Source organism: Carya illinoinensis, chromosome 7 (assembly GCF_018687715.1).
Source record: "Carya illinoinensis cultivar Pawnee chromosome 7, C.illinoinensisPawnee_v1, whole genome shotgun sequence".
NCBI classification, from domain to species: Eukaryota; Viridiplantae; Streptophyta; class Magnoliopsida; order Fagales; family Juglandaceae; genus Carya; species Carya illinoinensis.
This window is the reverse complement of record NC_056758.1, coordinates 4,802,505-4,945,795: the sequence shown is the minus strand read 5'-3', so window position 1 is coordinate 4,945,795 and position 143,291 is coordinate 4,802,505. Positions and strand designations below refer to the sequence as shown.

The 143,291-nt window shown below is 34.3% G+C and overlaps 14 protein-coding genes, 1 long non-coding RNA gene, 1 other non-coding gene and 2 pseudogenes across 31 annotated transcripts; 5 read left to right on the top strand and 13 right to left on the bottom strand.

The window, feature by feature from the left end:
• Positions 1–11,712: 11,712 nt before the first annotated feature.
• Positions 11,713–13,144, bottom strand: LOC122314810 (F-box/kelch-repeat protein At3g06240-like). Its single transcript, XM_043130418.1, has one exon. It carries the CDS (start codon positions 13,064–13,066, stop codon positions 11,975–11,977), a length of 1,092 nt encoding a protein of 363 aa, XP_042986352.1. The 5' UTR covers positions 13,067–13,144; the 3' UTR covers positions 11,713–11,974.
• Positions 13,145–18,347: 5,203 nt separating this feature from the next.
• LOC122316781 (F-box/kelch-repeat protein At3g06240-like) lies at positions 18,348–26,024 on the bottom strand. 2 transcript variants are annotated; one of them, XM_043133566.1, is made up of 3 exons: positions 24,526–26,024; positions 19,004–19,737; positions 18,348–18,588 (listed from the first exon to the last, which is right to left on the bottom strand). In XM_043133566.1, the coding sequence occupies exon 1, from the start codon at positions 25,705–25,707 to the stop codon at positions 24,607–24,609; it is 1,101 nt and encodes a 366-aa protein (XP_042989500.1). In that variant the 5' UTR covers positions 25,708–26,024; the 3' UTR covers positions 18,348–18,588; positions 19,004–19,737; positions 24,526–24,606. The 2 variants fall into 2 exon arrangements, with proteins under 2 accessions (XP_042989500.1, XP_042989499.1); XM_043133565.1 differs by lacking the exon at positions 18,348–18,588 and having other exon boundaries at positions 18,732–19,737.
• Positions 26,025–32,156: 6,132 nt separating this feature from the next.
• LOC122317279 (F-box/kelch-repeat protein At3g06240-like) lies at positions 32,157–33,561 on the bottom strand. The gene has a single exon (XM_043134271.1). The coding sequence runs from the start codon at positions 33,492–33,494 to the stop codon at positions 32,457–32,459; it is 1,038 nt and encodes a 345-aa protein (XP_042990205.1). The 5' UTR covers positions 33,495–33,561; the 3' UTR covers positions 32,157–32,456.
• A 2,145-nt stretch (positions 33,562–35,706) lies between these two features.
• LOC122317012 (F-box/kelch-repeat protein At3g23880-like) lies at positions 35,707–39,431 on the bottom strand. Of its 6 annotated transcripts, none has more exons than XM_043133891.1 (3): positions 39,200–39,431; positions 37,686–37,791; positions 35,707–37,477 (listed from the first exon to the last, which is right to left on the bottom strand). In XM_043133891.1, exon 3 carries the CDS (start codon positions 37,144–37,146, stop codon positions 35,995–35,997), a length of 1,152 nt encoding a protein of 383 aa, XP_042989825.1. In that variant the 5' UTR covers positions 37,147–37,477; positions 37,686–37,791; positions 39,200–39,431; the 3' UTR covers positions 35,707–35,994. The 6 variants fall into 6 exon arrangements, with proteins under 6 accessions (XP_042989825.1, XP_042989828.1, XP_042989826.1 ...); XM_043133894.1 differs by having other exon boundaries at positions 37,686–37,788; XM_043133892.1 differs by lacking the exon at positions 39,200–39,431 and adding an exon at positions 38,517–38,667.
• A 10,579-nt stretch (positions 39,432–50,010) lies between these two features.
• LOC122316007 (F-box/kelch-repeat protein At3g06240-like) lies at positions 50,011–51,711 on the bottom strand. The gene has a single exon (XM_043132410.1). It carries the CDS (start codon positions 51,417–51,419, stop codon positions 50,520–50,522), a length of 900 nt encoding a protein of 299 aa, XP_042988344.1. The 5' UTR covers positions 51,420–51,711; the 3' UTR covers positions 50,011–50,519.
• A 1,119-nt stretch (positions 51,712–52,830) lies between these two features.
• LOC122316009 (F-box/kelch-repeat protein At3g06240-like) lies at positions 52,831–54,269 on the bottom strand. The gene is made up of 2 exons (XM_043132415.1): positions 53,555–54,269; positions 52,831–53,473 (listed from the first exon to the last, which is right to left on the bottom strand). Exons 1-2 carry the CDS (start codon positions 54,078–54,080, stop codon positions 53,346–53,348), a joined length of 654 nt encoding a protein of 217 aa, XP_042988349.1. The 5' UTR covers positions 54,081–54,269; the 3' UTR covers positions 52,831–53,345.
• Positions 54,270–55,041: 772 nt separating this feature from the next.
• On the bottom strand, positions 55,042–59,792 carry LOC122316008 (probable pectin methylesterase CGR2). 4 transcript variants are annotated; one of them, XM_043132412.1, is made up of 7 exons: positions 59,637–59,792; positions 58,478–58,625; positions 58,242–58,281; positions 57,962–58,003; positions 56,277–56,651; positions 55,928–55,983; positions 55,042–55,446 (listed from the first exon to the last, which is right to left on the bottom strand). In XM_043132412.1, exons 2-7 carry the CDS (start codon positions 58,589–58,591, stop codon positions 55,294–55,296), a joined length of 780 nt encoding a protein of 259 aa, XP_042988346.1. In that variant the 5' UTR covers positions 58,592–58,625; positions 59,637–59,792; the 3' UTR covers positions 55,042–55,293. The 4 variants fall into 4 exon arrangements, with proteins under 4 accessions (XP_042988346.1, XP_042988345.1, XP_042988348.1 ...); XM_043132411.1 differs by having other exon boundaries at positions 58,478–58,631; positions 59,637–59,791; XM_043132414.1 differs by lacking the exon at positions 59,637–59,792 and adding an exon at positions 59,417–59,615 and having other exon boundaries at positions 58,478–58,631.
• Positions 59,793–60,934: 1,142 nt separating this feature from the next.
• Positions 60,935–66,886, bottom strand: LOC122317483 (GTP-binding protein At3g49725, chloroplastic). Its single transcript, XM_043134602.1, has 13 exons — positions 66,328–66,886; positions 65,837–65,901; positions 65,667–65,729; positions 65,447–65,536; positions 65,219–65,331; positions 64,309–64,377; positions 63,674–63,818; positions 63,498–63,553; positions 63,323–63,373; positions 63,145–63,199; positions 63,016–63,072; positions 62,084–62,203; positions 60,935–61,785 (listed from the first exon to the last, which is right to left on the bottom strand). The coding sequence occupies exons 1-13, from the start codon at positions 66,731–66,733 to the stop codon at positions 61,282–61,284; spliced, it is 1,794 nt and encodes a 597-aa protein (XP_042990536.1). The 5' UTR covers positions 66,734–66,886; the 3' UTR covers positions 60,935–61,281.
• Positions 66,887–72,666: 5,780 nt separating this feature from the next.
• LOC122317484 lies at positions 72,667–74,392 on the bottom strand (annotated as a pseudogene).
• Positions 74,393–94,051: 19,659 nt separating this feature from the next.
• Positions 94,052–94,170, top strand: LOC122317573 (annotated as a pseudogene).
• A 448-nt stretch (positions 94,171–94,618) lies between these two features.
• LOC122317481 (pentatricopeptide repeat-containing protein At3g09060-like) lies at positions 94,619–102,252 on the bottom strand. Of its 3 annotated transcripts, none has more exons than XM_043134599.1 (8): positions 101,730–102,252; positions 101,262–101,326; positions 101,092–101,154; positions 100,781–100,870; positions 100,555–100,667; positions 99,248–99,427; positions 96,652–99,078; positions 94,619–95,851 (listed from the first exon to the last, which is right to left on the bottom strand). In XM_043134599.1, exons 1-7 carry the CDS (start codon positions 102,151–102,153, stop codon positions 96,843–96,845), a joined length of 3,171 nt encoding a protein of 1,056 aa, XP_042990533.1. In that variant the 5' UTR covers positions 102,154–102,252; the 3' UTR covers positions 94,619–95,851; positions 96,652–96,842. The 3 variants fall into 3 exon arrangements, with proteins under 3 accessions (XP_042990533.1, XP_042990535.1, XP_042990534.1); XM_043134601.1 differs by having other exon boundaries at positions 99,324–99,392; XM_043134600.1 differs by having other exon boundaries at positions 99,248–99,392; positions 100,559–100,667.
• Positions 102,253–103,094: 842 nt separating this feature from the next.
• Positions 103,095–107,813, top strand: LOC122314751 (DUF21 domain-containing protein At2g14520-like). 4 transcript variants are annotated; one of them, XM_043130323.1, is made up of 12 exons: positions 103,095–103,228; positions 103,590–103,831; positions 104,631–104,707; positions 104,799–104,882; positions 105,225–105,338; positions 105,459–105,545; positions 105,821–105,960; positions 106,073–106,160; positions 106,755–106,828; positions 107,007–107,131; positions 107,243–107,502; positions 107,586–107,813. In XM_043130323.1, the coding sequence occupies exons 2-12, from the start codon at positions 103,654–103,656 to the stop codon at positions 107,625–107,627; spliced, it is 1,269 nt and encodes a 422-aa protein (XP_042986257.1). In that variant the 5' UTR covers positions 103,095–103,228; positions 103,590–103,653; the 3' UTR covers positions 107,628–107,813. The 4 variants fall into 4 exon arrangements, with proteins under 4 accessions (XP_042986257.1, XP_042986256.1, XP_042986258.1 ...); XM_043130322.1 differs by lacking the exon at positions 103,095–103,228 and having other exon boundaries at positions 103,521–103,831; XM_043130324.1 differs by lacking the exons at positions 103,095–103,228; positions 105,459–105,545 and having other exon boundaries at positions 103,521–103,831.
• A 522-nt stretch (positions 107,814–108,335) lies between these two features.
• LOC122314749 (putative pentatricopeptide repeat-containing protein At5g65820) lies at positions 108,336–110,715 on the bottom strand. The gene has a single exon (XM_043130319.1). It carries the CDS (start codon positions 110,538–110,540, stop codon positions 108,516–108,518), a length of 2,025 nt encoding a protein of 674 aa, XP_042986253.1. The 5' UTR covers positions 110,541–110,715; the 3' UTR covers positions 108,336–108,515.
• Positions 110,716–111,632: 917 nt separating this feature from the next.
• Positions 111,633–114,778, top strand: LOC122314748 (pentatricopeptide repeat-containing protein At3g49740). Its single transcript, XM_043130318.1, has one exon. The coding sequence runs from the start codon at positions 111,801–111,803 to the stop codon at positions 114,009–114,011; it is 2,211 nt and encodes a 736-aa protein (XP_042986252.1). The 5' UTR covers positions 111,633–111,800; the 3' UTR covers positions 114,012–114,778.
• Positions 114,779–115,214: 436 nt separating this feature from the next.
• On the top strand, positions 115,215–117,223 carry LOC122314753. Its single transcript, XR_006243868.1, has 2 exons — positions 115,215–115,746; positions 116,115–117,223. It is a non-coding gene; the product is annotated as an uncharacterized LOC122314753 (long non-coding RNA).
• LOC122314750 (squalene epoxidase 3-like) lies at positions 116,487–119,962 on the bottom strand. Of its 2 annotated transcripts, none has more exons than XM_043130320.1 (8): positions 119,545–119,962; positions 119,070–119,181; positions 118,793–118,967; positions 118,471–118,639; positions 118,160–118,378; positions 117,656–117,931; positions 117,009–117,287; positions 116,487–116,868 (listed from the first exon to the last, which is right to left on the bottom strand). In XM_043130320.1, the coding sequence occupies exons 1-8, from the start codon at positions 119,797–119,799 to the stop codon at positions 116,710–116,712; spliced, it is 1,644 nt and encodes a 547-aa protein (XP_042986254.1). In that variant the 5' UTR covers positions 119,800–119,962; the 3' UTR covers positions 116,487–116,709. The 2 variants fall into 2 exon arrangements, with proteins under 2 accessions (XP_042986254.1, XP_042986255.1); XM_043130321.1 differs by having other exon boundaries at positions 116,487–116,852; positions 119,545–119,960.
• Positions 119,963–121,237: 1,275 nt separating this feature from the next.
• LOC122316107 (O-fucosyltransferase 13-like) lies at positions 121,238–121,927 on the bottom strand. Its single transcript, XM_043132647.1, has one exon. The coding sequence runs from the start codon at positions 121,925–121,927 to the stop codon at positions 121,238–121,240; it is 690 nt and encodes a 229-aa protein (XP_042988581.1).
• An 880-nt stretch (positions 121,928–122,807) lies between these two features.
• On the top strand, positions 122,808–122,900 carry TRNAY-GUA. The gene is made up of 2 exons: positions 122,808–122,844; positions 122,865–122,900. It is a non-coding gene; the product is annotated as a tRNA-Tyr (tRNA).
• The last annotated feature ends 20,391 nt before the right edge of the window (positions 122,901–143,291 follow it).

Below are 143,291 nucleotides of genomic sequence, written 5' to 3'. Positions count from 1 at the left end.
CAGAGTTTATAAAAGAGCAAGTCAAGCCCAGTCAAATTCAAATGAGGACATTCATGGGGTTTGAGAGCAATTTGGAAGAAAAGAAAAAGAAAAAAATCACAAAATGAAACCACAAGAAGTCCAAGTCCGAAATTCGCTAGGAGACAGTCTGGATATATTTTAGTATTTTAACTGTATCTTTTTACTCATATATCAGATTGATGCGATTCTTGATGCATTGGAAAGCTATCTTAAAGGGCTATAACTTTGTCTTTAATAAGGATTTTCAAATTCGAACTTCTGAAGGCTGTATGTGGCTGCCAAGATAAGTTCTAAAATTTAGGCGATTTTTTTATGCGGAAATCAAGAGGACATTAGGGTTTCTTTCTTATCCTATATAAGCATATCATTAGCATGAAATGGAGGGGGAAGAGGTACAAGAGGCAGATATGAAGAGAGGAGAAAATCACTTCCATGGCCACCGTTCGCTTCAGTTTTCTCTGGAGATTTTTGTTGTCCATTATATTTATGGGTAACTAAATTCTCAAGTAGAGTTAGGGATGAACTTGCACATTAGATGGTATTTTTAATTTATTGTTAATTCATGTATTTGATTTTCAATTGCTAAAACTCTTTTGTTTTATTATTTTCAATTCATCGTTGATGTTTTCTTCTCCGAATAATCATATAATTTATTGTGTTTATGGATTCAGTCATGCTTTTTCTATTGAATGGATTAGTTCTTTGATTATGTTTGGATCAATTATTTATCTATATTGATTTAGTTTTTTGCTGCAATATCGCTTCCTGAATATATTGTCGTCATTTGATTTTATCAATAGGGGTAGTAATTCACGATTTTTAAAAGTGGTGAATGTTTTTTCAAAGGGTTACATTTGATTTAAGTCTGGTTTATAAATCTATACCTTCCGATTGGGAATTGCGGGAATTGAGTTCCTAATTGAGTTATCCAATGAATTAAAAATAATTAAAATACCAGATTTGTGCAAGGGATTCCCGACGCTCTACTGTTTGTCAAATTTGAGTACTTTTTCTGTTAATCACTTTGCTTTACTTTAATTTACATTTAAAATTAATTTTTGTTCTCTATTACTTATTTAATATTTTTCTTTAATTTCTTTATTCTTCTTGCTATTCTTTTAATTTGTCTCCCTGTGGAATCAACACCCCAAAGTTGTGCTACAACTACCGCGTTATTCTTTGGGCGTAATCAGCTTCCTTAACTCAACCTTTTTTCAAGCCAAGTTGGGATCTAGACCTTCTTTTATATGGAGAAGTATTGTAGCAGCAAGAACTTAGTAACAAAAGGCTCTATGTAGAGGATTGGGAATGGTCAAGGCACTAGAATTTGGAATGATAGATGGCTACCTCAACCCTCAACATACAAGGATCAAAGTGCAATTAAGATACTGGGTGAAGAAGCTACTGTGGCAGAATTGATTGATCCTGACTTTAAACAATGGAAGCTGAAACTGGTACAGGAAATCTTCTCAAGTAGTGAAGCTAAAATCATAAAAGGATCCCAACTAGTTTTGCCAACGCACTAGATAAGATGATTTGGAGGTGCACTACTGATGGATAATTCTCAATAAAGAGTGCTTATCATTTACAAAAGGAGCTCAATGATCTCCATAAGGGGCAAACTTCTAATTTTGGTTCTATGAGAGAATAATTGGCTTGCTATTGGAAGTTTAAAGTGCCTAATGTCACCAAGGCTTTTGTGTGGAGAGCTTGTCTAAACTCATTATCCACGAATCTGAAATTGTCTAAGAAGCAAATTGTAGAATCTCCAATGTGTCCCATCTGTTTGAGAAAGGAAGAGTCTATTGTTCATGTGCTTTAGAAGTGTAGCCCAGCCATGGATATTTGAGGTCAATGCTAAAAAAGTATTCAAAAAAACACTCTTAATGCAGATAGTTTTAGAGGACTCTTTGAAGGCCTTAGTGTAGTAGCTGAGTAGCATACTTTGGAGGAGTTTGCTATCATAGCAAAGAGAATATGGTTGAGAAGAAATGAGTTTGTATTTAAAGGCTCCTTTTTACATCCATATGTGGTGGTGCAACAATCAAAACAACTACTGGTGGATTTTAAAGACGTGTAGTCAAACAATAGTCTTGTGGTTCAATTATCTCATAGACAGGTCTGTAATTAGGAGCCCTCTCAAGATGGTTTTTACAAAGTGAATTGGGATGCAACTATCAATAAGGCTAGGGGCAGGATTGGTTTAGGCATTATAGTGAGGGATCATGAAGATAATGTCGTGGCTACTAAGAGAATGCAGAGATAAGGCTTCAATGATCTACTATTGGCATAATCTATGAGAGCTTTAAATACAACAATTTTTGCTTTTGAATTTGGTATGAGGAAGATTATTTTGGAAGGGGATTCCCTTCAAGTTGTCAAGAGTAACACTCAAAAATCTAAGCTATGTAATAGTGTAAGGATGATTATCTTTGAGTAAAACAACACCTATCTTCTTTTGACAATTGGTCTGTTAAGTACATTAGTAGAAATGCTAATGGGGCTGCTCACATGTTAGCTAAGAACTCTTTAGAGTTAGAAGAGGATGTGGTTGGTTTGGAAGATTACCCTTCTTGTATTCATTCCTTCATGTCATAAAGGCTTTTCAATAAGAAATGTTATTTCCTTTAAAAAAAAAAAAAAAAACTTCATACCAAATGCGAGTTGAGAGAACCTCTTTCTCCTAAAATTCTTGTGCAAGAAACAAAGCAATTTGCTACCAGATGACAAGAAGCAAGAAAGAGTTGTTCAACAGATAGGCCTGCATGCCATGCCCAAACCTTGAATATCTGATGCTTTTTTCAATTGATTTTATACGATTACTCACAATCAACAAATAATGCAGCAAACGAAAAGGCAGAGTCTTCTCTTTTTCTTTGGAGAACCAAAAAGGCAAAATGTTGAGTCTCTCTACTCCCACTGAGTAGAGAAGTATATTGGAGCACTCTACTGCCTCTGACCAGAGTAGCTTTGGTGTGGTTTTCCTCTTTCAAGGGGGAGTAGTGTAGGGAAAGAGTTTCAATGCTGAAGGGTGACAATGGAGAAGGGATATTCTCTTCTCTTTCTCTAGAAAAGGGTAAAGTGTTCGGGTAAAACATAGAGAATCTTGGTGAGTTTTGGAAATAGTTCCAACTCAATGACAAAGAACAATCCAAAATCGCAATTCAGGTTGAGGATTTGGAAGAGTTGAGGAATTGGGAGAATAGAGGTTTGATAGGGAAAATATGGGCAGATAACCAATTGGCACAAAGGTGATATAAGGTCCACCATGTTGAAGGTTTGGAGAGTGAATAAACCGGTCAGTTTCAAGGAGATTAGGGAAAACATGTTTGTTATTACTTTTACTAATCAAGAAGGTAGACATCTAGGGGTGAAAGAAAAAACTAGTGAACCGACCCGAACATGTTGATTCCGTCTGGTACTGGTTTCCTCTTTTTAAAAACCGTCGGTTTCCCTTTTCTAAAACCCGACTGATCCATATATATATACATATTAATTTTTTATTATATATAAAATATTTTTATATGATTTTGTATATTATATATAATTTATATATATAATAATTTTATATTATTTGATAATTAATATAAGATTAAATTCTAAAATCCTATTACTCGTAATAATCAAATAACATAAAATTAATATAACATTAGTATATTGTAATATTAGTTATAATATAGTATTAGTATTAGTATTATATTACATAAAAATACTATATAAATCACTATGACTATATATAGTATTAGTACAATATATTATAGCATTAATATTAGTATGGTATAGTATTAGTTTTAGTATTAGTATTAGTATAGTATTGTATACTATAGTATATAGTATTGTAATATATAGTAGTAGTATAGTATATAATATATAATATATAGTATCAGTATCACTATAATATATATATTGTGTGTATTAGTATGACTATATATAATAGTATAATTAGTATAATATATAGTTTTTTTTTTCTTCCATAGTCTAATATATAGTTACCATATATATATAGTCCCAAAAGCCAAAGTGTGTCATTTAATGGGGGTGGATAAATAAACCAACCACAACTAATTAAAATGATGAAGTTTTTAGGAGAGTAAATGAAGTCGTTTTAATTAGTTGGGCTTAGGGTTCCCCCCCCCCCCCCCCCCCCCCCCCCCCCCCAAAAAAAAAAACTCTATCATCATCTCTTCTTTGCCCTTTCTCCCATTCACTCTCACGCAACCCTCTCTCACTCTCAGCCCCTCTCTCATGCCATCAACAGCACCTCGCCATCAACACCGTTTTGTTCTCTTGCAGTTCCAGTTGTCCCTGAGGCTACATATATTTCTTCCCCTCTTGCCTCTCGGTAATTAGTATGTGAACAAATTCAGGGTTTTTATTTTTCAAAATCATACATTTACTTCATGAATCATTTCATTGTTTGAATTTATTGCTAATTGCTTCATTTCATTTAGGGTTTTTATTGAATTTATATATTTAGGATTACATCTCGAAATCTGATTTAGAGTTAATAATTTTGGATTGTTTTAATAAATCTAATCCAGGATTTATTGTGTTTTAATAAAGTTGATTTAGGTTTTATATATAATTGTATTTTGTTTTAATAAATTTGATTTATGGTTTATGATTTTGGAGTATTTTAATAAATTTGATTTAGGGTTTGGAGTGTTTCAATAAATCTAATTTAGGTTTTATAATTCTGTTGTGTTTTAATAAATCCAATTTAGGGCTTATTGTGATTTAGGGTTTGGAGTGTTTTAAAAACAAAAAGGAATATACAATGCCTAGTTAAAACAGACCTCTCTTCATCACCACCACACTTTTTTCTACTATTTTGTTTTGGTCAAGTACCAGAAGAAAATATTGTGGTATTCATAAGAAAAAATAATCAAAGAGAAAATCAGAAGGATTCTCTCTTTTTTTTCCCCTATTTTCTTCAAGCCAAGAGAGAAAAATGATCATTTCTTGAATTTCTCCTCTCTAAGAGAGGAACATGCAAAAAAACATTTATATAACTAATATTTTCCATTACAACAATCAAATAGCAACTTCCCTCCACAAGAGCTAATTGGTATTTGTCATTCACACAAAGTACCAGAAGCAAGTGTGTTTATTATGGATACAGGTAAAAAGCTTTACATATGAACTGTTTTTTATAGTAGATTTGTTCTATAGTAGATTTTTTTACATAGGATCATATTTTTTTATGGTAGTTTTTTTTTTTTTTTTTATATATATGACACTTGATTAAAATCGAAAAAAAGGATCGAATCAGATCGAAATCAGAAGTATCGATTTAGGGGTGTAACTAGTGCAATATTGATTTTTCAAATTTCATAACCGGTGTATACCATTTCGTTTCTAAAATATGTCCAAAATGGGACTGGTTACACCCCTAGAGACATTGAGTTTAGAAGGGTACGCCATGATTATTTACTTCCTATCTCTTTGTTCTCAAGTTGTTTGATGGATTGGTTCAACCACACTAGATGGATTTTGGTTCGGAATTCTTTTGGACTCAATTGCGTAATCTTCTGATGGCATGTATGAATCGTCAGATAGGAGAACAGAGTGGGAACACACAAGGGAGAGTGATGGATGTGGATGTACTAGAAGCTGATGTTGTGTGGGGAATATTCCTTAAGATAAGGGTGGAAATTGATTTAAAGAAAGCTGTTGTGAGAGGAAGAGCAATAAACCTTGGAACAAAGAGGATGTGGGTGCTGAATAAGTATGAGTAAGTATGTAAATCAGTTCAATCTGTTCCAGTCTAGGGGGAATGATGGACAGAAATTCCATCATTTTCCTGGAACGGACTGGATCAATCATCCCTAGTGGATTAGACCAAACTGAACCGTTAGCTATCAGTCCGGTCAGTCCATTTTGGTCTAGGCCAGTTTTAAATTGGGGCCCCATCATAGAAAAAGTCCGCAACGCGTATTTTCAGCCCATTAGTATTAAAAAAAAAAAAAAACCCATAATGTTTATAATTTTGAATAATACAACTATTTAACTTTATTTGCATATTCTTTATTTGAAAATAGCCTAAAAACAATTGTTCAAATTATCATATTTTGATAATTATATATTAGTTAATTGATATTAGTTGATTAACAATTATATATTTAACACTTTATATTGTCAATAGGCATAGGTTAGATGAAAATTATATAATTCACTTATTTATATAAAATAATATATATAATTTATAAAAAATATATAAAAATATATATTTATAGTTCAGTCCGGTCCAGTCCGGGTGAAAAAATCCTACCCCGAGATAGGACTAAAACCCATTCGGTCTCACAAATGGAGGACTGAAACTGACCAAACAAATTTTTAGTCCGGTTCGATCCAGACCGAATGGTTTGGTCCGATCGGATTTTTTGTTCCGAATTGAAAATGTTTCACCCTTAAGTATGAGAAATTGCCAAAAAAATGCTTCAAGTAAGTCTTCCATGGAGATCAAGGCTATGCTTTTGGGAGTGGGAATAAAAAAGCAGGGTAGTGGTAGTGAGAACAATTTGGCTTATGGTTATGGGTTGATTTTAGTGCATGGAGAAGGGGAATGGGTTTTCAATTTGACAAAGGTGGAAACTCAAGCAATTATGCTACTTCGCATGATGGTGATCGGAATGATGCTTTCCGATCAACAAGTTCAAAGTGAACCCGACAGAGTATGGTGCTATACAGTTACGTGACCAAAAAGGGCTACCAGAAACTGAAGGCAAGAAATTTGGTGAAACTGGTGAAATTTTGAATGTAGCAAGAAAAAAAGGAGGAGATAAAATCTAAAAACATTGACCTTCTACCCACTCAACTACATGGAAGGAAATATATATATATATAAAGTGAAAATGGTTGGATTTCCAACTGGTCTATCAAAATCTGTTTTGATCAATGATGAGATGCAGAAAAAGCCCCCCAAACGTTGCCGAAATGGGTCTTACACATGTCAGGCCTCGAGGTTTAATAAAAGAGATAGTTGCAATGGTGTTTTAAATGCTGGCGGTTTAAAAGACAGTAGAATGAAAGGTCTTATTTTGAAGGAGCAAATGGAGGCCAAAGCAGTAAATGGTCAGGGGCAGAAGCGAGTTCCAAGGGCAGATGGAAGAGAAAAGCCAGGAATCAAGGTGGTGCAGATCAATTTCAAACGGAAAATACTAGTCTTACCGCTAGTTTCTACCAATGGATTCTACCGCTATGTTTTTTTTTTTTGTTTTTTTTTTTTATTATTTTTTTTAACTTAATGATTAAGTAAGAGCTTTTTAATAATATTGTATTTTTTTATTTTTTAAAAAATATTTAAATGTATTAAAAAAATACATGTAAATAAGTATAAAAAAAATAAAAAATTTTAAACCATTAACAAGAGCCCCAGCAGTGTGTGTAGCACCGCCCATTTCAAACCCATGTCTTTTTTACTAATTAAAAAATATCTTGTTTATTTTTAATTGATGATGATGAAGATGGAGTGACCAGGGAAAGCATTAAGGGTGATTTGGAGGATAAAATGATAGATATTCTATTCAATCGGCAGAGGCTGCTAATCAACCTCGATGAGAGCCATGACAATATTAAATTGGAACTATCGAGAACTTGAGAACCCTCAAATAATTCAGGATCTTTACCTACTGGTAAAGGATAAGTGCCCTAAGGTGGGTTTTCTTAATAGAAACTTTCATGAAAACAGATAAGTTAGAGATGGTGAGGAGGAAAATTGGCTTTGATGGTTGTTTTGGGGTTGATCCAATTGGTAGAAGTGGGGGGCTTAGCTATCATATGGAAGGCTAAGATTGACTTTGAACTGTCTAATTACTCTTTGAGACATAGAAGTGGGTGGGTCTATGATAAGGGACAAAGGTCTAGATGGTTGATGACTGGATTTTATGGTTATTTCGAAGCAGGTCAAAGGCAATTTGTCTTGAGATTTAATGTCAAGGCCATCCTATGAACTATCCTTGGTGCATTATTGGGAATTTTAATGAGATTTTAGTGCATAATGAAAAGTGGGGAGAAGGGGCAGAGACAGATCTGAGAGTCAAATGGGGTCTTTTAGAAAGGCATTAGAAGACAATCAATTGCATGACCTAGGCTATAATGGAGATAATTTCACATGGAGTAATAAGCAAGGAGATGGAAGATTTACTAAGGAGAGGTTGGACAGAGCAGTTGCAAATCTCTATTGATAAGATATGTATTCTTCTATCAAGGTAGAAAATTTTGTTGCAAGGTGTTCAGACCATAAACATATTATTTTGTATGTACAAAGGGATCAGTTTAGAAGATGTAGCAGGAAAAAGCTTTTTGGATCTAAATCTTGGTGGTCTAAGGATGAGGAGCGTAGAAAGATAATCTAGACAAAGGGTCTTTTGGAAGAGTACAAGCCTCTCTAAGGGTGTGCAGTGATACTCTTTCAAAATGGAGTAGAAATAGAATACAAGACAATGAGAAATAGATAAGAGAAAAGTCTGATAATTAAGAGCCTACAAGATAATAAAGGTGATTAGAATATTGATTTGATAAAGAAGATGCAAATTGGAGTTGGGAAGTTATTAGAATAAGAAGATATTAAATGGAGACAAAGAGCAAAGAGGAACTGGTATCAACATGGCGATAAAAACACCAGATTTTTTCATGCATGTGCAACTCAAAGGTATAAGAAAAATTAGATTGTGGAGATTAAGGATTCACAATCAATTATAGAACAGATTAGGGGGATATTCAAAAGGCTTTACAAGATCATTTTCTAGAGGTTTACAACTCTATAATCCCTACAGAAGTAGCCATACATAGCTGCTTATTAAATCTAGAATGTAGAGTAACAAAGGGGATGGATGAGGCTTTACAGCAGGAGTTCACTAGGATGGAGGTGTAGGAAGCTCTAAAGCAGATGTCCCCTTTAAAATCCCCAGATCCTAATGGATTTGGAGCATGTTTCTATCAAGAATAATGGAGCTTAATAGGTGATGATGTAAGTTCTACTGCCTTAAACTTTCTAAACGGGGGATAGTTTGATAATGACATTAATTTTAGATATCTTGCCTTAATTCCTAAGGTAAATGGCCCTTTATCTGTTGGTGATTTTCGTCCAATAAGTTTATATAATGTTTTATATAAAATCATTGCAAAAACTTAAGCAAATAGATTGAAAAAGACACTTCTAGCAATTATTTCTTACAATTAGAATGCCTTTATCCCTGGGAGGTTGATCACAGACAATATACTTATAGCCTAATAGCATATAAAGGCAGACTTTAAAATTAGATATGCATATAATAGAGTAGAGTGGGTGTGTTTGAAGGCTGTGATGCAGAGATTAGGTTTTGAAGCTAGATGTATAAACCTCATCATGTAGTGTGTGACTTCTGCTCAATATGCAGTATTAGTAAATGGGCAACCAGGTAGTAATATAATTCCTACAAGAGGACTTAGGCAGGGAGATCCACTTTCTCCCTACTTATTTCTTCTATTTGCTAAGGGATTTAGTTCTATGATTACTAATGCAAACAGAGTTGAGGATGTCAAAGGAGTCTCAGTTGTAAGGGGGACCAATATCAGTCATCTTATGTTTGCAGATGACTATATATTATAATGTAAATCCAAGGTGCAGGAATGGAAACATGTGAAATACGTTGGACAGATATGGAAAGGCTTCTAGGCAGAAATTTAATAAGCAGAAAACCTCTGTATCTTTTAGTTCAAATACAAGCACGATAATAAGAGATAAATTAGTATAGGAGACAGGAGCTAAGGTTAGCGGGGATTATGAGAAACGCTTGGGCTTACCTACAGTTGTTGGAAGATCTAAATATAAATCTTTTAGAGGGATTAAAGAAAGAATATGAGAGAGGATCAATAATTGGAAAAACCACTTCTTATCTCAGGCAAGGAAAGAAGTTTTGATCAAAGCTGTACTACAGGCTATACCGACATACGTTATGAGTGTTTTCAAGCTCCCAAAGAAGCTTTTTCAAAAAATCTCAGCACTAATTGCTAGGTTTTGGTGGGGACATATGAAGCATGACAGGAAAGTTTAGTGGAAAAAGTGGAGTAAGATGGATATATCAAAGAATGTAGGAGGGATGGGGTTTAGATATATAGAAAGCTTTAATTATGCTATGTTAGCAAAACCGTTTTGGAGATTAATGACCAACCCTGAATCATATGCAGCAAAAATCATGAAGGAAAAATACTACAAATATGGTACTATTTTGAATGCCAAATTAGGTGGAGGTCCCTCACTTGTATGCAGAAGCATTTGGGAGTCAAAAACTCTGATTTGTGAGGGAATGAGATGGAGAGTGGGAAATGGTAAAAGAATAAAGATCTTGGGGGATAGATGGTTGCCAACTCCAACTTCTTTTGAAGTCCAATCTCCAGTGAAATTGTTGAATAAAGAAGCAACTGTGGATGTATTGATAGACAGCTCTAGAGGATGCTGGAATTATAATCTTATAAAAGAAGTGATGAATGAAATAGAAGCAGAAATAATACGTGGTCTACCCTTAAGTAAGACGGGATCGATGACAAAATGATTTGGGGCCCTAGTAAAAATGGCTCTTTCTCGATTAGAAGTGCCTATTATCTTGCTGTTGAAATTAAAAAAATAAGTTCAGAAATGGCAACTTCAGATGTATGGGCAGATAATCTAAGCTTTGTTCAGAAATGCCGCAAAGAAGATGATTTCTACAATATATGGGTGGAGCTGGTTCAGGCTACAGAAAAAGGAACTGGACGAAATGGCTTGTGGTTTGAGGAAGCTGTGGCACAGGAGAAACAGATTGGTGTTTGAAAATAAGTTCTAGTCCTAAGGCAATTTTACCTGCTGCAAGATTGAATTGAAATAGTTTATGCAAGCTAATGAAACAACTAGTGATTCTGTAGCAGGTGAAGGTGCTGTCAATAGAGCTAAAAGATGGCAAAAACCAGGGAATAATATCTATAAAGCTAATTGGGATGTGCTGCTATTGATGTGGAGAAAGTGAAAATGGGGGTTGGGATTGTAATAAGGATACTCATGGGGAAACAATGAAATTCATGCTTTATGAAGGTCTTTGGTTTTCTGTTCTGAGAAGGGGTTAGCGGAGGTTATTTTTTAAGGTGATGCTTTGTCAGTTATCAAAGATGTGCAAAAGCATGAAGAGAATTGGGCATGGTATGGCCAGATGATTGAAGACATAAAGCATGTACTAAGTGGAAGACCAAGCTGGAGAATTCAGTATGTCCCCAGAGAAAGAAACTTGGCAGCACACAGATTAGCTAGATATGATCTTGCTTTTGAGGAGGAGATTGTGTGGTTAGAAGATGGTCCAGATTGGATTAAAAACTGTATTCATCTAGAAAAAACAATGTATTGGTTGACTATTTTTTATGAATGAAGTGAAGTTGATTTCAAAAACAAAAAAAAAAAAATGCAGCAGAGCGATGAGGAGATCAATAAGGTTACACTACTTTTCTCACAATAAAATCAGCAACAAAAATCCTTCTCGACATTTTCCAAAACTAGAAGGTCCTCAACTCTCAACATTTTCTAATAGAAAAGCTAATCAAATTTGTGTCACTTTCTTAAGTCTCCATTTTCCCCTTAAATATCCATTCCGTCTGCAATTTTTACGAAATAAGCAAGAGAAAAGAAAAACCCGAGAAAGAACAATAGAGATGTAGGTAAAGAAAGCAGCAAATGAGATCCAGTTGAGACAAAATAACCATTTTCATTTTAAAATAAATAATGCAAGTTCACTAAAGCAGAAGCTGGATTACCAATTCGTGGCTACTCTATTATGTACCGACAACAAAAAAAGTCATGCTTTTGGTCAAATATAAAAGAACAATATCTATCCCCGAAAATCTTCTGTACAAGTGAATATTGAGGTTTAGAGACATCAAAGTTTTGCATTTCATTTAATTAAGGATAAACATAACAGCATTTGAGTGCCCATCATGCGTATCATAATTAGTTGGGTGAAAGTAAACTCTCAAAAAAGACAGCTGCTTCACAACTAGCTATGTCACTGCTCAACATAAAGCGTTCAAGAATCGCTCCATCATGATCAGTCCTTATTAACTCCTTTCCCATGTATATTGCCTCAAGCTTCTCAGCTCTGGGAAAGCATAGCGGGATTAGACTACATCTGCAGTTGATTAGATCGGAATGCCGAACTTCAAACATTGGCGCCCATGATTCCTGCACTCCGTATTCCTGCATTACCCATATCTCAAAATGGGTAGAGCTATAACACCAACGACAAGTAAGACAAAGACGCCCTCCAAGATTCATCAAAGAATAGAAAATAATCTCCTCATGGTGATCGTCATACTGCTGGGGCATCGGCACCTCCCAAAACTCCTCCTCAGCTAAATCAAACGCAGCGATTGTCTCAGTATAATCTTCGAGTAAGACTTCCCAATGCAGAGTACCATTGCAGAAGATCCCTGCCGAGTCGTTAAAGTCAAAAAAGAAATCTTCAATAGTTTTCCAGGAGTTTCTTTTCGACGAGAAGACCCTGCCTTCATATGATGGGAAAAGGCCCAAAACGACCTTATAGTCTTCAGCGGATGAATCATAGCCGAAACCATGAACACGTATCTCACGATCGGGTGGAGTTTCAGGGGGGTCAGGCAACTTTCTGCGGGATCCGGTTGATGGATTCCAAATATAGAAACCCTCATTCTGTGAGAGTGAGACGCAAACCAAACCATTGCAAGAACCTACAATCTTAAAAGCACGACCCTCTTGCTTAAACGGGAAAAAGAGTTCTCTCACAGCAGAACCGTCCCACAAAGGTGCATCGGTTTCTAGGGACCCAAATCTCAGAGGGGTTGATAACAGGAGTCTTTGGGTGTGCTCGGATGCTCGGTCGAAGTGCGATTTAGCGAAATGGGGATCGGAAATTAGAAAAAGCCATCGTTTAGAAACGCACCTGAATCGGACCAAAGATTTGACGGGCAAACGCAAGAGTATTTCTAGTATCAAGTCTTCGGGAAGATTCTTCCTAGTCCTCAGCATTGCCGCCTTTTTTCTTCTGAGCGGCATCGCCGCCTTCATTCTTCAGTAATTTTTTCTTGCGAATGGCCCTACGCTCGCCATTAAGAGCAGCACCAGACTTGCAACTTGATACTCAGAGAATTCTTATTTATAAAACAATAATAATAAAAATAAAATAAAATAAATACTCACAGAATTCCGAATGGCTTATTTAAATGTTTAATTAATTAAAATCTAATTTTTTAATTTTAACTGGCTATTTTTACACTACATCGTATCTCAATCTATTTATTCATTATTTATATTATTTTTTATTTTTTATTCATTTTAAATATGTTCTCTACCTACGTATAAATTTATGATATTCTCGTATCTTCTTAATAGTTTTTATATTTTAATGTGATTGCAATATCTCTTTTATTTTTTTATTTAGAAATATACTTGACTCATTCATGAAAGCGAAGTTACAACTATGACTGATACAATTACAAATCAACTACTCACAATTAGATCTCCTTCAATACATAAATTTTTTTATGATTAGTATGATCTTAACTTCTATAACTCTCTACAGACAACCGTATGAATGACAACACTCTACTTAAAATAGAGATTTCATCAATGTTTTGAATATCGTACCGGATGTCGTACTGGTCAAGGCATTTGAATGAAATATTTCGATACCGGTACTGTTTCGTATACCGTTTCGGGATAGTCGATATATAAATAAATTATATATATAAATATATATTAATTATATTCTAAAATAATAATCTATATATGAATAAATTATACATAAATACACATATATATATAAATTATAAATAATCTAGTTTGAATTGGAGGTCAAAAAATAAGCTTTTAATTTGAAGAAATGAAGAAAAAAAAAGTAAAGGCTGAAATACCGACAAGTACAGGCCAAAATATCGGCTGGTACGACTGGTATTTAGACTGATATAAAACAGGTACAATTTCTATACTGGACCAATGGTCGATACAGCATGTACCAACCGTACCGGTACGATATGAAATTAAAAAAAGTGGATTTCATCCCCCACCCTCCAGAGGTGGAAAGAGCTTCTAAACCTCACCCACCAGGAAAGGACTTTCACTCTATGGACAAAATATTCAAGACACTATTTATTTTTCTTTTTCTTTTTTACCTAAACAAAAGCAAATAACAAAAATAAAAAATAAATGTGAAAATGACGAATTACAATTTAAAAAATTATAAATCTACATTTTCATTCTTGCAGGAAAAAAAATAAAAAAGTAAATAGATTGTGATGGTCAGGTCTGAATTGTGATGGGCATGTAGGGACACACGCCATCTTAGAAGTGTAGCTGACGGTCGGATTTGAAGAAATCGAGGACTTTGGTCTCAGAAATGCCCTGCATAGCGTCAGCAGAAACTTTTCCATGCGGTGGCGTGTGGAATTTACGTGCACTTTGACCCACGTGTGTGACTCACGCGCCACTCCATTCGACAAAATTCTTCACATGTCTGAAGGATCGGCAGCTTGGGAATCCTACGGTGGGGCGCATGGTGGTTGTTGGGCTTCGAAAATAGAAGATTGGCATTTCGCCACACTTTGGACGGAAAACATAACAAAAAACTAGAGGGACAAAAAAAAAAAGGAAAGAAGAAGAAGAAAGAAAAAAAACCACTACGCATTGTTCAGTCTAAACAGATGGTGGCAGGGAAAGAGGAGTCGAAGCTTCACTCTCCCTTCTGGCCTTTTTTGCTAGAGGTGAGACAAAGAGAGAGAGAATTAGGGATGCAATATCTCTTATTTTAAACATCAATTGTGTAATAAGAAATTAAAATGAAAAAATATAAAAATAAAAAATAAATTAATTAATAATAATAAATAAAAATAAACCCTCATTCATCTTATTCTCATATCTTCCAAAACCGAACTGACCGTGCCTAGTTTTGCATTGATTTTATAATATGGTGTGAGCCATTTGCTCTAAGATTTGTCTTCTTCTTTCTCACAACATAATCTAGTTAATCAAATTTTAATTGCAAGTGTGAATATGCGTCAACCACATCCCCGAAACATCAATTAGAAATTTATTTATTTTTTAAATAATTAGTTACATCTAGAATCATGTTAGATACAAGTCCATGAAAAATTAGTACTCAACTATCCCGAAGGCATTATTTTCACTCTATCAAAGGATCCAACAATCCCAGCCTCTCCGCCTAGAGGAGGGTGGAGATTCGGCTCCTCCCTCCCTCCCCTATTTGGCCTATGCTGTAATTGTCCATAATTTTTTTTTCCAATTTTTTTTAGTTTTCCATCTATAGCACTAAGATGTGCCGATTTACTGGCTACTAGCCTCCTCGACCGCCACGCACTCCAACATCAAATTCTCCAACTGCCAATTGAGAATTGACCAAAAGAGCGGCTCGTGAATCTCACGCACCATCGCGCCATGAGGTGTCTAACACTGCTACGTGCGGCATCATCAAGACCAAGGGCTCTGAAAAGTTTATCTTTTGGCTACAAGAGTGACCAAAAAATTCGACCTTAACCTTCTTTCCGTGAGTGATGCATGAGCTACACACGCCTCCACAACCAGTGACAGTCATTCGTCAGCAAATCGACTCATCTTTTTGTTTCTACTTTCATGTGTTTCCACTCTACCTAACCAAAGATCAAGATGAAGTGATCGTAAAAGTCTTTTTAGTCAATCCAAGCCAACCAAATGAAGCACACACCAATTCACTGTGAATTATAGTCGTAATGTTATAGTCTTTTTATCAAATTATGCTGAAACCGCTTCAACCGGTTTCCCCTTTGTGGAAAATAGGTGGGAGCAAAATTTTAGCTTCATATTCCTCTTTTTAATTTTTCTTGTGTTGTTTTTGTTTGTTTGGGATGACTATTAGGGGCTCCCACTCCTATTGAATTTAGTATCTTGTAACCACTTAATTTATTTATAAAATGCTTGCTTAAAATAAAAATAAAAATAAAAAGTATGAAAGCCCGAGACAAGCCTCTCTCTAGATACATTTTTCAAGCATAATATATAATTATTTTTTCATGAAATTAATTTTGTCATAAAACAAACATTGGGCTATTATCGAGCCAAGTCGAGCTAGTCTTTGGCTTGCCGAACTAGACTCAACTCAAGCTCAAGATTATTATTTATTCTTTATTTAAGCTTGACTTGGTAGGCTAAATTCCCAACTTGAGCTCAAGTTCATCGGAGCGCAGTTCGAATTCTTTATTTTTATTTTTTTAATAAGATTTAATAATTAATAAATTAGATTAAAAAAAAAACCTAATATTGAATTTGTAAAACTAATAAGTAAAACTTATATGATGACGAACTTTGAACCAGCTGGATACTTTGAGGATACTGTGGTGACGGGCTCACCCTTGAGTAGTAGTTATGGCTTAAATAGAACATTCTGCAACAGGGAGGCTCCCATAGTCACGCCCAATAAGAGTTGCTATGCTAATCACCCCCACCTCCCTTTTTCTTTAGGAAAAAAAAAACAAGAAGTAGAATCTCTGTTGACTTGTAAAATTTTAAAAATTTATAGATAATTAATATCTAACTAGTTTATATTTATCCATAATAACAATATATTATATACTTACATAAATTATTATTACATACACATAATATGATAGAATATATTCATTTTATATATGGTTTCCACCTACTAATATATGAAATTATTAAATCTTATCGACTAATTATTGTACAAATTATGAAAAATAGTTATGAAATATATTCAGTATATAGACATAAGTAATTAAATTACATAATATATATTTAATTATAAAAGTGTTATATTATTAGCTAATACATATATATATATAGGTGAATGTATATATTTATCAATATATGATTGAACTTTAATCGAGTCCAACTAATGAGTCGACTCGAGGTATAGACGAGTGGGCCTTAAAAGTTCTAGCCCAGTCGAGTCAAGTTTTGTTTGATATGTGCCATTTACTAATCGAGCAAGTGTTTACTTTTATAGGTATTTTTTTTTTATAAGTCGAGTTCAATTTGAATTTAACTGGATGAGTACCAAGCATGTTATCGAATAGACTGGTTCATTTACAACTCTAAACAAACAGATATTTCTACATTAGCTTGTAAGTGTAGTACTCATTTGATAGTGTTATTATCTTGTATAAATATTATTTTTTTTATCCTAAAATTGATTCTCTCTCATTGCATTAACTAATGTGACTTATATTAAAAAGACTTTATTTAAACATTTAACCTATCAATTTCTATCCATCTTTTAAGTTTGGTAATCTTCTATCGTTGTGCCGAATGGATAACCACTTCAAATGTGCAGAATCAACAAATTTTATTACGATAAGAACTTCTCTTTTTTTTTTTTTTTTTTTTTTTGGCTTTTGATGACCGGGGGGACTACCACACGACAGAGCCCTCAGAACTCACTCATGGAACCTAAACCTCGGAGAGACTAACACAACAACCCACCGTTATGGGTTTCCACTTAAATTGTAATTTGATCCTAGGGAAAATCGAACCTGTGAGCATGAGACTCATGCACACAAGTTCGCTCTTACCACTTAGGTTATCCACAGGTGAATATGACAATAAAATTTAAGATAAAGAATAGCATTACTCTTAGTTTAAATTTTATTGTTCAATGTTACTCTTCATCTCATTTTGCATGTAAATTTGCAAACGATGAACCTCCAAAATTAAATGGTCCCATGCTAATCCGACGGTCTCCTCGTGTAGTTCCAACTCAAATTCATGGTTCATACCATAAATTTGAAACAAAACATCAACAACTAATTTCACTCTAATAGATGATTGCATCCCAAGTACAAAACGGCAATCTTAAATATTGTACAAAAAGAGGGTCTGCTGACCTGAGGGGGAACAATACTAATTAGTAATTATCAAGAAAGAGAGAAATATAGCCTGTAAAGCTGGCCCCCTAAAATCAAAATCCAACCAAAATTCAATCTTAATCCACTCAAATGTCAACAATCCAAGATCAACAGCCTCATTTAGTCACTTCCATCATCTGGGGCTTAAACCCCTTATTTACCTAGTCTTGGTTTGAAGATGAGCTTGTGATGTCAAAAGCGATAAGCACTTCCGATGGGATTAGAAGTCATTAGCTTCATTTATTTCCATGAATATACTAACATAAAGGCACAGGTATACATACAAAAATTCACAGACATAGAGCTTAATGATCATCAGCCTGTATCCGCACATCGAAATACCATTCAAATACGACAATGAGAACAAAAGAAGAAGCATTTCATATGATCAGTGAATAAAACACCAACTATTCTGCAAAACAGTGAGACAAAGATTATGAGCAGGTAAATGTCGTCAAGACTCAAAACCTTGATTGAGAAAAAAGAGCCAAATTTGTTTGTCATAAAATACATTACAAGTCATAGTTTTCGATTCACATTATTCTCCAACAAAAAAGGTCCACAACCAAATAGAAGAACGACCACAAATGGGAACAGATATCATGGGCACTTCCATTTTTACAATATTACAAGTAGCAACAAGATATCACCTCATCGTCATTGAAGTCAATTCTACATCTGCAATTTGGGGAAAGAAGAAATACCATAAGGAGAAAAAAAAAGAATTTATCAAGAGAGAGACTAACTAATAAGCACAATAAAGACATGCATCCTCTAGTGTATCAATTTTGAAGGAAAAACAACTAACAAGTCAAATACAGTTAGCAAACAATAATATGATCTGGTAAGAAAGATCAAAGTATAACCACAAAATAAAAACAATTCCCAACTTTCCAGTTCTGAGAATACAATGTGCATGAACGTTAGCTGACCCATAAATCTCCAATCATATGTCTTAGATGAAATTTCAGAACTCTAAAACGTATAACAACCACTTTTCTCCCTCTTTCTAGCACCAACACATCCTTTTTTTTTTTTTTTCGAAGTAAACAAATTTCATTGATCAAAGAATAGGCATAGCCAGAAACATTACACAGCAATCCTCTACGAAGAAGGAGCGGTAGAGACAAGAAAATCATGAAAGTCCATGCCATTAAGGTCAACAGCAATGATCCAAGTACATAGAGTTCTAAAAAGAAAAACTTTAAGCTCCTCCAACGATCTCTCCTTATCCTTGAACGTCTGCTCATTTCGCTCCTACCACAATCACTACATGATGCAAATATGGACCATGTTTCACATAGCTTTAATCTGTTGAGTGCCTCTTAAGGTTTGACCAGCTGGCCAGCACTGCCCCCACTGTCTCAGGCATAACCCAAGCCAACTTTAGTCTACTGAACACCTCATTCCATAACTCTCTATGTAATAGGAGATGGTCCACTGACTCCCCACCGTTCTTACACATACAACACCAATTTGCAATGATCACGCTTCGTTTCCTCAAATTGTTAGTTGCGAGGATCTTACCAAGGATGTTGTCCACATAAATAATGCCGCTTTAGGAGGCGCCTTATGTCTCCATAACCTTCTCCATGGAAACTGAATATTCGGCTCCTGTGTGAGGGACTTATAAAAAGAGCACACTAAGAATAAACCTTTACCTACAGGTGTCCACCACATCATATCTACTTGCTGGTGTATACATGGCTAAAAAATTCTTCAAAACTGCTCGTTTCCCAATCTCGTGCCACCCGACTAAATTGATATTCCACTAATTTTGCTCCCCCGATATCACCATGACTTCCGCCACTGAAGCATCTTTAGCACCTGCAACCAAGAAAAGGGAGGGAAAAGAGTCATTTCAAGCCCTATTTCCATACCAAATATCACTCCAGAATTTAATCCTAGAGCATTATGGTGAAAATGAGGTGATCAAAGCACAAAGTTTGTCCACAAAATAGCTAACTCTCATAGGATAACCAACGACATTGAGATGTTGAATATTGATGGTATTGAGTGTAGAGAAGATTAGGTGTTGCAAAATCATGTAGTTGATTTCTTTGACCAGTTATTTACTGAGCAGGTGGGTAGGAGGCCCACACTGGATGGGCTTGAATTTGATTCCATTGGGCAGCTTAATGTTTGTAGGTTGGAGAGGCCTTTCGAGGAGGCAGAGGTTGTTGAAGTGGTGAGGAGAATGGTTAAAGACAAGGCACTAGGCCCTAATGGTTTTTCTGTGGGATTCTTTCTAACATGCTAGGATGTGATAAAAGAGGATCTTATGAAGGTGTTTCAGAAGTTCTTCACAGCTGAAAATTTTGAGAAAAGTCTTAATGCTACTTTTCTTGTATTGATACCTAAGAAGGTTTTGGCGACAGAGATTAGGGAGTTTCGGCCCATTAGCTTAGTAAATGGGATATACAAGATAATTTCCAAGGTGCTTGCGAACCGTCTAAGTGAGGTTTTGTGGAAGATTATTACAAAACCCCAAACTGCGTTTGTGAAGGGTAGGCAGATTTTAGATGCGGTTCTAATATCCTATCAGGCAGAAGATTTTATGATTAATTGATCAAAAACAAAAGGATCCAAGAGGAGACTTCGAGAATTGGATCACACACATTTCAAATTATTTAGAACAATAAGGACCCCTTAAAGTCTTACACAAATGCAAACTTTTGACATGTAGACGCATTATTTTAGAAGAAACTCCCATTTTACTCCTTGTCTAGGATGCCTCCAAGGTAAGTAACAGCTGAAAATTCCTCGAGTCTAAAATAATAGTACTAGAAATCTCATTAGCGCAAATGAATCAGCTCCCATGACTTTGCGTCAAATTTATCATGTCCAATCAAAATCATTGTGCACTTAGACAGAAAGAAATTGTAGCAAAGATGGATTCAAATAATCCTCGTAAACTATAAAATTTTGAGCAACGCGTTCTTCAGTTTCCTTTCTCTAGGAGCATAGAAAACAAGCTTATTAATCATAGTATTAGAAGCCAAACTGTAACATACAGGTCCTAAATTAGTGTTTAGAATTATTATTATTATGATTTTGGTAATATTTTATCGGATCAGTCTTGAGAGAGTAATTTTATTTGAGTAGGATTCTTCCACTCTGTATGCCATTTATCCTCTTGATTACCTAATTTGAATAATTCCCTAATTGGCATCCAACTCTCACTTCAAAACCGTCCCATAAATCCCCTCTTTTCCATCACCATATTCCCTTCAGCAAACCCACAACATCCTTGCGGCCAATACCTCCCCATGTGAAATCAAATTTTCTCCTACACCTCAAACTAGAGCTACACTGCAAAAGAACAGAGAAACCACTTTCACCGCAGACACCATATCACTCTCTCTTCATACCAAATCAGCTACCTCGTTGAAACACCTCTCGGCAGCCACGGAAATTGCCGCCGGTCACTTCCAGCCACCCAAAACCGCCGGTCATAGCTGGTCATTCTCTCTTGGTAAGTTGAATCCCTGTGCCGCACAAAGCTCCTCTCTCGTAAGCCTTTGTGCTTCTTTTCTATTGTTTTGTTTTCAGCTTTCCCAAAAAGTGCATGCTTGTTTTTGTTATTACATAACTACCCTTCAACCCACTACCCATAGTAGGGCTATGTAGAAACTGATGGGATCGACCGTCACCGATGCGGACGGGGAAATGGCGCCGTTTTAGTTATGAGTTTTATTTTATTTTATTTTTTTTAAAAGTGAAACAGCGCCATTTGCCATTTCAACCTGGGATTAATAACCCCCCCCCCCCCCCCCCCCCCCCCCCTCTTCTTCTTCTCTCCTCTACAGGTGTATTTCTTCCCACCGACAACACAGTCCACCGCTCCCCTGCCTTAGAGCAACATTGACAGTAGACCAACGAACCGCACCAACACACCCCAAGACTGAGGCTGCTATTTTTTTCCCTCCCTAATTGGCCAGTTTTGAGCCACTCCAAAAGTCGTCGCTGCAGCATCGGTTTTGGACCGAAACTGCACCGACAACGTCAGTTTTCAGCCCTAACCCATAGCCTTTCTGTAAAATGCCTCTTGAAGGAACTTTTTGAGTAATTACATTTCTGCCCTTAAGTGTCTATGAAAGATCTTGTGTTTTAACTTTGTTCAGTACACGGGCTGATCTCTCATGTGGGCTTGATGTTTAAATTGGGCTGGTTGTATTTTACAGAAACTGTTGTAGTGACTCTAAGTGGACCGATTTTCCTCAATTGGGCTGGGCTGGAATTTAAGTTAGGACAAAGTTTTACTTGAATAAATATGAGCCCAAAGACTTACTTTTATCAGAAAATATTTAAGGGCTTTAGTATATACTGCTAAGTATTAAATTAAATTAAACCTATTTTATAAATTGAGTTTCAGTGGCTTACCTAACAGATTTGTATTAAGCCTAAATTAAGCTACTTAGTATTTTTGAAAGATTAGATATTATGATTTTAATAATTATTGAATTCAGTATATAGCTGAAAATTTTAGTTCATGATATGTGTTCAATTGGGTAGAACGCTACGACAAGTTTTCTAGAAATTTAGTCACGTGTAGTACCTCGTATAGGTAACGAGCTACAAAGTAGGATTCAAGAAGCAGCGCTAAAAGGTAATTAGCATGATCATAACTTTATGTGTGCTGTAACTATTCCGTTTTAGCATGAAAAATGTGATATTTGCCTATGCTACACTACGAGCCAATTCAAGGTTAGTCCCTTTTCATGAACCTCGCTGAATTACGATGATATGCTTGTGAATGACTATGCATGCTATGCTGATATTGATTGTTGTTAGAATGGATGATATGTTATGAAAATCACACGTATGTCATGTTTAATGCTATGCCATGAACAAGAGTACGCCATGCCATGTGAATTCATGAAGTCAACATGTTCATATGCATTATGAAAGTTAATAAGAAAACACATGAATGACAACCAAGTTTTAAGATTGGCCTTAAGTTATGGGTAGATGTGCAAGCCATAGACTCAACGAGGTCCACCACATGTAAGCTATTATGTTTTGAGATGACTCAGACCCAAGTATGTTTCACCACAGGTTATGATATGCGATGCAGTGCCACAAACTCAAGTGTGGTTCGCCATATGTTATGTGATAACATGGACCCAAATGTGTATCATTACATGAGACGATACGTTACATGGTGCCATGAACTCAAGTGCTGTTCACCCTATTTTAAGTGACAACACAAACCTGAGTGTGTATCACTACATGATATGATATGTTATACAATGCCAAGAACCCAAGCGTGGTTCATCATATGTTATGATATGATATATACGGTCAACGACAATTAGACCAATGCACATATGTTATGATGGCCACTAAATAAGTGAAAGACAAGATGAATAAGTTATGTATGAATGATAGGAAATGCATGAAGTCAGTCATTCATGCATCCAGGTTACATATATTGCCATGTTTGTGTTTGATTCCGCTTATGTTACATATGAATGATCTATAGGTTATGTGTATGTGTGGCAATGTATGTAAGTTTTCAAAATTAAGTCTAATGAACTAAGTTTACAGTATGATGTGCAATTACTGAGTCTTCGACTCATTTGTTCATTTATCTGTTTTTATGTTTTAATGTCCCAGATGATAATTTCATGGATATAGAGCAGGAGTGCCAAGAGTGGAATAAATTTTCAGATACTTAGTGTATGATTTAGACATTTAAGCAGTGTTGGTATCACATAGAACTAGCTGATGTTATTTCTTTTATTTTTCAGCTTTTATGTTATGAAAGACAGCCATGCTAGTTAAGTTTTATGATTCAATAGATGAGGTATTTTATGAGACTAAACCTCTTTACCGGGTGTTATGTTATGAATGTACGTAAAAGTCCTAACCTACAGGCATTGGTGTTACACAGGCATATGAACTTATGCAATCAAGCAGCTCCTAAAGTTAATATGCAAAATTGATCCAGCTAAACCAATAATCATCTGCGTAAGTCATCAAACAATAAAAGTTGTAAGATAAAAAGTAAAAGAAGCAGTTCTTGAAGGATTTTGAGGAAGAAGCATGTTACGTCTAGAAGTAAATGCAAGATGCTTGGGTCTACTTGCAGGAAAACAAAGCAAAACCTATTAGCCTCTCAAACCCAAGAAAAATAAACCAAGAGGTACTTCCAAAAGCAAATTAAGGAGGGAAAGTAGAACCAGTAACACAACAAAATCACCAAAAGTCATGTAATTGACTAGAAAAACAGAGTATAACCACAAGAAGAATTCCCGGGCTATTTAATCTGAAAACATAATGTACCCTACAACATTCGTCACAACGTTAATCTCTGTCACAACTGTTAAGAAAAAACAAATCCCCAAGCACAAGTCCTAGATAAAAATTCAGGGCTAAAACATGCAAAGACCACTACTACGACTCTTTCAGGACCATAAAAACCTATCTAGCAGAAACACTTGTCCTTTTGAGGATTGGAACAGACTCATTTCAACTCACTAAGGATGATATGGAACAATTGCAATCTTCCATCCATGTAATCTTGAGATTTAGCAGTGACATGGTTCTGCATTTCATACCAAAATAAATAATAAAAAAGAAAAGAAAAAAACGATCCCATCTAAATCTTACCTCGCAGGCTAGGTGATAAAGGTGGAATGGCCAGATAAATCATGGAAATACACCAGCATTTGAGTGCAGTACTGATGGTTATCATCGGTCTTCATCACAGAGAAGGCGTTGCCTTTCATCCCCACCGTAATGATTAGGTGAAAGTAAACTCTCAACGAAGACAGCTGCTTCACACAAAAAGTCACCCAAGGTCACAACATGTTCAAGCTCTCCTTCAGGTTCACTTATCATTAACTCCTTTTCAGCATGTATTACCACCAGCTGACCACCTCTCGAAAGCCAAAGCGGTAGTGAATTTCTGGAAATACGAGAATACGCAACTCTGAGCATTGGTTCCCATGATTCTTCGATTCCATATTCCATCATTCTCCATATGTCTATATGGGTATGAGTATAACCAACTAAACACAGGAACCCTCCAAGGTTCCTCACAATCCTGAAAGGTGGTTGTCGAGGGTGTCCATCTTCCTGGATGGGCATCTGTATCTCGTGGAATTTCTCCTCTGCTAAATCAAACGCATGTATTTCATCACTTGCTGGCTCGCTCACTTTAAGGTACCAATGCAGAGACCCATTGCAAAGGATCCCTGCTGACTCTGTCGCGCCATATGAATGGTCGAGGTCATGAAGAATACCTTTCCATGAATTTCTTTTTAAAGAGAAAACCTCGCCTTCACTTGAACGGCCACCACCATTAAGAAGCCGGTAAGAGGCCACAATAAGCTTGTAGTCATCAGTGGATGAATCATACCCAAAACCATGCCAATGTATGAAGCCACCTGGTGGAGCACCAGGATCTGGCAATTTCCTGTGGTCTCCAGTTGAAGGATTCCAAATATAGAAACCCTTATGGGAATGGAGAGCCACACAAACCAGACCATTGCAAGACCCTATAATTCTAACACGGAGACCATTTCTCTGGAATGGGACGTCGAGTTCTCTGAGAGCGGAACTGTCCCCAAATGGCACGTCGCAGCCTAGGGATCGAATTTCAGAACTGGATGATATAAGTAATCTTTGTGGATGCTGAGACGCTTGCCCGAACTGCCATTTTGTGAATCGGGGATCCGAGATTAGCGAGCGCCAAAGTTTAGATACACACCTGAATCGTAACAAAGATTTGACCGGCAATCGCAAGAGGATTTCTTCGACAATTTCTTCGGGTAGATAATTCTTACTCATCGCTTTTCTATCCAATATCAATCGACCCAAAAATGCTTTGGCGCCGGCAATTGAAATGATAACCGGTAAGTGCAGAGATCACAATTGTTGCTGCGAGGAAGTATGAGAAAGTTAACTCTCAGAGTCTCAAGAGAAGCTCCACCTCACTGCAATTAAAGCTCATACAGAAGAGTAAAGCGGCCTCGCCAAGGTCCGTTGGACCAATTCGCAACGCCTTGAATTTCAAGAGCCAAGGATCTCCCCACGTGTTTTAAAAACCAGAAGAGTAAAGTGGCCTCAGTCAAGTAAAGCATCCCCCCTGCACAAAAAGAGAAGAAGAAAGTGGCCTCAGTTAAGTAAAGCATTAATGACTTATAGAGGGATAGAGTCAACGTTTTTATTATTATTATTATTATTATTTAAATAAGAAAATATGGGATTTAATTTTTTTATAGACTCTCTTTTTTTACAAAATAGGGTAGTACTCTATTCATATCCATCTACTATTTAAATTCATTTCAAGTTTTTTATTTTTATTTTTTAAAATATTTTTTTAAAATCTTTAATCATTAAAAAAATTAAAAAAATATATAACTTTAATAATACTCACTCCTTTAATCATTAAATAAAATAAAAAATAAATATAAAAGTCAAATACAAAAAAAGTAATAGATATGTAGTAGTAGGGTATAAACCCTATCATTATTCTTAAAAATAATGTGTATTATTTATGCAACTTATGATTATATTTAATATTATTTAAATAAAAATTATGAGGTATTTCTTATTTAGAAGTGTCATTTAGGTATGTTTAAATAGTGAAAATAGTTTATCTCATCTGATCCTATCATTATAATTTTCTCAAATTTTTATACAAAATATAATAAATAATTCAATATTTTTAAATTTTAAAATAATAATATTATTAAAAAATAATATTCTAAGGGCTTTTGGAAAATTATTTTATCTTAAATTTATCATCTCATCTCATCTCATCTTTTTTTGTTAAATATCACTTAAATACAAATATTTTCTAACTAATCATTACAACCTTTTCGTACTTTTAAATAAAAAATAACTCAACCACTTGCAGTTGGTCATCTCGCAATACCAAGCCCCATTCCTTGTTTATCAAGACAGAACAAATCGGTAGCTTACCACAATCATATCTTACTGGGATCGGTGGCTGTTTCAACTTTCGTTGATGATTGAGAGGATTATTAATCATAATAATTAATTGATTTACTATGCACACGGGAAGTCATGTAATAAGAACATCGAATCTGGGCAGCATATGGGGGAAAATGAGGAAAGCAATTGATGAATGATCAAGATAGAAATTAAATAACACACTGGCGAGAAGGCCCACAGACACAGGGCACGCCAGCCTCTGCTGACCAATCTCTTTTGCCCTCATCCAGAATGGCTAAGTTCAGAAATGAGAAAAGCAGAGATTCAGAATAGTGATGACAAATTCAATATCAAGAATTGCAGTTGGTCTTCTAGTCACAGCCACTTGCCTCAGGAGGTGTGTTAAAGGAACATGGATTGAACACTGAAGACAACACCTTACATTGGGTCATCTCGCAATATATTAGAAGCAAACAAGTGGCAGCCGTCTCGACTCTGTGAAACTTCCTAGAATTTAATTGTGAAGGGGTCTGCATTTTACTTTTCAGAGTTGGTTCTAAGCACCAATTGGTTCGGATTCTAGAAAGATATGTATATTATATTCGACAAATGACCCTTCTCAACATAAATATCCAGCCCCATTCCTTGTTTATCAGGACAGAACAAATCGGTAGCTTATCATAATCTTTGCTCGGTTTCCCATAAAAATGTATCCTACAGCACCTGAGTATGATAAATACAAATATTTTTAAACTAATTATTATAATTTTTTCAAACTTTTAAATAAAAAATAACTCAACTTTTCTAAATTCCTAAAGAAAAATAATATTAAAAAATATATTCTAACAATATTTTTACTTTATAATATTTTTTATTCAACATTTTTCTCTCTTATTTCCTAAAACTCTATAAAATATTAACTCAAATTATCTTATTACTATTCACAAATTATTTTATTACTATTATTAAAATTCTCATCTTATCTCACTCTTCAAACTTATCCCATTAAAATATAATAATTTTTTTTATACTATTTCAAGATAAAATTCACTTTTTTTACAAAGTGACTAATCTGTTTGGAGCTTACACAAATCATTTCTCTCATATTTACATTAACCGTTCAACAATTTAGATCTTTGTCAATTTTGCCAAAAGAGAGAATCTTCGAGCAGTTTGTAAGCTGATTTTTTTTTTTTTTTTTTTTTCTTTTTTTTTTTTTTTTTGAAATTAAACTTGTATTATCATCATTCATCAATTACATTACAAGCTTTATCACTTACAATTAAATGACTTATCTCATTGGGACCCTCCTCTATCTAGCATAGCTCTTCATTACTCTGCAATGTCATCTTTGCAAGCTGACGAGCCACCATATTACCTTCTCGACGGATAAACTCAATTAACCACTGCTCTTTTGCTTGAAAAACCTGCTTGATGTCTTCTATGACCTGCCCCTTCCATGATTCATCTTCCTCTTTAGATTTTACAGCCTCAATGACCTCCTTGCATCACCCTCAAAAATCACATCCGAGAATCACAGTTCAAAACACATCTCCATTGCTCTCCACAAAGTGTTGCATTCAGCAATGAAAGGGGAAATTACATAGCTTTTTGCAGAACACAAAGTGGCTAAGATATCACCCTTATTGTCTCTTACTACAATCTCCATCCCCATTTTTTGTTCTTTCATATCTAGAGCCCCATCAAAATTAACTTTATACCTATTCCCATTTGGTCTTTCCCATACCCCCATTCTTCCACTATCATCTCCATGTTTCTTTCTTTCCACCCTTTCCCTACTCGCTGTATTCTTCAAGCCCCATAACTACCATCTATACAACCATACTAGGGCCAGTAAATTTATTTTCAAATACATACTTATTTCTTCTTGTCCATATATTCTTCATTATAACCACCACTATTCCAATTCTCCTTTCTGTAATTTTCTACACATATCTATCCACAGCTATTCAAAATCTCTACCTTACGATTGCCATTTGTTTACAGGGCCGCTTTTTTGTCCTCACACATCAGATATTGTTGGGCAACTCCACAGTGCATGTATAACAAATTCATCTTCCATTTGACATATGGGGCATTTTGGATCTCTAGTGATCTTCCTCTTCAACAAATTTTCTTTGGAAGGCAGGATGTTGTTAATAGCCCTCCACAAAAAATGCTTGGCTGCTCCAGGTATTTCAAGTGACCGCAGTTTCTTCCACTCTTCAGCTTCCTCCCCCTCTGTGGATGGTCTGCCCTCACCTACCTTTTTTCTTTGTTGCACCACATAGTAGGCATTTTTCTTAGAAAATTTTCCGTTCTTTGAGGGGGCCCAAATTTGCTTGTCTGCAGCCCCTATGCGACTAATGGGAATAGAGCAGATCACCTTAGCGTCCTCCTTACTAAAGATTGTTGTCACTAGCTCGTCCCTCCATATCCCCCTTTGTCCATCAATGAGCTCACACTTTGGAAGCTACATTAAGGACTCGAATGGGGGATTGAACACAGCGAGTGATAGGTGTTGGTAACCACTTTTGACCCCAGATATATACAGACTTATCATTCCTTATTCTCCACTAGAGACCCCCACCCTCATCACATCCAATTCTGACCAGATACTTATCCATATTCAAGAAGGGGATTTTCCCAATGTAGTCTCTAGGATGTGTGACCTTTTCAAGTACTTTTCCTTAAAAATTGTGGAAACTAATGACTGGATCATTTAACATTCTCCATCCTTTTTTAGCCTTTGCCCTTCTAATAAATTCTCTTATCTTTCTGACTAGAACTCCACCAAAACCTTGCAAACATAACCTCATCTCTCTGCACAACTTCTTTGGCAGTTGAAATATACAAATATACTCATTGTTTACATGGGAATTGCCTGCAATATTGCTTTTGTTAGCACTTCCCTTACAGTCTTTTCATAGCTGCTTCTTGTTTCACCTTATAGTACCCATTTGCTAGTTTGAACAAATTTATATACCTTTTAGCTTGTTGGGTTCCGGAGAAAATGTGAGCCCACAAAACACCAGTGTACTTGTTAGGTGTTACATCTTCTTTCTACAGAGGCTAAGCTCTCATCTGCACCAGTTTTTCCTTAAACCTTTTTTGATTATAAAGATGAGATAAAATTAAATAAAAATTGAATAAAATATTATTATTACATAATTTTTAATATTATTATATTTTAAAATTTTAAAAAATTAAATTTATTTTTGTATTTTATTTAAAATTTTAAAAAAATTATAATAATTAAATGAGATAAAATGAATTGAAATAGTCAAACCTTCCTTAGCCTGCAATGAGTTAGGCCGAATAGCATTTCTGCGTAGGAGAAAAGCGCTCAGTTGTATTTCTGAGAGAGTAAATACTGGGATCCAGCTTCTCTCTTGTAGGAAAAATAATAGTACATCTCCTATTAAATCCAATGGCTACTCTAGTATGTGAACGCATTTCATCAATTATAATTTTTTCAATGAAATAAAAACATAAAATTCATTTATTTAATTAATTTATTTATCCATTAAACACGCTGGTAATTAAAAGAACCGTCTATTTACCTATGAAGCATTGTGAATAATATTAAAGATATTTAGGTTTAGATAGTAGAATGATTTTGAAATCACTCCACTATTATTCAATAATTTTTTTATTATTTTGCACTATTATTTAATATTTTATTATTATTATTTATTACTATTCACATATTATCTAAAATGACCTTAATATATGAACATAATCTTATACTTTTTGTTTTTAAATATTTATAATAAATAATTTATTTATTTACAAATATGTAAATAACAACAATAGTAAGTTATTCTCTTTGCTCTTTAAATTTATTTTTAGTAAATTTTTGACAAAAGTTTAAGAGAGAATAAAACATCATGCAGTGGCTCTCCAAATTAAGGTGGGAATTTATTCTTAACATGGTTGCACTTCGGGACAGAATTATGGCTTAGTTTGACTACAGTGACTCATCTAAATCAGTTAGATCAGATAAGATATTTTTAATAATAATGAAATTTTTAAATTGAGATGAAATGAAAAAATTTATAAAAAAAAAATATATATTTAAATAATGAGATGAGATAAAATAGTTTTTAATTTTTAAAATTTTAAAAAGATGTGAGTTCTATTATTTTATAGAGTGCCGAATTATGTACTGTTTACTTATTATTTATGTCAATTTTATACTATTTATATATTATTTAGTGTCTATTTTAACTATTTAGTATTCTTCACTATTTATTTAAGTAGATATTTTTAAAATTTAAAAATAAAATATAGTATATTTAGATAAAAAAAAAATTATTGTATGGTACAATATCTTATTTATGTCCAAATCGAGTAATGTTACGTATAATTATAGAATGTGTAAATATTGTATAATCATTTTAAAAAAGAATAGAATTCACGATTAAAAAGTTAATTTTTCTTTCATGTGAATTTCATGTTAATTTATTTTTTTCAAAAATACTATATGATATTTGTATCACTACGATTGTAAATATCATTTCTCATCCAAATCGGGCCTAAAAAATTACAACAGTTGCCCATTAGATTTTTGATAAAGAGGAATATATTTAATTCCTTTTAAAAAATAATTAAATATAAATTAATATTAAAAAATTAATCTTTTAGTATTAAACTTTATTGTTTTTAAAAAGAAGTCAGCATACTTGATAATTATATTTGACATTTAAGAACGGTAAAAATATTTCATCTCATTTTATTTTATTCCATCCTATCATTATAATTTTTTTAAAATTTTAAATAAAATATAATAAATAATTCAGTTTTTTAAATTTTAAAATAATAATATTATTAAAAATTAATATTTTATTAAACTCTCAACTTTTATATAAAATCATCTCATTATCCAAATTGCATTTTAGTGATAAATTTTAATAAGAGACCAGGCCAATCCTAAAGCCTTATTTGATTCCACAATTTAAATAAAATAAATATTTTGTTGAAAATTAAATAGAATATTATTACAATATAATTTTTAAATATTAATTTTATTTAAAAATTTAAAAATATTAAATTTTTAATTTTATTAAGTATAAAAATTTTAAAAATATATAATAATTATATAAAATGAAAGACCAGTAACGTTACTGTATTCACTATTCACTTTATGAACACACCAAAAGTCACGAAACTGACAAGAAAATCACAGTAAAACCCCGAGAACAAATAAGGAGTCATCCAATCTGAAAGTAGTGTAACCGAGAAAATTCGATACAAATGTAAAATTCCAATCCTTCTCAGGGAATAAAAAAAAAACAGATTCTGCAAAATGATACATGATCACAGCAACCAGTTTCAACATAAATTTCTACCAAACAGTACATATTACATAATCACAAAAGAGAAATAGAAAATACCCATTCCAAATCAAGCAGGATGTTGTGAAACAATTACAATCTACCATACAGACACCAGATGGTTATCTTTGAGATTCAGAAGCTAGCGTCAGCATTCTGCATCTCATTGGTGAGATGCACCAGCATTTGAGTGCAGTTATCATCGTCTTCATCAGAGGGCAGGCGTTGCCCTTGCACATCATCACCGCTGTAATGATTAGGTGAAATTAAGCTCTCAACAAAGACAGTTGCTTTACACTTTCGTTAGTCACTGAAAGCCCGAACATGTTCAAGAATCTCTCCTTCAGAATTACATTTCAGTAACTCCTTTCCGTCATTTATCGCCACAATCTGACCATCTTTAGAAATGCAAACTGGGGCTAGATTATGTCTGGATATTTTCAAATGAAAATATGCAATTTGAAGCGTTAGTGCCCACGATTCTCGGACTCCACATTCCATCATTCTCCACAAATTTATATGGGTACGATTATAGCTAATAAAATAAAGGCATCCTCCAAGATTCCCCAAAGCACAGAAAAATATCCCGTTGAAACGATCTCCAACCTCGACAGGCATCAGCATTTCGTGGAATTTCTCCTCGGCTAAATCAAACACGCATATTTGGTCACGACATTCTGGCACCCACACTGATCCAAGTTCCTCCCACAGTTCAAGTTGCCAATGCAGAGACCCATTGCAAAGGATCCATGTTGATTCGTAGGCTTGACTTGAAGCGTCGGCGCCTAGAAGAATCGTTTTCCATGAATTTCTTTTCAAAGAGAAAAGCTTACCTTCGCTTCCCTGATAACGAGGCAGAAACAGGAAAGAGGCCACGAGAAGCTTGTAGTCATCAGTGGATGGATCATATCCAAATCCATGCCAATAGTTTTCCCCCCGAAGTGAAAATGTGGGATCTGGTAATTTCCGGACGTCACCAGTTGAAGGATTCCAAATATGAAAGCCCTTATGGCGATGGACAGCCACACAAACCAGGCCATTGCAAGACCCTACGATCCTAACATGACGACCGCGTCTCAGGGACGGGACGACGTGTTCTCGGAGAGTGGAACTGTCCCTAAATGGTACGTTGCAGTCTAGGGACAGAATTTCAGAACGGGATGATATAAGAAGTCTTTGCGATCGCTCGGAGGCTTGCCTGAAATGCGATTTAGCGAATCGGGGATCCGATATTAGAGAGCGCCAACGTTTAGATACATACCTGAAACGTAACAAAGATTTGACTGGCAAGCGCAAGAGGATTTCTACTACCACAGTTTCGGGTAGATGCTTCGTAGACATTGTTCTTATTTCAAATTTCAGCTGACCCAAACAAAAATATTTTGGGCACCCCGGTTGCTGGAATGGAAACCGGAAAGTCAGTACAGATATCACACTTCTGCGGTGTAGTATTAGAAGGAAAAAGTTCACGAGTATTTTCTTGCTATTAAATATAGACTGAGAAAAGTAGAATTCGAAAGCAGTACGTACAGATTTCTCTGCATGGGAGACGGGGAAAAGGCTGTAGTGAGATGATAGAATGATGGAGGGATAAGCGTCTTGTCAGTTCAGAGAAGTGGCCGACTGTGAGTAGTACTACTGAGTAATATAGCACTCGTCACTTCAGTTATCTGCATCTAGAAACTTGGAACACAACCTTATTAGTGAATCCAAGATTGTATGAATCTGAGCACGCGAATCCATACGATTTTCTAGCAGTATCTTGTTCAGAGTGAGATTTTATGAGGATTTAAGTTTAGAATAAAGCTAGCTTGCCATTTAAGTTTATCGCTTATTTATTAGTGTATTGTTTAGTAGAAAACATTTTTATTTTATTTAATAATTAAAAAAATAATTTTAAATATATTAATATATTTTTTATTTTTTTTAAATATTTAATACATTAAAAAGATGTGAAAAGGAAAATAAAATAAAAAATTTTAAAGTGAACTAACGTTAAGATTGAGGGTCCACTTCTAAAGTTTAGAAAAATACCGTATCAACCTATAGGTATACCGATGTTTATCTATTTTTTTAATAATTAAATAAGGGAATAGTATTGAATTTATATATTTTTTGTATTTTTTACAAAAAATATATCAAAAAATTAATTTAAAAAAAATCAAAAAACAAAAAAATTTTGAAATGAAGCAATCGTTGGATTATCGGGCCCCTAGCATGATCCGTTTAGTTTAACCATATAAGTTAGGACAATTTTAGGTTGCAGCACAGCAGATAAGGTCGAGTTTGGATTTAAAGTTAAATTAAATTAAATTTATTTAATTATTATAATATTTTTAAATTTGTATATAAAATATAATAAATAATTTAATTTTTTTAAATTTTAAAATAATAATAATATTTAAAAAATAATATTTTATTTAATTTTCAATTTTCATTTTATTTAATCTCATTTTAATTCACTATTCAAGCTATTTTTTATTTTTAAATATTTGTAATTATTAAAAACTTAAAAATATATATTTATTAATAATCATTTCTTAATCATTAAAAAAATTAAAATATATGAATGACTAGATTTAATAAATATAATTAAGAACCATACTATTATTTTCCTTTATTTATTACGATACTTTGTGTTATTAAATTATTTTTACCCCAAATGAGATCAAACCTGTTGCATTTGGGACGTTACTTCTCATTCGCAAAGTAACTCTTAGGCCATATTTGATTTAATAATTTTAATATCTACAACTATTTCTATATTTAAGAATAATAATAATAATAATCATATTTTTCCTCCTAATCTGGGAAGCGTCCATCCGCCTCCATAGCATCTGCACCAATATTTCAATACTTAAATTGATATTATTTTGAAATATAATTTATATATATATAATTATATAAAATCTATATAACTACGCTTACATAATAAGATGATTTCAGATCATACGTAAATAATAATAAAAGTAATAAAAAGTAATAAAATAATAATAATTAGTAATAAACTATTTTCAAATAGTCGTAAAATAATCTTAACACTATTTACTCACTAAACACTAAGAGTCAAAAAGAGTAGCACATTTTATATTAGATGATGCTGCATCCACCTTTGTATTAGATATGATGCTACCGCTGGTTCAAATTTTTGTATTGTCTTTTTTATTTTTTTTTATGTATTTTTCTAACATCCTTCATCATTAAAAAAATTAAAAATAAAAAGCATAAACAGTATGATTGAGGGAGAATCATGACATCAATTAGCATTTTCCCTCTTTTATATCATAGAACAAAACAAGAATATTACATCTAAAAACAATTCGGCCTTTAAATATGAGTTTTACTATATACAAACACAATCACATACTAATATGTGTACCAATACTGATTCATTCATATTCAAAATTTAAATTAACATTATTTTTAATAAAATCTACTTTTTGACCAATCACATCACATTAATATACAGATTAGTACACAATTGTACTTGCAACTATATTTTTCCTTTTAAATATTGTCTTCCAATGACTAAAAATCGATTGTATATAGGACATTCGATACAACGTAAACTCAAATTACATGGAAATTCAGAAACATAAAGATTCTGCAAAATAGTGCATGATCACAACATCTTGTTTCAACAGAAATTTGCCCCACTTATACAAATTCACAAAAGAGCATTGGAACAGACATTTCAAGACGCGTAGGATGCATTGGAAAAACTAGGATCCTCTATACATGTGATCTTCGAGAGTTAGAACTTAGAAACGTCACTAATCTGCATTTCATTGATGAGTAGCAAAAGAACTAAAAGAAACACTGAACAAGAAAAATAAAACGATCAAGTCAAACACAGATAAGGGGAAAGTAGACTCTCAACAAACACAGTGGCATAAAAAAAAGTCGAGCGACGGCCACTGAAGTACTCAACATATTCAAGAATCTCTCCATCAGGATTACTTCTCATCAAAGCAAATCCAGCAGTCATTGCCACAAGCTGACTTCTGGAAAGGAAAAGCGGGTTTATAAATGTTACGCCCGGTACTGGCTGAAAATAATTAGCTCTAAGCATTGGCGCCCAGGATCCTATGACTCCATATTCCATCATTCCCCATATCTCTATATGGGTAGTCGTACTAACCATAAAACACAGGTACTCTCCAAGATTGCGCAAACCAACGATGAATGTTTCCCTGTTGTTTCCACCGATGAATGCATCCCTGTGGTGTTCAATTAAATCCCAGAAGGGCATCAGCATTTCGTCGAATTTCTCCTCGGCTAAATCAAACCTACATATTCTTAGACCATAAAGTGGCTCACGGGAATCATGAATATGCCAATGCAGAGACCCATTGCAAAGGATCCCTGCTGAACCGCGGCAACTGCCCGCCAGACCTGGATGGTTGAGACCTCGAAGAATCTTCCATGAGTTTCTTTTGAAAGAGAAAACCTTAATTTCACTTTCCCGAGGAGGAGGCATCCGAAAATTGGCCACGAGGAGCTTGTAGTCATCAGTGGATGGATCATATCCAAAGCCATGACTATGTATGCCTTCACTAAGTGAAATACCAGGATCGGGCAGTTTCCTGTAATATCCTGTTGAAGGATTCCAAATATAGAAATACCTACGGCTATATAGAGCCACGCAAACCAGACCATTGCAAGACCCAATGATCCTAACATAACGACCCTGTTTTTGGAAAGGGACGGCAATTACACTGGGAGTGGAACTGTCCTGAAATGGCGCCTCACAGTCTAGGGATCGAATTTCAGAACCGAATGATATGAGAAGTCTTTGTGAGCGCACAGACGTTCGCTGGAACTGCAATTTGGCGAATTGGGGATTTGAGATTAGGGAGCGCCAATGTTTACTTACACATTTGAATCGTACCAAAGACTTGACCGGCAACCGCAGGAGTATTTCTTCGACGACGTTTTCGGGTAGATATGGTGGAAAACCTCGACGACATAATTGTTTATTCTTGGTAGACATCGATCTTATTTCAAGTTTCAGGTGACCCAACAATGCTTTGCACCGGTGACTGGAATGGTAACTGGAAAGTGAGTGCAGAGATCACACTTGCTGCAGTAGATTGACTATTTTCAAGCTATTAAAGATGAGAAGTGCTACAGAGAAGCCCACTTAAGTGCTGCACACCGCACACCGACTTGTATTAAAAACCCAAAACACAAAAAACAGGAGGAGTTCTCTTGGGTTCAGCAATTTTCCTCCCTCAATAGCACACTTCGCATTTTGCCCACAAACCCAGCACTGAATTTCGTGGAAGGTAATCACCTCTCTCTTTCTCTCTCCCCTCTCGAATCTGCGCACACCAAATCACAGACCAAAAAAATCGTCATCAAGGAAAAAAAAATTTCATGATCTCATCACAGTTTTCTTAGACCAAAAATTGAAGCTACAAAAAATCACAAATACAATTTTCATCAATGGGCAAAAATATCGCAGACCAATGTATCATCCTAACTGTCCACAAATGTTGACGGGGAAACAGGTAGGGCAAAAAGTGTAACCTTTTGCCAAGGAAAAATTGAAGAAAAAAAGTGTGACCGGTGACTCCTGCATCGAATGGCAGCTGGAGTTGGGAGAAAGGACCTGAATCTGTCGCGGGTACTTCTACTGGAAAAAAGAAGATGGGAGAAAGGGAAAGGTAATGGGTGAGCAGCAATTATGGTACAAGGCAGTACACAAACAAAACAATAATAAAACCAAAAAAACACAGGTATTATGGTTTAAGGAGATTTTGTTATCTTTTCTATCTTTCTGAATGGTTGTAACTCAGATCACCTATTGTAATCTATTATACTGCACTAATTTTGTTTTACTTTCCTACATTTTTCAACAACTAAAATGTACCTTCAGTATGTATGTTTCTATGATAATTTGTATTATCTATGGAAATGTGACATGGACTTTAGGTTGCTGCAGTATACATTGCTAAATATGAATTCTGCTAGCCGATTGATATGGAATGCAGTTAAGGATGCTAGTATGACCTGTAACACTTTCTGGTGAGCTACCATAAACCTTTTAAGACATAATTAATTCTCTATTTATCAAAAAAAATTAATTCTTGGGTCTGAAATTTGCAATCACCTTCTAGTGTAGCATGAACCCACACAAAGAAGAGTTATTGCAGTTTTTATATTAAATTGCAAACTTACATATCTTGGGTCTGAAGGTGGGAATTACACTTTCTTTTTCCTTTATTGATAAGTATGTGGGGATGACATATTCTTATGGAAACAGCAGACGGGTCCAGGTAAAATAAAATAGATGTATCCATATACAATTATGCATTGAATATATTTTTAAGTTCAATATGCAGTTAATTCATGGATTACCTTTTCAGGCTGCATGAGCTGCTTTTTCATTCCCGGAAGCCTTCTAACATATTGATATAGCACATGCTCTCTCTCTCTCTCTCTCTCTCTCTCTCTCTCTCTCTCTCTCTCTCTCTCTCTCTCTCTCTCTCTCTCTCTCTCTCTCTCTCTCTCTCCTGCAACATGGCTATAAGTTAATAGAGAATTTTCGAAAATCTCTGCCAAAGTAAGGAACAATCTTCTAACTTAATCCACATCACTGGTGTAACTAAGATGATTAGCTCCCAACAATTAATACAAGCAATCTCTTTCTAGAGCACTAAGAATGCAACCTAGCCCCAAATCAACTCTATTCCGAAATGTAATTGCTGTCCCACCTACCTTCCGAAGTCGGTGTCGGAAAGGATTACTTTACTACTAGAGATTTTCTTAAGTTGGATTCTCGGAGATGAGTACAAAAAACCCCATCAACAAAGTACAGTGTCTAGAGATAACGATAGGGACAGAACACTCTTAATTCATGTACAAGATCAGGGGAAATCAAAAAAACCGAAGAACCAACCCAGTTTTCTCTATCTATCTCTATTCTCAATTCAATATTAGGGGCAATCACATAAAAAAAAACCTTAAAAAATTCTAATTAGGCCAAATAACACAGAAAAAAATTATGCAACCAAATCCACAAATGGGTTACACAAAATCACCTTTTGGGCGAGAGAAGAGGCCGCCGTTGATGAAGAAACCACCAGAAAATTGTGGGCGTCCAAGAGAGAAAACAGAGCAACGAGAGAGAGGAGGGTGAAATGGGTGTCAAAGAGAAGAAGAGAGAGCTGTTCGGATGGAGAGAGAAGAAGAGAAGAAGAGAGAGCGTTCGATGGAGGCGTTCGGGGATGGAGAAAGAAGAGGAGAGAGAGAAGAGAAAAATGAAAAAAGAGAGAGAGAAAAGAGAGAGACGTTCGGAATGGAGAGGGAGAAAATAATAAAAATATTATTTGAAGAATGAAAAGTTGTTCTTTACATTTAAATAATGACTGTAATTAATTATTTATAATTTTAGATGTGAATAAATTAATGTGAATTATTTTAAAGATATATTCTTTAAATTTAAAAATAAAAATAAAGATGAACAATTCATTGTCAATACTCTTAGAAAGTGAGAGGAAGGTTGTGATTTACATAGCGGTAAAATAGATATTTCACAATGGAAAATGATAGGGATCTTCCAGTAGGATCCCACTAACTTGTCCCGCTCTTTTTTTTTTTTTTTTTGAAATTTTTTTTACAGAAAGATTAAGAAAATTATATTTAATTATATTGTGAATTTTATTCATTTTTTTAAAATATTTAAAAGTATTTTTTTTACTTTTTTTATATTATTTTTTTAATACTTTTAAATATTTTAAAAAAAATAATATAATTTATAATATAATTAAATATAATTTTCTTAACCTTTCTGTAAAAAAAATTTAAAAAAAAATTAACAAGACAAGTTAGCGAGATCGCTCAACTGATCCCTAGCATTCTCCTTTCACAATACTGATTTGGCAGTGTGCGTGTGCTTCTTTAAAAGGGGCTTCTGTCTAGCATCTTTCATTAAAGATAAGAGAGAGAAGAGTAGAATGCGCAGTACTCATCGTACAGGGATTCCCGCAGAGGAGACGGTGGAAAAGATGCAGTGAGATGCTAGAATGATAGAGGGCGAAGCGTGTTGTCAGTTCAGAGAAGTGCCCAACTGTGAGCACCGAGAGATTGCACTCCAGTGATCTTCCTCTATGAAACTCCGGACACAATTTTGTTGGTCAAACCAAAAGAAAAATGAGAGACTATCACTGCTTAACAATTTGTTTACAACTTTAGAATAAAGATTAAAGTAATATATTTTTTAAATTTTAATTTGACTTTTATTTTAATTTGATAGATTTAAATATTAAAAAAATATTATATTATTAAAAGTAATAAATGAATAGTAAATTTGTTGTAGGATGGTACTACAGATATCATTAGTGGCTCTACTGAAAATCACCGTTAAGCAAAAATAATTTATTATTATTTTTAATTATTTTTTAATATTTTTAAATATTTTAAAAAAATATAAAAAAATTATAATAATATTAAAAAAATTTTCTTAATTATTAAAAAAAAAATTAAAAAAAATAAATTTAGGTCAGCGGGAGCCACCAGCTGTGGTCTTGGTGTTTTCCTTTTGTTGTAAGGTATCACATCTCAAACCACAATTGAATGAATCTGCGCACGCCAATCCATTCGATAATGGTACGGAAAATGCCGGCTGGGTCAAGCCTATTTTGACCGCTGGGCAATTTTTTTTTATTAAGATTTTTTTTTTTTAATTTAGTGATTAATAAAATTGATGTATTTTTTTATTTAATAATTAAGAAAGTAATTAAAAAAATTGTAAAAGGACAAAAAAATAAAAAACCAAGTGCAATAACGTGCAGTAGTAAACTGCAAGCAGCACAATAGCATAGTCCTAATAGTAAGACTTGTTTTGAGTTAGGGGTGGCAATATGTCACACGACCCGTTAATTTAATACGAACACGATATGATAATAGCAGGTTAGGATTTAATCTTAATGGGTTCGGATCAAAACGAGTTGACCCGTTAAGACACGATTGCTTAACAGGTTAACCCATTTTGACCCATTTTGACACGTTAAGAAAGTTAAAGTTACAATTATACCTTTATATCTAAAAATAAAATTATTAGAATTTCAATTTTGATATTTTTATTATTTGGATTGTAGTTTTGGACTTATAATTAGTTTTATAATTTTTATAGATATTGTAATTTTAACATTTATATAAAATTATGCTAAATTTAATAAGGTTAAAAATGTTAATTTCGGGCATATTCAACCCATTTACATAAATAGTTTAAAATGAGTTGTATTGTGTCGTATTAACCTATTTTGTAATATTTTCTTAATTTATTTGTTTACTTATAAAAAAAACATATTTCGTAATATTTATTAATGGGTCAAAACGGGTTGACACGACACGACCCGTTATGTTAATGGGTTGTGTTAGAGTTTGAGATTTTGACACGATAAGCTTAACGGGTCGGGTTAGGATTGACCTATATGACCCGTTAACACGATTTGACACGACACGAACACGACCTGTTAACACGATTTGACACCCCTATTTTGAGCTTTATTTTATTTGAGTTTTGACACATACAAACGAATTTATGTATTAATATATTTATTAATACTGTTATTTTTATATTTAAAATTTAAATTGATATTATTTTAATTAAAATTTGACTTTTTAACTAATTGTTTTGGATGAATACGCGTATTAGTACTCATAATTGCTTATAATCATTTTTTTAGTGAGATTTTGGCTTTCTTTGAATTAAAAAAAAATACTATTGATTTATCTCTAATTATTATAATTTCATTAAGAATAATATGTGGAATGCTTTGCAAACCTAATTGTTTCATTGGATGTGAAGTCACAAAGCAGCAAGGAAGTGAAATCCTAGAGCAATGATGGAAGTGAAATCCATTCCTCGACAGCCAGGGTGTTAAAACTTTTAGACATGCTTATTTCTACCTTGTCGTTAATATCTAATTGCCGCTTTACAGAGTCATCAACCACTTGATTATATTTAAAAAATATTGCCTTTTGTCAACTTAGTCCATGGTTGTGTGCATTTTGTACAGTAGTTATGCGTAAAACATCACTAACGAAAGTTGCATTAATCTTCACCTTATAATCAGTTTTTGTTGTCGAGTGTGGTTTATAAAAGTTCGTAATACGATTTCTTGCCTTACCACCATGCGCACAACCAAGAGTTACATATATAACACTACCATCAACTTCCCTTCTAATTCTTTGGGTCGTTATGCCAAATTCAATTTATCTTCCATATTACTTATGATAGTCAATGAGTTATTGCTCAGTTTTGAAAAAATCTCAACCGTTGGCTCTTCAACTCCATCATCATTATTTCACGACATTGGCTCTGAAACCACATCATCGTCATCATTCTCAATAGTTGGCTCTAAATCCTTCATCATCATCATTATTTTCAAGAGTTAGCTCTAAACCCTCATTATCATCAGCATTTTCCGGTGTTGGTTCTAAAATTTCATGATCATCAATTACTTTTTCATCATTTCTCATATTTGGGATATCTATATAATTATTGTTTTTTTTTTAAATAGTGATTGCTTATTAGATGTGATTTTTTTCCCTCTCTCCATAAAAAAACATTCTTGATATATTAATGCACAACATGAAATCAAAAAAATTAACTAAGTTAGAATAGGCAATGTAAAAAAACAAACATCAAGAACAATATAGACATGTTTCAAACTACAAACAAACAATAAAGAGCATTGCTCCCTCCAAACAGAATTAATATTTTAATGCTCATTACTTATGTATAATTTTTTAATGCCCTAACAAATATATTTGACAAACTGGAGATTGCCAGCCAGATAAAAGTTTAATGTCAAACCATCTTTCAATACAAATCGATTCTGAGCTGCAAGCAAGCCATATAAATTCAATAGTAATTGGTTAGTAGAGTACCTATTGTGAAATTTTATCCGAAGGCTTTTTTTTTTATCAAATCTTAATACGGAAATACATAATCACATAGTAGATGAAGTACAATAATATTGAACAATTCTTATTATAAGTGTCGATGGTAGAGGATGCCAACAATGAAAAGTGAAGGAGAAGATTATCGACGATGGAAGGAGGTCATCTCGTCTGAGGAGTCGTCAATAGCAGAAGACCCAGATGCACGACATAGATAGGGAGAGGGAAACTTAAATTCGATTTCAGATTTTAAACTACTTTTTTATTTGGAAATAAAGGTGTTTGGGTCAAATAAGCATAAATGTTAGAGGTTACGTATGAAAGTTTAAAAAACAATCTTTACAAAAGTTCTCTTAAAATTTAATAATAAAAGAATAAAAAAGAAATAGAAACTCTCAAGCTTCGCATTCTTATCTATATTAAGTTCATATATAATATTTATATATAATCAAATCATAAGGATTCACCGACTAACCCGTCAAGTCGATTGATGTCGTGCCTATTATTTTATGTTGTGTTAATGTCCTAATCATAGGTGTTGCTAAATATTGTGAGCTTTATTCTTATTCTAATTTAATTTATTATATAGTTAAAGATTATTTATACATAGTTGACATGATATCTTATGATAATAAAAATAAAACGAATTTATATTTCAAAAATATTTAATAATTATAATTTCAAAATATAGAAAACAAGGAAAAGGCAACAATAATATAATAAAAATGAGGAGAGAGAAAGGGGGGGGGGATACAAATTGCAAGACTTCACTCCTTCCATATCTTATATAGTGATGCAAATTATAGATAATGTACAATAAAATTGAATTAATTTATAGTAGTTTAGGAATGCTAGATAAAAGATAAAGGCATGGCTTTTGGATTAAAAACAATAAACATTGGATTAAGTTGGATGATGCAAATGCTTTATTAACTAAGATCGTTGAGAGGAAATAAAAATTAATTTGAAAAATAAAAACTGAATAACATTACAAAAATGATTTTAAATTGTTGGAAGAATACGAAAGATGAATATATATATATATATATTTCGTTAAAAACTAGACTATTTTTATGTGCTATTTAATACGGCTCGATTAAACTTTCACGAGAATAAAACAAGAATTTTGTTATGTATAGTCATTTTTATGTATTTTTTAAACATTTCACTAATATAATTTGTCAAAATAATTATTTTATATTAAAAAAATAATACAACTAATCACATTAATAGATTACTTAATAACTACGTCACTTTCACATAACTAGATAATCAAGAAGAGGTGGATCGAAACAAACTGGAAAATAGAAAAAAAAAATGCCCTTTTTTGTTCATTACTTTTTCTAATGTATTTCTTGGCTCATTTTGTAACATCTATAGACATCTCATCTCAGAAGAAACGATGAACAAAACATTACGTCTAAAAGCAATCCAGCCTATAATTGTTGTCTTTCCATGAGTAGGAATTGCTTGTCTATTGTCTAGAACTAAACATCAGGAATATCATTAACATCCAGTCTGCCAAATAAAGCCAAAAGTCGTGTAATTAAGGACGAACGAGAAAGAAATACAGAGCCACCCAGCCTGAAAATACAATGAACCCAAGAACATTCGTTACAATGTAAATCCCAATTACATTGTAATTCAGAAACAAACAGATTCTGCAATATAGTGCATGATCACAACATCCTGTTTCAACAGACATCCCAATTGTACAAAGTCACAAAAGAGCATTGGAACAAACCATTTTAGGTCGCGCAGGATGCACTGCAAAAACTCCTATCTTCCAAAGATGTCATCTTTGATATTTAGAAGCGTCACTGTTCTGCATTTCATTGATGAGTAGCAAAAGAACTGAAAAAAAGATGAAAAAAAAGGATCAAGTCAAACACAGATAAGGTGAAAGTAGAGACTCAACAAACACAGTTGCGTAAGAAACACGCAAGTCACAGTCACTGAAGTCCTCAGCATATTCAAGAATCTCTCCATCAGGATTACTTCTCATCAGATCAATTCCATATTTCATTGCCACAAGCTGACCACCTCTGGAAAGGCAAAGCGGGTTTAGATCTTTTCCCGCCAATTCTGTACGAAAAAAACCAACTCTATGCATTGGTGCCTGTTGGGAATGGACCGAACAAACAAAAGGTTAAGTTGAAGTAAATAATAGCGGAAGCAACAATAATAAACAACAATCACACAAAGAACACCAAGATTTAAGTGGTTCAGCTCAATGTGAGCCTACGTCCACTGTAGGGGTCGGTTTCAATGATTTCACTATGAACAAAAGATGGGAGTACAAGAGTATTGATCACAAAATCCTTAATCCTAAAGCCCCAATATACTCAATAGACTCTTAGGATTGTATACAAAGGGATTCTCAAAACTCTCTCTTTCTTGGCTGCTGAACACCCATCAAAATGAAGAGAAAATGATATATTTATAGGACAAGGCGCTAGTCAGAACATTCGCTCGAGCGGACATCGAACGAAGTGTCGAGCGCACGTTAGGGTTACATTCTCGCTCGAGCGGACAATCGAGCGAAGGTCGAGCGGAACTCTCTGGAAGATTTCGCTCGAGCGGATAGTCGAGCGGAGGTCGAGCGGAACTCTTTGGATGAGTTCGCTCGAGTGGACTGTCGAGCGGAACCTTAGCTTGAGCCACGGTCAAGCCACAGTCAAGCCAAGCCCCAAAAAACACATTTTCAGCAGCAAATCAAGCCAAACTCAATAAATCTCCACCTTGGCTTGAATTCCGTCAAACCTAAACAAAAAAAAAAAAAACTATTAACCAAGAAACCGAATCCCTCCACCAAATCCCCTAAGGGATTCACATACCCCAAACACCAATCAAGTCCAAGCAAAGTTTGAACTTGTATACTGGAACTGGCTTTGTCATCATATCTGCTGGATTCTCAGTAGTAGCAATCTTCTGAATTTCTAGCACGCCCTCTGTAACAACTTCCCGAAGGAAATGATACCTGACATCAATATGCTTCGTCCTCTCATGATACATTTGATTTTTGGTCAAATGTATTGCACTTTGGCTGTCACAAAACACTGAGATTGCATCCTGCTATAATCCCAAATCACTGATCAAACCTTTCAACCAAATGACCTCCTTAACAGCCTCAGCTGCTGCCATATACTCTGCTTCTGTAGTTGATAAAGCAACAGTAGATTGTAGTGTTGCTTTCCAACTAATAGCAGAGCCACACAAAGTGAAAACATACCCTGTTAATGATATTCTCTTATCCAAGTCCCCAGCATAATCAGAATCAACATAACCAACCACCCTTGAATGGTAGTCAGTTTCTCTATCAAATATTAAACCAAGGTTCGAAGTACCTTTCAGATACCTGAGTATCCATTTCACAGCCTGCCAATGAGCTCTACCTGGGTTAGCCATGTACCTGCTAACAACACTCACTGCCTGTGAAATATCTGGACGAGTACAAACCATTGCATACATAATACTGCCAACTGCACTGGAATAAGGAACACTACCCATGAAGCGTTCCTCCTCACCTGTATGAGGAGATAGGGATGCTAAAAGTTTAAAATGTGTAGCAAGTGGTGTACTTACTGGTTTGGAATCAGACATTCCAAACCTCCGAAGAACTTTCTCAATGTACTTTCCCTGGGACAAATACAACTTTCCAGCTTTCCTATCTCTGTGGATCTCCATCCCCAAAATCTTATTTGCAGCACCTAAGTCTTTCATTTCAAACTCATTTCTAAGTTGGGTTTTCAACAAACTAATGTCAGATATGCTTTTAGCAGCAATAAGCATATCATCAACATAAAGTAGCAAATAGATGAAAGACCCATTAGATAACTGCCTATAATAAACGCAAAAATCATGGCTACTCCTCACATAACCATGATCTATCATAAAAGAGTCAAAGCGTTTATACCATTGCCTCGGAGACTGTTTTAAACCATACAATGACTTCTTCAATCTGCACACATGATCTTCTTTGCCTTGAACAATGAACCCCTCCGGCTGATGCATGTAAATGGTCTCCTCCAGGTCACCATGCAGGAACGCTGTTTTAACATCAAGTTGCTGAAGCTCTAAGTCATGTGCTGCCACTATGGCAAGCAACACCCTGATCGAACTGTGTTTTACAACTGGAGAGAAAACTTTGTTGAAGTCGATGCCTTCTCTCTGACTATAGCCTTTTGCAACCAAGCGTGCCTTGTACCTTGCATCTGCAACATCTTGGATTCCCTCTTTCCTTTTGAAAACCCATTTACAACCAACAGTCTTCGTCTTCTTAGGCAACTTAACCAAATCCCAAGTTTGGTTCTTATGAAGAGACTCAATCTCCTCAGTCATTGCTGCGCACCATTGTGCACACTCCTTACTTTTGACAGCTTCTGAATAACTGGAAGGCTCTTGACCATCTATGTCCTCTGCTGTAATAAGTGCATACATCACCATATTTGCATGAGCATATCTTTGAGGTGGCCTGATCTGCCTCCTTTGTCTACCAGTAGCAATACTGTAATCTTGCTCACACTGTGCGCCATCATCAAAATCAGGATCATGCTCATCTGAAGTGACATGATCTTGGGTGTCGTCTGGCATCCCCTTTGAAGCCTCAACCTGTGACTCCACCTTCTTGCCATTACTCTGCTCTTCACCTGTAGACATAGTAAACTCCTTCCTCGGATTAAGAATGGATTGTTCATCAAATACTACATCCCTACTAATTACAAACTTAGGTGATTTGGGATCAGTACACCATAACCTGAATCCTTTCACCCCACTAGCATATCCAATGAATATGCCCTTCTTTGCCCTTGGCTCAAGTTTTCCATCATTAACATGGAAATATGCAGGACAGCCAAAAACTTTTAAATTTGAATAATCAGAGGGAGTACCTGATCATACCTCATTTGGAGTTTTTAAACCAATAGCTGTGGCTGGAGAGCGGTTAACCAAATAGCAAGCTGTGTTGACTGCTTCAGCCCAAAAATCTTTAGACAAGCCGGCGTTTGAAAGCATACTACGGGCTCTCTCCAAGAGAGTCCTATTCATCCGCTCAGCTACTCCATTTTGTTGTGGAGTATGTCTCACTGTGCGGTGCCTCACTATGCCTTCATTTTTGCAGAATTCATCAAAATCACCTCCGCAAAATTCCATACCATTGTCGGTTCGGAGTTGCTTAACCTTCTTGCCTGTCTGATTTTCAATCAAAACCTTCCATTGTTTAAAGTTAGCACATCGCTCTTATGTTTCAGAAAATAAGTCCAAACCTTCCGTGAGTAATCATCAATAAAGGTAAACAAATACTGAATTCCACCTTTCGATGGAACTGAAGATGGACCCCAAAGATCAGAATGAATATAGTCCACAGTACTTTTAGTTCTGTGAACTCCTGTAGTAAACTGAACCCTGCACTGTTTTCCAAACACACAATGTTCACAGAATTCAAGTTTTCCTATCTTCTGATTGCACAACAAATCCTGCTTACTCAGGATAGACATCCCCTTTTCACTCATGTGACCCAAACGCATGTGCCATAGACGGGTGTTGTCTGAGTCTGGATTATCTGAAACAGACACTGCAGCCGTACATGTCAATGTACTGCCCTGAAGGAAATAAATACCATCTGTCATATCTCCTCTCATTACAATCATGGAGCCCTTACTGACTTTAATAGCTCCACCTTCACCGGTGTACCGGAAACCTAAAGAATCAAGAGTGCCCAAGGAAATAAGATTTTTCTTCAAATCTGGGATGTGTCGAACATTAGACAATGTCCTGACAATCCCATCAAACATCTTAATCCTAACTGAACCAATCCCAACAATTTTACACGCCATATCATTTCCCATCAAAACGGAGCCACCATTGACTGACTCATAGGTAGTGAACCAGTCCCTCTTGGGACACATATGAAAAGTACAAGCTGAGTCCATGACCCACTTGTCACCATAGCGACTATTTGAGCCACTAATTGCTAGAACAATATCTACGCCGTTAGACTTTTCATCAGCAACGCTAACAGCATTAGAGGAACTAGTGTCTTCCTCTCTATTTTTCAATTTAGAACACTCATTTTTGTAATGACCAAATTTATGACAGTAATGACATTTAACATTTTTCTTGTTAAATTTTGACTGTGAACTGCCCCTGGATTTACTCATGTTCTTCTCTGAACTTCTCTCATGTGATCTACCCCTGCTAGATGAACCCTTAACAAACAAACCACTGGCTTGACTATCCGTGCCTTGTACACCCAATTTTGTTCTCAACTCTTTAGAGTTCAAAGCAGATTTTACATCTACCAAAGAGATGGTGTCTCTACCATACAACATCGAGTTTACAAAATTTTCAAATGATACCGGCAACGAACACAACACAATTAACGCTTGATCCTCATCATCAAGCTTAATATCGATATTCCTCAAATCCATGATAATCTTATTAAATTCATTTAAGTGTTCAGAGATAGGAGTACCTTCCTTCATTTTGAGCGTGTATAACCGTTGCTTCAAATACAAACGGTTGGTGAGCGACTTTTTCATATACAAGCTCTCAAGTTTGGACCAAAGACCGAAAGCGGTCTCCTCATCGGCAACCTCCCTCAAAACTCCATCCGATAGTGACAACAAAATGACATTATGTGCATTCTCATCTTCTTCTCTTGATGGTGCAGGAGAATCCTCGGATACCTTCCCTTCCAAAACTTTCGACAAGCCTTGTTGTCATAATAAAGCATTCATCTTGATGCGCCATAAGCTAAAACTGTTTTGACCGTCGAATTTCTCCACTTCAAACTTTGCCATAGTCATTCCTCAAGATTTTGCAAAGAGCTTGACGCTCTGATACCAGTTTGTTGGGAATGGACCAAACAAACAAAAGGCTAAGTTGAAGTAAATAATAGCGGAAGCAACAATAATAAACAACAATTACACAAAGAACACCAAGATTTAAGTGGTTCAGCTCAATGTGAGCCTACGTCCACTGCAGGGATCGGTTTCAATGATTTCACTATGAACAAAAGATGGGAGTACAAGAGTATTGATCACAAAATCCTTAATCCTAAAGCTCCAATACACTCAATAGATTCTTAGGATTGTATACAAAAGGATTCTCAAAACTCTCTTTCTTGGCTGCTAAACACCCATCAAAATGAAGAGAAAATGATGTACTTATAGGACAAGGCGCTAGTCAAAACATTCGCTCGAGCGGACGTCGAGCGAAGTGTTGAGCGCACGTTAGGGTTACATTCTCGTTCGAGCGGACAGTCGAGCGAAGGTCGAGCGGAACTCTCTGAAAGATTTCGCTCGAGCGGACAGTCGAGCGGAGGTCGAGCGGAACTCTCTGAATGAGTTCGCTCGAGCGGACTGTCAAGCGGAAGTCGAGCAGAACCTTAGCTCGAGCCACGGTCGAGCCACAGTCAAGCCAAACCCCAAAAAACACATTTTCAACAGAAAATCAAGCCAAACTCAACAGTGCCCACGATTCTATGACTCCATATTCCATCATTCCCCGTATCTCCATATGGGTATCCATAGAAACAATAAAACACAGGCGCTCTCCAAGAGTGCTCAAAGTATCGATGGATACATACCCGTGGGGTCCCCAATCCGAGAAGGGCATCGGCATTTCGTGGAATTTCTCCTCGGCTAAATCAAACCCACCTATTTTCTGACCAGTAAGTGGCTCGCGGCACGCATGAAGATGCCAATGCAGAGACGCATTGCAAAGGATCCCTACTGAATCTTCCGCCAGACCTGTATCGTCGAGGCCTCGAAGAATCCTCTTCCATGAATTTCTTTTGAAAGAGAAAACCTTGGCTTCACTTTCCCGGAAAGGATGCATCCGGAAATTGGCCACGAGAAGCTTGTAGTCATCAGTGGATGGATCATATCCAAAGCCATGCCTGTACTTGCGCGTACGGAGTGTAATACCAGGATCGGGCAGTTTCCTATAATTTCCCGTTGAAGGATTCCAAATATAGAAATCCCTATGGCTATATAGAGCCACATAAACCAGACCATTGGAAGACCCAATGATGCTAACATAACGACCCCGTTTCTGGAAAGGGACGGCGAGTACACTGGGAGTGGAACTATCCTCAAATGGCTCCTCACAGTCTAGGGATCGAATTTCAGAACTGGATGATATGAGAAGTCTTTGTGATCGCTCAGATGTTCGCATGAACTGCGATTTAGCGAATCGGGGATCCGAGATCAGGGAGCGCCAACGTTTAGATACACACCTGAATCGTACCAAAGATTTGACCGGCAACCGCAAGAGGATTTCTACGACGACGTTTTCGGGTAGATGTGGTGGAAAGTCTCGATGATATAATCGTTTATACTTCGTAGACATCGCTCTTATATCAAGTTTCGGGTGACCCAACAATGCTTTGGCAACGGTGACGCAAATGGTAACCTGAAAGTAGGTGCAGATCACACTTGCCGTGGTGGTGTGACTATCTTCTAGCTATTGAAGATATAGAGAGAAGAGTATAGTGCGCAGTACTCATTGTACAGGGATTCCTGCACAGGAGACTGTGAAAAGGATGTGGTGAGATGATAGAATGATACAGGGGGAAGCGTTTTGTCAGTTCAGAGAAGTGACCAACTGTACATCTGAGTACTGAGTAAGATTGCATTTCAGTGATCTTCCCTCTTTGAAACTTCCGACACAAGTTTCTTGGTCAAACCGAAAATTGATGAATCTGAGCACATCAATCCAAGCAACAATAAGCTGTATTTTATTTTATTTTATTTTTTAATCACAAACTGTATTTTATTGAGAGTGAGATTCTATGAAGAAAATTTCTACAGAGAATTTTTATAGTTAATTTTTACTGATCACTTAAAAAAATTTATTTTAATTTATTTTATCATTTTTAAAAATTATTTAGATATTTAAAAAAAATAAAATTATATATTTATTTAAAAATATTTACTTAATTATTAAGTAAACAAAAAAAAAATTTCTGTGGATAGAAATCATCTATGTATCATTGTATCTAGTGTTTTCCTAAAGATATATGTTATTTAATGTGTAATAAAAATTCTATAAACAGTTTTTTTTACATATTTTTTTATACATTTTATTGATATAATTAGTTGTATATTAAAAAAAATAATATAGTCAAACATATTAGTAAAGTGTACAGAGTTGTATATTAAAAAAAATAATATAGTCAAACATATTAGTAAAGTGTACAGAAAGTAAGCAAAAGTGACAGCATGTAATATTATTCTTTTTTAATAATATTAAAATATTTTATAAATAATAATAAAATAATTTTTGAATAATAGTGAAATAATATAAATTAAGATATTTTATTAAATTTTAAAAAATGAAAAAATTTTGAATAAAAATATTATAAAGTTAAAATTTTATTTAATTTAAAAATGTGTTAAATTTGTAAAAATTGTGATTATTAAATAATAATTAAATAAAAAATTAAATTTTCAAATTTTAAAATATTTTGTATTTTGATAATATTTGAGAAGGAAAGTAAATATTTTGAAAGTTTTTAGTCAAATCTAATTCACCGTACATATGTTTTTTATTTGAAGAATAGTACTTTTTAAATTTTAAAATAAAAATTATATTGTATTTTTCTTTAATATTTTCTTTTTCTTTATCCAAACACCAATAAAATATCTTAATTCGCACTATTTTATTACTGTTCGATTTCATCCTCTCTCATTCTAAAAACATCCCTTAAGAACCTTCGCAATGGTTTCATTATCCCAAACATTATTGAAGGTAAGTTGACTGGATGGGTAACAGCGGAACATTTATTATGGAGACAAGAGGTCAACATGGGAAGCAATACATGTGCAAATTGGAGAATACAGTGTAAACAAGAACATACTCTCCAACATAAATCCCCAACCATGACTCGTAAAAGAGATGAGATTTCAAAACTCCAAAGCAAACAAAGGTGAAAGCAAACTCTCAACAAAGACAGCCGATGGTTCATGCCAATTTGGGCTTTGCTCAATGCAAAACACACAACTTTCAACAATCTTCCCTTCAGGATTAGCCCTAATCAACACGTTTCCATCATCATTTGTTGCCACAAGCTGATTACCTCTCGCCATGCAAAGTGGTTGAGGACTATAATCTCCGTCAATTCTAAACATACGCGCCCATGATTTCTGCACTCCGTATTCCATCATCCCCCATAGCTCTTCATCGGCATCCCAAAGAAGGATTAAACATAGACGTCCTCCAAGATTGACCAAACAAGTATAAGCGATGTCATAGTAGTCCTCATTATCCTCTTCTTCAAGCATTGGGGGGCATGGGCACCTGACGGAATTTCTCCTCAGCTAAATCAAACGCAAGGATTGCCAGATTGGGCCCCGGACGGAACACTCCACCTAGCCAATGGACAGCCCCACCACAAAGCGCCCCTGCTGACCTGAAACTGGTAAATACATTATCGGGTTTTTTTATACTTTTCCATAAGTCATTCTTTAGGGATAGAATCTTGCCTACATATCCGGGACAGGGACGCGGCGGAAGGAAAGCGATCACTATAACCTTATAGTCATCGATGGATGAATCATATCCAAAGCCATACATGTATTCGTTGTCAGGATGGGGAGAAATCCCAGGGTCAGGCAATTTCCGGTGCTCTCCGGTCGATGGATTCCAAATATAGAAATCCTTATGGTCGTAGTGAGACGCAAAAACCAGACCGTCACAAGAACCTAGCAAGTTAAGACGAAGATCCGGTTGCTTAAATGGGACGAAGAGTTCTCTAAGAGCGGAGCCGTCCCCAAATGGTGCATCGACTTCTAGGGATCCAAGTCCGAAAGGGGTTGGAAAAAGCAGTCGTTGGATGTGGTCAGCTGCTCGCTTGAACTGCGATTTAGCCAATCGGGGATCCGAAATTAGTGAGAGCCATCGTTTAGACACGCACCTGAATCGTACCAGAGATTTGACCGGTAATCGCAAGAGGATTTCTACGACGACTTCTTCAGGTAGAAACTTCCTAGACATCGCTTCTTCTTTCATAAAATCAAATGCTTTCGCCCGCAGAGATCACAATTTCGTCTCGGTGTTGCACTATTTCGTAGTGACGAAGTCCACTCTCATCTTCATGCTCTTTGGTGCTACTCGGCCCCCGTTTGACCGAGGATTCACTCTTATTTTTCCCGTTCTTTCTTTTCTTTTTCTTTTTTCACTTTTCAAATTTGCTTTTTAGGAAACAAAATAATGTAACTTATTTATATTCGATCAAATATAAAGATTCGAAAAAAAAAATAATAATACAATTGAGGAATTAAGGTTCGGTTTGGCCTATAAAATTTTCATCCCATTATTACAATTTTTTCAAATTTATATATAAAATATAATAAATAATTTAATTTTTTATTAACTTTTTTAAATCTCAAAAAAATAAAATATAATATTTTAATATTTCATCTGAAAACTCAAAATTCTTATTTCAAAATTTTCACTTGAAAATTCAAAATTTGTATTTCAAAATTTTCACTTACCAAACCAGATCTAGCCGTCCAGTTTGTTCTCCGGAGACTTATCCCTTTGAAATTCCCTACTTTGTCAAAATTGTCACCACGAGCTGAATATATATTAGCTTAGGGTAAAAGACCACAAACGAAGCTCATGAGTTTTTGAAGTCAGAACTTTGTTGCTTTTACGTGGCTGTGTTGATAGGTACTATTTTCTTCAAGCTAAGTTTGGGAAATTAAAAAGATAGATGATTTTGAAGTTCTTAGCTGTGAACCAAATGGTTAAAATTCTTCTTTTTCTCATAATAATTTGCTTAGTTTTCTCGTCAAGCAAACGGGGCGTTTAGTTTTGAAATTTCCATTTACTACCTTTGAATTGATGGGCCAAGTAAAATCATATTGAATTGCATTTTGGATATGAACATCTCCCCTAATCATTAATTTGTAGCTATTTTTGCAGGAGAACTTCCCAAAAATGGTGAACAAAACAGAAGCATTACATATAAAAGCAAAATTCAGGCTATATTTCTTTTAATAAAATGAATGGAGGTTGATTGTATAACGTTTAGAACAAAACATCAGGTAATAAATATCATTTTAACATCTATGGTACCAAAGCTAATCACCCCACAGAGTACGTTTTATATGAGAGATCGACAGATCTTTGCTTTATGCTTTTCATGCATTGCTTTTGCATGAGAGAATCGCCCCCCCAAAACTATGATGAATAAAATGTTGTTATAAATATTAAAATATCAATGGTATGAGTTGAGATGGAAAACTTGGCAGCCTGGCTTGTACGAATTCTTGGATGCAGCCTGCTCAAACTTCTTAATGGCAGCTTCATTTTCTTCTAAGCTGGTTTGGACAAAGAAACGTGCCCACCAAGACGCGCTTCTCATTTTTGCCTTCACAGTTAAAGTATGAACAACAGCCAAAATGAGGATTGATGAGAGAACGAGAAAAATGCTACAGAAACATGTACTATACCACCACAAGATAAAGTATTAAGTATAAATTGAGCAATTGTCAATAACATATTACACCAAAATAAAGTTAAATATAGCGACTTTGAGGAAAGTGTGTCTTGACCCTTCCATTTTGATCGGTACTAATGAACCAAAAGATTTTAGCCATGACAGAAGTCAGATCAATGACTGCCTAGTTGTTAAAGGTTTTAATATTGTAGAAGTGCGTGCCAACGATTGTTGAATCACAAAAGAAATTTGTTTGGAGGCATTGAGTTTAACAATTTCTTTTCTTTTTTTTTTCCCCCATTAAAAAGTGCCCCATCAAAGACATCAACAAGAACATGATTGGGAAGAGTAGTTCAATCAAACCAACCCAGGAGCTGAGAAATGCCATACAAGAAATAGGAGTAACACTTACCGGCCGTCCAAATTTGGATAATTCAGCAACTTTAGCTCTCTGCCGACCAGGGTAACCTAAACATAATATTGGAAAGCAAAGATAACTCAGAGATATCATTACTAACATGAAGGTAGCGTGTGCATGAATTAGAGGGGGAGCGAAACATAGAGATTGTCACAGCTAAGCATCTCTTTATATGTTTATTGAGATGCCTGAGAGGCTGTTGATGAATCCACCAAAACGGATATGGCTAGAGTGTAATTACTTCAGAACAATTACAAGTCATAATGTAAAATAACATGTGAGTTTAATATTGAATTTGTTGCAATGGTAAGGAAAAATAAGGAAAAGGAAAAAATAAAAGTACCTGTAAAAATAACTAGACCATCAGCAGACACCCTTGCAAATTCTGGAAGGGTCTTGTTCAGGTATTTCGGAGACAAGTAATCCAAAGCGTCTGATACAACAACAAGGGAAAAAGATTTTGCTCTGTAAGGTAGCGGGAACTTGATATCAGCCACGCGCACATGGCCTTTTCGCACTAGATTCTTGCAAATTCCATCAGCATCCTCTATGTCATATGGTTCGACACCCCATGCCTCAGTTTCATCTTCTTTTAACAATTTAGAGACCACTGAACAAGTATCAGGGCCTACATGCAAAATTTTGTGCATGCTGTCACCATATGCTTTCTTTAGCATAGGTATTGCTCTCTGAACTTCTTGCGTGCATGTAAAGTCACCTGCAAGATTAAATGAATTTCCAACTTGTATTCATACATATGGTTGAGGGCATATTTTCTACCTTATAAAAAAAAAAATGGTTGAGGGCTTATTGCTGATGGTGATTTCTTTGCACTAACTTAAAACTTGTTTTTGGCCAATAGGAATTGAACTTTAATCAGCTAAAAAATTTTAACTGACTGATTTCAATCTGATACAGATCGAAACACATCTGAGACATTCAGAACTTTTCTACAATTAAATGCTGCAAGATACATAATAGGCAGAAAAACATGACCAACTCCAGATAGGATCGTGGTGTAAAGCAGATCATATTATCTAAAGTAGCATGAGTAAGGATTTTTGACTAAATGATTTCCCTTTTATCTCAGATTATACATCCTAATATAAATGATTGTATCCAATGATATTTTTTACGAGTTTTGGAGAAAATAACATATAAAGAGAATCTTGGATCTTGATAGGCAACAAACTCAAGAATTGGATGTACTTAAATGAAATCTAGCACCCACTAAGCCAATTGAGACAAATTCTCTTAACAAAAAGAAAATATTGCTAGGTTAAGCTTACCAAAATCTCATGTTTAAAAGGCTGATGTTTCTAGAAAAAGCAACACTTAGTGAATATTTTTCACCATGAAGGCCACCCATTTTTGTCAATACATACTTTCCTTTTGTAAGTATAGACCCTTGATATAAGTATGTACTGGTTGGTATAGGTTTAGGGCAGGTTTGGGGCATAGGATGAGACACAAAATTCTCATCTAATCTCATTTTATCTCATCTCATCTTATTCCCAAACATAATTTAAACACAAAATTTCCAAACTAATCATTACAACTTTTTCAAACTTTCAAATAAAAAATAGAAATCAATTCCAGTTTTTTCAAATTACCAAACAAAAATAATATCATAAAACTATATTCTTACAATATTTTAACTTTATGATATTTTTTGTTCAACTTTTTCTCTCATTTCCCAAAACCCAAAAAATACTCAACTCAAACTATCTCACTACTATTCACAAACTATCTTACTATTCACAAAATTCTCATTTCATCTCACTTCCAAACCTGCCTGTGTGCCTCTAGTTTACCCAAAAGAAAATCAACTTGAACTCAGCCGTAAGGAATATAGCTCCTTAAAAAAAATTACTTTTGGTTCTCAGTATTTCAGACGTTTAAGGAACAGATCTAGTTCCTAAATTCCAAGAACCACATGACAAGATATATTCATATGTTCAGTTACAAGGTAATAATAGGCATTCTTTTTTTTTTTTTTTTAATGGAGAGCAGGCCAAATAAATTTACCTTCAACCTTACTAAATGATTCTCTATCTCGTCCAAATAAACCTGTATCATTAAAATTAAAAGTTAATCAAAGCAATAATTCAAGAACAAGAAAATGAGGAAAAAAAAGGTTTTTGTTTAAAAAGCAAGTACCCCAAGAACCAATCAACTAAATTCATGCTACACCATGGCTAAATTTGACAGCAGCAAGCGAAATATGGCATGGCTAGCCTGCTGAGGCTAAAATTTAAAAATCACTTTACGTAATGAGTAGAGTGGTTTAGGCAGTCCAAATACAAACCTGAGCCCCGAGAAGCGAAGCCAATGAGAAGGAATGCTCCCTGTGAATTCCAACCAAGAGAAAAGAAGAAACTATTAGGTTATCAACTAATGGCTTGTGCTAGCTTTTTACCATTTTAATACGGGCATGAAATTGAAAAACACAGTTAGTAACCAACAAGCATGATCCTCTAACTGAATAAAACCAAAATTATAGAATCAAAAAAAAGATAAGCGATGTGTACATATGAACATTACCAGAAGGACGAGGCCCACAGATAATAAGGGAGAAGATTTTGACTTTGAATTTAAGGCTCCCACAAATGGAATGCTTCCACCACGCCGTGTGGAGCTTATTTGCCTCCTGGACATGACTACTTTTCTATAAAGCAAAAGGTCCACAAAACTGTACCTTGTTTGGAAAAGAAAACACGGGGAAAGTTAGCTTTTACAAGTCGATAAGCCTTGTAAAAATTGTAAACCTTAAGCAGTGTTTGGTAGAGACGATTTTCATAGCCATTATATTCACAGAAGTTTGTATCACACAGCCACTACCCCCTTACGATTCTTATTCAAAGCATATTGCAAAATTGACCATAATAAGGTCATTAAAATCACAAATTCTCTATGCATTGAAATATAAAAACTATACAGAAACATTGTCCAAGTGTATTAACATTCATTCAATGAATCTCTCTATTACAAAATTACGTAAATCAACACTACAAACTAATATAAACTAAAAATATTGCATAAACTGGACATGTTTATGGAAATCAAGTGTTACTTCTATTTGGAACCCATAAGAACACCAAGCTTATCTAAACAATCACCCAAAACATCAGAACTCTACATTTAAAGGCCCGTGTTTACGTTAAGAAAATGAGAAGTGATATGCATCAGCCACTATTTACTTTCACACCACACACTTATAGCTTTTTCTTAGGGTGTAGAGGTATTTTCATAGGATATATGAGTATTGTATACCCATAAAATGAGTGTTACTGTATACCCAGCTCGCAACTTCAGAAAGAGACAAGATTGAAAAATTCAATTCCTTTTCCTCCCCACCCTTTATCCAAGCAAACGTAAACAGAAGAAGCATAGAAAGAGATGAGAAAAGGATCTTCCATAATCAAACTTAGCTGCATGACAGTTAGTAGAATCAAATAGAACTGAACTGGAAGCTGAGCCCACCAGATTCAATGACACCAAATCGAAAAGGAAAACGAGACGGATAACAAAAGAAACCAAAGGGAAGACGGTGCATTCAGATCCATTTAAAATCGTTGGGCTCCGTGAACCAGTTGATACATTTTCATAAGCGGACTGATAATATGAGATATAACAAAAGCGAAGACGAATACAGAAAACCCAGTTCGGTTAGCTGAAGAGGAATTCGAGTTGGGATTTTTACCTCAGAAAAGGAAATGAGCGCACCGCATTGAGATTTGGATCTTAGATCTGATGTCTCTGCGCTTTCTGGTTTTTAGCTTGCGATGCAGAGAGAGAGAGAGAGACAGACAGAGAGCGGTGTGTAATTTTATAATGTCGGAGTGCGTGTCTCTGTCTATTGGTGGGCATAACGCGCGCGGTAGCACGCGGTAATCACAAACCAATCAATATAATAAAAATTACTTTATTCCACGGTGTGTCGGCCAGTTTGTATTTTTTATTTTTATTTTTATTCGTATATATTATTTTTGAGAATTCTTAGAATAAATTCCGAGAAATGATATTAAAAATTGTGATTGTGTAAATATTATACAGTCTTTTTAAAAAAAATAAATTAATATAAAATTTATATGAAAAAAATTAATCTTTTAGTCATAAGTTTTATTTTTTTAAAAATATTATAAGACGTTTATATACCTTATAATTATATATAACATTACTCATATTTTTTATTTTGCCAATTTGCCGTTATCCTCTACTTCTATGTTTTCGTGCTCTCACTTTCCATAATGATCTTTTCATAGACCGCCCATTTGAGGATGACCTCCTCCTTTTCAAAATTACTATTTTTTATGTTGGATTATTATTATTATTCAATAATTTTAATTTTTTGAAAAAATTAAATTATATCATTTATTAATATAAATTAATATTTTAGTGAAATTGTTTTGTTTTTTTCTCTGCTTTTGGTAATGAATCGGCAGCGGCAGTACAGGCTGTACGTACAGCACCGTATAATTCCTTTTTTTTTTTTTGTCCGAAACTTCGTATTGGAGCATCTGACAGTCGGATCACGGACATCCTCCGAATCCAAGGCTTTGTGGGCCTCTCCTCCCTGCTGGCCCTACCTCACCTTTATTCCTTCGAAGCGCTCATTCACGAATCACGGCTCAAACAGTTTGCTATGCCAGCAGGTCTACACAGAGTGAACTATGTTTTAATTTTTATTAAAAATTATATAAAAAAAAAAAACTGCATAGAAGTTTAAAGTACATGCATCGTCTTTGGATACTGACAATTCTAAAAAAAATTCATACTTTTATTTTCGTAAAAATTTTTATTTAATCATTAATTAATTATAATTCTAATATAAAAATCAATATAATTTTTATATAATAAAATACAAAAATCAATTCAATTTTTACGAACTCCAAAATAAAAATAATATTCAAACATGTCTATAATATTAAATATTATTAAATACACACCATACGTTTCTCTCGTAATTATGCAATTGTAGAAAAATATAGAACAGTAAAATTGTAGGAAAATGCGTCTAATAATGATTTATTGCTGATTGAATTGTCCAGAAATAAATAAATTACTGTGCTTTTGTACATAATGGGTGTATACAAAATCGAAACATGTACAGGTTTACTCCACACATTTCAAACTCTCGAGGCTTGTTCAGCATAAAGCCAGACAACATAGAAGACAATCACAAATTGAGAAAACCAGCGAATAAGCTCATGTGCACATTTTCTTCTCCTAACCCAAGCCAGTTCCTTCAAAACCATAACTGACAGGGAGGTGAATTGGGTGAATTTAGCTAGAGCTACCAAATACATGTCCCGATGAAACATGCCCCATATTCCTGCTATTGCATGCTACTGTTCAACAGCTATGCCGGCATCCTCTGCACGAGGGGGCCTCCACTTCCGATGAAAGATACCCTTTTCCACTCCTTGTTCAGCCTTCATCTTCTCATCCTGGATCCTTAGCTTCTCATCGATAAGTTCCAGTAACTCTTGCAAGCCAACTCCCGTGATGGCAGATGTTCTGATATGCGCACCAGGCAGACCTTGAGAACTCAAATCCTTATCCATTATACAATCCTTAGAGGGCTCATTTGTTTTTACATCCCCAGCCCTTCCAGAAAGAATTTCTTCGCCTGGGGTCTCTTCATGAAGCCAGTCATCTGAGTGATCACTTGGTTCATCATCCAGGGTGCCTGCGCGATTCTCAGGTGATTGTTCGGACATATTATCATCATCATAATCAACAATTTGTTCTGCCATTGATAGATCAGATGCCACATCATCTTTATCTCCTGAGATACTGCTGCTGTCACCACCTTCACCATCATCCACGCCCTCTTCTTGATAATCAATCTGAGCAATTCTCAAAATTCAGAAGCAACATGATTTGATAATCAATTTTTTCTTTAGAAAATTACACTTCACTCCCTCAACTACACTGTTTTTGCAATATGACCACGAAACTATTAAGTTGTCACTTTGTCCCTCAATTTGAAGCATAAGCTCGTTAAGATAATGGCCACAAATTGAGGAACAAAGTGAGTTTTGATAGTTTGGTGGTCAAATTGCAAATAGAGTAATGCTTCTTCTTTTCTCTTTATGCTTGTCACTTGAAGCCAGCAGAAAAGGCGAGAAGTCCAAATAGTAATACCTTATTCCAAACTTCAATCATATTCTGAAGCTTCTCCTCTGATACTCCTAACTGCTGAAGAACTTTCAACACTGTTGACCGGTGCTCATCAAGATTAGGGGCAGTGCAATCCAATACATGCTGCAAGGATGAACTTCTATCAGATGAGTCATCATATGATTCATATAGAATATACTTGAATGATTTGTTCCAAGTTAACCATGAAAAATCCGGAAACAAATTTAGTTTGGTTATTGACTGTGACTATTGCAGGACTAAGAAAAAAGGAGTGAAAGAAATATAACTTATTAAGGGCAGGTTTGGAAAGTGGGATGAGATTGAGACACAAAATTATCATCTCATTATTACAACCTTTTCAAATTCTCACACAAAATATAATAAATAATTCAACTTTTTTAAATCTCAATTCAACATTTTCAAATCCCAAAACAATAATAATATTAAAAAATAATATTTTAAACTTTCATATAAAACTAAAAACTCTCATCTCACTATCCAAACCTACCCTAAGGGATGCAAGCAGAACTCAAGACCTGCTCTTTCATCAAAAATATCAAAGTTACATTCATTCCAGAGGATGGTATACCCTCACATGACAGCATGTATCTACAAAATCATCTGGATTCCCGTTCTTTCTTTAAGCGAACATTTATATGTACCATGCTCTTATCGCTTGGACAACCTATATGAGGGGTTACTGGTTAATTGACTCATACAAGGAGAATAACATATATTGTTATAATTCTATAGGAATTATCTGATAAGGAGAATGCATCGTATCCTCATAAAATCTATAAAGAAAATTGACTATACATATAAATGTTTCAGCACTTCTTTTCCTATCTCGTCAACCTTAATTTTAGTAAAGCAAGGAGAGCTAAGGACTATAAATCAGAAAGGTTAAATTCCAATCTCCAGCAATTAAACCGTACCACAAGCAGGTCAGCTTCCACCACCTCTTCTAAAGTTGCATGAAATGCATCCACCAACTACAAAAATAGGTTGAATTAGTAACAGAAAGTAGCAATAATCAAAAGCAGTTGAACATGCTTTTCAGTTACCTGAACAGGCAAATCTGATATAAATCCAACCGTGTCACTAAAAAGCACCTTCCTCCTAAACTTACACTTGATCAAATCAGTGGAATAATAACACTAACAAGGTGAATAATAAAACTTATTCTCAAAATTCAATGCACTACAGAGAGCAGAACATATAACTCGCTACTGAACGTATTACCCTGAAGGAAGAATAACACTTCTTAACCTAGGATCAACTGTTGCAAACAAGCTGCCAAAAAACAAAGTTCTCATCACCAGTCAGAAAAAGGAGAAGTAGACATCAAAAATCAACAGCGTAAACACAACATGAAACATAAGTTTCAATAAGATATTTCACACGATGGTTAAAATACCGAGCATCACTATAAAGATCACTGTCTGAGAGTGCACCAACCAATGTGGATTTTCCCTGTTATAAAAAAAAATACAAAAAACATGTTAAATAAAAGAAGACGCGTAAAAGTAACATGTTTAGATTACATGCATAACAGCTATGGGGAGGAAGTGTAACTAAATTAAGACCACCTACAGCATTTGTGTACCCAATAACTGCAACAGTCGCTAACCCTTGCCCATATAAGCCTCCATGCCTCTTGCGAGCAGCACGTTGCAAAGCTCGTGTACGACGAACCTCTTCAATTTGTGCTAATAGACTATTTCTCCGTTCAAGAATTCTGGAATCATAGTTTCATTCAGTAAACACATTATCAATGCATGTCAATATAATCAGTAAACCACGGATAGAGACTCACTGACACTATTTGAAATGCTGTGGCAGGATGAAATTTAATTTTGAAGGGAAGGTCTGCCTAATCAAATTCCTACAAATACTGGATGACATGCCCAAGGAAGATATCACTGGCATAAAACTTCCACATAGTAGAATGTTGAAACAAATTAAATGGTACACTTTTGAGGTCTTTTCCTTAGACAAGCCTATGACCCGCATGAGGATACATGCACATATGTTTTGACCACACTATGAGTTGAATTTTTCAGTTTCAAGCTGAATCCTTCACAGCTCCCAATAATGTCCATATTTATTGTTACATCAACTTTCATCAGGCACAAAGATGAAGCCAATGGTCACATGGGAAAAACAGGCACAATCTACAGCATGTAGGATGCGGTATATAGTTGAGGCATTAGCATCATGGAGCGAACCTTCGTCTTTGAAGCTGAAGTTCTGTTTCTCCTGCACCACTAATAAAGCCACGTCCCCCACTTCCTCTCCTGCAATGTTACCCCCATCAGCAAAAAAGTGGTTCTTGCGATTCAAAGATAAACCTATACAAACACATAGAAATGTGCGTACACGGAACACGGGCGTCTACAAGGTAAGAAGTTCAGGTATGGTTACCTATATTCTTTTAAGAAGTCAGATAATTTATATTAATGATCAGAACTAAAGAAATAAAGGCATTATTGAGGTAGGCAGGGAGTATACTTCAAAATCAAATACATTTCAAATCGAGGAACCTGTGTAGCACTTTGAAATTCAAAAGGAAAAAATTAGCAGGAAGCAAAAGAAAGAGGTTCTAGAACACCCCTCCTGAATGTTACAATCTAAATCTATAAATTCAAAGGCAAAGGGAGAAAACTGATGGAGGAAATTAAAAGGTTCTATGTAAACAGGGCACGAAGCTACCTAAATCATGTCAAATAAAATTAAAAGTAAAAACAAAGGGGAGAAACTTAAAATCTGAGTTAATGAAAATAAAGCTTTTAATGAAGTGCATCATTCAATCATTTGATGCAACTTCAGGGGATAACGAACAACATGACTCTTAAGAACTATAACTAGAATCAACCAGAATTTCCATCTGGATCACTTAATCTAAGACTAATTTCCTCAGCTCCGTAGCAGCTAAACCAAACAGGTTCAACAGCTTATTCTCAAAAACCCAACATCAATTTGAAGCAACTTTCTTTTTTCTCCAAAAAATAGTTCACTGGCACACCATTAAGTAGATACGGTGTGTGTAATATGTACTTAGTTGCTTGTCACCAAAATTTACTCCAATTATAAATATCCATCACTATTCTGCTAAAAAAAAATTGGTAATGTGCTAACCCGCGGGCACTAACAACTTCAGCTTCTCCAGTTGCTCCAAAAGTAAAGCGTCCATCTAGGCCACGTATGCGAACAAGTCTTGTCTTCTTGTATGTTAGCGCTGCTAATTCAGCCTATAAAGAACAAAATAACCAAAAAAAGGTTCACCAAAGCAGTTATTCTCACTCAATAACTTGAAGCATAAGAAAAATATTAAGATTTTCTCAAGTAAAAAGCTAACAACTATACCTGTAACTTTGCCTCCTTTGTAAAAGCATGAGCATTAAATATCTCTATTATAAGACCCACACGATCCAGTACAGGTTTGTCCCATGCTCGCTGCGTTCATAATGGGAACATGAAAGAAAAGAAGAAACGAGATACCTTCCTTATAGAATATAAGCAGGGGATTAAAGCTCTACTTTATTTTCACTTATAGACGAAGAGAAACTGAATAGGCAGAACTTGCCTCCAAATTCCGTTGCTGAACCCCAGAGAGTATCGTATTTACAAAAATGGCATCCACTTCACCCTGTTACACATGTAAGGTTACTGAATCTCTGCAGTTGAATGCCGAGAATTCCATGAATAAAAACCGGTAATCAAACAATGAAGGGAAAATTGAAAAAAGTCTCTTGCCTTTGATTCAGCACCATATAGACCGCATTTGATAGTCTCAACTGTCCCTGGCCCAAAATATGTGTCTGAACCAAAAAAGAAATGATGATTAAAAGCTTAGTGTTAAGTGAGTACAAATTATAGACCCAGCAACGGTATGATTTGTGTCTTTTTCACACAAAGTTGTATAAAATCCAACAAAGAAAGATAAGCATCCACCTCACGCTAGTTCTGACATAAATCCATTTAAATCCAAAACAAAATCTCCAAAGAAAAAAAAATAATGTGAACAGTTGCCGTACTTTCGAGCTCAGGCAGAATTTTCTATCGAACAAAGAAAATGATAATAATCACTTGCTAAATCCAAAAGGTCAATGTTTCTCGACCAGTACGATATCAAAATGTAATTTTCAGTGGCAGTATGTTACACACTCCCATTCTAATAATTAATTAAAAGCCCTTCCTAAAATTTGAAGAGTAAAACCCCTTTGAGATGAAGGTTAAATAGAGACCTGCGCGAGCCATATGAGCTTTGGCAGCTGGGTTTTGAACAACAACATGTGGGGGCAATGCCTTTTCGAAGAAATCAGTGTCGAAGTATCCATCTCGCTGTTCTTCGAGAGAGTTAGCAAGGCATAGAGCTTCGTTGAGGTTAGCCTGCAATAAGGTATCGGGGCGAAGGCGGGGCTGGACAACAAAGAGCTTGGGAGGGGTTAAGGTATCCCTGTCGTTTGCTTCATCCTTGTTCTGCTTCGAGGAGTACGGGTAACGCGAGGTGAGAATGCGGAATGAAGGGGAAGAGAGAGCTTGAGGAGTAGAAGGAAATGGTGGTTGTGGTGGGTTTGAACAGAGTGATGAAGTTAGGGTTTGCGTGAGAAACCTGAGGGGGTGTCGTCCGAGAGAAATGGTTCTGATCATCTCAGAATTTGAGAGTCAGATTCACAACTGCGACTGTGACTCAACGAACAGAGGTGGGGTATTGGTCAGGGTTCTAAGATCTTACTTTTGACAAAATAAAACTCAAAACACCAAAAGGAGAGGAAATTAACGTCACATTTGTAAGGGTACTACATGATCAGCAGAGTTGTATATATAAATAATATATACACACACATATATATATATACTAGTAAAGCAGCACGTGCGATGCACGTATGCCCAGTCAATATTTTTCTTAAGCGTAACAATTTAAAAATTTTCAATTTAGCCATAAATAGACAGAATTTTATATATATTTTAACAATTTTCTTCCTCTTCATAATAAACATTATATACATTGTTTGCAAAATATTCATTGCTATAATACAGCACTCTAATAAACATAACTACAACTATACAAGAGTATCCTGTCTTTTTTAGACAATGTGTCATCAAAATTGTTAAAATATTAGTGATTGGACCCCTGTCGATATAAACTTTCTAAATATTTAAATATAATTAAAATATCTTTTAACTTTAAGTTCTTTATCTAATGATATTATTTAATCGTTACAATTTTTAAAACTTTTAAAATAAAACATAAAAAAATGGAATTTATTCCATAATTTATAATTTTTAACATAACAGTATTGAGAGTGATGAATAAAAGAAGCCGGACATGATTAAAGCCACTTTTTAGACAATGTGTCATCAAAATTGTTAAAATATCAGTGATTGGACCCCTGTCGATATAAACTTTCTATCCACCTTAGTATATTAAATTCAATATTTTTGTCTGTAAGACAAGCAATTAAAGGGCTCGACCACCAACACACCATGTGATTTACGCGCATTATCGGCCCCATTCAGCACCTAAAAGCTGGCCCACCAAGTCCACAAAGATAAGCCCCCTCTACTTGGCAATATCCCATTGACTATTGATTTTATTAAATTTTTTTTTCTTCATTCGTCGATTTTCACAAAAGTCAGTGTAATTCACATGCTTGGGCCCGCATTCCTTTATTTTTTAAAAATATATTTAAAACATGGATTTATATTTAAAAGTGCCATGTATACTGTTTGTTCAATTAAAAAATGTTTAATTTGTTTGACGCATGTTCACACCATGAATATACAACTCTAAATTACCATGCATAAAAAAACTCAGATCTATCTGAAAATTATTTCCTATTATTCAAACTACAGCGCCCAACAACACTAATACAAAACCTTATGCTTTATTGTAATCGTATTTGTCTATATTGACCAACAGAGATCTCAAACCAAAGCCACGACTTCCAGTGCCAATTCGAGTGTATGCAGTCACTTCTGGAGAGACAGACACTGATGCCCCAAGAACATATAGAGCAAATGTCATTCCTGGTATATTTTGAAGACCACTATATTGTTAAGCTTAGTTAAGATTGATTGGATATGCATGATTAATTGCATATTTATATGGATCAATATTTATGTTCATAATAAGGATATGAAAGTAACTGGTACAATCTTTCTTTCCAGGAATCGTAATATTCTCTGAGGTGGAGGCAAATGATTCCGGAGTTTTGAATTCAGCACATATCATCATTGCTAGACAATCAATGCATCCATGTTGTGCTTTGGAAACTAAGGGGAGAAAATATTTACAGCCATTACTTGCATACAGATAAGAGTAACCAGTAGAAAAATATGGAAAAAAAAAAGTAATCAGGCATGTAGTTTCATCCCCATTCAGTAAAGGCCATAGGAGCATGGTTTCTAGCGTCTTCCTAATTTTGAACACGAAAGGATGGCTAATTGAATTTCTACCTCTGATCTACAATGCAGAAAAAACCTTTACATTAGCTGTGGCATAATTATTATTGATGACGCTTTGGATCAAAGTAATCAAGAAAAGCAGTACTTCATGATCACATTAAAATATATTGATATCATAAGATTATTACCATAAGGGAAGTGCAAACTGAAAACAAACAAACTTTTATCTTCAGTATATCCTGAGAGCTACTACATGTTGTAACTCGGTGCAAAGAATTGGAAATACAACCTAACAAATCAAAAGGCAGAGTCAAAAAGTATTTGAACATGAAAATGAGAAGACACGCAATTAAAACCGCAAGCAGAAATGAGAAACCAATAATTGCTTCCAAAAAGTAAAACCAACACCAATTACATCAATTCGGAAACTTTTAAAAAAGAAAAAAGAAAAAAAAAACCATAATCAAATAATCAAACAGTCTCAAGCATAAGCCAAATAAGATGCACTAATAACAAGGTTGGGCACAGTTGTTGATACTTGGGGGTGAATGCGACCACAAAGCTCAGTAGCAACTTTCCGTACATCGTCAAATTCAAACTTATGAAATGCCCTAAAATAAAGAACTGAAGAAATAAGTACATTTCATTAAGTATACTGAAGCAACTGAGGTTATTCATGTGAATCAACCTGTTTAGAAGGAGAGCAGCAGCACTGTTATGATTGTTGATATCTTGATCCCCTGGAATTTTCCCAAATAATAAGCAAAGATTTTACAAGTGAACTGTAACTAAAAAATTTGTAAAATGAGAAGCTTCAATTGAGATTTAGAGAACATTCAATGGGGAGATGAATGAAATTATTAGATCTGAAATACCATCTGTTAAATACAATTAGTATTTTAGATTCATATTATGATTTTGTAAGAAGTGTGCATTATTAAAGGAGAAATAAAATGAAACACATAGAAGATCTATCAGAAGATAGAAATACAAATATGAATATTTGTGAAGCATTATTTTATTATGTCGAAGCAAAATTACATAAATTTGAGGCTTTTCGCCTCAATCTTTAAACGCTCTTGCTCTTCAAAAATCTGCATGTCTTTCCTATCTAAAGGAGTAGCCACTTGAAAAGAAGATTTAAGCAAAGATTTTAAATCTCTGTTATCTCGCTTTACTGCTTCTATCTTCATGTTGGACTCCATAAGAAGCCGCTGAAGGATAGCAATATTCTCGTGGAGTTTGTCAACCCCACCAGTCCTGAATTGTAGTCGCTGAGAATATGCGACAATGGCTGATGAGTATCGGGTACCGAGACTCACAAGCTCGTAGATAAGTTCATTATCTAACTTATTAGTCAGATCATTATTAGATTGCATAATAGCACCTACGGAAGAAGCAGAAACAACTGGTGAACGAGGTGCAGAATACCTCATGTAGTGGTAATGAGAAGATTGATGAGCTATTGCAAAGTGAGAAAGCAGAAAGAGATTGCAGAGTAAGAATGCAGACTAATTTCAGAAAAGTGAAGAAGATGAGATGCGAAAGAAGATGAACTGAATAATTCTTTTATAGAGAAAATTATAACGACTCATCTCTTGTGAAGCATTTCTCTACAACAGAGAAGAGCAATGTAGTATCATAGCTACGGTGCCTGACATCTACAGAAAAACAAAGTAGTGTCATAGCTATGCGGCGCCTGACAACTACAGAAGAGCAACGTAGTATCATAGCTGCGGCGCCTGACAACTACAGAAGAGCAACGTAGTATCATAGCTGCGGCGCCTGACAGCTATAGAAGACCTGTAAAAATTCTACGGATCAGAGTTGTCTGGTCTAAAACAAAGGGCCACCGTTTTTGTTGAAAAAAACAGAGAGAGAGACAGAGGTTAACGGCTTAATTTTGATGAATTCTCTACTAACTATGTCATTTAGAAGAATATTTAAAGTATATCGCTTATATTTTTCTAAGGCAATCGAGAGCTTACCACTGAAATCGAAGATCTTAAACATGGGTACGGCTGAAAAAACCCAGGAGATCGAATCCGCACCGTTTCCCACCAGAAAACCCTCCAAAGAAAACAAAAAAGAGAAACCCAAAGAAGACAACGGCCAAAATCTCTTTGTACAGAGCTTTAGGCCAGGAGTTCATGAGAGTAACAAAACTACCAGGACATGAAAACCCTATGAGATAGGGCAAAAAAAAGTAGAGAAAAGAAGTGAGAGGAAAGAGAAGGTGAGGAGCGAAATGATAGAAGTCGGGGTGGCTCAATGGGGAATAATTCCAAACATGCACTTACACTACAAAAATAATGCTTATTTGTAGTAAGTTATTTCTTATGTTCATGTTAAAATGAGCATATTTTTATTGTAAATAATTAATCACAAATGCTTATTTTTCTTGTAATTGATCATCATCTTTTTCATTAGCTAATTTTACAATCTTTTACAAATATTATGATTCTTCATAATTTTTTTATAAAGTAAATTTGGCAAAACATTTACAATATGATTTCCAAGACGTTCAAACGTCGATGCACGAGATTTTTATACATATATATATATATATATATATTTAAAAAGAATATATTGTCAATACTATCTTGATCTTATGATTTTAATTTGTTTGAAGTTTACAGTTTGAATATACAATTAGTTGTATGGCATGTGTTGTCACGAGCTCACAAATTAATTCTCTATATATATATAATATCTCACCACGTCAAACATGAGTACTACCTCTATCTCATTTATATATTATTAATTAATTATAAACGAGAAACATGATGATCATCGGGTTGCTTTTGATTATTGGACCATCCTAATTAACTTTTTGACTTAAAAATAAAAAAACACTAAAAAACTTATACAAAAAAAAGTTCCTAAAGTTAACAAATTAATAAACGTGATGATCATGCCTACAAAACAGAGGTGCGTTATTAACAGATTAATTTTTGATATGTTAATATAGTCTTATTTAATAAATAATAATATATTATCAGAGTGGTTGTGTGATGTTTTATAATATATTCATTTACAGCAAAGTTGTTGCATGTGTCGTTGTCTTTGTGCTCCTCGATATATTATCAGAGTGGTTGTGTGATGTTTTATAATATATTCATTTACAGTAAAGTTGTTGCATGTGTCGTTGTCTTTGTGCTCCTCGATTTGCTGGGTCGTGATCTCCTCATTTTCCACTGATCTTTCATTTGTCCTCTATCTCCAGGTATGTTTTGTTATTATCCATATAAATAAATGTTCCTCTATTTATTTTGTATTATTTTATGAATGTAATAATACTGTTTGTCATGTAGTAATAATAATGGAATCAAGATTAACAACAACCAAGGCATCAACTCATTATAGTGATTAGGCAATTTTTTTAAAATTTTTTATTTTTAATCAGGTCTACTTTTTCCTTAATTGGTCGTTGTTGTTTTTGATTGATTGAATTAAATAAATTATATATACGTGCATGACATGACAAATGTCACATGATCAGAAATAGTTAAAAATACAATTATTTTCTGGCATGTCGTCATGATTAATTCCTTCTAAATTGATATTATTCATCATGTATCCTATAGCCAAAAGATTTTGGGGAAGTATACTTGTTATTGGCATCTCTCAGATACAGAACGAGAGAGAGATCTAGAGAAAAAAATTAATTCTTAGTGGAGAAGTGAAGGGTTAAATTATTGAGCACAACACTTTTTTTCTACATCTCACCAACTCTTTCTTTAGAGTCATTTTCAAAACTTGCTTTTTGTAAGATGAAAAATCAAACAAAGTTGGACCCTCTTTTTTATAAGTTATTCATTTCGATCAATAACCATGCATTATCTTTGTGATCCACGATAATCTCTACATTAAATAAAGATATCAAAAGATCTCCCGACAAAATATAAAGCATGAAACTAATCATGCCACTAACCTTGTCTCTAGAAGAAGAAGTTAAAGAGGTGCATTATTTTCTAACTTTTTAAAATAATGCATGTTGACGTTCTATTATCTTTTCTATTTTTTTTAAAAAAAAATAGATTGACACAATACAATCTATTATGTTAATAAATCGTGTTAAGATTTAAAATTTTGACACAATAAAATTAAAGAATCGGATTAAAATTAATCTATATAATATGTTATACATATTTTAACAGACTATGTTAATACATTTGACACCTCTAATTATGGGTGTCCACTATTTATGAAGAGGAAAGATGGTATGACCTCTCTCAAAAGGTTTCTCTCTCTTCAAATTTCAAAAGAACAACAGTTGATAATGGACCCCACATTGAACGAGATGATAACGTAAGTAAAATAAGCTGTCCTCCACATGCATACAGTTATAAATCGAGTAATGTCAATATAGTTTTTAAAACAAAATAACAGAATTTATTATTAAAAATTGATTTATTTTTTTAAAAAATATATAATATTTATATACTCTATAACTGTTAATATAAAGCATAGTATTTTTCATTTTAATTTCAGGTGATTTATATATTTTTCTAAAAGTTTATTTATTTTTTCTTAGTGTGGCTGGCATACTTTTTGAAGGACCAAAAATACCCATGCTTTATATGATTCGCCTACCATCCAACTTTTAGCCTTTCTCATCACTGAAGCTAGATCTGCACAATTTAGACCCACAAGAAAGATGGAAGCTCTCATCTACCGGAGCTCGTCAAAGCTGTACGAATCGCCTATATCTTTTCCATTCTGAACTCGGATTTTTTCCAACTCCTGCAATATCTTTCGCTCCACTTCAGGTCTCGACGACAGAGCCAAAAGAACCAGCTCAAAGCCGAAGAGGTCGTGTCCCGTCCTGCAAGAATGAAGCTTATGACGATATCCCGGAGAAATTCGGGCGAGTTTTCTTCGTTTGCCATGAACCGGGACAATAGGTCTGCTTCTTTTTCAACCTTCTGTTCCGCTCTCGACTGAATAATATCATCCGCAAATTCATTGACCGTCTTGATTGCGTTTCTTAGCCTTCGCTCTGGTCCAATGTTTAGAAACTTGTTAATCTTCGCCATAACTGGGATGGCATACATGAACCTTTCGAAACTAAGCGATGCAGCGTCCTCGAAAGCCCGCATGAACTCCGCTCCGGAGGTTCCATCACCGCCGAGACAGCCTGGGTCAACGTTAAAAGCCAGTTTGCAAACGTTGTCGAATGCAAAGCGCTCCAAAATGTCTTGCAAATCCAAGACGCTGGCTGTTTCCGAGGCTCTTGTTAGAATCGGAATAAGTCTCATATTGATCTCCACGGTTACGTTTTCCATGACAAAGTGGCGCAGCGATTTGGTGTTGAATTCATAGCTAGCGGTTTTTCTTTGGACCTTCCAGAGTTCTCCGTCGGAGTTGAAGATTCCTCGGCCAAGAAAATCTTGGAGAAGAGCTATGAAGCGGTCGCCTTTGGGATAGTTGTCGAAGTTGGTCTTGAGCATGCGCTCAATGTTGGATGGGTTTGCGGTGATGATACCTGTCTTGCCGGGAAGTCGAAATATAGCTGTGTTTGTGGGACAGCTACTGAGAGTTTCTGTTGTCCAATCAAGAAAACGGTGTCGGTTTTGCAAAAATTCAGGCATCGTTCCGAGTATGGGGTACGACTTAAAACCTTTGTTGATGGATTTCTTTTTGGAAGTACCGTTAAAGAGGAGATAGACGTAAAGAGAAAGAAGGAAGAAGAGGAGGAACGATTGGGCAGAGAAGAGCTCCATAGTCGAGAGAGAGAGAGAGAGAGAGGTTTGTGAGAAATGAGTGGGAGCTGAAGAAGAAGTAAAAGATCATAAATGTAAAAAGACTAAAACATCTGTCGGCAAAACAGAAATAAAAGCAAACTGTCCGTAATTTTGGAATAAAGTTAAGGGTAAAATTGGAAATAAAAATATTAGACGAAAATACTGTAGCTCAAGCTATTGGCACTTATTAATATTAAGATATATACTAGTTGGCACTTAACGTGCAAGACACGTTTCTCTAGTGAGAAGAAAAAAAATATGTTTATTACATATAATATTACCAGAAAATTATCAAAATTTCTTAAAATAAAGGCCAATGCTTAAATAAATAAAATGCATGAAAAGATAGTAATGATAGTAATAATTACTTTCTATTACTAAAGTATTAAGTTAAAGACAAATAAGTTAAAACTGATACAAGTTTGAAGAAATTGAAATTACAATTTTATTGAAATTACAATTTTTTCCCAACAGGAACATATATGATGAAGATATTTTTTTATCAATTGATCAAAATAGAGAACCTGAATATACAACTCTCAATTACCATGCATAAAAAACACCCAGATTTATCTAAAAATTATTTCTCATTAGTCACGCCCAACAACTAATTCAAAATTTTATGCTTTATTATAACCCTACCTGTCTGTATTGACCAACAGAGATCTCAAACCAAAGCCACCACTACCCGTTAATTATTAATCAATCATTCAATTACAGTATTGGTATTTAGTCTTAACAAAAAAAATATAAAAACATTAATACTAAAGTATTAAGTTAAAGACAAATAAGTTAAAACTGATACAAATTTGGAGGAATTGAAATTAGAGTTTTATTGAAATTATATTTTTTTTCTAACAGGAACATAATCAAATAATCAAACAGTCTCAAGCATGAGCCAAATAAGATGCACTAATAACAAGGTTGGGCATAGTTGTTGATACTTGGGAGTGAATGCGACCACAAAGCTCAGCAGCAAGTTTTCGTACATCGTCAAATTCAAATTTATGAAGTGCCCTAAAATAAAGAATAGAAGAAATAAGTACATCTCATTCAGTATACTGAAGCAACTGAGGTTATTCATGTGAATCGACTTGTTTAGAAGGAGAGCAGCAAGACTGTCATGATTGTTGATATCTTGATCCATTGAAATTTTTTCAAATAACAAGCAAAGATTTTACAAGTGAACTGTAACTAAAAAATTTGTAAAATGAGAAGCTTCAATTGGGATTTAGAGAACATTCATGGGGGAGATGAATGAAATTATTAGATCTAAAACATCATCTCTTAAATATAATTAGTATTTCAGATTCATATTACGGTTTTGTAAGAAAGTGTGTATTATTAAAGGAGAAATAAAATGGAACACATAGAAGATCTAACAGAAAATAGAAATACAAATATGAATATTTGTAAAGTATTATTTTATTATCTTGAAGCAAAATTATAGAAATTACATATCGATCTTCTTTTGGAGACTATTATATGGGGAGTAAAATCTTGATTTTGAGGATTTATGTGAACATTAGGAACAAATCATTTAGAGTTAGAATAATTGATAACTCATGATGGATAGAAGAGTTATGATAATCATAAGAGAGAAAGTCTCAAGTTTAAGTTATTAACTGGTCAGTTATCGAAGTATCACCTAGGAAGAGGACTGATTGTTGCGATTATAAAGAAGTAAGTTAGTCCTAGACCAGTAGAACTCCTTGAGATTTTTATTAACTTGAAGATTACCGAGAGTTTGGATATGCATGATTAAATGCATATTTATATGAGTCATTGGATCATGTCATATATATGAAAATCCCTGAAAGAAATAAAATAGAGCACATAAAACATATACCAGAAGATAAAAATACAAATATGAATATTTGTGAAGTATTATTTTAGTATCACAAAACAAAATTACAGAAATTTGAGGCTCTTTGCCTCAATCTTTAAACGCTCTTTCTCTTCAAAAATCTGCATGTCTTTCCTATCTAAAGGAGTAGCCACTCGAAAAGAAGAGTTCAGAAAAGATTTTAAATTTCTGTTCTCTCGCTTTATTACTTCTATCTTCATGTTGGACTCCATAAGAAGCCGCTGAATGATAGAAATATTCTCGTGGAGTTTGTCAACCCCACCAGTCTTAGATTGTAGTCGCTGAGAATATGCGACGAGGGTTGATGAGTATCGGGTACCAAGACTCACAAGCTCGTAGATAATTTCATTATCTGACTTATTAGTCAGATCATTATTGGATTGCATTATAGCACCTATGGAAGAAGCAGAAACAACTGGTGAATGAGATGCAGAATATCTCATATATTGGTAATGAGAAGATTGCTGAGCCATTGCAAAGTGAGAAAGCAGAAAGAGATTACAGAGTAAGAATGCAGACTAATTTCAGAAAAGTAAAGAAGATGAGATGCGAAAGAAAATAAACTGAATAATTCTTTTATAGAGAAAATTATGACGAATCATCTTTCGTGAAGCATTTCTCTACAAGAGACAAGAGTGATGTAGTATCATAGCTGCGGCGCCTGACAGCTACAGAAGAGCAATGTAGTATCATAGCTGCGGCGCCTAACAACTATAGAAGAGCAATGTAGTGTCATAGCTATGCGGCGCCTGACAGCTACAGAAGACCCGTAAAAATCCTATGGATCAGAGTTGTTTAGTCTAAAACAGAGGGCCACCGCTCTTGTTAAGAGAGAGAGAGAGAGAGAGAGAGAGAGAGAGAGAGAGAGAGAGAGAGAGAGAGAGAGAGAGAGAGAGAGAGAGAGTGGTTAACGGCTTAATTTTGATGAATTCTTTACTAAATATGTTATTTAGAAGAACACTTAAATTATATCATTTATATTTTTCTAAAGCAATCGAAAGTTTACCACTGAAACCGAAGATGTTAGACATGGGTACAGCTGAAAAAATCCCTGGAGGTCGAATCCGCACCGTTTTCCATCAGAAAACCCTCCAAACAGAGCAAAAAAGAGAAAAGCAAAGAAGAAAACGGCCAAAATCTCTTCATACTGAGCTTTATCAACAAAAACGGAAACCCACATGCAAATTCTATGAGATAGGGCAAAAAAAAGTAGAGAAAATAAGTGACAGGAAAGAGAAGGTGAGGAGTGAAATGATAGGAGTCGGGGTGGGTCAATGGAGAACAGTTTTATTTAGTGAGAGGAATGTGGGAGGTTTGTGTACGTGATAATACACACAAGGAAAACCCACATGCAATGTATTTGTGCTGAGAAGTGGATTCTCTCCCACCAAATGAAAACCAGTTGTCCTTAAAGCGGTTTTCGGTTTTGTTTTTTTGGTGAATTACGACTTGTTTGGATGGTCGACTAAGTATGTCTTCGACCCGTTAGATCCCTAGATTAACTACTCTACTCGCAACACCATCAACATGATATAATATCATATTTAATACATTACACTACTCATTCATTATTAATTAATCATTCAATTACAGTATTGGTATTTAGTCTTAACAAAAAAAAATATAAAAAAATTAATTATGATTGATTAAAATTGCAAAAAATAAAAAAATAAAAAATAAAAATTGCGCTTAAACTTCTAAATTAAAGAAAGAAAATGAGAGAGAAGTCGACAGAAAAATAACTGAACGGTTTTCATTAATTTTTTGCAATCTTCAATTCAACACGTCAATCAATTTTGGATTCTTTCCCTACACGTGAATAGTAACTGATATTTTTTATAAGATGGGTTCGAATAATTGAGTGGACCCCATTCGATTAGGAAACGTGCTAGTTGGAGATTAAAATAAACTGATCATGATCAACTCAATTCATTATTAATTATTATTCATGTTATGCAAGAAAAATATATACTTTTTATTAATTAGCTCTAAAAATCATTAATATTTTTATATATAAAATCGTATTCAATCTTTTCTGATACAACTTTTTGCTCAATAATTGCGCACCGTAAGTATCAATCTATGTATCAAGCTATCATATATAGCAGCCAGGAGAAAGAAATTTAATGCTCCAATAAACAATGAAATTATAATGATAAACAATGAAATTGTTTATAATGATAAAATCAAGATAATCATGATTAATTGTCAAGATCATCTTGTAAATATTAGTATAAATATTAGTATTTAATAATAAAAAGATCATCAGTACATGGAGGCCCCTTTCAGCTTTTGGATTCAAGGGAGAGTTTTCTTTTTCCTTTTTGAAAGATACGCATTTGGCTGTTTTGGACAATGGAAATATATTACAATAAAACTTTTAAAACTTATCTCAATCATCAAGTAAGTTAAATATTGCGGAAAAGAGAAAGAGATTTATCAAAACACACGTACTCACATGGGCGCGAAAAACAAAAGAAAAGAAAAAATGTACCATAGACATATTTCATTGTTCTTCTTTTCTCCTTGGATTCCAGTATAAAGGGTATTTTATTACCTACATCAATTAGTGTAGTTTTCACGTTTTTCCTCTAAAATCTTCCGAGACTTCCACTTTTGTATTATTGATATGTCTGTGCTCGAGATCTGTGTGATATCTTATCTGTCTGATTGAGTTCAATCTTCTTGATCCATTCGTTGGATTTGCCTTATATTATATATATATATATATATATATATATATATATATATATACATCTATATAATATAAATTAACTTGGTTGTTGACATTAGACAACGACTTCTTGAAATAAATTATTGAATTAAGTTTTAATATATCGAAAGTTATAATCTATTACTGTATACCTTTAATCATACTTGTATGATATCTGCCCAATTACTTGACACCATTTTTTTTATTACAAAAGATAAAATTTAGTGGAAGATGACAATACACATGCAGTTTTTTTATTATTAATATTGTTATAATTGATTGAGATAAAGAAGTTTTATATAAAGACTCTTTATTTAAATCTATGACATAGATTTAATTTTACTTGTGCAGCTAGAATTTTCAAATTTCAAACCACATGACAATGAAACTATTCTGGAGTTGATGTCATGTGAAGATGCTTTGTTCGGTTGCCGAGTCTAATCGCATCTTCTCATTTATTTTATTTTATTTGATGACAGAGAGCATCAATAGCTGGCACACTCCCATGCATTTTAAATTATTGAATTAAGTTTTAATATATCAAGTTTTAATATATCGAAAGTTATAATCTATTACTGTATACCTTTAGTCATATTTGTATGATGTCTGCCCAATTACTTGATACCATTGTTTTTATTAGAGAAGATAAAATTTAGTGGAATATAGCAATACACATGCAGTGTTTTTATTATTAATATTGTTATAATTGATTGAGATAAAGAAGTTTTATATAAAGACTCTTTATTTAAATCTATGACATAGACACAAACCAGTACACATCTCGATTTCAGTCTCTATAGTTTCCACGTTTTTCCTCTAAAATCCTCCGAGACTTCCACTTTTGCATTATTGAGATGTCTGTACTCGAGATCTGTGTGATATCTTATCTGTCTGATTGAGTTCAATCTTCTTGATCCATTCGTTAGATTTGCCTTATATTATATCTCTCTCTATATACATACATCTATTTAATATAAATTAACTTGGTTGTTGACATTAGACAACGACTTTTTGAAATAAATTCTTGAATTAAGTTTTAATATATCGAAAGTTATAATCTATTACTATATACCTTTAGTCATACTTGTATGATTAAATTTCAGACCACGTGACAATGAAACTATTCTGGAGTTGATGCCATGTGAAGATGCTTTGTTCGGTTGCCGAGTCTAATCGCATCTTCTCACTTATTTTATTTTATTTGATGACAGAGCATCAATAGCTGGCACACATCCATGCATTTTAAATTATTGAATTAAGTTTTAATATATCAAGTTTTAATATATCGAAAGTTATAATCTATTACTGTATACCTTTAGTTATATTTGTATGATGTCTGTCCAATTACTTGACACCATTGTTTTTATTAGAGAAGATAAAATTTAGTGGAAGATGGCAATACACATGCAGTGTTTTTATTATTAATATTGTTATAATTGATTGAGATAAAGAAGTTTTATATAAAGACTCTTTATTTAAATCTATGACATAGACACAAACCAGTACACATCTCGATGTCAGTCTCTATAGTTTCCATGTTTTTCCTTTAAAATATTCCGAGACTTCCACTTTTGCATTATTGATATGCCTGTGCTCGAGATCTGTGTGATATCTTATCTGTCTGATTGAGTTCAATCTTCTTGATCCATTCGTTGAATTTGCCTTATATTATATATATATACATCTATATAATATAAATTAACTTGGTTGTTGACATTAGACAACAACTTCTTCAAATAAATTATTGAATTAAGTTTTAATATATCGAAAGTTATAATCTATTACTGTATACCTTTAGTCATACTTGTATGATATCTGCCCAATTACTTGACACCATTTTTTTATTACAAAAGACAAAATTTAGTGGAAGATGACAATACACATGCAGTTTTTTTATTATTAATATTGTTATAATTGATTGATAAATAAGTTTTATATAAAGACTCTTTATTTAAATCTATGACATAGATTTAATTTTACTTGTGCAGGTAAGTGTTGAAAAGAATGTCATGAGTCAAGAATGTCATTACTTTTTTTTATAAATGTCTCTTCGTTAAATTATCATCCAAAATTCTAATTCAAAGTAAAAATAACTCTCTCTTGCTCTTTAAAATATTTCACAGATCTGTTCTCTAACAGTAATAATGTTTTCTCCGGCTTTCAGGGAATAAGATATCTTAATTAAATTATCTAAAAATATAAAAAATAAAATAAAAAATCTGTCATCCTTTTACAAATTACGATTTCATGCATTACAATATTAATTCATAGATTAAGTCACTCTTATGTCATGCTTTCATAAACAAAAAGTTGAAACAAGTAAAAAATGTACATCGAAATTACCGGATGATCAAACCCATGTGCGGTAATTATTTGCAAGCTTCCATGACAATAATTGGGTGATAAAGTGAAAGAAGTGGACATCAATAATATATGTGTATATAAAGTCGTTGATCGTGGACAATGATAGACATAATTTTCTTCCATATATCAATTTTTAATTAGATCATGTAATTATTTAACTTCAATAATTTCAAGTCCTTACAAATTTTTTAATTTCTCCTCCAAGGCAATTGATCTCGATCCCTCTCTCTCTGTCTCATACGTGGAGTGATAATATTTCATATGTGTCCACTAATCAATAGTTAACCCAAAACCACATTGTACGAATGTTGGAGATATTTGTTTTATATTATATCGAAGGGAATGCTGATGTGACATGCATGCAATTGGCTCGATAATTATTGGCTATAAAATATTTATTTGCTATCCTTGTGCTGTTGCATGCATGGACGTTTGTGCTGGTACAGTATTACATGCGGTGGGGGCGCATGCATAAGATTTATGGAAAGCATGTTTTGCATTTTCATTGTGGCAGACATAATTTTTGAGATTTCCATTTTTTTGTTGTTTAATGTCATGAGGGCAAGAACTTGAACCCATTTGAGTCGATCGACATTAAAAAAAAAAAAAGTACTGAGAAATCATTAATAAATCTTCCATTCACACAAGATATATCACTTTGTTATTGATGGGGTCAATTCTATGATGCCATACGTCCCTGTCACGTTACTAAAGCAAATTCATCGATCCCCGCACCACCGTCGGTTGAAATCAAGGCCCTGCACGTCTCTACACACTACTGTAATACATCTATATAATATAAATTAACTTGGTTGTTGACATTAGACAACGACTTCTTGAAATAAATTATTGAATTAAGTTTTAATATATCGAAAGTTATAATCTATTACTGTATACCTTTAGTCATACTTGTATGATATCTGCCCAATTACTTGATACCATTTTTTTATTACAAAAGACAAAATTTAGTGGAAGATGACAATACACATGCAGTTTTTTTATTATTAATATTGTTATAATTGATTGAGATAAAGAAGTTTTATACAAAGACTCTTTATTTAAATCTATGACATAGATTTAATTTTACTTGTGCATGTAAGTGTTGAAAAGAATGTCATGAGTCAAGAATGTCATTACTTTTTTTTATAAATGTCTCTCCGTTAAATTATCATCCAAAATTCTAACTCAAAGTAAAAATAACTCTATCTTGCTCTTTAAAATATTTCACAGATCTGTTCTCTAACAGTAATAATGTTTTTTCCAGCTTTAGGGAATAAGATATCTTAATTAAATTATCTAAAAATGTAAAAAATAAAATAAAAAATCCGTCATCCTTTTACGAATTAAGATTTCATGCATTACAATATTAATTCATAGATGAAGTCACTCTTATGTCATGCTTTCATAAACAAAAAGTTGAAACAAGTAAAAAATGTACATCGAAACTACCGGATGATCAAACCCATGTGCGGTAATTATTTGCAAGCTTCCATGACAATAATTGGGTGATAAAGTGAAAGGAGTGGACATCAATAATATATGTGTATATAAAGTCGTTGATCGTGGACAATGATAGACATGATTTTCTTCCATATATCAATTTTTAATTAGATCATGTAATTATTTAACTTCAATAATTTCAAGTCCTTACAAATTTTTTAATTTCTCCTCCAAGGCAATTGATCTCGATCCCTCTCTCTCTGTCTCATACGTGGAGTGATAATATTTCATATGTGTCCACTAATCAATAGTTAACCCAAAACCACATTGTACGAATGTTGGAGATATTTGTTTTATATTATATCGAAGGGAATGCTGATGTGACATGCATGCAATTGGTTCGATAATTATTGGCTATAAAATATTTATTTGCTATCCTTGTGCTGTTGCATGCATGGAGGTTTGTGCTGGTACAGTATTGCATGCGGTGGGGGCGCATGCATAAGATTTATGGAAAGCATGTTTTGTATTTTCATTGTGGCAGACATAATTTTTGAGATTTCCATTTTGTTGTTGTTTAATGTCATGAGGGCAAGAACTTGAACCCATTTGAGTCGATCGACATTAAAAAAAAAAAAACAAAAAGTACTGAGAAATCATTAATAAATCTTCCATTCACACAAGATATATCACTTTGTTATTGATGGGGTCAATTCTATGATGCCATACATCCCTGTCACGTTACTAAAGCAAATTCATCGATCCCCGCACCACCGTCAGTTGAAATCAAGGCCCTGCACGTCTCTACACACTACTGTTTATGTCTCGTTAACTTTTACGATTAAAATAAAAATTTTAAAAATTAAAAAATTTTTATTGTCGAAAATTTTATAAAAATAAATACATATTTTAATTTATTAATTTTCATTTTAAAAAATCTCAAGTTTTTTCTCAAATTTTCATTTCAAAAAATTTAAAATTTCTTCTCAAATAAGTTTCTTTTCCCATTAAGCAAGGCAGCTTTGAATATACAACATTAATTTTCGTAAAAAAAGAAAAAAAAAAGGACGAAGCGTGCAGCTCTTAAAGCTTGAGAGATAAGTCAAGCTTTTTCATCTCCTCTTGATTAGTCCTGTAAAGAGCAGCACTATCTGCAGACCAAAATCCACTAAATTCATTATCACGGGCTGGAGAACCATTCATCGTTCTTAGCAATCAAAAGCTACCAACGCTGCCTCGCGAAAGCGATCCTACTGCTGTGTGAAAATTTCCAACTGCTGGTTGTTAGTCAATGAGGGGTCTTGACCAGCCCTGAGGTTCCTAGAACCCAACTGAAGATGATTTATGAGAAGGCTTTTGGATCATAGAATGCGTCTGAACTCCGAGCAATCTGTTATTGTAATTAGCACCATGAAGAGGAAGAGAAGCCATGCTTGGGTAGTGCCGGTGCTAGTGCTAGTGGAGGGAGTGCCCAAAAGCTTCTGCGGAGGCCAATATGTGTGCTGCTATCTTTTGTCCTCTTTTTGCTAGGTCCTCTCTCTTTTGTGGGCATTTTGGTGGCCTCCTAGTGCTTGTGAAACGTAAAGTCGAAGGGGTCGTTAGAGCTGAAAAAGTTAGCAAATTCCATGGTAGAGTCGGAACTGGAAATAGACCGTTTCGGGTACCAACAAGTTTAATTTTGGAGGAATGAAAAAAGCGGTGAACGAGAAAACGTGAGAAATGAATACCGGGTATCGCAGATCCTGATCGATCGTCATGGCTTTTGTAGGTGAGTAATCTTCTGGGTAGTAAAAAGTTCAGACTTTTCGGTGGGGTGGAGTGGATCTTGAGTCTTTGGCAGAGAGCTGGGTTCGTGAGCTTCAGAGAGAGAGAGAGAGAGAGAGAGAGAGAGAGAGAGAGAGAGAGAGAGAGAGAGAGGTTCAGCAAGAAAAAAGTAGAAAGAAAAAAGTAACTATGCAATAAATAGAAAAAATCAAATGTGTGAATTTACTGCTCATTCCTATAGCAGCGGGATAGACGCTTATTATTATAGAGAGATATATATGCACACACACGAGTAAAGCATCACGTGCGATGTGTCCAGTTGATATCTTTTTTAGGTTTCACAATTTAAAAATTTTTCAGTTTAGCTATAAATGGACAAAATTTCATCTATATTTTAATAATTTTTTCTTGTTCATAATAAATATTATATATATTGTCTACAAAATATTTATAGCTACAACACAAAACTCTCATAAACGTAATTACAACTATATACGAGTATTTCATATTTCTATATTATAACAGTCAAAGATTTACAAAAAAATGTTTGAAAATTCGCTTTACTATTCATGGAATGTTATTAACAGACAATACAGTAAGCTTATTTCGACGTAACCTCCCAAATCCATTCATCTGCGTGCCCAACACTACAATCCACTCATTATTTTTAATGTTATTTGTAATGTCTTCAAGATAAGGTAGATGTTCCTATAATGATGAAAAACATATAAAAATATAATTATCAAATTTTTTAAACGTATTTAAATATATAGATTTTACCCCAACTGTATGTTCTATAAGATCAATCATTGTGCATGCTAAAATTTTCCCTGCCAAAGATTAAAAAATAACCACTAGTGTCGATGTGCTGTCATTATACATATTTACGTAAACTCAACACTTGACAATAATGAATAAATTATTATTTGTTGATGTCAGCAATTAAAATGTTCTAATTATCATGTAAAAAATTTTAATTACAAAATATAAGGAAAAATTTTACCTTGATTTAGCAATCGTCATATTTTTACAACTATAACATAAGAAGTTTTCATAGTGCTGGTAGCCAGTTGCTTTGTTGCAATTCTTGCATGACATGAAGTGGAATGATTGGTGAAAGTCAATGGTTCTAAATTTGCCTTTAACCAAAAATGTAGATCTCTGCGTTAAGATAGAATAATTACGTGCATTAACCAACTTCCAGTGACATTTTTGTTAACTGCATACAATTTTATTAGTTTTTTTTAACCACAATACAAATGACTAATTGTAAAAAAGTTTATTATAATTTTTTTTAATAAGTTATTTCATTCCTCAAAGACACTATAAGAAATAACAAAAATGAAAAAACTAATTGATTTTCAGAGTAAAATATTATTAATGACATATTATATTTTAAAAATATTATCAAATTATAATTTAATTACTGATGGAAATTTTTAATTATACTACCTTGCCTATTATCATTACTCTTAATGGTTAGAGTTAAATGTGTACGTTGTAAATTAGTTATTTATAAAATAAACATAATATTTAGAATAAAATGTGTATGTTTTACTGTAGTTATTTATAGAATAAACATATAATATTCAATGTAAAAAATCTAAATTACAACACTAAGTTTTTGTTTCGATATTGAAAGTGTTTCTTTTAATCTTATTTTATTATTATAATTTTTTTAAATTGACACATAAAATATAATAAATAATTTAATTTTTTCAATTCTTAAAACAAAAATAATATTAAGAAATAATATTCTAATAGCATCTTATTAAATTTTTAAATTTTATTTTAACTCTATCTCATATTAACTCATTATTCAAAACGACACATAAGTATTAATTATTTGATTAGATTTTCCAAAGAGTAGTGCTACATCCCCCGATGGATGTAGCCCGAGGATCTACCGAGAAAGAAAAAGTTTTTTTTTTTTCTATTTTTTCTTATTTCTTTTCATTATTTTTTTGATATTCTTAAAAAAAATTAAAAAAAATTAAAATATCATTAAAAAAACTCCCTTAATCACTAAAAATAACAAAAATACATTATCGGGAGAAATGATCAGAATCCATTATCAAGATCCTAATCATTTCTCTTTGGAAAATGAATTCAGGACCCAAAAAGTGTCCCAGATTGATTTTTTTTTTTTTTTTAGCTTAGTGATTAGGTAAAATATTTTTAGTGATGTTGTGAATTTAAAAAAAATTATTTAAAATATAAAAAATAATGAATGAAAAAAAATAAAAAAACTGCAAAAAAAAAAAAAAAAAACACTAATTTGGTTGATATTCGAGATAAGTCTTTCGGTGACTCTAGTAGCACTCTCTCTCTTTTTCAAACCGTTTGTTTTTGTTTCAGTAAATCTCCAACCATCAACTGACTTTAACATATATTCAAATTATAATATTATTTGTAGGAATAATGATAGGGTCATCGCTCCGAATTACCTACCGCCGGCCCTTTTAATTTTTTTTAATTTTTTTATTTCATAATTAAATAAATAGTTTTTAAACATCTTGTGAATTTTAAAAAAAAGTATATTTAAAAATATTTAAAAAATATATTTAAAAAATCACAAAAATAATAACGGTAGCTCCCATAGGATGCTAGAGTGGTGGCTGTAGCAACTTTCTTATTTGTAGACTCATGCGGTATGCTTTGTCAATTTGTTCGTGCTCAATTTAAGTCCATCGTTGATTATATTCACATTTTTGGCCTTATTTGACTATGGCAATTTTTGATTTGGATCTTTTCGATTTTGTCAACCTGATAGAATTTCGGTTCTTATTTTTCCCTTTTCTTTCTTGGATAATCTGGTTATTAAAGACAGAGCAAGCTTGTCATTTATTAGATTTTACGTAATATAATAGATGAGTAATATTATATACAGTCGTAAAATGTATAAACGTCACACAATCGTTTTAAAAAAGAGTAGAATCCATGATTAAAAATTTAATTTTTATATAAGTCTCATATTAATTTATTTTTTTTTTAAAAAATTACGTGATATTTACATAATTATAATTATAAATATCATTTCTTATAATAAATATATAACATAATGATGTGAAGTGTTATCATGCTTATCAGCATGGGGAGGCGTGATTGCATGTTGATGGGAGGGGACCAATTTTATTATGCTTTTCTAAATTAATTTATATATTAATAATTTGATAAATTTTATAATTATAGAAACGTAGAATAAATTAATTTTAACATTGTACTTAAATTATAAAATCATATCGAGGGGCTAAGATGTAAAAAATTATCACTACAAAATAAATAAATAATAGTAACGCTATTAATGGTATTGTCAATATCAAATTTCTTATTAATATAACATTTATTATTAAACAATTAAAATCATATTTTCTAAATATCAAATTTCCTATTAGTATCAGATTTGTTATTAAAGTAACAATTTTATTCAAGAAAAAAATAGTTACATTTTGAAATGATATATTTAAATGGAAAGAATTATTAAAAGAAAAAAACAATATATAACAAACTCAAAATAAAAATAAATAAAATTTTGTGCTACATTAATTTTATCTTTCAAACTTTTATTTGTATAAGATATTTCTTTTTTTTTAAAAAAAAAAAAAATTAGTTCATTAATTTTATCTTTCAAACTTTTATTTCTATCATATATTTCTTATTTTTTTAAAAAAAATTAGTGTTGCTTCCTAAAATGTATTGCTTTATAGAACCAAAAACAATTGTAAAAGTCCAACCCACATATTGCTTCCTGCGACACTGTTTAAACAGACCTAAAAACCCTAGTTTTTTTTACCTTTTCTTCTCTCTCCTTTTTACTCTTTAAGAATATTGGTAATGGATTCTTTATTTTCATATATAAAATTACATATTTTGAAAATTGATTTTGAATATGAAAAAAAATTCCTACATTGGATTATGTATTTTTTGATCAAATAATAATAAAATAATAAAGAGAGAAGAGAAAAAAGAAAAGAGAGAAAAAGAGATAAAAGAGAGAGTTGGGATGAGAGAGAAAAAATAATAAAATAATGTTTGAATAAGGAAAATGACATTTTCAAAAATTAATAATCACTGTTCATAGTTATTTAAAATTATAAAGATAGATAAGCCAATGTAGATAATTTTAAGGCAAGTTTATTCAAATTTGAGAATAAAAATGAAGATGAATAAACCATTGCTAGTGCTCTAAGCCGATAGAGCCATGATTTTATCAGAAAACTCTCTCCCCCTTAAGTTCGGTTTGGCACCAAGAAATTCTCATCTCCTCATTACAACTTTTTCAAATCTCTATATAAAATATAATAAATAATTTAATTTTTTTCAAATCTCCTAAATCTTTTGGATGTCTCTTACCTTCTCTCTATTTTTCTGTCTATTACTTAATCACACTACCTCTCTCTCCTCGTTCTGTCGTTTCTTCTTTTCCATTGCTGAACTAGAAAAGTTTTTATTTTTCAACATTTCATCTTTCTCACTCCCTGCATTTCTGCGTCTCCTCTCTATCTCTTTGTTTTTTTTTTTCCTTTTCTCCTCTTTCTCACCCCCTGTATTTCTCCGTCTCCTCTCTATCTCTCAATTTTTTTCATTTTCTTTCTCCTTTTCTCTTTCTCATACCACCACCATGATTTGAAAATCGCAGCGTGCCTCTCCTCTCAACCCCACGAACACCAATAGGAAGAACAAGGACAAAAATCGTCATCATCCATCCTCGCATTTATCCGTCTCCTCTATCTCTCTGTTTCTCCCTCTCTCTCTTTCTCTCTCTCTCTCTCTCTCTCTCTCTCTCTCATACCATCACTGTAAGCCTACACATCCATGTGTGCCTCTCCTCTCAGCCCTACGAACACCAAGATGAAGAGCAGCGATGGATGATAAACCCCTATCTTCACCATCAATAGTTTTTTTTTTCTTATTGACTATTCCAAAGTCAGTACCGTTTGCGTCGTCCTCTTCACCATCAGCAACCACAGACTGTTCGCAAAGCTAGGGTTTTTTTTTTTTTCTTTCTTACATGTAGATCTGGATGTAAATCATGTATAGAACACCACCGCTGCTCTTCGCGGCATGAGTGATTGATTTCTAACTCTAGTCTCTCATAAAAACCTTCCGAAAGTTAAGATTTTTTTTTTATTTTGTTCGTAAATCTAGAGCATTGAGGCACTGTTCTTATGAGTGATTGATTTTTGACTAGTGTTTTGTAAAAACCTTCCAAAAACTAAGATTTTTTTTTTTTAATTTCTTCATAAATCTTGAGTGTTGGGGTACTGTATTTGTGAAATTGTTGGTTTTTTGGCTGCGTGTGAAATTTGTTGTCTTTGTAAATTTGGAGTACCTTCGAGAAGGTATGAGTTTTTTTTTTGTATAATTTCTCCGTAAATCCAAAGTATTGTGAGGCATTGGTGTTCGTAAAATTGTTGTTTTTTAGTTGTATGTGAAAATTGTTGTTCTTTCTCCTCTTTTTTTTTTTAGTTTTCGTAAATCTGGAGTGTTGTGAGACACTGGTGTTGGTGAAATTTGTTCTTCTTTCTTGTGGTTTTGTTTTTTGGGTTGTTAATTGTTGGGTTTTGCTTGCATGCGAAGTTAATTGTCGTGTGATGGTTGCCTATGCAAAGTCCTACAGTCTATGCTTCATTTAGGGAATTTTTTTTCCTCTGCAAGCTGCTATCGTCACGCTCCTACCATAGCCAACCCAGAGCCAGAGCACGACATCACTTCGTAGCCAATCCAGAGGCACTCCTAGTAACGATTCAAAGCTCAAGAGCATCTTGGTGATGATGCGAAGCTCAAGAGCACCGATTTTTGCCTCGAAAGTCCTTACAAGGGTTTTGATTTTTCTTCGTTGGGCAACTGGGGTCTTTATAAGAAAAGTGAGGGAATTAGGCGGTGGATTGCTGTGAGTAGAAGCCACTGAGAGATGAAAAAGTTAGCCATGGATTGATCTAGAAATTGAAAGTTGGATTGCTATGAGTTAAGCGGTGGAGGGGCATACAGACAAAATATGAAGATTGTGGAATTGAGAGGAAAGAGGCATTTTCCCTGAAAGTGTGAAGCAGATATTCAAATGTGGCCTGATGTTATGAAAAAATTGAAGAAGGCAGCGATAAGTTCAAAAATATAAAAAGATAAAAGATAAAATTGTAGATTGAAGTTTCAGAAAATTGAAGAAGTAGTGGAATGAATATGATAAAGAGCAAAGCAGACAAATTCGAGAAATACAATAAACAAAAAGTAAGGACAAAAGCATAATTAGATACAAAAAGCATCGGCAAAACTGGTAAAAAAATTTGTACGACAACTTCTTGCTTATTGCCGCTTATTAGTATATAGATATTGATTAAGCTGAAATCTTACATATTTCATAAGTTTAGAATCAATACATTTTAATTAGTTCACGACATTATTCTTAGTTTTAGATGAAAAAATAGTTAATAAGTATAAATACGAATTGTGATTTTTAATTAATTAATATCATGTTTATATTTAATTTTATAACCTATGATTTAATTAGATAATATTTTTTCACATGCACAATATATTTTTGATATTTGTTTCTTCTTTTTAATTTATTTTTGATTTTCTACTTTATCATTTCTTTTCTTTACTTTGTTTTATTAGAGATAGCACGGGAGCAAGTGGCACCTGACACACGCAGCATTCTTTACAAAAATTCGACTCTTTGGTTCTAAGAAAAGGAAAGGAAAAGAGAAGTTTGCCCTTTTAAGCTTTTGAGTGTGATGAAATGCAAGGGAAGCTTACGGAAAGAGGGAGGCTGTAGCATGAAGTGTACTTTCTTTTTTACATTGGCTTGGGCGAGACGCAGAAAAGGCAAAAAAGCTTTCGAGCAGACATTTTTTTTTGTTTGGCTTCTCACGTAAAGACGAAAAGAGTTGGGGATTTAGTAGAGAAAGATGCAGGGGAGCTTTTCGTGGACAGGGGCACACGGAACATAGTTTGGGAAAGAAAGAAGACTTTGGGCTGGTTTCGAGAAAAACGAAAGGAAAATATTATTCTTTAGGCACTGGGAAAAAAAAAAGGAGAGCACACGAGACTAAGTGAAGAGGGCAGCGAGTCTTGAGAGAGAGCCAGGGGCAGTTTGGAGTTGTGTTTTTTTTTTTTCGCTCGACCAGGGGAACGAAGCAGCCGAACGGTTTTTAGAGAGAAAAACAGGGCAGCATGGAGAGGTGAAAGAGGGGAGTTTATTTCTTGGCTTCTTTTTCGTTTAGGTCACGCAAGAGTTTTTCTTGGGAGACGAAGACTGACGAAGCGGGGGAAGGCAGTCGTTTTGGTTTGGGAGTTACAGCTGCTTGTTTTATTTTTTTGGAAGTGAGATGCTAAAAAAAAGACACTGAGCACTGTAAGGAGAGAGACGTGATGCTTGGTGCTTTTGAGTTTGACTTGGGCTGGGAGAGAGGGACGCTTTCTTCCTTGCTGAGAGCAGAACGAAAATGCAGGAGTTTTGAGTAGAAAAAAAAAAGCCGAGAGAGAAAAACTTGGATTGACTGGCTTACAAAACGAAAACGAGCTGCGGGCTTCTGGGGGCAGACAGAACGGAAAAAAGAAAAGAAAAGAAAGAAACGAAGAGGGGTTGGTTCGTTTTGACTAGGGACTGGTGTCACGCAGAAGTTTAGCACGGAGACTTTCGGCTAGAGATTTACGGAGAGTATGGGAGGTTTTGGAAAGGGAGCCTTTAGCTCTATTTTCTCATCACTTTCACCTTCTTGTTTTTTTATTTTTATTTTTAGTTATATCATGAAAAATATTTATTTGATTTCCATGACTTTTTTGATGAACATAGTTGGCTAAACTTTTATACTAAGGTTAGATGTGCAATTTAATAATTTAGACATTGTTTTCATATCAACATTGAAATTTATATTGTGAGTTTGATCGATTGAATGATCTTATTATTGGATATTTTGATTATCTATATATTTATCTCGATTCATTGTAATTTCCAAATACATTGAATGCTTGAAAAAATATGTGATATTCAAATGAGTTTGTGAATATTTTAACCATCAATCGTTTATACTTAATTATTAGTAACTACTTTTATTGACCTTAAATGCTAAATCTTTCAATTAAACGGAATCATTATTCTAGTTCAATTGAAGTAAATCGATCAGAAACAATATTCTAAATTATTAGACGGATTCTTGAAACCTTAATCTTTCTCCATATCAATTTATTTTATCATTTTAGTTTTATTCTGTTAATTTAAAAATCTTCATCTTAGTAATTTTCTTTTCTATTTAACTGCACATTTCTTTTAGTAATTTCTTTTCAGTGTTTGAGTTTATTTTCCTTATAATATAAGTCAATTTATGTAGATTCGACCATGTTATGTACTACAACACCTGTATATTTGTAAGTAAAACTGCACTAAATGTTTTGTTCACTAGTTTGAGTTAAAGTTTAGGCACAACAAATTTTTAGTGCTGTTGTCGAGGATTGAACGTGTACAATTTTTGTTATTTTGTCGGGAAAGAGATCGAGTAGTATTACTTTATTCATATCATTTGGTAATCTCGTTCTTTTTTTATTTTTATTTTTAATATTTCTTGCTTGTTTTGCATTTAGTTTTTAGAATAGAAGACTTTAGGTAATGCATGTATTAATTAATTTTGAGACTTGTTTATACCTTTCAGTGTTTTTGAATATACTTGAACTTACATGATGAATGATCTCGTAGCAACATGATCAAACTAGTAGATTGAAGAAAAAAGAAATTGTTTTAAAAGAATTAATTGATAGGTTGTCTGGTATTTCCAAAAATCATTTTGACATCATGGCGGCTGACAATCAAAGTGTTCATGATAAACTAAAAAAATGAAGAGGTACAAAATAATCCACTAATGAGAACTTTGCGTGAGTATTTGCAGCTAACATGGATAAGTACTTCATCTTGCATGATTTTTCCTATGAATATAGAAAATTTTAATTTAAAATCGGGAGTAATTCAATTACTTCCCAGATTTCATGGCTTAAACTCAGAAAATCCTTATTTGTATTTGAAATAATTTGAAAAGATTTGTACAACTTTACAAAATCAAATTGTCAATGATGATATTGTTAGATTAAAGTTGTTCCTATTATCTTTGAAAGAAAAATCTAAAAATTGGCCGAACTCCTTAAAGACTAAGATCTACGGGTACATGACAAGAAATGCAAAGAGAATTTTTTTTTTAAAAAATTTTCTTACTCACATAACCAACACTTTTCATAGAAACATTATAAATTTTTCTAAAAAAGAAAATAAAACATTTTTTCATTGTTGGGAGCATTTTAAGGAATTATTGCTAACTTATCCACATCATGGTTACGAGACTTGGCGCACCATTAGTTTTTTCTATGAAAGTTTAACATTTTAAATGCGTTAGTTTATAAAAATAATATGTAATGGTGAATTTTTAAATAAAGATCCTGATAATGCTTGGGACCATTTTGACCAATTGGCTGAAAATGCTCAATCTTGGGATAACACAGATCGTTCTGATCGATCAAATAAATCCAAGTTTAATGCCATATCTTAAGATGGTATATATGTCATTAAAGGAAATGATGATGTAAATGCAAGGATAACAAGTTTGACAAGAAAAGTCGAGGCCATAAAATTTAGGAAGTTAAATTTGACTAAGACTATTGAAAAGTAAGAAGAGAATTGTGGATGCAATTATACCAGCACTAATGTATCGGATCCTATCAGAACTCTACAATTAAGCATGCTTGGGCGAGAGTAGTATTAGGATGGATGACCTCTTGAGAAATCCTCGTGTTGCACCCCTCATTTTACTTATAAAAAAAAAAAAATTGTGACATATGTGAGATTAGTAGACACTTAATTCAAGATTGTCCAACAATCTTCGCTTTTAAAAACGTGTTGCACGAACAAGTAAAAATCATGAATTCTTATAAAAAATCATTTTCTTCTTCTTATTCGGAAACATATAATCCTAGATGGAGAAATCACCCCAACTTTAGTTGAAGAAATGAGTCCAATTCAAATCAAAATCCTTAAGAGCCTTCTTATTCTACTCCTTATGTGCCTCCACATAAGAAAACCCTCGAGTAGATATTACAAACTTTTATGTATGGACAATCTAATATTAACACTTAGACAATGCAAGCCATTAATGAGATGAGAAGTTCTATTAGCAACTTGACTTCTGCATTGCACGCTTAAAAAAAAGGGTAAATTTTCTACTTAACCCCAGCCGAATCCCAAAGAGAAATTTAAGGTAAGAAATTCAAATTCTTTTGATTCAAAATTTTAACATGCCAAGTCCAACATCACTCTACGCAATGGAAAAACAATTGATAAACGTGTTTTAATAAGATTTGATGAAACCATCAATTCTTCAAATTTCAAGAGTGATGGTGAAATTGACAAGGTTGAGCTAGATATGCATGTAAAAGCCCCAATACATGCCCCTTTTTTTCCAAAAGTTACAACCTTTTTATAAATTGTTTCAAAATGCTAACATTCTTGATATTTTCAAACAAGTGAAAATTAACATTCATTTGTTGAATGCAATTAAACAGATTCTATCTTACGCTAAATTTTTAAAAGACTTGTGTACAGTGAAGCGTACGATGAAAATGCAAAAGAAGGCTTTCCTCACAGAATAGGTAAGCGCCATCCTTCAAAATAATTCTCCTCTAAAGTATAAAGATCCAAGTCGTCCAATAATTTCTTGTGTGATCAAGAATTTTAAAATTGAAAAAGCCTTACTTGATCTTAGTGTTGGTATTAACCTCCTACCTTATTCGGTATATATATGAGCAATTAGATCTTGGTGAACTTAAACCCACCAAGAGTGATATCTCAATTTTAAAATTCTCAATCACACAAGAAATTATTAGACAACCTAGATCTTTATACTTTGGAGGATAATTATTTTGAAGGATTGCGCTTTACTTGTTTTGTGAGGAAAACTTTCTTTTGTATTTTTATTGTACGCTTCACTGTATACAGGTCTTTCAAAAATTTAGCACAAGATGAAATTTGTTTAATCGTATCCAACAAATGAATGTTAATTTTTATTTGTTTGAAAATCTAAAAAATGTCAGTATTTTAAACCAATTTATAAGAAGGTTGCAATCTTTGAAAAAAAGAGACAGGTATTGAGACTTTTATAGGCATGATCCTTGTAGTTCTTTTATCCCCTTCTACAGCTGAAGAACAATATAGCAGTAGCTTGCCAACTGGTATTGAGCCGGAAATTGCAACACTTGTTGATTTGAGTTTGCAAAACTGGGACCCATAGCTTGGTTGTAAAAGGAGGATTCCGGCATAGCTCTATTTGCATCTCAAGCCTCAAAAATCCACGAGCTATTGCGAATTTGATCCTCCTTTACAAACTAAAAATGCCACTCTTCTCAGAGTTGACAGGCGCCCCCAAAAACTCACTCAGTGATTGATACTTCTGGTCAATACAATTAATTACAGCAAAGAAGCAAGTCATCTGCAAAGCATATCCATCAGCTAGGTTATGTTTCCGTTTCCCAAAGAGAAAAGGGGAAAGATTGTTAGACTCAGCGTTTAAGTGGAATTAAAAGCCGAGGGAAAAAAGGAATGGAGCTAAAAGCTGTATGTCAACTAAATTGATTTTACAACCAGCGCAAAGTTATATGTCATACTCTTGCCATTTTGAGCAACAAAATTGGCCCAAGAGAGGATGCTGATCATATTCCTTCTAGACTACCAACACCAAACAAGGGCAATAGACCAACTCATGATGAACCATGGCACTTCTCAGATGAAAGTTCTTACAAGAACCACTAGTCAGATAATTATTTCTTGGATAAATTTGAACTCCCTGAACTATCTGCATCTTTCATCTCAGTAACTAAAGTGGGATATGTACAGAAAAACATGACGAGTATGGACGATGATGATATAATAATATGAACAAAAACAACAATTATAAATTTATAACAACAATAAAGCAGCACTAAAGAAATGAACTAATCATCTTTTATCCTTTCTGAAGGTTTGGTTTTACAGATGAGATGAGTTGAGATTAAAGTTAAAAGTTGAATAAAATATTGTTAAAATCTATTTTTTTAATATTATTTTTGTTTTAGAATTTGAAAAAGTTGAATTGTTTATTTTATTTTGTGTGAAAATTTGAAAAAATTGTAATGATTAGATAAGATGAAATGAGTTGAGAGAAGTTGTGAAAACAAACGAGGCTAAAGTAAGTTCCCGAGTATGCAAGTACATTGTATATCTTAGAGATCAACAGATGGATAATTAGCCAACCTGGAATGTCATCAATCACAAGCAGAGAAAGGACAGTGCTGCCATAGCCACAAAACCGAAAGCTGTTTCAATCCCTCATTTCGTTGACGAATTTGAGAGAATCCATAATTTTGAAGTTGTGGGAGAGTATAATTCACAGGGAAACTAAGCCCTCAGCTGATCCAAACTCTATTCTTGTAAAAGTGGGTGCATCACATTTTTCCTAAACCCTCTGCAAGTATGTTACTAACAGTATCTTGTACAGCGGAATTATCATAGGCAAACGCCCCCTTTCCTGTTTCCTCTCTAATTACAGATCCAATCAGCAATCCATGAGTGGAAGCATCTGGGACCCAACCTTTTTCCAACATCAAATCCAATAATCGACATGCTTCATGTTTATTGCCCTCCTTCAAGAAGCCATTAATCAACATGTTGTAAATTTCTGGATTTAGAATTTCAGACTTAGAAATAATTTTATCCATTGCACTTGAAACCATACACAGCTGAGAATGGTTGGCTATACACAAAAGTAGATCAAATAGACGATCAGAATCAGGTACCAAACCCTCATTGACCATCATATTAAAAAAGAACACGCAATCTTTTATTTGATTCAGTGAACTCGTGCTTTGTATGAGGGTGCTATATACTTCCAGATCAAGACTGCAGCCCTCTACCAGCATTTGTGAGAATGCCACTAACACATCTTTTGCCTTCCCTAGCTTAAACAACTCAAGCATAATGGCGCTGTGAGTTGCAGTATTACAAGGAGTACCAGAATAATAAGCCATCTGTCGCAACTTTATTGCTTGACTGACCTTTCCTGTGGAACAAATACCCTTGATCAACACATTGAAGGAAGAAGATTGAAGGGAGCATCTTTGAACAGACATATAGCAAAACACTTCAGTAGCCTCTACAGTCCTTTCAACCATGCAAAGCCCTTCAACTAGTTTAGAATAAGATACAGAATCCAAAACCCAGCATTTTGCACGAATCTCATTAAATAGCTTCAGAGCATCATCATACTTGTTCCATCTACAATTGCCAATAACTAGAGCCAGGTACGTGGTAGAGTCAGGAACACATGAAGATACTACCATTTTTCCGAGAATTTCGTATACTTTTCCAATCCCTGCATTCTCGCTAAGCCACCTGATCAGAATGTTCCAAGAATCGCAGTTGGCCATGTTCCTCTCAGACATTTTCTCAATCAGACCTTTTGCCACAGAAATTTTACCGGCATTGCAGCAACCTTTGAGTAATGCATTGTGTGGTGAAGTTTCAAAAGCATATTTTCCTTCCAAGAACTTTATTGCTTCATTTATTTTCCCTAATTTACAAAAACCATTTATTATATCCACAAGTACATTAGCAGACAGATTTATATCACTTTCTATCAGCTCTTTGGCAATAATCATTGCATCATCCAGCCCAAGGTTCTCACACAAACACTGCATTAAGGCCTCACAGATGAATGAATCCGGAACAAAATTAGAAGATCTCATCAGTCGAAACAACCTAATCCCTTCTTCAGGTTTATTTTCCCTACAAAATAAAGGTATTGTGCAGGAATAGAAACTCAAATTAGGCTGACAGCCGAGTTCAAACATTTCACCTAAAACAATAACAGCTTCATCCACTTGGCTTTTCTCAACAAGACCCTTTATGACTATCTCAAAGGTCCTCCCATTAGGATTGCACCCTTTCTTGTTCATTCTCCTAAACTGATCCAAAGCAGACTCAATCTTATTGGCCTCAAACAAAGCTTCCAGCAAACAGTTCAATGTATCAATCGTAGGTACCATTCCTGCCTTCACCATTTCCTTATAAACAAACATCACATCATGAAAGTCTCTCTTCCCCTCCACTAGAGCACCCAATACAGCGTTAAATGCATCTATCACAGGCTTGTGACCACCAAAATTCATATTAAGAACAACCCGTACAGCTTCATTTAGCCTACAATGCCTAACAAAGGTACCAACCAATGCCAAAAGAGCCTCCTCAAAACCTGGGCATCTATCTTTGACCATATTCTGACAAAACTCCTCCATCTCCTTAACATTTCCAGCCATACCTAACTTCAGAATTATTTGATAATAAGTATCAGCAGTGTGGGAGAACGGCTTTTGGAGGGTCGCCCATTTGAATAACCTCATTGCTGAGTTCACGTCGCTGGTATTGTCCAAAACTCTGATCAAGTTATCCGGTGAAATCTTATTCCTTAAAAACTGGACATTTAGTTCAAAATCAGATGAGGTGGGTAGGTTCTGATTGTTTACTGGGAAAATATCAATGCTGTTGGCACAGGAAAATGAAGAAAAGAATGCGTTTAGATTGACCCAATTGGGGATTCTCTTGGAAATAGCTAAAGGCGAGAGTTTTACAGCCACTGAAGGAAGAATAACACTTCTTAACCTAGGATCAACTGTCGCAAACAAGCTGCCAAAAAACAAAGTTCACATCACCAGCCAGAAAAAGGGGAAAGAAGTAGACATCAAAACTCAACAGCTTAAACACAACATGGAACATAAACTTCAATAAGATATTTCACAAGACGGTTAGAATACCAAGCATCGCTAAAAAGATCACTGCCTGAGAGTGCACTAACCAATGTGGATTTTCACTGTTATAAAGATCAATGAGGAAGCAGTATATAGTTGAGGCATTAGTATTATGGAGCGAACCTTCGTCTCTGAAGCTGAAGTTCTGTTTCTCCTGCACCACTAATAAAGCCACGCCCCCCACCTCCTCTCCTGCAATGTTACTCCATTCAGCAAAAAAGTGGTTCCTGAGATTCAAAGAAAACATAGACAAACACAGAAATGTGCATACACAGAACATGTGTGTCTACGAGAGAGTTTCAGGTATGGTTACTTCTATTATTTTGATAAATCAGATAATGTTTATTAATGATCAGAAAAAAGAAACAAAGGCATTATTGAGATAGGCAGGGAGTATACTTATACTTCAAAATCAAATACACCTCAAATCGAGGAACCGATGTAGCACTTTGCAATTCAAAAAGCCAAAATTAACAGGATGCAAAAGAAAAAGGTTCTCGATCACCCCTCCTGGATGTTACAATATAAGTCATAAGAGACAAAGGGAGAAAACGGATGGAGGAAATTAAAAGTGCAATGTAAACAGGGCAAGAAGCTACCTAAATCAAGTCAAATGAAACTAACAGTAAAAATAAAGGGGAGAAACTTAAAACCTGAGTTAATGAAAACAAAGCTTTTAGTGAAGTGCATCATTCGATATTTTAATGTCACTGAGAAAATCAGATCATCTGACACAAATAATAAAATTAAAGAACATAAGAACTTTTTGGGCACATCAAGGGTCCAAGAAGGGAGTGTAACATAATCTAAGCCAGACTTGTGGGAGGGGTAGCAAATTCTCTTTGAGCCCAGTTTTTTCAGTCAGCCAAGTGAGACAAGGAAAATACCATTTTTTTTATAGGTGAGACAAAGAAACTACTATTAAGAACTAGAAAAATGGTATTCATCATTCTTTTATCCATAATCTTTTCATCATCTTCTGATGTGGCATCAAATGATTAACAAATAAGGGAAAAATAACAAATAATTTTTCAATCATTAGGAGATGATGAACAACATTGCTCTTAACAACTAAAACTAGAAGTTAACCAGAATCTCTAATTGGATCACTTAATCTAAGACCAATCTCCTCAGGTCAGCAGCAGCTAAACCAAACAGATTCCACGGCTTATTCTTGAAAGTCCAACATCAATTTAAAGTAACTTTCTTTTTTACTCAAAAAAATAGTTCACTGACGCACCATTAAGCAGATAAGGGTGTGAGTAACATGTACTTGGTGGTTGTCGCAAAAATTTATTCCAATTATAAACACCCATTACTATTTCGCTAAAAGAAAGTCTGGCAATGTGCTAACCCACGGGCACTAACAACTTCAGCTTCTTCAGTTGCTCCAAAAGTACAGCGTCCATCTAGGCCATGTACGTGAACAAGACTTGTTTTCTTGTATGTTAGAGTTGTCAATTCAGCCTATAAAGATCAAAATAACCAAAACAAGGTTCACTGAAGCAGTTCCTCTCACTCAGTATATTAATACATAAGAAAATATTAAAATTTCTCAAGTAAAAAGCTGCCAATTATACCTGTAACTTTGCCTCCTTTGTAAATGAATGACCATTAAATATCTCTATTATAAGACCCACACGATCTAGAACAGGTTTGTCCCATGCTCGCTGTCGTTCATAATGGGAAAATGAAAGAAAATATGCAATTAGAGACCTTACTTATAGAATATAAACATGGGACTGAAAATCTACTTTAATTTCATTTATAGACGAAAAGTCCTGTATATTTGGGCTTTTTCCTATTAAAAAATAAAAAATCTTGTTTACTGATAAAAATAAATCACTATAGATGAAAAACTGAACAGAGAAATTGAATAGGCAGAACTTGCCTCCAAATTCCGTTGCTGAACCCCAGAGAGTATCGTATTTACAAAAACAGCATCCACTTCACCCTGTTACACATGTAAGGTTACTAAACTTCTGCAGTTGAATGCTGGAAGTTCCATGAATAAAAACCGGAAATCAAACAATGAAGGGAAAATTGAAAAAACTCTCTTGCCTTTGATTCAGCACCATATAGACTGCATTTGATAGTCTCAACTGTCCCCGGCCCAAAATATGTGTCTGAACCGAAAAAGAAATGATGATTAAAAGATTAGTGTTAAGTGAAGCACAAATTATAGACCCAGCAACGGTATGATTAGTATCTTTTTCACGCAATTTAGTAGAAAGTCCAACAAAGAAAGATAAACATCCACCTCACGCTAGTTCTAACATAAATCCATTTAAAGCCAAAACAAAAACTTCAAAGAAAAAAAAAAAATAATGCGAACGGGTGCTGTAGTTTCGAGCTCAGGCAGGATTTGCTACCGAATAAAGAAAATGATAATAATCACTTATTAAATCCATAAGTTCAATGGTTCTCGACCAGTCCGATATCAAAATGTAATTTTCAGTGGCAGTACGTAACACACTCTCATCATAATAATTAATTAAAACCCCTTTGAGATGAAGGTTAAAGAGAGACCTGCGCGAGCCATATGAGCTTTGGCAGCTGGGTTTTGAACAACAACATGTGAGGGCAAGGCCTTTTCGAAGAAATCGATGTCGAAGTATCCATCTCGCTGTTCTTCGAGAGAGTTGGCGAGGCAGACAGCTTCGTTGAGCTTAGCCTGCAAGAAGGTATCGGGGCGGAGGCGGGGCTGGACAACGAAGAGCTTGGGAGGGGTTATGCCGTCCCTGTTGAAGAGCGAGACGATGTCGTTTGCTTCCTCCTTGTTCTGCTTCGAGGAGTACGAGTAACGCGAGATGAGAATGCGAAATGATGGGGACGAGAGAGCTTGAGGAGTAGAAGGAAATGGTGGCTGTGGTGGGCTTGAACAGAGTGAAGAAGTTAGGGTTTGCGTGAGAGACCTGAGGGGGATTCGTCCGAGAGAAATGGGTCTGATCATCTCAGAATTTCAGAGTCAGATTCACAACTGCGACTGTGACTCTGTCCGTCTATAGAATTGTGGAAATTGAGATTGGAAAACAAACAGAGGTGGGTTTTGGTCGGGCCTTTGACATCTTAAAAATTTAATATTTTTATTATTAATTATAATAAATTATTATTTAAAAAGAAAAGAAAAGAAATTATAGTAGAAATAATATGACATATTTTAAACTTATAAATCTTAAATTATTTAAAATTTATTGATACAATTTTCAAATTATGTTAAATTTGCATAATAAAATTCTTCTTAAAAATGTATAATAGTGAAATTAGAATGGTTCTTCAAATCCTTTAAAAAAAAAAATGGTTTTTCAAAATTTGTAGTACTTTCATTCGATGTTTAACAAATGCATATAACTTTGAATAAAAATTAAAAAAAAAATATAATTTTATTAATAGTTATTTTCTTAATTATTAAATAAAAAATTAAAAAAATTAAAATACAATAGCAGCAACTCTAAAATAGAGCACATTTCACCCTGATAAAAGACTACTGAAGCAAACAGGAAGGCAATACTTCCTTTAAAAATAAAAGATGGAACTTTTACTTGTAGGATATTTCTGCTTACTTTCTAATAATATCAATATCAGTGGGCAAAGAAAAGACAATTACTTTAATTCTGCTATAAATCTGAACAAGAAGAAGAGTTTGCGATTCTTCGAGACAACATGGTATCACAAGGATGTTTTCAGTTGCAGTTTTTCTTGACACAAAATGGCACAATGATTCTGCACTATGAGGCCATCGTAATTGCCGTTAATTATCTAAAAGGTGAGATGTCAAACAAAAGCTGCGAATTTTGGAACAGGAGATGTCCGGTTACTGGAGAATATAGAAGGCAACGCAGAGTATAATGAAACATTTGTACCAAAGAAAACATTTTTACCGAACTTGCATCCTAGAAAGTTCCCGATGATGTCTTAATTTAACAGCACTCGTAGAATAATATCCTCATCCAATCACATTCCCACTTGCCCGGATCTCATTCTCTGGAATCTGATACAAATACAGAGATAAAACTTGCCCAATTCAGGTTGAGGCAATCTTCTTCATCAAATGCATTCGTAGTGTTTTATTTATGACTTAAATTCGGGTCCAAAAAATGGGCATCTGGTCCCAAATACAACCCCAACAGACAACTACTGTGTACTTTGTCGACTCCGACTAGGCTTCTAGGCCAAGCTCTTGCCTCCATCTCTTCCTACAGAGAGAAAAAGAGAATAAAAGAAAGAAAAAGTTCGTTTAAGATGTTTCATGCGAAAGCACCACAAAAGATTGGGTCGAATCTGATTCCATTCTGGCATATCTTTGGAACTTCACTATTCCAGCACACATGTATATATATGTATGGGTGTATGTGTGTCTCTAAAACTCGCTGTGTCTTCACACTGCAGGGGTCTGAACTAAAGTTTTATAGCTCAAAGAAGAGCAGAAGGAAGAAGAGGAAAAGGGAAGTCAATGGCTGTTGAGTATAGGTGCTGCGAAACTGGGTTTTTCATTCGCCTAGGAATCGTCGCTTTGCTAGTATTGTTTGCTGGGATGATGTCTGGGCTCACCTTGGGCCTCATGTCGATGAGCCTGGTCGAGCTTGAAGTTATTATCAAGTCTGGAACCCCCAGTGATAGTAAACATGCCGGTAATTGATTCAATAAATCTCCTTCTTGTTCTGCTTTTTCTCAAATAAATTACCTTTCCTTCAATAGCCTGTGTTTAGCTAGATATGAATATGTTACAAATCTTTTGTTTATTTGAAAGAATATATATGGGTTCCCATTTTTTTCAAATCACAAGAGTATAAAATTGTCTTCTTGTAGAAGTTCATCTCATTGTTAGTTTAAGGAAGACCGGCTAAATTCTCGAGGATCACCTTCTTATATTCATTACAATGATAATAATAGGGAGTTTCAATGGATGTTTTCTTTTGAAACACTCTATAGGGAAATGAATAGAGAAAAAACCGTCTTCCTTCTGTGTTCATATGATTTAGGGGTTGTTTGGATAGTGAGATAAGATGAGATGATTTCAGATTAAAGTTGAATAAAATATTGTTATAATATTATTTTTTTAATATTATTATTATTTTGATATTTGAAAAAGTTGAATTGTTTATTATATTTTGTATGGAAATTTAGGAAAGTTGTAATAATTATATGAGATGAGATAGGGTTGAGAGTGTTTCTCAAACTAAACGGCCTGTTAGTCTTTAGACATTCAGTGCTCATATATCGGAGTGCTGCATTTTTTCTTTAAGATGTTACTTTCTTTTAAGTGAAAGCATGGGATATGAGCACCAAATGAGGCACGGATACTTTGAGTGATACTTCCAAGTTCCATGTTATACTATCATCAGTACGTAATTGCTTGATTGCGAACTTGTTTGAGGGATAGAACATTTTAGATTGAAATCACTTAAAGTTAGGACTATGTTGTAACAGCGAAGATACTGCCAGTCGTGAGAAGGCAACATTTACTGCTTTGCACCCTTTTAATTGGCAATGCTGCTGCAATGGAGGTAAGTGCTATCAGCAAATGTAAACAGGATATACAGATGACTTCAACTAGAAGCATTCTCATACACATGTTTGTAACTTGCCTTTTTTCAGACACTTCCCATTTTCCTGGATAGTTTGGTCCCAGCATGGGGAGCTATAATTATTTCGGTGACCTTGATACTTTTATTTGGTGAGGTCAGTTCTTATCTCGGATTGTGCCTGTGTATGTGTGGTAAAAATTTGCATGCATTCATGCATGTCCAATAACAGGAATCAGAATGATGGAATTGTAGAGGTTGTGCAAATCTGGTTGAAGTATCTTTGATTTAAAGCTCCTCTAGATAGAGCCGAGTAAAATCCTAGAGAGCTTAACCTCTAGATATTGGCATTGTTTGATTGAACATTCCACTTGAAAATAACAGCTCCATTGACATTTTAAATCTTTCATGAAAAGATGGAGCTGCAGTCAATGGTTCTTTAGTGAAGATCTCAGATATTTTAGTGAACATCCATTGGAATCTGAACTTTTATATGCAGATTCTACCCCAAGCTGTTTGTACTCGATATGGTTTGGCAATTGGTGCAGCGTTGGCTCCAGTTGTCCAGATACTTGTTTGGATTTGTTTTCCCGTTGCATATCCAATAAGCAAGGTGACATACTTTGGATACGTTTGAATGCATTTAATTTTCTTTGAAATGCCGATAAAATGTTTTTCCATGGATAACTGGTTTTCACCATGAACGATCATTCCTTTTGGTGGTATATACCAGTTATTAGATCTATTGCTGGGAAAAGACCATGATCCACTTTTTCGTCGAGCTGAATTGAAAACATTAGTTGATTTTCACGGTAATGAGGTACTTATTTTTCACACTCATCGACATTGTCAATCACTAGCGAAAAAATACTCCTTAAAACTTGAAGGCTTCAAGTGCGAGAGACATAGGCACATGAGGTCAGCCTCAAGATATTTATTACTGTTTGTACAATTTTTTGAACGGTACTAAATGAGTAATAAGTTATGAGACCCGTTTAACATGTCCATCTCTCTCCCACTCGACCTTCAATTTCATCAAGGTTAGAATGCTTGTCTACTGATTAAGTCATTGTTTTTTTCTATGCTGGTATGCAGGCTGGAAAAGGAGGAGAACTGACGCGGGATGAGACAATGATCATTGCAGGAGCACTTGAACTTACAGAGAAAACAGCAAGGGATGCGATGACTCATATCTCTGAAACTTTTGCTATTGACATAAATGCCAAACTCGACAGGTTTATCATGTGTCTTTATTTAGCAAAAATACTTATAATAAAACAAGAATAAGTTTTGTTTTTGGTCTCCCTGTGGTTATAAAATGTCTTTTTCTTTCTCGCTATCATTAAGGGATCTGATGAAGCTAATTTTGGAGCAAGGGCATAGCAGAGTGCCAGTTTATTACGAGCAACCGATAAACATCATTGGACTTATATTGGTACATACTCGTTCCTTTACTTCCAACATTTTGTAATTATAAGAAGAGAAGCAGCTCATTGTTTTCCCTTGGATCTCGTGAAAAAAAAAAAAAAAAAAAAAAAAAAAAACCCCTCAAGTTCTTATCCGAACTCTTGAGGGCCTCAAGTGGGATAATGAAATGGGTCCTACAATATTTATTTACGTCCATATAAATTTTTTGGTCCAACATTAAATGCTGTAGTACTCAGCTCATGTGTCCATTGTTCTCTTACTTGAAGTTCTAAAGTTTGGATAAGAACTTGGCTTGTGATATATGACATAACTGCTAAGGATTCAACAATGCCGCATTTACTCGAAGCTCTTCAGTTTTGGATCTGTAAACAACCTGTACATGTGTAGTTCCACACTAGTAGCATCATCCTTGTATAGTTGTTTACTCCTTTTTTTTTCCCAGTAAAACTTTACAGATTGTTCTTTGCAGTTCTTCATTCAGCAAATTCTATCCGGTTACATACTTGCCTCTTGTGTTTACTTTATCCCTAAGAATAAATAAGGACTAGTAAATTTCTCAGTGTAGATCTGAAGTGTCTCACTCTATATTTTTAAATTATAGGTGAAGAACTTACTGACTATCCATCCAACTGACGAGGTGCCTGTAAAGAATGTCACTATCCGCAAGATTCCAAGGTATTTAACCTTGACCAACTGTAAGATTAAGATATGGTTAGTATACATAATGAACAACATATGCATACATATAGACACGTTCTGTATGTTTATGTGTGATGCAGTCAAATGATTAGTTCTTTTGTGCACATTCTTAAGTCTGAAATTGATGTACAATGTTCATGGGGTTGTCTGCCAGGGTCTCAGAAACAATGCCGTTGTATGACATATTAAATGAGTTTCAAAAGGGGCATAGTCATATGGCTGTTGTTGTTAGAGACTACAGTGACACTGCACAGTCGGCTACCGAAAACCGAACTGATGGTAAGCACCAAATTTATGCAATGGATTGTCTTGTTTATTCTGTCCAAAGCTTATATTAAGTTTATCCCCAAGATCTAATTTTCATGTTGTATGATGAATATGTAAATTTAGTAAGAGATGTGAGGTTGGATATTCATGGTGAAAGGCATCCCCAAGAGAAAATTTTGAAGAGCAGGGCAGCAATCAAGAAGTTGAAAAATGTACCTAGCGACGGCAATAGTAATAAAGGTCTCTCAAAGAACAAGAAATGGTCAAAGGACTTTCACCCAGAAGTCCTGCATATCAGTGACGAGCCACTGCCGAATTTCACCAAAGAAGGAGAAGCTATCGGTATTATAACAATGGAAGATGTCATTGAAGAGATCATAAAGGTATGAGAAAATTCTGTTTTGTTCAGTTCTTTTATCACATCCTCCATAAATTTACAAACTCCTCCATTAATTTGCTTGTTTAGGAAGAGATCTATGACGAGACGGATAATCGCGACATTCGTTAGTAATTTGAGAGCTTCAGCTACTACAAAGACATACAGAGAATGCAACATTGTTTTTTAAATCAGAATGATTACTGATTGTAGGAAAGATGATAAAGGAAAAGTTGTACAATGACTCTATAGCCTCTTGAAATTAATGATTGACAGGAGATAAAACAAATTGAACTACAAGGAATTTCCTTTCTTTAACCATGTTTAGATTTGAGGAACAATTGCATGATTGTTTTTTTTTTTTCTTGGGTACATAGGAGAACATGGATACATTGTACCTAACAATGTATGACTCTCCTCATTCCCATAATTATATTTAAGCAAGATTTGAGTGCTTTGGAAGATATTTGTGGCTCCTTTCTGAGTTTTGGAGTATTAGATCCTGGTTTGGAAAAAACTCCCATTGTAAGGATTCGTACAGAGAGATTTAAACAGCTTGTAGGCATGGTTCTACTTTGCCAATGGCTTCCAGGCCTGGCTGAGCTTGAAGAAACAAAGCGAGCCTAGCACTTCAACTCCGCTTCTGCAGCAGCATCATAATCTTGGCCTAGTAAAAATAAGCCAGCTGTTTTGCCATTGACGCACCCATAGTGAAAGTTGCATCCGAAATACATGCAAAATAAGTTCTTTTCTCATGGATATAAATAGGCCCACTGCTTTTATCAGTCACGAAGAGTGCATTTCCCATATAATGTGGAAACGTATCACCTTCACAGAATCTGCCGACTCAAAGCCATTTAATAAGAAATTCTATTCATCATCCTGATGTGGTATTATATGATTAGATAACTATTAGTTATCTTTCAATCATCTGTTGATTATTTGATATCATGTCAGGAAATAATATAAGGATGAAGACTAAAACAGCGATATTACTTAATAGAAACCATTTCATTCAAACTATAGAAGTTTGGCTCTACCACGGCCTCCACCCCAACGTCGTTGACGAGCCCTCCTTTTCCTTCCATCCGTTTTCTTCTTGGCTTTTTCTCTCATGTCTCTTTCTCCTCTCCGCTTATACATCTTGAAAGTAACATTCCTATCTGCAGCCATCTTCCTTACTTTCTCCGTTATCTCAGCAGCAAGCTGCCTGTGATAGAGTTTCCTTAAACCACGCATGAGTTTAGCAAAAGTATCTGGCTGTGGCATTACGTCTGCATCCATCATGTCAAGGCAGTATGAACAAGCCTCCTTCACATGCCCATTCGAGAAGAGTGCATGGATCCAAATTGTCCATGAATACACATTAAGTTCACACCCTTTAGCCGTAATGCAACTCCATACATCTTTAGCCATCTCAAGCTTCTCGGCTCTTAATATAGAATTAAGTAACTCCTTCAAGGTACCATAATGAGGAGCAGACAGAAGACCCCTCTCAACCATTTCTTTGAAGTACTCACAAGCTTCAACCAGACAACCTTGCCCAATAAACCCATGAATCATTATGACAAAGGTGTCAAGCCCAGGACTAAGTCCACTTTCTTCCATTTCATTCCAAAGTCGAACACCTTCCTTAACCTCCCCCAACTTGCAAGCTAACCTAATGACTGTATTATAAATACTAGGATCGGGAATGCAACCAAACTTTCGCATCTCCAGCACGAGCTCCATACACTCTTCCAGCTGTTCCTTCTTCTCATGAGCCACCATGATTTGCAAATAAATAGTCTGATTTGGAGCATGTCCTCCCTGTATCATGTTATCCAGAAGCTCATAACCCTTATCAATCATTCCTTTCTTGCAAAAGCCACTTATCAATGTACTGTAGGTAACAACATCAGCCTCACACCCATTCCTCTGACTCTCAATGTAAGTACGCATTGCCTCCTCCATTCTATCCTGCCTACAGAACGCCTGAATCAAAGTAGTATAGGAGGTTGCATTCGGCTCACAACCCTTCCTCCTCATCTCCTTCAAAAGGTCAAATGCATCACTCATCTTCCCCACTTGAGCATACCCACTTAGCAAATTGTTATACACCACCATGTCCGGTTCAAACCCTGCCTCCCTCATCTGCACCAAGACAAACTTGGCCTCCATGAGCTTCCCTTCTCTACACCAACCATACAACAATGATGTAAAATGCTTAAGCGTTGGCACAAAGCGGACTCTCATATCCTCAAACAACAAGGCAGCTTCCTTAACACTACCATTCTTGCATAAAGCGTCTAATAAACACCCAAACACGTACTCATCAGGCTCACAACCATACTTTGGCATTTCATCCAACACTTCGATTGCTTTCTTAACCATCCTGGCCGAGGCGAAACGCCTCATCAGAACAACAAACACTTCTGGGGATATCAAGTCGGAATTATTCGTCCTCATTTCCTCAATCAGTGCCCAAACAGCACCAAATTGCCTCATTTTCCCTAAAATCTTTATCATAGCTTTGTACACTTCGTAGTTATGTCTATAGCCGGGCTGCTTCGAAGCCCAAACAAAAAACCTGTACCCTAAGTTCCCGGCATCGCCGCAGCGATTCAATACGCGTTCCGTTAGACCCGAACGCATACAGACACCTGATTCCTGCAAAGCGAGCTCCAATTTGGGAACCCTCGAGTGGAATTTCTTTAAGATTCTGTAAACCTTCTCGACATCGGCGGCAAACTCGTCATGGCTCTCATTGTGGGCCTGATTGTCTGAGTTAGTTTGAAGGCGAACCAGCCCGAACCCACTTCTTATAGCTTCTGATACATGGTTGTGGTCAATCTGGTTGGAGGGTCTGCTATGGTTTGGCTTGAATTGCGATGGGGTGTGGGGAAGAACCCCTTGAGAGTTAGGGGGACGGGATTGGGGGAACACATGGGCTGTGACGCGTGAGGTTGAGTAAAAGAAGTTGAAGTGCTGGTTGGCTTTGGACGAAACGAGACAGTGAGGGCGTTTCTTGAAGAAAATCCCGGTTCGTGAATACAATTTCTGCATTTTCTTCGTGGGTCTGCAGCTAGAGCTCAACTTGGCTTTCACTGATTACTCGACCACAATGTCATGCTGAAACGCCGTCCCTTCATTGCTCAATGGTGGTGAAGCAGTACCAAGTACCAACTCCTCAAAAATTGGTCGCGCTTCCGCTGCGTGGGAACTGGGATTACGGTAGATGACAGGTTTATCCGGTTCCGGGCCAGGTATACCCGGCCGGGAATCCAGATTTTAAATTCGGGCCCGAATCCGAATGGTCTCGAGATGTAACTTTTTTTTTTTTTTCATTACAAAACTTACTGTTGAAAAGTATATATATTTTTAATTTAAAAGCCTATATTTTATTATAACTTTTTTTAACTTTTTTAAAAAAGGCGGAAAATTAAAATATATCAAAATAAAAAATTAAATTTATGTCAAATAAATTAAAAAAGAAAATTTTAACTTAGAATAATTAATTAATTAGTTAATTTATGTCAAATTATTACAATTCATTTATCTTAATGTGTTAAAGATAAATATTATAAGATTTAGAGAAGAAGAGTGATGAAGAATTGATGAAAAGAAGACTACAGCTTCAATACATTTAAACTTTGTTGTGCATGCTGCTCTAATAAATATTGCGTGTAAAATTTCTGGGAATCATGTTGCTATTATGAAGTAGCGTTACAGAATTTTTTAATTTTAATTTTATTTTCAGCAATATTAGATAAAATGAGAAATAAGATACCAAGCAATTAATTAAAAATTATATTTATAAATCTGTTAATGCATATATTAAATATATTATTAATATTATAACTTATGACACTTATAAAAAATATTTAAAGAGTTCAAAAACGATGTTTGAAAAAAAGTTATAAACAAAAATTGGTTGATTGGTGAGGATTCGCACATTGTGATGTTGCACGATCCAAGAGAAAAGAAAAATGCTACTCTGATTTGGACAGTTGGGTTCTGTTGAGATCTCGATAATTTTTTATTATTTAATAATTAAGATAGTATTTTTTTTAATAATTTTATCTATTTTTATTAAAAAAAAATATTTTAAAAATATATATATTACCCCCATCGGAACCCTTCTAGTGCCGTTTGGTGGAGCACTGCGCGAGAGAAACCCATTGGGCCTTCACGAGAGTCCCAAAATTACTCCGCAAATAAGGCACGGCGGCAACCAACGGTGGCTCAAAGCTTCAAAGAACGACTGATTGACAAAACATTGATCCAGTTCCGCCAGCTGCAATTACAGAGCAAGAAAAATGAGTGATGAAGCTCACATTTGTCAAAGCCATAAACGCCATAGCCGAAAGCACCGCACAACGACGACGACAACTCCTTGAGCTCAACCAATTGCTCGCCCAGCTCAATCGCTCAAACCTCTACTTCGATTCCCTTCGCCTGTTCACCCAAATTCACTCATTCCAATCCCCGAAACCAGACCACTACACCCTCTCCACCGCTCTCACCGCCTGCGCTATTCTTCGGGAAACCCTATTTGGGAACCAACTCCACGCCCATGCTATATTAACCGGCCTCAGAGCCTACCCTCATGTGGGAAACACTCTGCTTTCGCTTTATGTCAAAGCGGCGGATTTGGACTCAGTGAGACGGGTTTTTGCAGATATCGAGAGCCCGGATGTTTATTCGTGGACGACGCTCGTGTCGGCGTATGCTAAGCTGGGGCACATGGAGGATGCTTGGGAGGTGTTCGGTAGAATGCCGGGTAGTGATGTGGCGGTTTGGAATGCAATGATTACAGGATGTGCTGAGAATGGGCACGTGGAGGTTGCCGTTGGGTTGTTTTGTGAAATGCAAAGGGTGGGTGTTAGGCATGACAATTACACTTTTGCTAGTGTTTTGAGTGTGTGTTCTACGGAGGAATTGGATTTAGGAAGGCAGGTGCATTCACTGGTGATAAAAACTGGGTATTTGGTTAGAGCTTCTGTGGTCAATGCTCTGGTTACGATGTACTTTAATTGTGGACTTCTTGTCAATGCTTTTGAGGTATTTGAAGAAGCGGAAGCTGGGGTATATGATCAGATTACTTTTAATGTGATGATAGATGGTTTGGGAAGAGCGGGAAGAGACAAAGAGGCCTTGGAGGTGTTCAAAGAGATGCAAGAGGCTTGTCTCAGGCCTACTGAACTTACTTTTGTGAGTGTGATGAGCTCGTGTTCATCTGCAAGAGTTGGGCATCAAGTACATGGCCATACTGTTAAGATGGGTTTTGAAGCATTTACGTCCGTGAGCAATGCAACTATAACCATGTATTCCAGTATCGGGGATTTGCATGCTGCTCACATGATTTTTGAGAGACTAGAGGAAAAGGATCTTGTCTCATGGAACACCGTTATTTCGAGCTACGCTCAAGGGAATTTTGGTAGATCAGCAATCTTGGCCTACCAGCAAATGCGACGGGCAGGAACTGAGCCTGACGAATTTACCTTTGGAAGTTTATTGGCCAGTTCGGAGTGCTTAGAAATTGTGGAGATTATCCATGCCCTTGCATCTAAAAATGGGCTCATGTTGCAAATCCAAGTCCCAAATGCATTAGTTTCTGGATACTTCAAGCATGGAGAGGTAAAGCAGGCGTATCAAATTTTCCACGACACCTACCCCCGAAACTTGATCTCTTGGAATGGCATTATTGCAGGGTCCATGTTAAATGGATGCCCGATACAGGGTTTGGAGCAATTCTCTGAATTGGTGAAAACGGAACTTAGGCCAGATGTATATACCCTCAGTCTTATTTTGAGCATTTGTGCGAGCATTTCATCCTTGCAACATGGGAGACAGGTTCATGGTTACATTCTTAGATTCAGATTGTTTTCAGAGACATCTTTAGGTAATGCACTAGTGACAATGTATGCAAAATGTGGGGCTTTAGATCGGTCTCTGAGAGTGTTCAATGCAATGGTTGAAAAAGATACAGTTTCCTGGAATGCCCTAATATCTGCTTATGCACAGCATGGGCAAGGAAAAGACGCTGTGAACTGTTTTGAGGCAATGCAAGACTCATTTGGGGTCAAACCAGATCAGGCCACCTTCACTGCAGTTCTTTCTGCCTGCAGCCATGCAGGTTTAGTCGATGATGGCACTCGGATTTTCAACTCCATGGTGAAAAATTATGGATTGATTCCTGGAGTGGATCATTTTTCCTGCCTTGTTGATCTTCTAGGTCGCGGTGGATATCTCGATGATGTGGAAAGAATAATAAAGATTAAACATGTAGAAACTGAGCATTCCAATATCTGGTGGACGTTGTTCAGTGCTTGTGCAGCTCATGGTAACATAAAACTAGGTAGAATAGTCGCTGGATTTCTTCTTGATACGGATCGTAGTAATCCATCAATTTATGTGCTTTTGTCAAACATACATGCAGCCGCGGGTCAATGGGAGGAATCAGCTAATATTAGGGAATTGATGAGGAGGAGTGGAGTTATGAAGCAACCTGGCTACAGTTGGATTGGGTCATAAACCTTAGAAGTTGGAGAGATCCATGTTCAGCTAGAACATTTCTCCACAGTGAGGTGGCAATTTCTTGATTTGATTTGGTTAATGCATCCACCACCATTGCACATACTAATTCTCCACTTTTAGTTCAGCAAGGCTGTATAGGTTCTACTATTGACCTTCAATAACTTTATTGAAGGTCGGGCCACATTCGTTCAAGTCGAAGTCCTCTGCAGAGGTGCTTTCTAGAAAGGGGATGGAATCGCCAATGGTCATTGATGGAAGTGATATTCTTGCAACCCCCTCCTGCCCATTTTGATATAATCGTGGTTAATCAAAGCCCCGATGACTTGTGAAGGAAGGAAGCTGAAGTATCTGGGAAAAGCTTCCAAGAAATGGATGTGATATCCCTTAGAAACAAACTTAAGAAGCGACCTGGAGTTAGGATTTTTCCCCTCCTATTTAGTTTTGAGCCTAGGGTGGAGGCTTCATGTGCAATTAGAACTATATATAATATCTGCTGCCCCTCCCCTCATGCCCAAAAAAGCCTACGTCATGTGGAACCAGAAGGGAACAAAGACACTTCAACCACTTGCTGCGGACCATGTGGGTTTTGAGCTTTACAGGGTAACAGAACAAGACATCACATGAATCACTTGTGAATGGTCTCCCCAAACCAGAGACGGTATACATTGTTTGTGAGAAAATTAGCAAAACCGGTTGGTCTTGAAGTGAAAGGGTTTGAAACGAACAAAGTTGAATTGGTATCCATTTGAAGGTCTTTTGAGCAAGCGAGGGTACAAAACATCATACTAAAATTTATAGAGAAAAACTTTACACCACACACCTCCACTTAACAAATATGTAATTTGTTATTTTTGTTATTTTATTTAAACACACACTATTTAAGCATTAAGATAAAAGGAAAAATGACAAATCACATATTGATTGGGTGGAGCTGTGGAGGTGTGTGGTGTAATGCTTTCATTTAGAAAATGAAAAATTCTTGTTGGAGTCGGATGGGAGAAGTGCCGCGCAACCGGTGTCCATGTGGAAAAATGAAACAGTTCGTTTCATTTGTATTTGATATCTGAGAGAAATGCTTTTTGCAGTCGGCAGATGCAGTCGGCGTGCAGTCGGCTGTAAAAAAGTGAATTAATACGGGACCTACATGAAAAAAAAATTTATTTTTATAACTTTTTTTTATTCATGTAGGTCCCTCTGAATATAAAAAAAAATTTTTATAATTTTTTTTATTCATTCCGTACAGCCGACTGCACACCGACTGCATTTGCCGACTGTATGTAGCAAAGCCCTTGATGTCCCCATCCCCTTGTTTTCCCTCTCCCAAACCCTTCCATTCATTTCTTCTTCTCCATCCTCCCTTTCGTTTTCCCCTTCTCCTTTTCATTTTTTTTTTCTTTTTCAAATATTCTCCTTCTCACTCCAGATTGTGCCCCTTCGTGTTTCCATCCTCCCCCATTCTTCTTTATTTATCCTAAATTTATTCTATTCCCTCATTGCATTGTCCTCGGATACAATTCCAGTGGTTTGGCCAGGCAATAATCCTGGAAAGTGAAGGTTGTGAACCCTGATCATAAGTCCATCATTTTATTTAATGAAAGAGGCCAATTCCTGATAACACTCGTGCAACTTCTTATCCTGTCGTCAAGACAAAAAATCCCACATGAGATCTAATCCTACCATTTCTGGATAACATCTAAATGGTTCTATGCTTGCTAGTTCAAACACTTGCCAGGTGAGATACAAAGCTTTGGCCTCTCTTTTCTGATTTCGATGATGATTCTTCTGCAGATCTAACTCAATACTTTATTGCTCATTGAAAAAAAAAATATATATTTTCTTTTTTCATTCCTGAGGAACCTACCAATGGTAATGAACAGAATAAAGAAAACTCATAAAGAAGTTCAAAAGAAATTTTTACTATGGTGTCGACAACCGAGATAGAGGAAGTGAACAACTGGATTTTCCATAGGATAAATGCAAATCCTTCAAAAAAATTTCAAATGTAGAAATGTGGAAGAACCCACGAAGAGAACCCACGGTGAAAATTAGTGGAGCAATTTGCAAATCCTGATTTTTTTTTTTTTTTTAAAATAAATCCAGATGCAAAAACTCTTCGCCGATCCGTGGAAGAACCCACGAATAGAGCCCACGGTAAACAGATTGATTTTTGCCAACCCATGAAGAGAAGCTCGGCATGAAGAGAAGCTTTATTCCGCATGAAGAGGAGCTCCACGAAGACGAAGAGAAGCTCCTTCTGCCGGTATATTTCTTAGTTTTCATCTTTTCGCGTTTTCTCTTTTCAATATTTGTTTTTTTTTTTTAAAAAAAAAAAGCGCTGACATGGCATGTGGATTGCACCGCGGTTACGCATAATCGACTGTCAGTAGAAGAACTATTCTCAAATTTATAGTTGAAGTAATCAAACCTTGTTTGTTTGGACTTTGGAGGTTGTCCACCATCCAGCCGAAGAAATTAAAAACAAATAGATCCCTAGAAGTTAAGAATAATTACATAATTTTGAGTTTTTCTAACAGAATGATTGTTCATCCAGTTAAAAACAGGGTACACTTTCTAGCGGTCTCAACAATATAATAATTCTACAATGTCCTCTAGGGGAAACAGCAATATACGAACCTCTCCCATTTGCTTGTTTCGGATTAATCTCCCCGTTTTCTTGAATACAACAAAGCCAAGGCTACTTGATCTTTATCATATAGTCTTTTAGATATCTCACTAGACAGGAGGAGCTCTGTGATATGCCGCCGGAATGGTTGCGGGGAAGAACATCTGCCTCACTCCCTCTGCCTTGATGATTGGGAATATTATACCAGATGCACTCTGGAAAAGATAAAAGCTGTTCAATGGGCATTGGGATTTCAAGGGAATTTCGTGCCTCAGAAACAAAGATAGAAATACAAACATATATATATTTATATATATCAGCGTAGCTCAACATTTTACAAGAATCAAGGAAAAATGATAGGGAATACACACCGAGATCAACCTAGCTCCAATCAACAAGCGTTTAGGTGAAGGAAATGGAAGAAGCAGACGGCCAACGCCATATATTGCGACAGCAAAGAAATGGAGAACTAAACTCATTGGACGTGGGTTTAGACCGGAGAGTAAAGCCACGGGTCCTGTGGAACACATTCCTCCGAGGCTTAAATAGTCAAAACATGCTTGACGCATCTCCTTCCTTGCTTGATCTGGTGAAGCTAAAAACACCTTATAGAGGGCACCAGCCAAAGTATTTATTGTAGATGCCACTGGCTACAACGACAACCACCATGTCACAGAATAAGTTATATAAGAAAATTGTTGTTCTTCATTTTAAATCTTATCATTCTAATCACATTTGCTATGTGGTGCATCGTAACCAGTTTCCATTGAAGTGTTTGACACATAAAGTCACTTAAAATATACCAGGATGACAAGATTTTAGATTAAGAGTAGCATTGCTTGTTATCCAATGTTGGGAATAACATCTTTGAAAGATGCATCGAATTCCTAAGTATTTAGATTCAAACAACAGAAATAATACTTTCTTCTAGTGATGATCACTGCTACTTTTCTATCGAATTCTATTTGCACCACATACATTCAGCATTTCATGTGGAAAAGGATTCAAGACAGCTTACCTTGCGCAAGGTGTAAAAGGATTCAAGATATTTGGACAATGAAGTTGGGTCATTCAGGTCATGCAGTGGCTTAAGAATATCTCGGATCACAACAATATCAGAAAGTGCCACAGTCATCCCGCCACCGGTTAATGGATGGCGCATGTTGAAAGCATCACCCATTAAAAGGGCTCCGGGAGTTGGATGTGGATCCGCTGGCATGCTTCTATTTGGCATGGTTCTTATATTTCCTTTATCAATGGCAGATATGAAGGCATCATGAAGCTCAGGTGGAATCTGTAACAGAAGTTTTCTTTACTAATCCAAAGTGCAAGACATAATGTTGAAGCTAAACTGAAGAGTTTTACTACTTACAAATCTGTGTGTAGGTATACTGTTAGGATCACATTAGTCATAAAAAAAAACTTAACACAAATCAATAGCACTTTAATTTGATAGACTTCCAAATCAATAGTGCGTATTTTCTATACAGTTGGGTTATTAAACTGGCAAGGAATAAAATACCTGTGGAGCTACCACTGTTTTCAAATAGTTGGACATTTCACCATTTGCAAGTGAAGGTAGTTTTTGGCCAGGTACATCAACCAAACAGCGAATCTCAGTACTACTGATTGGATAAAACAAGATGGGTGAAGGGTCTCCTAAAACGACATGCCCATGATTTTCAAATGGAAGTTGACAATTCTCCAACACTAAACCCACAAAACAAGAGGGTACATCTACCTGTTAAATAAAAAATACCATCAATCATTTTCCAACTCAATTCCAAAACCACACCAAGCAAACTGTTAATATTATTGTAGCTTCTTCTTCACCTTGGGGTTGCAAAGAGAGCGGCGCAGATTTGAGAAGCAACCATCACACACAATTGTTAGAGGAGCATAAGCTTTATGTTCTCCACCATCTTTTGTTTTGTACTGAACTCCTCTAATGGTCCCATTTTCTTCAAGCAGTGATGTTACCGTACCTTGCGCCAATTGCACACTGCACAGAAGATTGGACATGAAAAACGATGTGGAAATAAATGTGTTTATCAAAGTACGGAACCTTGGAATGATTCAAGAAAAATGAAACTTCCACCAGGATAGCATCGAACTTTACGATATTCAAAGTATGAAGGCAAGAAAGGAATAGTACTTGGGAAGAGTAGCTGCTTTTTCTCTCATCCGTCGTATAAAACGCCCGTTGTGGAAGCTCCTTCCAGCCACATCCGATTGAAATTTTTCCAAAGGATAAGGCAGCCTGGTATTTTTCCCATCCTTGAAGAGAGCATATCCGAGCACTCGTTGAGCGTCAATTTCCTCAACACAATCTGATATGAAATTCAGAGACAAAACCATGTTTTCAGCAATTATCCTTCACATTTTCAATGTAACTTGAAAAATACTTCAAAATTGTAATGTGTCGTGCATACCTTCAAGGCCCAGTTCGACTAGTTTCAGGTAACCCCCAGGTTGGAGAAGTTCCCCTACAATCCGGTCCGGCTCTGTCAAGTCTCTCTCAATCACACGAACCTTTCTTCCTTCCTGCAATCAGAATATACATCGAAAAAAGCTGATCATGATGCTGAATTGAATAAGAATCCTACCTTGCCATGATGCTGAATTGATGAATCTGGTCTTTGCCGAATATATATATATATATATAGCAGAATCCAAGAGGTATCAGTAGAAGTCTGTAAAACCAGAGATGAAAATGGTTTGCAATCCATCGGGAAAAAAGTTGGTATCAAAATTATGACAAAATAGCCCAGCAGATCATCAGGATTCAGCACTCATTCCTTCACCAATTTTCATATTCAAGTTTTAAAAAGGCCAAATTTAAGAAGTTCGTTTACTGTTCACCCCCCCCCCCCCCCCCGGAAAACAAAAAAAAAGAAGAAAAAAGACCTTTCCGAGGGTGTAAGCGAGGGCGGCACCGGCGACACCGGCACCAACGATGATGACGTCGGTGCCTGAGCCATCAACGAGGCGGCATTCTGTGTCGGCTAACCTCTGATTCGCGCAGTCTTCTGGGAAGTTTTTCTTCTTCGGCTTTATCTTATTGGCATTGCTACTATTGCGGCGACGAAGAGTGTAGAGAAGAACAAAGCAGAAAAGAGAGGCAAAGAAGGTCCAGATCAAGTGCTGGTCGACCACAATCATTCTCTTCGGCGGAACGAAACACTGGGAACGAGAAGAAAAAGAAGAAGAAAATGCAATGCAATGCAATGCAATGATGGCTCTAGTTTTGGTTCGTCTTGGCGCTACGGAGGTTTGATGTTGAGGATGTATATTGCGTAGTTCTGATCAATTACTCAGTTCTGAACAGCTCAGCGTTGGTAGTTAGTGGGTAGGCTATGATTGATAGCTCTTTAATATTTAACCCAATCTTAATGAAATATCTAAATGTAAAAAGTTAACCATTAAGTAAAAATGTTATACTTTTTAATTATTAAGATAATAAAATTGTTCACATTAAAATTAAAATCAAATTTAATAATTACGATACATACATCAAATATTTATTTTTTTATTTTTTTATAATACTCTCTCTTCTATTCATTTATATCGATAAATTTTCCTCTATTTCTTTAAATTAAATATTAAAACATGATAAAATAAAATAAAATAATAATTAATAATTAAAATATGATAAAATAAAATAAATTAAAAATTAAAAAAATTAAATATTTTTTAAATTATTAATTACTCATTACTTATAAATAAATAGATAATTCAATATAAAGATATTATGTGAATAGTTAAAATTAAATTTATTTTATATTATTTTATTATTATATAATAAAAAACTAATTATTTTAATATGAATACCTATATAAATAAAATAATTAAAATGTAAATTAATCTTATGTTCATTAAAAATATTTTTTACATATATATAATCCAATAGCAATGACAATTTTTTTTTACGCTTAAGTGAATTTATATATCTATTTGTAATCAATATTATTATCTTTATATTTAAAATTTAAAGAGATAAGTACACGTAATGCACAAAATTACTTGTAAACCAAATTTTTTCTAAACCGACACATCATAATGAACGGAGTGCAGAGATATATAATCAGATTTGGGTGATTGGTGAATTGAAGCCCACGTCCTCAATTAGGTACAGTCATGTCAGGTAGTTATTGAGGGACCGAGTTCCGTTCACTTGAGACGACACGACACTGGTTTGCCTGTTCTGACACACACGTTCATGAAGGGTTACGCCATTAATGGCTACTTGTATCGTTTATAATACTTTGTGAGAAATGCTATCTGCACATGGCGTCGCGTACCCTTCGCATACATGCCGTCCATGTGATACGATTAATGAAACGGTGCGTTACTCACCGTATCAAGAATTCCCCCGGACCTTATCATTTTGCTTTCCTTCTTCCTTCACGTATTGACATTCAGCAAAATCCGACGTGTGCAACTAGCATTTACTTTTTTCCTTTTTCTTTCTTCCCTCGCAAGTTACCCGCAAGACATAAACTGCAGAGGAAACCTTACAAAGATTTCTTTTGGGTTCACCTCAAAATTTGAAAAACAAAGAAGAAACAAACAAATACAAATAAATATCTGAAACGTAAAATTACAATTTAACCTCACGAAAACAGTCGGGCAAAGCAGACTCTCTTCCTATGACATAATCATCTCTATGAGCCTTCCATAGAGCTTGCATCAATTCTCTCCCTCTCAAGCCCTGAGACGTGAAATCAGCAAAAGCTCTTCTGCTTAAGAAAAGAGTTTTGTACAGCCCCTTGAAAACTCGCATTGCAGCAACCATCTTGTCCATATTTTCAAAATATGTTGCCACGTAAGAATCACTATTAATAGACACGTGATAATCCAATGCAGCTTTCGTGTTCCCATGCATGCTTGTGAAATACTCACCACTAAGGAGGCTAGACTTAGTGACTACATTGGTGTAAACAGATGTTAAACCTTCAATTTCCATAAGCCCATCCCCGGCTGCCAGATATATATTTGTGTTTGTCGGGATGGAAAGTGCTTGAAGTATGAAGGCCATATCATTAGGCATAAGGGGACACTTCCCCCGTTTTCTCCAAATGCAGGCCAACTCTCCAGTCCACGGTTTTCTATCTCCTTGTGCTGCCTCAATGGTTTTGATGGAGGCTGAAGAAAGACCCGAGTATTGGCATTGGCTGTAAGCTACCATGTCCGGTTCAAAGCGAAGGTGAAGCGAGATAAAAGGTTTGGGTATAGCTTCTAGAAGCTCATAGGCTTTCTTCTCCAAGGATCTTGTGAGGCGTAAATCCATTGAAACCAGGTCGTGCGAAACCCATTTCAAAACCAGAAATTTCCTGCACCTTCACGCTGTAGAAAAACCCATTTCGTAACCCAAATCGGTAGAAAACGATTCCGACCGCACAAACCAGTTCTCCTGCCTAGCAACCACCCTCCTGTCATCGTCGAATTCGAAGCCACTACATGACTCTGATCTCTAGCTGCATTTCTTCTCCAACGAAATGCTTGCGCATGTATACGAAACATGAAGCCGGTTTTAGAAGAGAGAAGAAGGAGATGATTTCGTTCTTACCTGCAGTGTTCAATCCGCACCGATTTTACGAAGGTCTATTGAAGGGTACAGGAAAATTGCTGTGCACTGTTTCATTAATGTCCACGTGGGACCCGTGTACGCGTCGTGTCCCCTTCGACGTGTGCAACCAGCATTTCTCGTTTTGGGGATGGACAGATTCTCTTTAATCTTGAAAGTCAATAATTATGAAAAAAAATAACTATTTTTAATTTATTTTAAAACGAATATAATATGTAAATTTTATAAATTATAGTTTATAATTTAAGTAATTAATTATTACTTAATTTCTAAATTTTAAAATTATAAATTATATTTTTCACTATAATTTCAAACATACACGATAAAAATTGACTATTATTGGCTTGAGCAAAATTGTCCGAGCTTGGCTCGAAAATCTCAAACCCATCTTGAGGTTTGAAATTGAACTCGATTTTTAGAAAATGCAGCCTGAGCTCGATTTGTAAGCAATGAACCCTTTGCCTTGACTAGTATTTTGCACTTCAAAGAAGAATGAAAGAAAATGGAAGTTGGCAAGTCTTGAAAATGTGTGGTAGACATATTGATTTGTTCTTAAATATAATTTGGAGTGGTAGTAATCAATCCGACCTTAGCTCAGTTGGTAGAGCGGAGGACTGTAGTGGGTATTGCCTATCAGATAATCCTTAGGTCGCTGGTTCGAATCCGGCAGGTCGGATCTCTTCAATTTTCACTTTTGTCTGGCTTGCAGAATTATGTCTTGTTTTGTTAAAAAAAAAAAAATTATTTGTGGGATCCAACAAAACAACTTTACTTAAGTTTTGGGCCTTTGGCATATGGCCTGGTTGGTTAATCTAATCAAATTAATAAACAATACGCTCAATACCTTGTAATCTGTATATATATATATATATGTATGTATATAGTGGAAAATACAAAACCCAAACTTCATAACATGCAAACCCTGAAGAATAAATTACATTATTGAGTAATGATATATATAATCATAATGCATACAAATTTTGTGTATTTAATTTGAAAAAAATAGAAGTTTGCTATTAAATGAAAAATTTTTTTCATGTGAATTTTAAATTATTTTTTTTAAATAAAGTACGCAAGAATTTTTTTTTTTTCTTTTTAATTGATGATATCTCATACCTTCACTACTTTTAAAATAAAAAAAAAAAGTACGAAGCGGCTGCAAGTGTAACTTCCCCCCACTCGCTGCACCAGGCCTTCACTTTGTAGCTGGATAAAGTCAGACAGTTCGTCTTTCTTCCATGGATTGGGCTGCCTTACGCCTTTTATGAACTTCTTTGATGATTTTTGCAGCTTCAATGTCAACTCTGGGGTCTGCAATCATGCCATGTCTCCCGTCATAATCGCTACGATATTCCCTTGGTGGATCAATCCCTGTTTCGTCCACCATTGAATCCTCCCCTGCACGAGCCCTCCGAGTTTTGAAGACGCTGAGAATTAGAGAGCAAAAGCATGTAGATTTTTTCTGCCTGTTGTTTCTCATTTGAGTAGTAATGGAATGCTAATGCAGCTTTCAAGTTAAATGTTTTTACTAATTGGGTTTTACGAGCTGGGAGGCTTCTCCATTTATAGTCATGAAAATCCGCGTGGTCCCCAATACGTACGGTTCATACAAATTGTTACTAATTGAGTAATATTATGTACAGTTATTTTTATATATTTTTTATATACTCTATTAATTTAATTAATTATATTAATTATATATATAATTATTATTATTATTATTATTCGACTTGCAGTTTGGTATTAATGGTGCGAGAAGCGAGACCAATATCTGTGGCTCAGATGGCAGAATTGGGAAAAGCGGATCTCGAGTATCTGTTGCTTTTTACGTTTATGAATGCGAGACCAATCCTTTTGAGACTTGTAATTTTACATTCCCTTTGACAGCTATATTACAAAACGTAGAATGAAGAAAACATTGACCATTACACACTTGGAGAGGTCACTATGGAAAGAGAGGATCACAGACTATATATTTTAGAAAGTAATGCTCAAGGTGGGATAGGACCGATAAAAAGCTTGGTATGATGAGTTTTAAGAAATGTCTAAAATTTATGCATCTTAACATGTAGGGTAATAACATCTACACAATACATTTTATAATATATATTTTAAAATAAAAATATTTTTATAAAATATTGTTATTTTTATAAGGTATTTTATGAAAATATTTTTTTATTTTAAAATATAATTGTGTTATTTGTATAATATATTATAAAAAAGTAGCGTGTACTGATCACTTTTTAACATGCAATGTTACTTTTTAATTGACTTAAATCGTTCGTACTGGACGGAAATATAGGTATCAAAAGCTGATGGAAAATTTCTCAAGTGATTTATCTTTGACAAGACTTACCATTCATTCAATCATGGTAAGCCATATGTAGATAAAGAATATTACCAATTCAAACTCCAAATAAGCTGGAGATCAGCCAAACAGGATTAAAAATTATTTTTAACTGTTTAAAATTTTTTTTTAAGTTTAATTTGGTAATAAAAAATTTTGAGATGAGAATTTTAACTTTTAAGATGAAATATTATAATATTATAATATTATTATTATTTTAGAATTTAAAAAATTAAGAAAAAATTAAATTATTTATTATATTTTGTATAGGAATTTGAAAAAGTTGTGTTGATAAGATGAAAATTTTAAATTTGAGATAGAGATTTTTATGTACCAAACCGAACCTTAAAGAAAAAATGATATGTTAGGTAAATTTATAAAAAGTGTTTTAATCATATAAAAAAAGTTAAAAGTCTACTTTTTTAAAAAGTATTAAATTGAAATTTTTATCAAAAAGCTTATTCAGATAATTATATATTTTTAAAAAATTAATATAACGAACTTTAAAAATGCTTTAGATACATATTTATCAAACATGAAATAACTTTTAAAGTATATAATTTATTATTTAAATTATAAACTATAAGCCTTAAACTTATAAATTATATTTTCCACCACAATTTTAAACATGTACTAAGAATCATATGGTTTACTATGAGTAGTGAAATATTGAGAAGAGTGGTAGATAATAGTAAAAAGAAAATATAATAATAAATAATAAGTAAAAAATAATAATAAAATAATACATGATAGGAAATATTTTAAGAATGCTTAATAGATTCTTGATATTCAAACTTAATATGAATCATTGATACTTGTCTGGACAGAAATAATCTTTGAAGTTTGAACCCCTCTTTTTTGTATGGGGGAATTTTGTGATTCTCTATAGTTGCATGAACCACGGCATCCATTGTCCAACTCATTCGTATATTTTAATGTAATAAAAAGCACTTGGAGTTACAGCTCCTAAAAGTGGCCGAGGTATATTTACTCACGAAAAATTCTAAACATAAGCCCATACACCACACACTATCTATTTTTTTAAATTTTTTTATTTTTTTATTTTATCAAATGTTTAGTATATGAATAATAAATAGAAAAATTGAATTAATTTAAAAAGAATAAATCTAAAAAAAATTTTAAAAAATTTTAAAAAATAAAAAATATGTGGTGTGTGGTGTATGGAGCTTATGAGTAGCAATGCTCTTTACTTACGGCCACTTTATAGGATGTTTTTGTGACCCCAATTTATAGTGATTAAAAATAGTGGCCATTTTTACTTGTCACCATGCCACCCTTAAATTTAGTCCCAATCGCCCCTTTTTCTAACTATTCATCTAGTGGTTATAATTAATTATTTGTTTTGAGTCTTTTGACCATAGAATGTGTCACAGATGGTCTACAATATGGTCAGAAATGCCACTACCAATTTCTTAAATTTTGGCTGGAAAAATACTTTTATATGTCATGCCATTTAGCCAAAAACGATATTTTGACAAAGTTGATGTTGCCGCAATTACTCAAATATGATACTATTTTGTGGTTGGAACATTCTTTTTTCTAATATTATTGGCCGCTAATGACATTTTTCTAAAAACAATGTTGTAAAAAATGAGCAATTGCTGCAAACTTTACTTTTTTTAAAAAAATTCAATTGTAGAAACTGAGCAATTGTCACAATTTATGTGTTAATATTATCGGCCGCTAATGACATTTTTCTAAAATTTTTAGTTGAGAAAAATGAGCAATTGTTGCAAACTTACTTTTATCTAAAAATTTCAGTTGTAGAAACTGATTAATTGCCATAATTTTTGTGCTAACATTATTGGCCGCTAATGATATTTTTCTAAAAACTTCAATTATGGGAAATGAGCAAGTGCTGCAAACTTACTTTTTTTCTAAAGACTTCAATTGTAAAAACTGAGCAATTGTTGCAATTTACGTGCTAGCTATTGACTGTTTTCTAAAAACTCTAATCATAAAAAATGGGCAATTGCCACAAGCTTACTTTTTTCGTAAAAACTTTAGTTGTAGAGCAATTACTGTTTTCATAATTCTCATTTGCGTGCTTAATTACAATTTTTTTTTCCAAGAAGAATTATTTTGCCATTTTAAAATCATTGTACCGTTTAATTTATTTTTTTATTAGTTAAAGATATACTTGTCAACATGAGCCATATTGTCTGGAGGATAACTGTGTAGAAATGTATACAAAAAACCATAAATAAAATTGGTATCCAACTTCTTAAAGCTAGAATTCATGAATTCTTAGACAAGCATAGAAAAATATAATGTGTCTGCATGTGCGAGTGTATTAGACAGGTCAGACATGCTTTCTAAAATGCAAAGCTATAGTCAAACACTTGAAAATAACTTAACCATCCAAAAAAATAAAATAAAAAACAGAACAAGGTAATCATTTGAAGGAAAAAATATATATAAGCTAGGCAAAGATATGATTGGTACAAAATATCTAATTTCATATCATCCCTTACAAATTTTGCCATCCGTCAGATTTCTACAAAAAGGAACCAATAGTTCATACATGATTTTTACAAAAAGTAATGCTACATACAGTCGTAAAATGTATAAATGCCGTGTAATCGTTTTGAAAAAGAGTAGGGTCCACGATTAAAAAGTTAATTTTTTTTTATATGAATCTCGTATTAATTTATTTTTTTCAAAAAGATTGCACCAGATACTTGTACAACAATGATTATAAATATCATTTTTCATTTACAATAGTTGCTACCCATTCACAAAAACTGCGATCCAAGCTTCATTTTTTTTTTTATAAGTAAATTGCCTTCCAGACCACAAAAAGAAAAAAAAACTAAACCTATATGCACGGTGACAGCTACCTGGTGCTTACCAAAAGCCATCTTGATTCTTCCAAAAAAGGTCTTTGGCTCCCAAACAAAGCTAAACATCCCTCGAGTGACTCGTTGAGACTCTCTTTAGGACTCTATTTCTGTCAAGCGGGAATTGAAGCATTTCTCATACTCTTTCATGTGGTCCTTCATTCCATTAAGAGCAATGCTACATACAGTCGTGGAATTTCAAACCCGGCTCAAGGTTTGAAGCTGAACTCAATTTTCAAAAAATGCAGCCTGAGCTTGATTTGTAAGCAATGAACCCTTAGAGTACTCACAATAGATTTTTTATCTTATCATTTAAAATAAATCACTAAAATTTATTTTATTTTACATACTACTTTTTAAAATATAACATATATCAACTTATCTATTTTTTTTATATCATTTAAATTTATACATTTTAATATTTTGTGAAAGAAAAAGTACAAGGAGAGAGAAATTAATTTAGAAGAAAAAAAGTGCAAGAAGAGATAGAAAATAAATTAAAAAAATATTTATATTTGTGTATAGTTTCTTCTATATCTAGAGGCAACCCTGTAAAAAAATAAAAAATAAAAATGAAATGGAGAATCCGTTAGATATAAATTTGGAGTCTGGACTACTTTTCTTCAAATTTTATATAAAAATAAGTTTTACAAAACTCATTGAGAATGATCTTAACCTTACTAGTATTTTGCACTTCAAAGAAGAATGAAAGAAAACGGAAGTCGGCAAGTCTTGAAAATGTTTGACAGTGACAGATTGGGTTTTGTTGTTAGGAAAGAATTGGTGGTTTTCGTTTAGCGTTGGTGGTAGTTGTAGGGAGGAGTTGGCAGTGCTCTGTTTTGGAAGAGAGAAACAAGGGTGTCACAGTGCAGAGTGGTGTTTGTAGGGAGGAGTTTTGGCATGGAGGAGAGGACCTTTGGTAGTGCTTTGTTTTGGCGAAGAGAGAAACAGAGGCTTCACGGTGCAGGATGGTGGTTGTAGGGAGGAGTTTTGGCCTGGAGGAGAGGACCTATGGCAGTGCTCTGTTTTGGCATAGAGACTAGAGAGAAACAAGGGCTTCATGGTGCAGGGTGGTAGCAGCATGGAGGAGGCTCAAGGCATGGAGCTAACCGTGGAGGTGGCTGCATATTGGGTTGGTTTGGTGGTTAGTTAGCTGTGGCCATGAGTGGTAAAAGAGTTAGTTTTTGTTATGAAACGAACGAGTATTATATTATTTTATTTTTATAAAAATTGCTCCTGCCATGTCATCTTGGTGTGCCAATGGGTACACTAACTGCTTGTATATAGAAGAACTCTAGATTTTATGTTTTTCCCATCTATTAGAAAAAGAAAAAGGAAAATTTTTTTTGGATAGGTGAATCAAATATATACGCTTAAGTTTTTAGATTAACTAAAAGACCAAAAATTAAAAGACATATTATATCAAAATGCTAGTTGGAAACTTCGATCGTAGTGATTTATCTTCTTGAAAACTTTACACATTGAAACACTCTTAACCCATCTCATTTTATCTCATTATTACAACTTTTCTTTTCACATTTGTGCATGTTTGGGGTTGTGGTGGAAAATATTACTTTTAACTTTAGACTTATGGGTTAGAGCATAACATAATAAATTCAATTTTAATAGCCGACACATGAGTATGTATAATTATGTATATAAAATTGTAAGTACGGATGAAACGAGACTCTCACTTAATACATATAATGTTTTTGAATGTTGTAGTTTAATTTTATAGATAACTTAGTTTAATTATGTTCTTATCTAACTTATTTAATCTCTTTTATCTATGAAAGACATATATTAAACATATTATATCTTTTAGTTTTCAAATTTTAGAGTAACATTTATGTTGGAAATGCACAAAAGGTTAAACTTGATCCATGCCGTTTAATTTGCCTGTTGATGACGTGGAAGGCTATAATTTTAATCACTGGAGATGTCATGTTCTTGAGCTACAGGAGGGAATCCAAACCCATAGCTGTGAGTTTCTATGTATAAGAGCACTAGTAGTTGGCTTAACAAAATTAAATTTAATTAAAGAATAGCTAAAGTGTAAAATAAAATATAATAATAGGCTCAACAAATGAACAGTAAATTTAATTATCAACTATATATATGGCTGGTCAAATTTACTGAGTGGAAGGGGTTGGCCAAATATTATTTTTGGACTAAAATATTCACTTCTCGCTGCCTCCTTCTCTCCCGCGCAAGAAGAAATAGCTGAAGAAAAACCCAATGTTCTCTGCCTTTCATCTCCCTCGCTTTGAACTTTAAAGCACTTCAATGGGGTTCATATTAATGAACCGATGCTTATTTTTATAATTCACTAGATCACACGTTGATGATATTATTTTCAGTTTTTTCATCAGCATATAACTCACTGCATCTTAACCTACTTTGTACACAAATTTTTAGCTTATATGTTTACTAAGATTTATTACAAATAAGCACCATAAATTTTAATACAATAATAAATTTTAATGCAACCATAATATTTAAGATAATCATATTCAAATTATAATTAGAATTAAAATAATAAAAAGGTTTAAAATCAATATTTTAATAGAATAATGAAAGATTTATTGAACCTATTATTTGGTGTTGTAAAAAGTGACCGATTTTCTAAAATTTGTAAAAATAAATTTTCTAGTTAAATTTTAACTAAAGTACGTTGAGGCCACAACTAATCTTGTATAGTTCGTAGGCTAGCTGTAAAGATCATCTCAATGTTGACAGATGTAATTGATATATAAATGAATACAAAGCCTACGTAATGGAGTAGCTTGTTTTCTCACAGATGCTCGTATCATTACTTTATAAATGATTTTACCTTTATTTAAAACATAATCGTGAAGGGGAATGTAAAGGAAGTCTCAAAAGGATTTGCGTGTTTATGATTTTTCAATAAAGATTGGCGTAGGTTCATGTTTTGAAATCTCCTGAGTAGAATTCTCGAGAAAAAATCATGCAAGAGATCATCAATGCGCGCGCATGTAGTTGGCATGCAAGGATGCGGTCAAAGCAAAAGCAAGTATGCATCAAGTGCTGGGTAACATCCCAAAAACAGCGGCAAATTGAACTAACTCCACTGTTCATTCAAAATCGTGAAAAGCAACGGACACCGCGAGATATGCTTTTCCCAACTTCTACGACCAACAATAACATGGCCATTTCATCCCAACCACACATATTGGTATGGCACTATTACTTCAAAAAGTAGTGCTGCTGCAGTCCAGTTTTGACCGTTAAGTGTGTTTATTAGCATAAAAATAGACATTAATGCACTAAAATTCATTTCTTTAATTATTAAATAAAAAAAGTTATAAAAAGATTTAAATACATTAACGGTAAAAATGAAAAGACAAATTACATTTTCCTACTTCGAAACTGCAGATTCTCCACCACTGGATCATTATAAATACAGAAGCTTCCCTTCCCGGAAAACTCAAGTGAACACATTCACAAAGTTTCTTCTCACCAAACAAAGCTGCGTTTGTATTCACTAGTTCTGAAATGGGCAACAGCGCCTTCAAACCTAGGAGATCTCGGGGAGGGAACGATTCAGTGGTGGAAGAACCAGGGAGTTCACGTATTAAGGTATATCACAGCGATTATGACAAGATATACGGCATGGTGGGAGACCACAAAGTTGACATTAGAGCTGAAGCTTTCATCAAAAGAGTCCATGAAAACCATATCATGGCAACTGGATCCCAAACAATGGGTGAACTCCAAACTGTCACAGTTTATCCCGCTAAAAGCTAAGGCGTGAGATATCATCAATTACCATATCAGGTCTACATGATTTATTTTTTTTTATATAAAGTGTAATATGTTCTTCAGTGATGCTTCTGGTTTGTTGAAAAAAAAAATAGTGTGCAAGTAATAAATTTTGTTTGTGTACAAGCTTTTGTATTTTCCACTATATATACAGAGTATTGAGTGACTTGTAGTCTCTCCAAGCTGTGATCTTCATTCTTGGTGGGTGCTATTGATGGTGTTTGTTTGCCTGGAAAACAGTATTTCCATGCCATCAGCAGCCTTGAGATATAAAGTACCATGACCTAGATCATTCTTTTCATTAAGTATATTGTTATAAAAACAGAGGAGCTTCGCTATCTACAGTAGTACAAATGGCATCGTGCGAAACATTTATTAAGGGGAAAAACCAGCAGAGAGCAAGCATGATTTGGAATTAATTCCAAAAAATCTCATGATATTTCATTCTTTGAGTTAAATCAGACTTATCTAAAAAATTTAAACTCTTAGGAGATGATAATTTATCGTTGGCATGTGGAGTCAAATAGCAATATCCAAAGCCTCGTATTAGCTAGAAAATGAATTTGATATTTTAAATGGGAGGTAATGAGTTTTAGAGTTCTCCGAAACCATTGCACGGATACCATGTTAAATCAATACTTATTCCAAAAGTTTAAACTAATAGAAAATATAATGATTTAATTATCTAAATTACATTCCCTAACTTTGGTTTGTCTTGGCTAAGATCAATGATAGATCATTTGAGCTACCTGATTTAACCACTACTGATTTGAATGAACTTATGGTGCAGCAGCTTTTGGTACAGACAGACACCAGTTAGGAACCGAGTACATATATCATTACATCTCAATCTCACTTCATCTCATCTCATTATAATTATTACAATTTTTTCAAATTTTTACATTAAATAAAATAAATAATTCAACATTTTTAAATCTTAAAACAAAAATTATAATAATATTTTATTTAATTTTTAATAAAATATCTCATTTCATTTTATTTAAACTGTATAACAAAACTAGTCTGAATCTTTAACAACCCCATTAAGAGAGGTCTAGGTTTCTTCAGCATAATCATTGTACATAATACATGTATCTGTTCTCCTCCTTTCACTTCTGGTCCTTTACTTCTGAAATCCCTTCGATCTCCTTTCTTTTCGGATTCTATTCCTTTGCATTCCTCTCTCTCTCTCTCTGTCTCTACTCGTTGATAATTAGTCGCAGTATTCCGTACTGTTTAATGCAGACAGAGTCGTGGGTTCAGAATGATTTGTTTCTGAAACATGAAAAGAGAATAAAGGTTGAGAACCATAATTCAAATTTCAATGACTTCCCGAGTGACTAAAATCGACTTAATATCAGCCGGCAAAAAAAAAAAAAAGGAAAGAAAGCTGTTCATGTAATATCGATACCATTGGCGGCCAACCAAAAAAAAAAAAATGGAAGGATTGGCGCGGGTTGTTTTGAAATCTCCTGAATCGAATTCTCGAGTTAAAATCATGCAAGAGAATATGCATGCAGTTGGCAAGCACATGTCCTATCTATTATTTGAAATGATTTTTAACAACTTTCCATCCAACCCTCTTAAAAGAATCATGCTATATTTGTGATTATTCTACTCTCTTTTTTTCTTTGCCATTATTATTTGAAAGTACTAAATGAATCACGGTATGTTCTGTCATTGTTATTTGAAATTTTGAAAAGTTGAATATTTATTGTCTAATTATTCAAATAGTGCGACTCACTTTTTTACAAAAGACTTACGTGAAACTTATCTATTTAATTAGAACTCACGTGAGAAAAAAATTACACCAGCTTCTATATTGTAGTCTTAGTTTGAAACTCGACTCGAACGAGTGCAGATAAAATATAGTTGCCTATGTAAAGAAACGATAATTCCTTTTGGGGAATTATATATAGTGAAAACATGAAAACATGGTTTGGGGGATTATTCCTTTTGTCTCTCACGTCCTTCCACTTTGGACGGTTCCTCCAACAACATGAAAACATGATTGCATCTGTTTTTACATGATCACAGAGTGAAACCAGCCACGAGGGATGCCAGACTTTAAAAGTACTGGTACTGTGGGTATTGCATGCACTTTTGTTGCATGTACTTGTCTAGTTGTATGCAATGGTAACCATCTAAATTAGCAAAAAACCAACTTTTCCTAGGATCCCTTGTCACTTCAGCCTTTTTCGGGTTTTTATATATGTATATGCTGCCCCGAACAAGTACTGATAGTTTAAACCCTCCAAATCCGTCCTGCTTTTGTACTCCACCAAATAATTGTTCTCTTATTCATCAATAATGACAAAGGAATCCCATATGTCTTTAGCCATGACGTTACTGATTAAATTAAACCGTCAGAGATATTTCTGAAATTAAAGCTTAAGAATATTTGTTTACTTTGTTTTCTTTTTCTGCAAACTAGAGAAACCATTCTGTGAGGCCCTTTTTTTCTCATTAAATGTGTTAAAAACATGGATAATGAGTTGGAAAACATATTGTTTTCCAGCTATTAAGAAAGTTCTTTAGGTTATGTACATGAACCACCACATGAATTAATGGTCCTGATTAAAAGATCAAAGATTACACTTTGTGATGCCTTTTGTTGTCATGCATTTCTTTGACTGTCAACAACAGTTGCTCGATCAGAATGGCCGTACAGTTATCTTGATTTCACATTGCATTTCTGAAATACATTTTACTGTGTTAGGCCCGGCCTCCACTTGTTCATATGGTTAGAATCAAGATATGAGAAATAATTATCTTTATCCCGAGTTTGATCATCCCTACTCTACACCAGCTTGATATGTCCTATTTTAAGCGGCCGGTTTTCCATTCAAGTGGCAAACTTACTGAAATTATTTAAATTGTGTCACATCAAATTACACTAGCTGCATGTGTGTTATTGAGGAATAATCTCACATTTCTTTATAGACAAGGTCTTGAGTATATTTGTGACGCCCCCAAATTCTGTTTGGGATCGGACGGACATTTGAAGCGTCGAGACATGCAACACAAGGTTACCTGCCCCCGTTCATGACATATAAGATGCAATGTTCCTAACATGCATCTAACATTATGCAATATTCGCAGCGGATAATTTTTTTCTTTAGCAATACTATGCACCAAATTGAAAATATCCCAAATGCTTAAAACATACTTCATACATAAAGACCCATTGAATAGATCACAACACTAGTCCAAAATGGTTATGATCCAAAAAGTACTAAAGATGTAACTCCATTGTACAAGTAGTAATTTACGTTAACTACTATATTAACATTGACGTCGCACCGTCGCTTAGTCAACTGTGTCTAGTTGATCAGCTCCTGATTCTCCTTCAGGTCCTGTAACAAGATCTACCATTCGGGGGGAATGGTAGTTGGGATTACCAAAGTGAGATTTGATTACAAATCTCAGTAAGTTAACAAAAAACTTCCACACAAGCTAATGATGCATGGATGACAGTAAAAGCATAAATGCATAATCAAATTCATAAGTAATTAAAGCATAACTTGGCGTACAACATAGCATAATTGACATAACTTAAATTGAAACATGAACTGAACTTGACTTGACATGAACTTGATCTGAAACTTGACTTAACATGAAAAATACATACTCCACAGTTGTTGTGGCCCCATGTATTCTACGTGTAAATACATACTCCACAGTTGTTGTGACCCCATGTATTCTACACAAACTTGACTTAACATGAAAAATACATACTCCACAGTTGTTGTGGCCCCATGTATTCTACGTGTAAATACATACTCCACAGTTGTTGTGGCCTCATGTATTCTAGGGAAACTTATTCTTTAACTGCTTAAATACATACTCCACAGTTGTTGTGGCCCCATGTATTCTACGTGTCACAATTGTTGTGTCTCACGTAGTGTATGCGTCACAATTGCTGTGACCCCATACATAAGTAATCAAGATAAAACGTGACTGGAATACGAAATGACTGAAGCCCTGACATAACATAACGTGACTTGAATATAATTTGAAATACATGACCAACTTGAGATAGAAATATTTCGTAATATTGCATAACATATAATAGACAACATATTTAACATGACATACTTGCAACAGTGAATATTACATGACTTGACATACATGTAATAGATGACATACTTAGCATAACGTACTTGTAAGGTACAGTAATACATGACAGAATATATTATGTAATAGATAAAAATTGACGACAGAATAAATTTTGTATAATAGACAATTACGTGATAACTTGGCATGGCATGATATATATGATAACACACATACATACTGTGACGCCCCAAATTCCGTTTGGAATCGGACGGACATTTGAAGCGTCGAGACATGCAACACAAGGTTACCTGCCCCCGTTCATGACATATAAGATGCAATATTCCTAACATGCATCTAACAATATGCAATATTCGCAGCGGATAAATTTTTTCTTTAGCAATACTATGCACCAAATTGAAAATATCCCAAATGCTTAAAACATACTTCATACATAAAAATCCATTGAACAATTAAGATCACAACACTAGTCCAAAATGGTTATGATCCAAAAAGTAGTAGAGATGCAACTCAATCGTACAAGTAGTAATTTACGTTAATTACTATATCAACATTTATGTCGCACCGTCACTTAGTCAACTGTGTCTAGTTGATCAGCTCCTGATTCTCCTTCAGGTCCTGTAACAAGATCTACCATTCGGGGGGAATGGTAGTTGGGACTACCAAAGTGAGATTTGATTACAAATCTCAGCAAGTTAACAAAAAACTTCCATACAGACTAATGATACATGTATGACAGTAAAAGCATAAATGCATAATCAAATTCATAAGTAATTAAAGCATAACTTAGCGTACAACATAACATAATTGACATAGCTTAAATTGAATCATGAACTGAACTTGACTTGACATGAACTTGATCTGAAACTTGACTTAGCATGAACTTGCTCTGAAACTTGAATTAACATGAAAAATACATACTCCACAGTTGTTGTGGCCCCATGTATTCTACACAAACTTGACTTAACATTAAAAATACATACTCCACAGTTGTTGTGGCCCCATGTATTCGACATAAACTTGACTTAACATGAAAAATACATACTCCACAGTTGTTGTGGCCCCATGTATTCTACGTGTAAATACATACTCCACAGTTGTTGTGGCCCCATGTATTCTACACAAACTTGACTTAACATGAAAAATACATACTCCACAGTTGTTGTGGCCCCATGTATTCTACGTGTAAATACATACTCTACAGTTGTTGTGGCCCCATGTATTCTACACAAACTTGACTTAACATGAAAAATACATACTCCACAGTTGTTGTGGCCCCATGTATTTTACGTGTAAATACATACTCCACAGTTGTTGTGGCCCCATGTATTCTACACAAACTTGACTTAACATGAAAAATACATACTCCACAGTTGTTGTGACCCCATGTATTCTATGTGTAAATACATACTCCACAGTTGTTGTGGCCCCATGTATTCTACGCATCACAATTATAGTAAAATACATACTCTACAGTTGTTGTGGCCCCATGTATTCTACACAAACATAATGTACTCAAGATGAAACGTGACTTGAACATAACTTGAAATACATGACCAACTTGAGATAGAAACATTTCGTAACATGGCATAATATATAATAGACAACATATTTAACATGACATACTTGCAACAGTGAATATTACATGACTTGACATACATGTAATAGATGGCATACTTAGCATGATGTACTTGTAATGTACAGTAATACATAACAGAATATATTATGTAACAGATAAAAATTGATGACAGAATAAATTCTGTATAATAAACAATTACGTGATAACTTGTCGTGGCATGACATATATGATAACACACATACATACACTATAGTTCTTTTACTTAGCACACATACACAGTAGACTGCTAGTAAGTTAAAAGCTAACTTACCTCGATCTCCGCGTTTCTTATAAAACCTCAAGCGTGATCACGAGGAACTGTAATTAATGATTCTAAAAGTTAGTACTAAATCACTAATAATTTGAAATATGGAAAAATACTAACTTAAAGAGTAAAATTTCCATTTTACTTCCTACATGTAGGAAAATGACCGTTTTACCCATAACTTAAGGATTTTGCATACTAACTCCAAATGTCACCAAAATTTACATGCCTCATGTAAATTTTATCCTCAACTCAAATATCAATTTAGAAAAATTTAAAACTAATCACAACTATTAAAACTCCATAGGGCCGAAATTCTCATATGCTATTTCTATTGATTTTTGTTTCTAACTTGTTTTGATCAACCTTTTGATCTATGACTTATAAATATGTGATCTTCAAACCAAACCATCACATGGTTTAAAAAGATGTCCTAAAACATATATAAGCTTCTAATTCAAGATCACATGGTTAAAAATTAACCAAAACATAAATTTAGCCAAGAACATCCACATTTTGGCTTATCTGAATATCTCTTTGTATAAAATTTCATATCTTTGAAACTAACATCAAATATCTTCAAAATAATAATATAACATGTATATAAGATGCTTAGGATCCTCCAATAAAATTATCAAAGTCATTAGAATAGGTTTAGACCACCAAAGAGTTAAACTTTCTCAAAATAGAAACTGTTTTTCTTCTTCCAGTTTCTAAGTTTCTAAATCTAAGCAAATATTTCATCAAAACCTTCAATTATGCAAAAATCCTCAACCAATAGTCATATATACATGTTAACAATACTCCATAAAAATTTCGGACCAATATCTATCCATTAGCTTGGTCAAAAGCTCCAAACTATAACATATTCTCCAGTTTATCTCCCAGAATGACCTTTCTATAGTTTACACAATATTTGACTGATCAAATGATCTTCAAATGGGGCAAATAAGATATCCATGTAAACTAGACTAAAAAAGGAACAACTTATATGAAGGAGACTTTATGATAAAACACTTACAATAGCTTCGAAATGGGCATGCAAAAGAACTCCTAAAAGCTGTCCGAGAGAGAATGTTTGATATTCTTTTAAAGAAACGTGTAAATGAAGATAAGTTCGTGGGTGATGGCTGGAGATGCTTATGGAAGAGATAAGGGAGATGATAAGGCTGGAGTTGAGAGTTGAGTGTGGTTTTCTCCTACCCAAAATATCTATAAAATATTATCTCAAAATATTCTATCCAATAATATCTATAAAAATCAGCTCAATATATTTTCCAAATGTGGAGTAGACTTGGAAGATTAAGGTGGCTAAAATCTTTCTATGTGTATTTTAAATCTCTATTCTTAAGATATTTTTCAAATGAGTATTTTGCTTAGGTGTCATGATCTCACACCTTGATTTCCTTCACAATTCCATCTAATGGTTTCTCTTTGTGCCAAGTATCTAATACTATTCATTATGTGTGGTTAAGATCTTGCTAAGTGTCCAAATAAAATATCGCTATCCTAATTTGGACATTTCACACTATGATTTTGAAAACATTGCGCTCAGTACATTTACCGAGGTTACTATTCACTCCAAAAATAAACGTAATAAACTTAGTACTGAAAAATTCTAAATATTCAATTAAGCCTAGTGGTGTAGACTATAATGTATTCTAACACTTTTAACTATCTCAAATAATTAAAATCGTATTTCTGGCATCATAGTGAGTGATAACACTAACTATGTTGACAGGCTAAAATTTATGCGATTAGTCGATTCGTGTAAACTTACAGAGTTTTCACGAGGTTCCTAAAGTCAATAGAAATTCCTTAAATTGAATTTCTAGCGGGCTGTTACACATACACTGAAGTTCCTTTACTTAGCACACATACACAGTATACTGCTAGTAAGTTAAAAACTAACTTACCTCGATCTCCGCGTTTCTTATAAAACTTCAAGTGCGATCACGAGGAACTGTAATTAGTGATTCTAAAAGTTAGAACTAAATCACTAATAATTTGAAATATGGAAAATACTAACTTAAAGAGTAAAATTTTTATTTTACTCTCTACATGTGGGAAAATGACCGTTTTACCCATAACTTAAGGATTTTGCATACTAACTCCAAAAGTTTCCAAAATTTACATTTCTCATGTAAAATTTTTCCTAAACTTAAATATCAACTCAGAAAAATTTAAAACAAAACACAACTATGAAGAACACACTATGGCCGAAACATCCATAGGCCATTTCCCTTGATTTTTGTTGCAATTCCTTCCAATTTCAAAACTCATGCTTAAACCAAAATTTTGCAACAAACATCTTCCAATCCTAAGTTCAAAACCATACTTAAAACATCCATTTAGAAAAAGCTAATAATTAACATCAAAACTTTTTTGTAAAAAGATCCAAGCACTTGAATCATAAGTTTTAACCTTAAATCAAAACATCTCCAAGAATTTTAAAAATCAAATCTTACTTCTAACATATTCATAATATCATCCTAACATCAACCATGCTTTAAATCATCAAACTAAAGTCACCAAAATCACAAAATAACATTTGGAGTTTTTGGTTTTACACTTAGTCCAAAAACAGAAACTTTTTCCTCAACTAGTTTTGATAAATCTCTTGATCTATGACTTATAAATATATGATCTTCAAATCAAACCATCACATGGTTTAAAAAGATGTCCTAAAATATATATAAGCTTCTAATTCAAGATCACATGGTTAGAAATTAACCAAAACATAAATTTAGTCAAGAATATCCACACTTTGGCTTATTTGAATATCTCTTTGCATAAAATTTCATATCTTTGAAAATAACATAAAATATCTTCAAAATAATAATATAACATGTATATAAGATACTTAGAATCCTCAAATAAAATTATTAAAGTCATTAGAATAGGTTTAGACCACCAAAGAGTTAAACTTTTTCAAAACAGAAACTGTTTTTCTTCTTCCAGTTCCTAAGTTTCTAAATCTAAGAAAATATTTCATCAAAACCTTTAATCATGCAAAAATCCTCAACCAATAATCACATATACATGTTAACAATACTCCATAAAAATTTCGGACCAATATCTATCCATTAGCTTGGTCAAAAACTCCAAACTATAACATATTCTCCAGTTTATCTCTCAGAATGACCTTTCTATAGTTTACACAATATTTGACTGATCAAATGATCTTTAAATGGGGCAAATAAGATATCCATGTAAACTAGACTAAAAAAGGAACAACTTATATGAAGGAGACTTTATGATAAAACACTTACAAAAGCTTAGAAATGGGTGTGCAAAAGACCTCCTAAAAGCTGTCCGAGAGAGAGTGTTTGATATTCTTTCAATGGAAAGTGTAAATGAAGATAATTTCGTGGGGAGAGATGGTTGGAGATACTTATGGATGAGATATGGAAGAGATGAGGCTGGAGTTGAGAGTTGAGTGTAGTTTTCTCCTACCCAAAATATCTATAAAAGATTATCTCATAATATTCTATCCAATAGTATCTACAAAAAATCAACTTAAAATATTTTTATCTAATAATATCTATAAAAATCAACTCAAAATATTTTTACCCAATAATATTCATGAAAATTACCTCAATATATTTCTTTTTATCCAATAATATCTACAGTTTTGAACAGACGTTTTGTCCGAAAATATGAAAAAATGTTATTGTGCCATAAGACTTTAAATAACCCTTCGAGTCTAATGGCACAAACTATAATACATTTTGACACTTCTAACTATCTCCAATAATCAAAAACACACTTCTGATACCATAGTAAATAATAACACTAACTATGTAGTTAGACAAAAACCTATACGATTAATGGATTCGTGAAAACTTATGGAGTTTTCACGAGGTTCCTAAACTTAATAGAAATTTCACAATTGAATTTCTAGCGGGCTGTTACAATATTTATAAGGAATGAGCAATCTTCTATTGTTGAACCGGTTTCGTGAAATGAGTTTGACCTATGAATTTATTTATGTGTGCCCATTCCAATCACATGTAAAGGGCGCCTCTGTAGTTTAATTGACAATCCCTACCTCCCTAGACTCTTGAATCAAATTAGAAATATGTTTTCAGTTTCGTTTATATGTTCATGAGTTTTCAAGATCCATATTTATATCAAACATATGTCATTGCATAGGTGTGAATGCTTCATTCCTGATGCAAAAGACAAATTGAGAAAGAACTGCAGAAAATTTCATGGAGCTTCCGAAAACAATTAAGATATTTTAGACTAACCTCCTCCACTCAGAGATAAACTTCAAACTACGAACAGTCAACATAGTATTGATTTGGAATCAGGAATGAAAGCTTTGCTCTGGTGGCCTGAATGAAATCTTCCTACTTCAACTCCAAGAAAGGTATTCTGTCTATAAGATTCAAACCTTTAGGTAAATATCTCATAGCAGCCACTAGGAAGCAACTCCAAGTAATAAAGTTTTATTCCTTACTTTTCATTATTTCAAAATATAAGAATGAGAATCGTGTTGAATGCACTGTTTTGAATGTGAAATTCTTCATTTGAACTCAGGCCACCAAAAGGAGACAGACTTCCAAAAAAAAAATGGGGTCAAAGATCCTTTCCCTAATGGTCTAGTCCTTTGCATCTTTGAATGTGTATGCTACACCGTACGACGCTTAGCATGCTCTATTGCTCTGCATCTTTGACTTGGTATATGAAGAATTGATTTAGGTTATTATAAGATGAGATGAGATAGTTTTAAATGAAAATTGAATAAAATATTATTAAAATATAATTTTTTAATATTAATATTATTTTAAAATTTGAAAAAATGAAATTATTTATTATATTTTAGGTCTGTTTGGGATAGAGGTAGAAGGTCTAAAAAGTGTGATAGAACAATCTAAAGTGCTTAAGTGATAAAATTTCTCCGTTTAGTAGTTTTACATCAAAGTACTTTTAAATCAAGAAAAAACATAATTCCACGTTTCAACAAAGTGGTGCATTTTGTTAGAAGTAGTCTCTATTTTATCATGCTATGTAATGGACAAAATGACTCTTATCATTTTAACATAATGACAACTTTACTCATCAATATTTTTTATTTTTCTCGTATTATCTTCTCTTCAATACTGCGAGAAGTCCTATTCTCTTATTCTCTTCACTTATGCAAAGTTGAAGAGATTTCATTTTTCATTATAATTACTAAAAAATCTATTAGATTATTTTTGTTATTATTTTATTATAATATTTGATTTCTATTAAGGATATGCCATTTTATGTCATTTATATCTCAAAAAGTGTTTTAATTTATTTTTAAACAAATCTAACATATTTGAAAGTGTTTTAAACATACGTATCCTAAACAGTAAATAACCTTTTAATAGTAGAACTTATTATGTTAAAATATTTAAAACGTAAGATTTAAAATTAAAAAAAAAAAGAAACAGAAAAAGAAAAGACCTGATGAAATGAGATTTTTATAATGTTGTGTATAAAGTTGTAGGTACATATAGGATTACTCATGTTTGATATATATATATATATATGCTTATTTTGGTTTTCAATATTAGTATAATTAAACTAAATTTCTTCGTACACAAGTTATACAAATGTTCAAAACCGATGTAGCTGTTTGAGAAATGGCAATGGCAAAAATTAAGTATTAATTTGTAATTAGATTTTAAGAGAAATATAAACTTTATGCTATTAATATCGTGAGATTTGCCTACTATGGAACATTACACTTGGCATGATTTTTTAATAAATGCCTAAAACTTATCCACCTTAACATGTCAGAGTAATGATATCAACACAACACATTTGCATATATTTTAAAATGAGGATATTTTTTATAAAATAATGTTATTTTTATAAGTCTTTATTTTAAAATATAATTGTGTTATTTGTATAATATATTGGAAAAAATAACGTGTATTTATCATTTTTTAACATGCAATATTACTTTTTGATTGACTTAAATCGTGCGTACTATCAATACGTTGTTTGTGTAACGGCGACAAATAAAGGACGGAAATATCAGGATCAAAATTCGAAACACTTCCACACCTTGAGATATGGAAATATGTTGGAAAAATTCTTAGGTGATTTACCTTTGACAAGACTTACCATTCAATCAT

Excerpts from the sequence above, each read along its gene's own strand:
- LOC122314810 (XM_043130418.1), bottom strand. The coding sequence starts at position 13,066 with ATGAAGGCGGCGATGCCGCTCAGAAGAAAAAAGGCGGCAATGCTGAGG.
- LOC122316781 (XM_043133566.1), bottom strand. The coding sequence starts at position 25,707 with ATGAGTAAGAATTATCTACCCGAAGAAATTGTCGAAGAAATCCTCTTG.
- LOC122317279 (XM_043134271.1), bottom strand. The coding sequence starts at position 33,494 with ATGTCTACGAAGCATCTACCCGAAACTGTGGTAGTAGAAATCCTCTTG.
- LOC122317012 (XM_043133891.1), bottom strand. The coding sequence starts at position 37,146 with ATGTCTACCAAGAATAAACAATTATGTCGTCGAGGTTTTCCACCATAT.
- LOC122316007 (XM_043132410.1), bottom strand. The coding sequence starts at position 51,419 with ATGTCTACGAAGTATAAACGATTATATCATCGAGACTTTCCACCACAT.
- LOC122316009 (XM_043132415.1), bottom strand. The coding sequence starts at position 54,080 with ATGAAAGAAGAAGCGATGTCTAGGAAGTTTCTACCTGAAGAAGTCGTC. Across the intron at positions 53,474-53,554 it reads TCCCTGTCCCGGATATGTAG|GGGCGCTTTGTGGTGGGGCT; the intron begins GCAAGATTCTAT and ends TCAGGTCAGCAG.
- LOC122316008 (XM_043132412.1), bottom strand. The coding sequence starts at position 58,591 with ATGTCCAGGAGGCAAATAAGCTCCACACGGCGTGGTGGAAGCATTCCA. Across the intron at positions 58,004-58,241 it reads CTTCGCTTCTCGGGGCTCAG|GTTTATTTGGACGAGATAGA; the intron begins GTTTGTATTTGG and ends TTAATGATACAG. Across the intron at positions 56,652-57,961 it reads ATCATTTAGTAAGGTTGAAG|GTGACTTTACATGCACGCAA; the intron begins GTAAATTTATTT and ends TTAATCTTGCAG.
- LOC122317483 (XM_043134602.1), bottom strand. The coding sequence starts at position 66,733 with ATGATCAGAACCATTTCTCTCGGACGACACCCCCTCAGGTTTCTCACG. Across the intron at positions 65,332-65,446 it reads CAAAGGAGGCAAAGTTACAG|GCTGAATTAGCAGCGCTAAC; the intron begins GTATAGTTGTTA and ends TGTTCTTTATAG. Across the intron at positions 62,204-63,015 it reads TGGAAGCTGACCTGCTTGTG|CATGTATTGGATTGCACTGC; the intron begins GTACGGTTTAAT and ends TCATCCTTGCAG.
- LOC122317481 (XM_043134599.1), bottom strand. The coding sequence starts at position 102,153 with ATGATCAGACCCATTTCTCTCGGACGAATCCCCCTCAGGTCTCTCACG. Across the intron at positions 100,668-100,780 it reads CAAAGGAGGCAAAGTTACAG|GCTGAATTGACAACTCTAAC; the intron begins GTATAATTGGCA and ends TGATCTTTATAG. Across the intron at positions 99,079-99,247 it reads AACAGTGAAAATCCACATTG|CTTGTTTGCGACAGTTGATC; the intron begins GTTAGTGCACTC and ends GTTTTTTGGCAG.
- LOC122314751 (XM_043130323.1), top strand. The coding sequence starts at position 103,654 with ATGGCTGTTGAGTATAGGTGCTGCGAAACTGGGTTTTTCATTCGCCTA. Across the intron at positions 105,546-105,820 it reads TTGATTTTCACGGTAATGAG|GCTGGAAAAGGAGGAGAACT; the intron begins GTACTTATTTTT and ends GCTGGTATGCAG. Across the intron at positions 107,132-107,242 it reads TACCGAAAACCGAACTGATG|TAAGAGATGTGAGGTTGGAT; the intron begins GTAAGCACCAAA and ends ATGTAAATTTAG.
- LOC122314749 (XM_043130319.1), bottom strand. The coding sequence starts at position 110,540 with ATGCAGAAATTGTATTCACGAACCGGGATTTTCTTCAAGAAACGCCCT.
- LOC122314748 (XM_043130318.1), top strand. The coding sequence starts at position 111,801 with ATGAAGCTCACATTTGTCAAAGCCATAAACGCCATAGCCGAAAGCACC.
- LOC122314750 (XM_043130320.1), bottom strand. The coding sequence starts at position 119,799 with ATGATTGTGGTCGACCAGCACTTGATCTGGACCTTCTTTGCCTCTCTT. Across the intron at positions 119,182-119,544 it reads TCGCTTACACCCTCGGAAAG|GAAGGAAGAAAGGTTCGTGT; the intron begins GTCTTTTTTCTT and ends TTCTGATTGCAG. Across the intron at positions 116,869-117,008 it reads TTGGAGCTAGGTTGATCTCG|CTTTTATCTTTTCCAGAGTG; the intron begins GTGTGTATTCCC and ends CCCATTGAACAG.
- LOC122316107 (XM_043132647.1), bottom strand. The coding sequence starts at position 121,927 with ATGGATTTACGCCTCACAAGATCCTTGGAGAAGAAAGCCTATGAGCTT.